This window comes from Oncorhynchus kisutch, linkage group LG14, assembly GCF_002021735.2.
Source record: "Oncorhynchus kisutch isolate 150728-3 linkage group LG14, Okis_V2, whole genome shotgun sequence".
Classification (NCBI taxonomy): domain Eukaryota; kingdom Metazoa; phylum Chordata; class Actinopteri; order Salmoniformes; family Salmonidae; genus Oncorhynchus; species Oncorhynchus kisutch.
Window position 1 is genome coordinate 35,354,501 of NC_034187.2, and position 134,857 is coordinate 35,489,357.

General features: G+C 42.7%; 5 protein-coding genes across 8 annotated transcripts; 1 reads left to right on the forward strand and 4 right to left on the reverse strand.

Annotated features, from left to right (window-relative positions):
• Nucleotides 1-5,992: 5,992 nt before the first annotated feature.
• rpap1 (RNA polymerase II associated protein 1) lies at nucleotides 5,993-17,791 on the reverse strand. The gene is made up of 24 exons (XM_020500918.2): nucleotides 17,598-17,791; nucleotides 16,916-17,090; nucleotides 16,447-16,595; nucleotides 16,252-16,344; nucleotides 15,913-16,096; nucleotides 15,537-15,701; nucleotides 15,226-15,441; nucleotides 14,531-14,646; nucleotides 14,333-14,431; nucleotides 14,146-14,247; nucleotides 13,896-14,063; nucleotides 13,620-13,799; nucleotides 13,324-13,458; nucleotides 13,025-13,195; nucleotides 12,679-12,836; nucleotides 11,704-11,874; nucleotides 11,367-11,562; nucleotides 10,256-10,365; nucleotides 9,864-10,059; nucleotides 9,492-9,629; nucleotides 8,937-9,079; nucleotides 6,929-7,700; nucleotides 6,464-6,733; nucleotides 5,993-6,339 (listed from the first exon to the last, which is right to left on the reverse strand). Exons 2-24 carry the CDS (start codon nucleotides 17,085-17,087, stop codon nucleotides 6,190-6,192), a joined length of 4,254 nt encoding a protein of 1,417 aa, XP_020356507.1. The 5' UTR covers nucleotides 17,088-17,090; nucleotides 17,598-17,791; the 3' UTR covers nucleotides 5,993-6,189.
• Nucleotides 17,792-18,436: 645 nt separating this feature from the next.
• On the forward strand, nucleotides 18,437-30,166 carry LOC109904509 (transmembrane protein 151B). Its single transcript, XM_031788308.1, has 2 exons — nucleotides 18,437-19,225; nucleotides 26,264-30,166. The coding sequence occupies exons 1-2, from the start codon at nucleotides 19,121-19,123 to the stop codon at nucleotides 27,836-27,838; spliced, it is 1,680 nt and encodes a 559-aa protein (XP_031644168.1). The 5' UTR covers nucleotides 18,437-19,120; the 3' UTR covers nucleotides 27,839-30,166.
• Nucleotides 30,167-61,498: 31,332 nt separating this feature from the next.
• Nucleotides 61,499-75,799, reverse strand: LOC109903908 (gastrula zinc finger protein XlCGF52.1-like). 2 transcript variants are annotated; one of them, XM_031788310.1, is made up of 5 exons: nucleotides 75,627-75,799; nucleotides 64,906-65,064; nucleotides 64,557-64,806; nucleotides 64,277-64,465; nucleotides 61,499-62,573 (listed from the first exon to the last, which is right to left on the reverse strand). In XM_031788310.1, exons 1-5 carry the CDS (start codon nucleotides 75,627-75,629, stop codon nucleotides 62,569-62,571), a joined length of 606 nt encoding a protein of 201 aa, XP_031644170.1. In that variant the 5' UTR covers nucleotides 75,630-75,799; the 3' UTR covers nucleotides 61,499-62,568. The 2 variants fall into 2 exon arrangements, with proteins under 2 accessions (XP_031644170.1, XP_031644169.1); XM_031788309.1 differs by having other exon boundaries at nucleotides 61,499-64,465; nucleotides 75,627-75,790.
• Nucleotides 75,800-80,559: 4,760 nt separating this feature from the next.
• LOC109903907 (frizzled-3) lies at nucleotides 80,560-119,826 on the reverse strand. Its single transcript, XM_020500917.2, has 10 exons — nucleotides 118,681-119,826; nucleotides 115,813-116,436; nucleotides 90,208-90,404; nucleotides 89,464-89,929; nucleotides 88,881-89,180; nucleotides 88,479-88,730; nucleotides 85,315-85,463; nucleotides 84,500-84,611; nucleotides 84,191-84,378; nucleotides 80,560-83,875 (listed from the first exon to the last, which is right to left on the reverse strand). The coding sequence occupies exons 2-10, from the start codon at nucleotides 116,050-116,052 to the stop codon at nucleotides 83,650-83,652; spliced, it is 2,130 nt and encodes a 709-aa protein (XP_020356506.1). The 5' UTR covers nucleotides 116,053-116,436; nucleotides 118,681-119,826; the 3' UTR covers nucleotides 80,560-83,649.
• A 1,411-nt stretch (nucleotides 119,827-121,237) lies between these two features.
• LOC109903151 (keratinocyte-associated protein 3-like) lies at nucleotides 121,238-131,607 on the reverse strand. Of its 3 annotated transcripts, none has more exons than XM_020499787.2 (7): nucleotides 131,146-131,607; nucleotides 126,736-126,920; nucleotides 126,576-126,635; nucleotides 125,733-125,930; nucleotides 125,514-125,648; nucleotides 123,926-124,024; nucleotides 121,238-123,460 (listed from the first exon to the last, which is right to left on the reverse strand). In XM_020499787.2, exons 1-6 carry the CDS (start codon nucleotides 131,156-131,158, stop codon nucleotides 123,947-123,949), a joined length of 669 nt encoding a protein of 222 aa, XP_020355376.1. In that variant the 5' UTR covers nucleotides 131,159-131,607; the 3' UTR covers nucleotides 121,238-123,460; nucleotides 123,926-123,946. The 3 variants fall into 3 exon arrangements, with proteins under 3 accessions (XP_020355376.1, XP_020355375.1, XP_020355377.1); XM_020499786.2 differs by having other exon boundaries at nucleotides 121,238-123,526; nucleotides 131,146-131,605; XM_020499788.2 differs by lacking the exon at nucleotides 131,146-131,607 and adding an exon at nucleotides 127,354-127,914 and having other exon boundaries at nucleotides 121,238-123,526.
• Between the last annotated feature and the right edge of the window lie 3,250 nt (nucleotides 131,608-134,857).

Genomic DNA, 134,857 nt, shown 5'->3' on the forward strand with positions numbered 1-134,857 from the left:
TTTGAAGGTGTTTTGTGGCCAACACATTACAACTTTGATTTCCCCAGAGACACATTTTTTCAATTACATCAACTAATCAAATGACCGTCTTAAACAATGACATGTTGTGTAAATGCTCTGTAAAATATAAGGAGATGATTGTGGGAAACACATATAGTATATCATACCAGGCATTTGACCAGGGAAACAAATCAGGTGTGAAATTGTCTCTTTGCACGTTAGGTCTTGGAAGCCATGTCATTCAATTTTTTGTGCCACAGCGATGATGAACCTGGCGCCATCTTAGGTTTGTTCTGTACATGGCTTGCTTTTATATGAGAAACCAGTGTGAAACCTTAGGGCACCCTGATTGAGTAACAATGCAGACCAGATGTGGAGGGGACTATGTGACCAGTATTGAACAAGGCGACAGGAGGGTCAATTGTCTTCCTATACTGGCAAACCCCAAAGACAAGCATTCCTGAGGGAGCAAACAAGAACAACAACTAACCACACAATGACTGGTCTTCTTTCGGAAAGACCCACTGGGCACAGACGTCAATTCAACGTCTATTCCACATTGGTTCAAAGTAATTTAATTGAAATGGCGCGGAAACAACGTGTGTGTGCGCCCAGTGGGGAGTTCCTTACAAACAGAGATAAAGACGAGAGAGAGAGAGAGACAGGAGAAAGAGAGAGACAGAGAGATAATTGAATGCGATCCACCAAGGCACCAGTCTGACATCATCTATGTACATGTTGAGTGTGAAAACCTGTACTGCAAACAATCACAGCCAAATCAAACTGGATGAATAATTGAAAGAGAATAGACTGGGAACGAAACAGATATTCTCATAGACTGTTCATTAAGTGGTGTACAACAAATATGAATGGAACTCTATTGGGAACATATGGTAGGAAGGATGGAGGTGAGACGTTCAGACAAATAAGGACAGAAGGGAAACGTTCTCATACAGTGCATTTGAAAAGTATTCAGATCCTTCCCTTTTTCCACATTCTGTTACATCACAACCTTATTCTCAAATTATTTTATTATTTTATACAGATACAGCGGGGCAAAAAAAGTATTTAGTCAGCCACCAATTGTGCAAGTTCTCCCACTTAAAAAGATGAGAGGCCTGTCATTTTCATCATAGGTACACTTCAACTATGACAGACAAAATGAGAAGAAAAAAAATATTTTTTTATGAATTTATTTGCAAATTATGGTGGAAAATAAGTATTTGGTCAATAACAAAAGTTTCTCTCAATACTTTGTTATATACCCTTTGTTGGCAATGACAGAGGTCAAATGTTTTCTGTAAGTCTTCACAAGGTTTTCACACACTGTTGCTGGTATTTTGGCCCATTCCTCCATGCAGATCTCCTCAAGAGCAGTGATGTTTTGGGGCTGTTGCTGGGAAACACGGACTTTCAACTCCCTCCAAAGATTTTCTATGGGGTTGAGATCTGGAGATTGGCTAGGCCACTCCAGGACCTTGAAATGCTTCTTACGAAGCCACTCCTTCATTGCCCGGGCAGTGTGTTTGGGATCATTGTCATGCTGAAAGACCCAGCCACGTTTCATCTTCAATGCCGTTGCTGATGGAAGGAGGTTTTCACTCAAAATCTCACGATATATGTCCCCATTCATTCTTTCCTTTACACGGATCAGTCATCCTGGTCCCTTTGCAGAAAAACAGCCCCAAAGCATGATGTTTCCAACCCCATGCTTCACAGTAGGTATGGTGTTCTTTGGATGCAACTCAGCATTCTTTATCCTCCAAACACGACGAGTTGAGTTTTTACCAAAAAGTTATATTTTGGTTTCATCTGACCATATGACATTCTCCCAATCTTCTTCTGGATCATCCAAATGCTCTCTAGCAAACTTCAGACGGGCCTGGACATGTACTGGCTTAAGCAGGGGGACACGTATGGTACTGCAGGATTTGAGTTCCTGGCGGCGTAGTGTGCTACTGATGGTAGGCTTTGTTACTTTGGTCCCAGGTCTCTGCAGGTCATTCACTAGGTCCCCCCGTGTGGTTCTGGGATTTTTGCTCACCGTTCTTGTGATCATTTTGACCCCACAGGGTGAGATCTTGCGTGGAGCCACAGATCGAGGGAGATTATCAGTTGTCTTGTATGTCTTCCATTTCCTAATAATTGCTCCCACAGTTGATTTCTTCATACCAAGCGGCTTACCTATTGCAGATTCAGTCTTCCCAGCCTGGTGCAGGTCTACAATGTTGTTTCTGGTGTCCTTTGACAGCTCTTTGGTCTTGGCCATAGTGGAGTTTGGAGTGTGACTGTTTGAGGTTGTGGACAGGTGTTTTTTATACTGATAACAAGTTCAAACAGGTGCCATTAATACAGGTAACGAGTGGAGGACAGAGGAGCCTCTTAAAGAAGAAGTTACCGGTCTGTGAGAGCCAGAAATCTTGCCTGTTTGTAGGTGACCAAATACTTATTTTCCACCATAATTTGCAAATAAATTCATTAAAAATCCTACAATGTGATTTTCTGGATTTTTTTTCTCATTTTGTCTGTCATAGTGGAAGTGTACCTATGATGAAAATTACAGGCCTCTCTCATCTTTTTAAGTGGGAGAACATGCACAATTGGTGTCTGACTAAATACTTTTTTGCCCCACTGTATATACAGATATACAGATCTGGGGAAGGGTACCAAAACATTTCTGCAGCATTGAAGGTCCCCAAGAACACAGTGGCCTCAATCATTCTTAAGTGGAAGAAGTTTGGAACCACCAAGACTTTTCCTAGGGTTGGCCGCCCGGCCAAACTGAAATATCGGGGGAGAAGGGTCTTGGTCAGGGAGTGACCAAGAACCCGATGGTCACTCTGACAGGGCTCCAGAGTTCCTCTGTGGAAATGGGAGAACCTTCCAGAAAGATAAGCATCTCCGCAGCACACCACCAATCAGGCCTTTATGGTAGCCACTCCAGTAAAAGGCAAGACAGCCCACTTGGAGTTTGCCAAAAGGCACCTAAAGGACTCTCAGACCATGAGAAACAGATGATCTGGTCTGATGAAACCAAGATTGAACTGTTTGGCCTGAATGCCAAGCATCACACCTGGAGGAAACCTGGCACCATCCGTACAGTGAAACATGGTGGTGTCAGCGTCATGATGTGGGGATGTTTTTCAGCGGCAGGGACTGGGAGATCAGTCAGGATCGAATGAAAGATAAATGGAGCAAAGTACAGAGAGATCCTTGATGAAAACCTGCTACAGAGTACTCAGGACCTCAGACTGGGGTGAAGGTTCACCTTCCAAGAGGACAACAACCCTAAGCACACAGCCAAGACAACACAGGAGTGGCTTCGGGACAAGTCTCTGAATGTCCTTGAGTGGCCCAGCCAGAGCCCGGACATGAACCTGATCGAACATCTCTGGAGAGACCTGAAAATAGCTGTGCAGCGACACGCCTCATCCAACCTGACAGAGTTTGAGATGGTCTGCAGAGAAGAATGGGAGAAACTCCCCAAATGCAGTTGTGCTAGCTTGTAGCGTCATACTCAAGAAGATTCGAGGCTGTAATTGCTGCCAAAGATGCTTTAACAAAGTACTGAGTAAAGGGTCTGAAATTATGTAAATGCAATCTGTTTTTATTTGTAATACATTTGCAAAAATTTCTAAAATATCTGTTTTTGCTTTGTCATTATGGGGTATTGTGTGTAGATTGATGAGGGGGAAAAATAAGGCTGTAATGAGACAAAATGTGGGAAAAGGTCAAGAGGTCTGAATACTTTCCAAATGCACTGTGTCTTATGGATCAGGCAAGTGGCAGTTTTTAAATCAAACTTTAGTCTGAACAAGCATAACAGGGAAGAGACAAACATCCCTTTGTTTGATATTGCTTGTGGGCATTTTCAAAATTAGATTTTACACAGGCATTAGTTAAGTAGTTACAACGGAAAAGTAACAGGGGCCACACTGGTAAAAGTAAGTGGAAATTCACACAGTAAGCATTATTTGAATTGCAACTTAGTAATAACATGTGATTTGATAAGTGTTTCAGTGTTTTTCTGGCTTATATGATATTCAAGTAAAACTGGAGTCAGCATAATTATCTTCTAAAACAAATCATTTGCAGTGACTTATAGACATGTGTACCTAGTTTTGATTTGCAAAAGACCATGTGGAACATTACATGCTCTGCTGTGGCAGCGGACGAAAACCATTACTGCATATTCAGTTGTAGGTAGATCAGATAGGCAGAAATTACGTTTGTCAAACGTTGAATGACTACGAAGATTAGGGCGGCAGGTAGCTTTGGGACAATATCGGGAGTCTGTATATTTGTTAGACTCCCTGAGTTGTGCATAGTTCTGGTGGCTGGCGACGGAAAATAACTCTAACACTAGGGTTGGGGAGTAACGGATTAGACATAAATTTAAATTTGTTCCACCTGAGCGACTCTGACCACTATGACGACACACCAAATGTGTTTGATGGGTCGGGGGAAAAGAGCAGGAATAGGCTTTTGTAGGCTACAGTCCAAGCTAGGTCTTCCAATGGTACGACTGCTGTCGGCATCCAAAGATTATCCAACTTGAATAAACGCTTGGAGGTAAGGATGACAGCAGTGTAGTCTACGATGATACGGATGTCACTTATTATTTATATCATAGCGCATTGATGTGAATCCCACTGCTGATCTCTCATTTAGCTATTTGTGCCTTACGGATTGTGGTTGTTGTAGATGACAATGTGTATTTGAACCAAAAAATGGTTGAATTCAAGAAGTTTAAGCTGCCTATCAATCATTGTTTTTAAAACCAGTGGACAGCCAGTGAAAAATATACTCTTGAAACAGCTGCATAGTGAGGATCCCAGCCTATGGAATAAAAGTGGGGCTTTATTGCTCAATCTAATTCATGCTGATAAAAAAAAGAATCCAAAGGCCCAATGGACACATGCTCAAACTTGCACTTTTGATCGCCCTTTTAAGTCTATCTGTAGTTGCTACATCCATTTGGGGATTTATAAATTATACATATTAATGTAAAGATATAATGTAAAGATATAATTGAATCATATTATTATATGTACTGGAAAGCGATGGGTTAGAAGAAGCCTACATAACCAACCCATAAAGTAAAATGTAACATCCATATGACCAGCTAAGTCAAATTTAACATTGATTTATCCTACAGTAGATGTCGTTCAATTGGTAACATACATTTTTGTCTTCTAATGCCTCTTAAGGGGAAAGTAATCTAAAAGTAATGTAATGTAATCAGATTATGTTACTGAGTTCGGGTAATCCAAAAATTACGTTACTGATTACAATTTGGGACAGGTAACTAGTAACGAACGGATTACATTTAGAAAGTAACCCACCCAAACTTGCGCTACAACAATATAGCCGGCTTCATCAAGAAAATGTTTCCTGTCAGCAAAGGCATATGAATAATCTCAAGAAACTGTATTTGTAAAGTGAAATATGTCCCCCGGTATTAAAAAAAAGCGTCTGAATCCAACTTTTGTCTGAACAGCACCATATTCCTTGAGTTAGACACCAAGCTGCCTTTAGACCACGCACTTTACACATATATGGTGTGGTTCGGACAAAAATTGTATTGAGAAGTTTATTTGATAGCAAGGGTCATTTCACTTTATTGCTGGTAAGTAGAGTTCATAGAGATTATACAAATGCCTTCGTTGACAGGATTTTTGTTGTTGACATAGTCGGCTATATTGTGGTAGGGTTATTCTCGGTCACGACCCACCAGAACGATTCACAACTCAGGGAGTCCAACCAATACACAGACTCCCGATGTGTCCCAAAGCTATGCCGCAGGTAGCCTAGCGGTTGAGAGCGTTAGGGTCACTGGTTCAAATCTCCGAGCCAACTAGGTGAAAAATCTGACGATGTGCCCTTGAGCCAAAGAGCTTAAATCAAATTGTTCCTGTAACTCGCTCTGGCTAAGATTGTCTGCTAAATGACTTAAATGTAATAAAAGACAAATTAACTTCTCTAACAGTGCTGAAGTTACATATACATACAAAAGCATCTTTATTCAAAATACAGGCGCAGTTTTGACAGACAATTTCAGGCACCTTTACAGCACTCTCTTTATCCTTACACACTGTTTCCAGTAAAGCCCTCTTGGACCTGGTACCCTTGGCATGACCACGGTGCTCCAAATGAGAGCCACGATCTGTCCTCCCTTCCTCTCTGTCCTCATTCCCCCTTGCTATCGCTCGTCCCCTGGGTCCCCAGAACACTCTCCAGCCTGCGTTGCCGGATGGAAGGCAGCTGGTCGTAAGTGTTGAAGCCCAGCTCAGCGTCTTTCTGGGGCAGCCTAAACAGCAGCAGGTGGCTCCTCAACACCTAGATAGGATAGGACAGATGTTAGGGGAGAGGAGGAATGGCAGGAGGATAAGAAGGCTGTGGGGAAGGAGTCAGGAGCAGTGGAGAGATGGAAGACCCCGGGGGAAGGTGAGTGAGTGTGTACCTCATCAGTCAGGTAGTGAGTCTTCCTCAGGAGGCTACGACGGGCTGTTTCCACCTGCTGGTCCACACCCTGGGCCTGTGACGTGCTCTGTACCTGTGACGCTGCGCACTGAGAGAAGATGAAGGTGTTAAGGTGGGACAGAGCCACCACGTAGAGCACAGGACACCAGCACAGCCTCAGTGTCCCTGTCACCAGCGCCCGGAAGTAGAGGCGCAGCAGAGGGAGAGAGTCCTCCGGGGGTGACGTGAACCTCTCCATAGGGATGGCCAACTAGGAGGAACAGAGAGAGGGGCTCATTTAGCCTCTCTTTATGTCACATGTTTTAGACACATTGTCAAATGGCACAACATTGCAGCAAGTGACAAGAGCCCCAAGACCTCGATCTACTGGCTGTCTACACAATAATGTACCCTGTGCTCTCTACCGCAACATTCAACCCAGTGTGTTAACCAGCCTCCCTCTCACCTGTTCCAGAGTTACCCCTAGGGAGCGCAGTAGGCCCACGTGTTCCCCAAACAGAGTCAGCCTCATGGTGACACTGAAGCGCCTCTGCAGAGGCAGGAGGATGACGCAGCCAAACAGGGGGTCCCCGAATGACACCGCCTCAAACTGCCCCACCAGGGCAGAATAGAGGTCATTGAAGGAGGCCAGGCCTGTAGGAGGGGAGTTGAGGTCCAGAGCCTCCAGCTGAGAGGGCCTGGTGAGCAGCCTGAAGAGAGCCCAGGTCAGCCTCTGGACAGGCATCTCCATGAAAAGATCACTGGAGCACAGGAAGATACAAGCCAGACGGGCCAGCTTGGCTACAGGCAATACCACCCTGAGGGCATCCTCCCTCCAGACCTCCAGCAGCAGCAGCCACTGCAGGCAGTGTGTGACCGAATGCACTGCCCCCGCAGGGAGCGACTCCACCTGCAGGCCCCCTCCGTCCGGTGCACCCGCCCGCTCGTACAGGCTGACGAGTGGCAGGAAGGGCCAATCGGAGGGGAGGAAGGGTCCAGAAAGTTCTGGGAGGAGCTGGGTGTTGAGCCAGGGCGTTCTGCCCAAGTGGAAGTCCCTGGAGGAGAGGACAGAGGGCTCCATGTGGGCCAGGTGGGAGAGGTAGCAGCCCCGGACAGAGGGCAGCTGGACACAGGCTTCCCTCAGCAGAGGACCCAGGGTCTGGAGGGGAGGGGAGGAGCGCTCCTGGACCCGCAGCTCAGACATCTCTGCAGCCTCAGGCCCTCCAATCTGACCCTCTCTGGAAGACAGGGAGAATGGAATAGTTGAGCTATACAGCACTGAGTTCAAATACAATAGGTCCTTTACAAAAAGACTAATGAGGCAGGTTGGCAGTGGCATCAGAGGAATAGCAGCTATGGAGCAGTGATCTAACTTAAAGTGAAAAGGTCAGGATTTAGCTCCGGAGGCTACTATTTGGTGCAACCTCGATATAATGCGAGATGGCTTAGCATGATATAGCTTAATATCCTGTTGGAAAGGATTTATAGTCATAGTCCTCTCACTCAACACCGACAAAACACAAAAGAGATTACCATGTGTTCTAAATAGCCCATCTGCATAGCAGACTTGGGTTCAATGGTAGGTATAATTATTTAGTAGGTATATTTATTTTCTATCATATACTTGAGCTGGGTTCAAACACTGTTTGAACCCAGGTCTATACATAACGCAGAAAAGTCCCACCCTGAGGGGGAAAAAAACTGTGCACTTTATGTGGACTTGAGATCAAAGCCCTTAGTCATGACCTTTTGAAAACCTGCTTCACATTTATTTCTAAAACAAATTAGATCCAGACAATGGAAATGTAAAAACAAAACAGAATGTCAGAATTTGTTTAAAGAAGAAAAAAATTGTGTGCTTAGCAGAACAGATGCGGTGTAAACATAAACCACTCTATTGCACATGGTAAACAATGCCCACGAGCAGCCCACCCCTGCCATAAACTACATACATTTGCAATGAATCAACAAGCCCCCCCCCCCCCCCAACATTTCAAATTTGGGCATACGTTTAATGCACTGCAAACCACCCTGGCTGAAGTACATCTCCTCTGTCAACAACAATGTATCTTCTGGCCCTGCACCTCAACACAACAAATATTTCACTACAATGGAATTCCAGAGTTTAAGTTCTGTTTTATGAAACTTAACTGGAGGAGAACGCCTTTTGGGTTGGCAATGCTGCTGTGAGGAGAGGCCACCATGTATGTACATTTGCCCCGGGGAACCTTCCTAATTCCATAGACAACGCTCGTGAGAGCATTCACTTTCAACAGAACTTGGCAAAAAAGAAAATGAGAGAACCTCATTACCTTGTCACATATCATGTCTGTATGAAATGTGATAATTGTTTGAAAAAAGGAATTATAAAAAAAAAAGCTTCATTGCCTCTGGGAAGACTTCTACCTCTAGTCTAATGGCTTCGAAACCTATGACCTATTGAGTAATGGAGACAGTATCACTAAAAGACTCACGGTATGAAGTCTTTGTTGAAGACCATGGTGGCCATGAGTTCATGGGCCAGGTATTCACTGCCAGGTAATAGCCAGGGAAGCATTACCAGAGACACGTGGTGAAACAGGGCAGCATGCTTGGCCACCTCTGGGTCAGTTGGAACCTGGAAGCATTGAGTACAAAAAGGTAACTCATCCAAAATGTCCAAATCACACAAAGATGATCATGGCAAACTATCTGTATCTGAAATATTTAACGGAGGAACTTGTCAAGTGACAACAAGCGGAGACATCAGATGTACATATGCACCTCTTAACAGAATCACTGGTCTGAGATACAAAGTGACTCAATGACAACACAAGTAGAGCCTACTGGGCGATGGTAAACAGCATGACCCTGAATGACTATATGGATACCAGTCTGTTTGGCTAACATTCCACTCCTTGTACTCCAGGTCAAATGCAAAAGGTGATGTTTAGCATGGCAGGAGTGGAAAGGAGTGGAATGATAGCTAAACAGACTGGTACTCAGACTAGCCTAAGACTGAGTGATGGAAGTTGGGCTCTATACACTACCAGTCTACAGGCCAGCCTCAGCAGCAGGTAGAGCAGGTAGTGTTCATGACGCAGGACCCAATGAGACAGGGTAGGCTTGGCTTGGCCACAGCCACGCAGGTATCCTAGCACAGCCTCAAAGAGAAGGAGGCAGCTGAACTGAACAGAGACAGAGAGAACATAGGAGAGAGATTAGTCCTAGGCCCACTAGCCCACTGTAAGGTAAGAAGACAAAGACATGAATGTGAATTGTTTCCTACACATCTCAGAATCAACCACTAGATGGTGGCAGATATCCATTCCGATCCACGCAGAACAACACTAAACGCTTGTGGTTTACACCGGACAGATAAGTCACATTTAGAAAGTAACTACAGCTTCATAAGGACGTACTTTGCGGACCAGGCCTCTGTGGATGCTGGTGAGGGTGTCCAGGAGGTAGCACAGGGAGGTAATGAGGGGGAAGGGGGAGTTGGGTCCAGGCAGACCCCTAGCAGACGTCCACCCGGCGCAGTGCAGACCAGGGAGACTGGGGATGGTCTCAAGAGCGGGGCAGCAGGACTGAGGGTTACACACTGCCGAACTACACCTGGGAACACAACACAGATAGATCACAACAGAGAGACTACACACTCCCAGAGTATCATCCTACAGCACTGGATCAGGGGCCAGACAGAAAAAGCATTAACCACACAGAAAGAGCAACATCCCCTCCATTAAGCTCTGCAGTAAGGGAGTAAATCACCACAGATGTAGCCCTATGCTTCTAAGTAGATGGGACTCACTTGAGGTTGTTAATCAGGCTGTGAACAGCCTCGTGGGACAGCAGAGGGAGAAGAACCTCTGAGGTCAGCATCTCCAGCTCCTGCAGACACTCCACTGGATTGAACGAGCTCTGAAAGGGTTGGCACACCAGATTAGAGACGATGAGTAAAAGCAATGATCTGGCCAATGATTTTTCTCAATTTTTGCTGTAGACTTGCTTGTGTGTTTTGGATCATTGTCGTGCCGCATGACCCAGCTTCGCTTCAGCTCATGGATGGATGGCCTGACATTCCCTGATACATAGCAGTTTCTTTAATGATGGCAAGTCGTCCAAGTCCTGAGGCAGCAACGTATTCTTGACCGTTGGTATGAGGTTCTTACTGTGGAATGCAGTGTTTGGTTTTTCGGCAGACAACGGGGCCCCACGTCGTCCAAAAAGTAGACTTAAGTTTGCCAAAAAGCACCTGGAAGCACCTTTCTGTTCTGTATCAGAGACTTTTAAAAGGGGAATGTCAGGCCATCCATCCGTGTGCTGAAGCCCAGCTGGGTCATGCAGCAAGACAATAATCTAAAACAAACAAGCATGTCTATATCAGAATGGCTGAAAAGCAAGACATTTCACGTTTTTGAATGGCCTAGTCAAAGTCCAGACCTAAATCCGATTGAGATGTGGCACACAAATGTTTCCAAGTTAAGCAGTTCTGCGTGGAAGAGATGGACAAAATTCCTCCACAGCGATGTGAGAGACTGATTGACAACTACAGGAAGCGTTTGGTTGCAGTAATTGCAGCTCAAGGTGGGACAACCGGTTATTGAGTGTAAGGGGGCAATTACTTTCTTACAAGGGGAATTGGGTATTGCATAACTTTGTTTATTAAATAAATGAAATAAGTATCAAGTGTGTTATTTGTTCACTCAGGTTCCCTTTAATATTAGGTTTTGGTTGAAGATCTGAAATCAGAACATCAGAAAGGGGGCAAATATTTTAACCACAGCACTGTAGTGGAAGCCTATTTCCAATCTGTACTGATGAAGGACGACGAGGACAGGCAGTTAGGACTATTTAGATACAATTCTGGTCTGATCTTTTAATTCTCTTGTTGAGTACTGCTATAGTTTGTATACAGTCACCTGGATGGAGAGCTGGGAGTAGAAGGCCCCCATGTAGACAAGGTAGGCCGGCACCAGTCTCAGGGTGCTCTCCCTCTGGACTGGCTCCCCCAGGGTTCTCACACAGCCCTTCAGCAGCCCCAGCACTGTGGGCTGCAGACCTGTCACATGACCCCACGTCACCGGGGGTGGGGGAGGACACTCGTCCCCCTGGGAACTGTAGTGAAAGTAGAGGTTTGTCACTGTTGAATCCAATGGCTATCAATACAAAGCAGCACATCATGGAGTCGCATGAAACACGTCAAAGCTGCAGGAGTAAACATAGTTAGAAGTGGTAGAGATCCAGAGTGTGTGTTACCTGACCAGGCCAGCCTGCAGCTCCTGATGGCAGCCGGCGGTGTGTGTGACCTGTGTGAGCAGAGTGAGGAGGGCCTGGAGCCTGTGGAGCTCCAGGGGCAACAGGGGCTCTGAGGGGCGCCGGGGCCGGTGGGCAGACTGCAATACTCTCACCAGGATGGGGTACAGGTCCCTGGTAATGGTAGAGGGAAGAAGATGTGCTGCTGTACTATTCACCCTGAGGGACAGACTTGTTTTTGACACGGCTTTTCCTGCCATGTATAATCTAACACCAAGCAATTATACCCATCTGATCTGGGTTGTCTGTGGAATTGAGCAATACCTTTGAACATGAAATTAGGAGGAATACTATTTTTTTAACACAGCGTGTCCAGATGGCTCATTACGGCCCCACCATCCCCCAGGAGCCTAGAGATAGACACTGAGTGTACAAAACATTAGGGACCGTTGCTCTTTCCATGACATAAACTGACCAGGTGAAAGCTATGATCCTTTATCATTGTCACTTGTTAAATCCACTTCCATTAGTGTAGATGAAGGGGAGGAGACAGGTCAAAGAATGATGTTTAAGCCTTGAGACATGGATTGTGTATGTGTGCCATTCAGAGGGTGAATGGGCAAGACAAAATATTTCAGTACCTTTGAACAGGGTATGGTAGTAGTTGCCAGGCGCACCGGTTTGTGTGTATCAAGAACTGCAACGTCGCAGTTTTTTTTAACGTTCCAACAGTTTCCTGTGTGTATCAAAAATGGTCCACCACTTAAAAGGACAACCAGCCCAACTTGACACAACTGTGGGAATCATTGGAGTCAACATGGGCCAGAATCCCTGTAGAACGCTTTCGACACCCTGAGTTCATGCCCTGACGAATTGAGGCTGTTCTGAGGGGGTGCAACTAAATATTAGGAAGGTGTTCCTAATGTCTTGTACACTCCGTGTAGGTGATGTTTGGGGGTTTGAAGACCAGTGACTCACGTGTACAGGTTACAGGCCTGTCCATAGCTGGCTGCAACGGCCCACAGCCGGTAGGCCTCAGTGCTGACCCTCAAGGCCTCCTCTGGCTCCAGCAGCAGCTCGCTGGGCTCTGGGGCAAGCAGACGAGACAGACGCTCCCGCGCACCTAGAGAGTTCAGCTGGGGAACACAGTCAGGGTGACTTCATTCTACTAGTCTATTAGACAAGATCATATATCACATCAAGATCATAAAACACTTATGCATCACTCCATCATATTGAAGTTACCCAACAGAAGAAGGCTAGGTGTAGCATTACTACATGAGGTAAGCTGGCAGTTGGGTTTGAAAACTCTCTCCAAACTTACCAGCCTGGCACAGGCGTGCCTGCCAGTGGTGGCCAGGACACGTAGCAGCTTCATGGCATTGGCCACGGGCAGTCCGTATGCAGATTGGGGCGTGGGTGAGGCAGGCACTGTCCAGGAGCAGGGCAGGAACTCTGACATAACAGTCTCCATCAGACGAGGGCAGTCCAAGACCTGCAGTGGCAGTCCAGATAGTAGTCATACTACAAATGTTAACTCATGTCAAGAGGCTAATAGCTAATAAAACCAGAGAGCGGCAGAGATATGCCAGAGGGCATTGTGGGCAGTGTAGTTGATGTTACCTGAGTGGCTGCAGAGGAGGAGTGTCTGGCGATTCGGATCAGGACTCCCAGCACGTCCTGGACCACCCTGGGTGACGGGCGGATCACCTCGAGGATGTAGCGGAGCCTAGGAAGCAGCTTCATCCTCAGTAAACCCTGAGACAGAGAACCAACACAGCCGACATCTTTACACAATGCATTTATCCCTAGCACTACTCCACAGGGTGCAAAGACATTGAGGTGCCGAATCACAGAGCGAGCGATAGTGGAGAGATAACGGGGTGTTGGGATGATTAATCAGTCTGCTCTCTAGTCACCTTAACGACATCATTCCTGGCCACGTCATGATCAGTCTTCTTCTCTTCCTTCTCTTGAGCCGTCTCTCTCATGACCTCGGGCAGCCCCTCGTCTTCCTCATCCTCCTCTTCCTGAGCAGTGGGCAGTAGAGGAAAAGAGGCCAGCCCACGGAACCATGAGAGAGTGCTGTCCAGACAATCCTGAAACAAGACAGGGACAAAGATTTTAAAAATTCTCTCACCGTGGTACACTCTAGTGGTGATGATACAAAGTGCACTGTAAGCAAGGTCTCTTACCTCGTCGTCTGAGGACACCAGGAGGGCTCGGAGTGCGTGCACGGCGGCGGACACCACTCCCTCCACATTATCGTCCAGTGAGAAGCGCAGCAGGAAGAGAAGGCCAGCATCCAGCAGAGTGGACACCACACTGCCCCTGAGAGCGGCTGCAAACTCGCCAGCCCGCGCCTACAGGAACACCGATCTCCGATGTTAATTAAAGGAGATTCAACTGTCTTTTGATGTGATCGAACTGATTGACAGGCAGTACCTTGGTGAGGACGTGGGCCAGAGTGTTGAGTGCCAGGCGCCGCTGCTGGATCACCTGACTACGAGAGAGAAGGAAGAGCTCCTGCAGGGAGTAACCAGCCAGCTGAGGGAGACAGAGAGAAGACATCAACAGGCGTATTCTTTGGAAAAACTTCCAGGAGATGTGTGTGTTAGTGCACTATGCTGACCTCAGGCTCCTCTCCGTGGTGGTGAAGACCAAGGTGGGTGGGCAGGTCCTCTGTAGGCGGGATCAGGGTTCCGGCAAAGTCAAAGCGAGCCAGCATGGCCTGTCAGCGCAGAGACACAGTGATAGTCACTAGGTGAGACAAACACACAAGCTCCTCGCATCTCTTGACAAAGTGTTCCGTGTAAACAGTAGTTAGTACCTGCTTGGTTCCTTTCCGTCTGGGAGCAGGAAGGTCCCTGATCCATTCCAGTTTCTCTGGCTCCAGCTTGTCCATGTGCACCCACTCCTTCTGAGGCTTGACTGGCAGGTCCTCCTCTGGAGAGATACACGGTGGTAATGCATCATTAGTATGATATTTAGCACTATTTGTAAAGCACTTCATGGGCTAAATATCCAAAATGATCAAGATCTGAATCGAAACCATGTTTTGGGGTAACTCGAAAGCATATAGAGTTACTCTAGCACCTCAGTCATACATTTCTCTCCTATCAGTGTAATGGATAATAAAAGCTTGTAATGCTGGCATTGCTGTCTGAAAACAATCCAAAATACAGTAGGCACGCACTGTGGTCCAGAAACGGACAATAATTCTTCCTCCATGTTCATACAGTATGTCTTGGGCTTTCCCCCACGATCTCCATTACACAAAGTGAATCTGAATTTGGCCAGCTTCCTTCTAATCAGGCAGATTTAAATCAGTGTTCAGCCCCGGTATTCTAGTCACGGAGCTCCAAGGCGTCTTTTTTCTGCAATACGAAATGACTTGTGCAATTAGCTGAAAGGAGAGGGGAAACAGTTGGCAGACATCCAGGTGTACTAGGACTAACAGTGCAGAGGCAGGCTCTCTAGCTAATTCATAATGGAGTTACAGCACATTGGTATAATGTCTTCTACCTTTCATTGGCGGTTGGGGGGTTGGTTCGTCCTCATCTTCCTCTCTCTCCATCTCTACCTCCAGAGGATTCTGCTCTGGCTTCTTGGCGCCTATCATGACGGTTTCTTGTAGACGCTGTTCCCCGAGTCTCTCATCCCGGGAGGTGGACGGCTGTGGGGCAGAGGCTAGGGCTCCCTGTGCCTTACGAGACCTCACAAAGTCAACACATCTGGGATCTGAGAGGTACACAACATGATTGAAGGTTTAAAAGGCTCACGTCATAGGCTTACCAAACACAGCACACAATCCTCAAATAGCAACATGTGCCTACCTAGCTGACCCAGCAGCCTTTTCTGCTCCTCCAGGATTTCGCCATCAGACATGGCCTGTAGTTTGGCCTGGTTCTCCTGATGGATCTTCAGCATTTCTACTGTACTGTCTGACCCACCAAGTCCCTGGCCGGATACCAGCTTGGGGCCCGCCATTGCACTGAATCCTAGAAGAAAAAGAGAGACATGAGCAAGTTTTCCCAACTGAACAGTTTAGTATTGGCTGGCAAGTGGGACAGTACAAAACCAAACAGGCCATCCCATTCAGTCCAAGCCAAGTTGGGCCTTCAGAGTAGACATCAAAGTACAAATTATTGTCTGCCAGGAATACATTCTTTTCAACTTTATGAAATGAATTACTGGAACTCTGGTACTTACTGTCAAGTCTAGAGGGAAGTTGATCCATCTCCATGGTGGACTCTGGAGAGAGGTTCAGCACCTTGGGTCCAGATGTTTGACCCCTGGATTCTGGTGCAAAGTATAAAGGGGTATTTCCCTCTTTTATTCTCTGTGCTGCAATCTGTCGGGCAAAAATGCTCCTCTTTTCACCAGCAGCTGGAACCTAGTGTAACATAACATAGTTTAGAGGAATAGTTTGTGTGTGTATCCATAACTTGTGAAGCACCATTCTGGATTAATTGTACCACATATAGTATGAGGTAAATTCTGTAGTAACTGATTGATCCTCATAACAAAACTGAGCAATTGAGCTCCTACCATGCTCTCCATCTCAGGCCGGTGTAATACTTTAGGAAAAGCAAGGCCTGTGAATGCTGGTAAGGACACTGGTGTAGTGCTAGTGTCCCTTTCCTAAGGGAAGAGAAGCAAAAGTGTAGGAGTTGAGGTTGAGACACAAACAGAACTGTGTGTGGCTCTGCTGAGCAGGAGATAGATGGCGAGAGTATCACTCACAATGATCTTAGATAGAACAGCACTGATGTGCGTGTCATGTCTGTCCAACCTCTCCTCTGGGTCCTCATCCTCGAAGCGAACACGATCGACTTTGAGGCGAGACTTTTTGGGAGGTGCAGGAGTCAGAGTGGGGAGCTCATCTGGAAGATCTAAAGAAAGAGATGCACAGCATCATATTATTAACAATCAGAAAACCTAAATTTGTGTTTGGGCTCCCCGCTACACACAATCAACTATCTTACAAAAAGGTGTATGACAGACTTACTATGGCTGTGTTTACAGAGACAGCCCAATTCTGATATATATATATATATATATATATATATATATATATATATATATATATTTTACCATTCAGACCAACTCTGAAAAAGATCTGATGTAAAAATATGTTATGTGATTGGTCAAAAGACCAATTAGTGGAAAGAAAAGTTCAGCAATGGGCTGACTGTTTACACAGCCTATGAACCTTGAATTGTGACCACATCTCTCTGGTCTCCTTGAGCCCCATTGGTGTCTCCTGATCTCTTGTCCGGCCGCCGGACCACATTGACAGTGGATGGGGTCCCCGAGGCAAGAAACCTCTCCTGCTCTTCTAGGAGGTCAGCCTCCGAGTCAGTGGGCTTGGGACGCCGTATCATCCCCTTACAAACAAAGGAACATCTTAGACAAAAGGATTTGACTACCTGTAAACATAGTGGGGTATCACACAATACGGTGTATGGCTATGTATTACTTTGTTTAGGTACAGGGCTGTGATATTATACTATTACCACATCAGAAAATAACATTTTAACTAAGCTTTCAACCAATTACATTCTCATCGTCTCTCATCTAATGGTACACCATATCATGTCAACACTTCTCCTGCAATTTGAATGTTAACTAGCTTCGCTAGCTGTTCAAGAACATTGTAATTTACAGGCAATGATCCAGCAGCTAATAAACTGAGATCGTGCCTTGAAAACCTAGCTAATAGTGATCATGACATGTTCATGATCGCAAAGTGCTTAGCTAGCTAGCCAAAGTAGCTAGTTGGCGTTAGCTTGCTGGCTAGCTACAGCCGGAGCATTCCTGCTTTATTATATGGGGCCGTTGCAATGCCATACATTTAAAAACTACATGTATTTCAATGTATTTGTTGAATTCACCTTCAGTAAGAAATCCTCTGGGTTATAATTCACAGAAAACCGTACTCAACGTGAGTGCAAAACTCAAAAACATCCACTAACAAGGTGGCGGTTACTTCCTGTGAAAGTGTGACGCCCACAAATCCGACTTCAAAATAAAAGTTATTAGAAAGTCCACCATGAATGCACTTGAATAGAGTAATAACACAGCTAGAACAATGAGACAGCTTTTTCACCGGATGTATAAATATGAAGCATCGGTTGACGTTTCTACTCACTACCAAATATGGTGATGAGAGGAAGCCCAGTGGTCGACAGTGGGAGAATATGGATTTTGGCCGACATTCTACCAATTTTCTCATCGAAGAAACATTTGATCTCAATACAGTTCTGTTTCCAAAACAAACAGTTGTTACGAAATAGAGTGGACTAAGTTTTGTAAACTTTTCCCTTTGTCAACGTTTTTAAAATTGCGTTATTTTGGAGTTGCACATGCGCACTTCAAAGTTGGCGTTCCCTAACGGAAATATATATTAGAACTCGCCAATAGGATCACGCTATCTCGTGCTTGTCTCTGCCCACCTCCTTCAAATCAAAATCAAATCAAATTTTATTGGTCACATACACTTATTTCGCAGATGAAATTGTGGGTGTAGCGAAATGCTTGTGTTCCTAGCCCTGACAGTGCAGTAGTATCTAGTATCCTTGCTTGTTCTGCCCAGTCATTAGCTCACATTGGAAACGACAGGCTGTGGTCTATCTTGGGTTAGGTATATATTTTGGGGGGAAATAACGTTTTTTTTTTTTAATATAGATATATTAATATGATAACAGCGGATGTGGATATTTGTGTAACTATAGCAGGCTAGGGTTTTATAAATACTAGGAATAGGCTACTTTCATCGATATTATGATGAATGTAGGAATAATGATGAGGATGAATCAGTTTGTTAGGTCACAACGTAGGCTACATTAGAAGTCATACATTTATTTTCTATGGGTGCAGGATTTAGAAAAACATCTCACTTTTTTGAACGAGGCTTTCTGGCTGCAGTCGACAACTGGTGCCTAGAATTGCTCAAAGCCTAGCCTACTTCATGTAAAGTGATGTGGTGATTGAACAGTCGCATCTTCTTATTTAATTGGGAAACAGATGCTGATGCTGAACACGCACATCGTTGAAAGCTGTTGAAAAAAATATTATTGTAAAAAGCGAATGACATCACTTTCTCTGTGCAAGGTAGCCTAGAGTCGAATATTTTGACATTCATTTTAGATATCTATTTATTGCGCACGCATGTCCTTCAACCTGCGGCATTTCGGTGTTTCATTTATCTATTTTTTTATCTGCTCTTGAAGGTATCCGCATGCCTCTGCGGTCAAATCGTCCCCGCCTCCCGGGTTCAAGAGATTGGAGCTCCCAAAAGCGGGATCCCCATTCGCCTTGGCTCCAGACCAGATTATCTGAATCTGTTGGGGACCAGAAAAGAAAGGGGTAGCCTACTGGAAGCTTTGACTTGATTCTGCCATGTCCAGACAGCAGCATGTTCTCTCCCGATTTGGAAACGGATACCACTGCGGAAGACACAGCGCCCAACACCCCCAATGATGGAGAGGATGCACCTGCCAGCATTGATGTACTGGAGGAGGTGAGCGCTAGGATACGCGGTTGAACGTAGATTACATAATAGTAATGACAGCATCATCCTGAGAATGCGCATAATGATGTATTTTTTATGAATTAAAAGTTTATGATAAATAGCCTTCTAGCCTACTGTATATATTTTGTGGAAAGGCAACTTTTTCATTGGTGCAAACAATTGCAGCCCGCAGCCTTATGAGAAAAGGCACACAATGAATAGGCCTTACCTGTGGACCTATATCATTTTGATTGTTGCTATTCATGAGTAACTTGGCGGGGAATGTATATTTTATGACAGAAGTTTGATCAGATTTAGATATGACTATCCTTAGGCAAACACCTTTTTAAGGGAAAAAAGTGGGCAGAATTTTTGGGGGCATTTCCCCCCATATCGGACAACCCCCTCTCTATGCAGAAAATGGCCCCTGAAGATTAATGTGTTCAAATCCATTTATACGTTTTTTTATGTAGGAGTGTTTTAGTAATTGATTCTTAAAAGCTAAAGTCTAGTTATATTATTTCAATCATATAATGGAACAAAATGGGAGAGGGGGGGGCAAAACTGGGGAGGCAAACATACCCACTTAATATTGTACTACTTTATTAAAAACCAATTACAATTTTTCTCTCTAACCAAGTGGATTATTTGTATTCAGGCTCCCCTACTGGTATAGTGTATTAGGAAAGTATTTATACCCCTTGACTTTATCCACATTTTGTTACATTACAGCCTTATTCTAAAATGTTTTATTTTTATTTTATTCCCGTCAATCTACACACAATACCCCATAATGACAAAGCAAAAACAGGTTTTTCCATTTTTTTGCAAATGTATTCAAAATGAAAAACTTAAATATCACTTCTACATACAGTACGTATTCAGACCCATTACGCAGTACTTTGTTGAAGCACCTTTGGCAGTGATTACAGCCTCGAGTCTTCTTCAGTATGACGTTACAAGCTTGGGACACCTGTATTTGCAGATTTTCTCCCATTCTTCTCTGCAGATCCTCTCAAACTCTGTCAGGTTGGATGGGGAGTGTCGCTGCACAGCTATTTTCAGGTCTCTCCAGAGATGTTCGATCAGGTTCACGTGCGGGCTCTGGCTGGGCCACTCAGGACAATCAGAGACTTGTCCCGAAGCCATTCCTGCATTGTCCTGGCTGTCCTGTTGGAAGGTGAACCGTCGCCCCCAGTCTGTGGTCTCTAGCGCTCTGGAGCAGGTGTTCATCAAGGATCTTTCAGTACTTTCCTCAGTTCATTTTTCCTCTATCCTGACTAGTCTCCCAGTTCGTGCCACTGAAAAACATCCCCACCAGCATGATGATGTCATTACCATGCTTCACCGTAGGTGTAACAGTATAAATTTAGTCCGTCCCCTCGCCCCTACCCGGGCTCGAACCAGGGACCCTCTGCACACACAGACAACTGACACCCATGCAGCATTGTTACCCATCGATCCACAAAAGCCGCAGCCCTTGCAGGGCAAGGGGAAACACTACTTCAAGATCTCAGAGCAAGTGACATCACTGATTGAAACGCTATTAGCGCACCACCGCTAACTAGCTAGCCACTTCACATCGGTTACATAGGGATGGTGCCAGGTTTCCTCCAGACGTGATGGTTGGCATTGAGGTTAAAGAGTTCAATCAATCTTGGTTTCATCAGACCAGAGAATCTTGTCTCTCAACCTGAGAGTCCTTTAGGTGCCTTTTGGCAAACTCCAAGCGGGTTGTCATGTGCCTTTTACTGAGGAGTGGCTTACGTCTGGCCACTCTACCATAAAGGCCTGATTGGTGGAGTTCTGCAGAGATGGTTGTCCTTCTGGAAGGTTCTCCCATTTCCACAGAGAAACTCTGGAGCTCTGTCAGAGTGAGCATCAGGTTCTTGGTCAGGGAGGTGACCAGAATTATTTTGGTACCCTTCCCCAGATCTGTGCCTCCACACAATCCTGTCTCGGAGCTCTACGGACTATTCCTTCGACCTCAAGGCTTGGTTTTTGCTCTGACATGCACTGTCAACTGTGGGACCTTATATCGACAGGTGTGTGCCTTTCCAAATCATGTCCAATCAATTGAATTTACCACAGGTGGACCACAATCAAGATGTAGAAACATCTCAAGGATGATCAATGGAAACAGGATGCACCTAGGCTCAATTTAGAGTCTCATAGCAAAGGGTCTGAATACTGATGTAAATAAGGTGTTTTTTTGTATACATTTGCAAAGAATTAAAAAAACTCGTTTTTGCCTTGTCATTATGGGGTATTGAGTGTAGATTGATAAGTAAAACATTACATTTAATCCATTTTAGGAAAAGTCTGTAACGTAACAAAATGGAAAAAGTGAAGTGGTATGAATGATTTCCGAATGCACTGTATAACGAAGGTTGTAGCTCTAACTTCATTCGATTATTTATATACAGTACCAGTCAAAAGTTTGGACACACCTACTCATTCCAGTTTCTATATTTTTTACTATTTTCTACATTGTAGAATAATAGTGAAGACATCAACACTATGAAATAACACATATGGAATCATGTAGTAACCAAAAAAAAGTGTTAAAAAACTTTTTGTTACGTTACAACTTTATTCAAAATGAATTAAATAAAACAAATTCCTCAGCAATCTACACACAATACCCCATAATGACAAAGTGAATACAGGTTTTTAGAAATTGTTGTATTAAAAATAAAAAACAGATACCTTATTTACATAAGTATTCATACCCTTTGCTATGGGACTTGAAATTGATCTCAGTGCCATCCTGTTTCCATTGATCATCCTTGAGATGTTTCTGTGTATAACTTTTCTAAATGGCAAAATATTTAGATCAATGTATCTCAAAATCCTTTGCTTGGAATGACTTAAGTTGAGATGAGATAGATGAAACCCCACTCCAACCTATTCATCAGAAGCAAGAAACTGTACTGAGTGCAATTTCTGTATCACATAATATTCTGTTCTCTGGAGTCTAATAATGGCATCACAATTGATTTACCAGCAAAATACCATTTCATTTAATAGTTTCTCAGATTGGATGGAAGTGCAATCAAATCAAATGAAATGTATTTCTATAGCCCTTCATACATCAGCTGATATCTCAAAGTGCTGTACAGAAACCCAGCCTAAAACCCCAAACAGCAAGCAATGCAGGTGTAGAAGCACGGTGGCTAGGAAAAACTCCCTAGAAAGGCCAAAACCTAGGAAGAAACCTAGAGAGGAACCAGGCTATGAGGGGTGGCCAGTCCTCTTCTGGCTGTGCAGGGTGGAGATTATAACAGAACATGGCCAAGATGTCCAAATGTTCATAAATGACCAGCATGGTCAAATAATAGGTCTGGGACAGGTAGCACGTCCGGTGAACAGGTCAGGATTCCATAGCCGCAGACAGAACAGTTGAATCTGGAGCAGCAGCACGGTCCGGTGGACTGGGGACAGCAAGGAGTCATCATGCCAGATAGTCCTGAGGCATGGTCCTAGGGCTCAGGTCCTCTGAGAGAGAGAAAGAGAGAGCATAGTTAAATTCACACAGGACACCGGATAAGACAGGAGAAGTACTCCAGATATAACAAACTGACCCTAGCCCCCGACACAAACTACTGCAGCATAAATACTGGAGGCTGAGACAAGAGGGGTCAGGAGACACTGTGGCCCCATCCGATGATACCCCCGAACAGGGCCAAACAGGAAGGATATAACCCCACTCACTTTGCCAAAGCACAGCCCCCACACCACTAGAGGGATATCTTCAACCACCAACTTACCATCCTGAGACAAGGCCGAGTATAGCCCACAAAGATCTCCGCCACGGCACAACCCAAGGGGGGGGGGGGGTGCCACCCCAGACAGGAAGATCACATCAATAGCCAAGAGCAAGATATGGCCTGTATGATGTCCACCCCTACCATTATATCTACATGAATATACTATAATTCTGCATTCAAAAGTACATTATTATGTATAAGACAGAAAACAACATAATATTCCTAAGAAATACATGTTCAATAAGACAGAGCCTAGTAATGGCATGGATATGCGAGGCACAGAGAAGCTGGATTTTATAACCTGTAGTTAATGATGTGTGTTGTGGAATGATCAGAATTCGTTGGGTAACATAGATAAGATGTGTTATTTTCATGATATGCTTATGAGTTATTTCTCATAAGAATGTATTTTGTTGTACTATAGTGGTGGCCATTGGCAGTTATCTGTTCTATGTCAGGACTAAGTTGCATGGGCCACAGAGAGGGGAGAGGTCAAGGGGTCATCATGTGTAAACATATCTTTTCTGTGTGCCAGTGACTCCCTAATTTTCTCATCAGGGAAAGGAGGGTGACAGTTTCTGGAATCATTCTATGCTCCCTCTTTGTTGACCTATAGGGTCACTCTCCTCTCCGTGAGTTTGTCCTCTGATTGGTTGTATTTAGAATTGGTTCTATCTAAATGACAATTTGATGTATATCATAGGGTGGGGGTAATGTCTTGGTACCATTTTGTACCAAGGACGAGATAAGAACTTTGTTTAGGAGACCAAACTGAACGATAATTTATAGCCCACTCTGTCTGACTAGGGGATATTCTCTCTGAAGTAAGGTTTTTTCTTTGTGTAAGTTCTAAGACCTGTGATTTGTCATGTCGTCTAGGAGGGGGTGGATCTTTGCTATAAAGGATCCCATTTGCCATTGTGTAAGGCACTATCAACTTTTCATTAGAGATACTGAACTGTTGAAAGTCAAAATGCTATTGCAAAAGCTTAATTATTATTAAAGGTGAAGATTAAGCATAACTCTGACTCGTGTGATTTGCTCTCTCATCAGTTGGTAATTAAGGAAATTTCCATGACATGTGTACTCTGAATGCTGGAGTTGTACCTCCTGTCTGTCAGGCTATAATTACACAAATTCCATCTGGGGAATTGGATGTGTGCAGCCTACCGTGAAATATAATATGTTTTTTTTGGTGATACATTTTTTTATTGTGAGATTTGCTGTCCCCCCCCCCCCAGAGGTCCTGACCCATGATGCTGTGTTGCCCTGTATGAGGATGCTCCAAAGTGGTATTTTTGACTTGTGTCGATGCCTGGTTTACATGTCCTGTCTGAGTCAGCCCTTTCTGCCAGCCTGCCAGCCTTTCTGCTGACTGAACTCTCCCTATATCACATATCAGTTCATTCAATGTTTCTCACATTCTTATTGGTGAAAAGACCATGACACTTCGTCTATGTGGTCAGTTGATTGTCATGGGTGGATGGCTGTTGTACACCTGAAAAGACCTGAATTAGGTGAAACAGTCAAAACATGTATGCTTCTTTACAACAGGACAAAAGTACAAATACAGTATGTACGTTTACCCTGCCTAAACATTTTATGTCCAGTTGACTTAGGCCTGGGACACTTTACTTATTGTACTGGAAATAAATAGAGCACCTCTGGGACGATGCCTCTGCTGAAGAGGACACATTTCATTGGCAGTCAGAATTGCAAATGTGAGCAATTTTGAAGATGCCAGGACAGACCGGGGTAGCCGCAATCAGCTCTTCACTTGACACTTAGCAGATATACTGTACAGGGTACGAAGAATGTGTAATCCAATTACCTGTGCGTTTGATTCTGTTGTGGTCAAGTTAAGTATAGAAAGTCAATGTTCATTTTAGCAGCAGAGGTCACTGGGGGATTGAGGAGACGCTTGCCCTGTCGGAAATGGCGCCTACTTACTGTAACCCATGCAAAGATGGTTGAAAGGTTAGCAGTAACATTGTGGTGAGGAAGGATTTGGGTGGAGTGTTAGAGTTGTACCTAATGTTATTTGCAGTTGTTTTCAGTGGTGTAAAGTACTTAAGTAAAAACTACTTTAAAGTACTACTTAAGTCGTTTTTGGGGGTATATGTACCTTAATTTACTATTAACATTTTGGGCAACTTTTACTTCACTACATTCCTAAAGAAAATAATGTACTTTTTACTCCCTACATTTTCCATGACATCCAAAAGTACATGTTACATTTTGACAGGAAAATGGTCCTATTCACACACTTATCAAGAGAACATCCCTGGTCATCCCCACTGCCTCTGATCTGGCAGATTTACTAAACACAAATGCATCATATGTAAATTATGTCTGAGTGTTGGGGTGTGCCCCTGGCTATCCGTACATTTTAAAAACAAGAATAATTTGACAAGAACCATCTTGTAATAATTATTGAAATTATTACAAGAGTCATTTGAAATTATTTATACTTTTGATACTTAAGTATATTTAGAACCAAATACCTTTTGACTTTTACTCAAGTAGTATTTTTACTGGGTGACTTCCACTTTTACTTGAGTAACTTTATATTAAAAGGTATCTATACTTTTACTCCAGTATGACAATTGGGTACTTTTTCCACCACGGGCTGTTTTCATTGAGCAAAGTAGCCTTAAAATGAAATTCCTGCAAGCTACTGTACATGGTATCGCTTCAACCTAATTTACTGTACTTGGAGTTACAAAAAGCTCAGCACGCTACAGCTCTGCTCTATTAATTAGCATTTTGCCCGACAGCAATATTGGAGCACTGCATTTTTTTTTGGGCTCATTGGTGTGTACTCACTTTTCATCATGTTTTACCATTCTCTTTCATATGCTACAGTAGATCTATTATTCATGTGACCCTGTTGCTTTCTGACCCGTTGAAAACCTTTCAACCTGTATAGGTAAATCTGTATAGGTAAAGCTGTATAGCTAAAGCCTACATTGTGATCCAGCTCTCCTTAAACACAGAAATATAGACAAACTGATCAGACATGGCATCGCAAGAAAGAGGCAACGTAAAGAAATGGTTGTACTTTCATTAGAGATTCCATAGGGAATTCTGGAAGTTCTTCAAAACACTGTTCTCCTTTTAATAACTCTGCTAAAAGCTATTTAAATGCAGCCATTTGTCATCCACAACTATCTTTTTAAAGTTAGAGTATTGTATGTAAGCTTTTCTCTCGCTCTCTCCCTTTTCACTACTCTCTCTCTCTCTCTCTCTCTCTCTCTCTCTCTCTCTCTCTCTGCAGCAGCGGCCTGTGAAGCAGTCACTGAGTGCCTGTATGTGCCGAGAGTCCCACTGGCGCTGCCTTCTCCTCTCCCTACTCATGTACAGCTGCCTTGGCACTGTGGCTTGGTGCCAGCTCACCCGAGTCACAAAGCTCAGCTTCGACTCATCCGTCACCTCCCTGACAGCCTCCATTTCCTCACTCAGAGGGGTTGGCATGGGAGGCCGCTCTATGATCTACCATGACAGCCCCTGCTCTGATGGCTACGTGTACATCCCTCTGGCCTTCCTGTTCATGCTCTATGTCGTCTACCTGGTAGAGTGTTGGCACTGCCGGGCTTGCAGTGAGCTACAGTGTAAAGCTGACGTGGATAGCGTATATGAGCGGGTATTGCGGATGCGACAGGCTCGTCCGTGTGTTTGGTGGAAGGCCATAAGTTACCATTTTGTTCGGAGGACCAGACAGGTGACACGCTACCGGACCGGGGATGCCTACACCACCACCCAGGTCTACCATGAGCGGGTCAACACACGCGTGAGGGAGGGAGAGTTTGACTACAGTCGCTGCGGTATGCGGGACGTCTCACGGGATCTACGTGGACTGGAGAGCCACCCGGCGACAAGACTCCGTTTCACCAAGTGCTTCAGTTTCGCTGGGGCCGGACCAGAAAATAATTACCTCAACCAACGTGCCAGGTTCTTCTCAGAGATGGAGGGTTTGGATGACTATATGGAGGCTCGGGAAGGGATGCAACTGAAAAACGTGGACTTTAAAGAGCACCTGATAGCCTACGTGGACCCTGACCGGTTGCCCTGGTATACTTCTCAGGTGGCGTTCTGGTTCACTGCTCTTCTCATGCTGTCCTGGCCCCTGAGGGTGCTTATAGAGTACCGTACAGCCTTTGTGCACTACCATGTTGAGAAGCTCTTTGGGCTGGAGTACAGCCACAGCAGCCCCTCTCCAACAGAGGAGGAGGTTCCCATCAGGAGTGGTCTCCCTCGGGTAGATACCGTGGACAGCACTGAGCTGGAGTGGCACATCCGCTCCAACCACCAGTTGATCCCCAGCTACTCAGAAGCCATGCTGATGAACCTGGGGGCTTCGGACTCTGGTACAGCTGATGACACCGGGTCCTCTAACTGCTTCCTGATAGACAGCCACCCAGCCCAGAGCTATGGCACGCTGGTGCAGGACTGTGAGCACTGCTGCCAGCTTCAGAGCGAGGTTGGACAGAGGCGGGCCACCACCAGCTCCAGCTGTTCCTCCATCTTCTCCCATCATGCCTTTCACTCCCGCCTCTCCCTGGACACCTCACACTTCTCACTGTGCCGGATGTACGGCTCTCGGCGCACCGTAGGCCTGTGGAGGAGCCGCAGCAGCACACAGACTGACCGCTGCTGCGTGGATGAGCAGTGTTGCCGTTCCTACTCCAGCCAGCTGGCTCTCAACGAGAGCCCGCCCAGCTACCGGGACGCACGCTTCTTCCCCGTCCTCATTGTGCACCGACCCGAGGGCTGCGGTAGTGGGGACTCCACCACAGAGGTGCGGCGCTATTATGTCCGCCGGGGGTCCTGCTGCCTGGAGACCTCACTCTGAGGGACCAAGAGACATTTGACTGATTCAGTAACAATATATTCCAAATTATATTGAGAGTCCAAGAGCATATAAAGACTGTTCTGTTGACAGCACTGAAATTGTTGCACACTGGCTCTGTGTTGTATGTTCAGATTCATATAAAGGCTGCATAGTTCTCAGTCTCTTGTGCACGTTGGCTCTGTATTGGTATTATCTCCTGCTGCAGACATGATTGCGAGTCAAACTAAAAGAGCTGGATTTGAATGTTTGATTCAGCGATGACCAGCTCTCAGTGCGGTGCATTTGGTATTATGTCATTGTGAAAAGTTGCCCTTTTCTGTTAAAAAAAAGAAGGACATTTGTATTGTCTTCATCCTGATGGGCCACATGTTTATTACTGTTACCCTGTTTAATCATCATTGCCAATTTCAAAATGCCTTCATTGACACATTCTGAGTGTGTTTTCACACTTGGTCCCTTTCAGCCAATTTTTGGGAAATCAGTGCGGTTCGCTTAATTTTTTTTGTGCAGTGTGAACTCTCCAAAGGAACTCAGAACCCTCAAGAGTCCCCAAAGTGAACTGAACTGAGACCATCTCGAGATTCACTTTTTTAGGGCAATGTGAACACAATCTCCCCAGGTTCGCTTATCATTATTCACACACCACACACTAGCCACTGCAACACCATTTCCCAAGACATAACCCCTCACATTGGTGCCACAAAAGAGATGATGTGCAGGTTTGTGGAAAACAACGTGTGCCGTTTTTGGATATTGATTAGCGATTGTCAAGGATGTACAGACATTCAAAAATATGTGTGGAGTTTTTAGTTCAGATTATTTGTTTGCAATATGTGATCTTTTGGCTAAGAGAGAGCTGTTTATTCGATTGTGAGGTTTGAACATTATGAGAAGGCAACAACATATTTGGTGAGAATCACAACATAGGACCTAGAATTGATTATGTACCCAAAAAGAGCAGTAGCCTTGGGTGTACAATTTTCAATTACAGCCTTATCGTCAGTTATTCTTCTGCTATTTATTATGTTACCAATAATATGAACATGTTAATACCTTCTGATTATTATTATTATTATTATTATTATGTCTCATCTTTTAACTAAATTAAATATATTAGCTTCCAAAATGTAAGTAGGTGTGTCTAGCTGTCCAATAACATTGATGGAATGGCTTGTCCTGCACTTTGTAAAAACTCAGAGTGCATTGAGTGTATGTTGAAAACAGGAACCAAAACCTGTCTTAGCAATGTGAAAGCAAAGACAACTCGGACCACAAAACAAGGGAAGTGAACTGGCAAAAGTGTTGAGTCCTCATTTAAAGTTAAGGGCAATGTGAATACAAAGATAACGGAGTTCTTTAGATTCTTTTTTTTAAATCCTAGAGTTCACTTTAAAGAGGACTGAGATTGGTTCTTTTCAAGAGGACTATATGTGAAAACACCCTAAAACAACACCAAAGTCACAGAAAATCAAACTGCCTGATCTACATTGAACACAATATTGAGAAGTTATATTTTCTTTGCTTTTGCATGTTTCTAATGGAACAAAATGTATCTGTGTCAAGTAAGTGAAAGTAGCATACTATGTACACTACCGTCCAAAAGTTTGGGGTAACTTCGAAATGTCCTTGTTTTCGAAAGAAAAGCAAAAAAAAGTGTCCATTAAAATAACATCAAATTGATCAGAAACAGTGTCGACATTGTTAATGTTGTAAATGACTATTGTAGCTGCAAACAGATTTTGAATGGAATATCTACATAGACGTACAGAGGCCCATTATCAGCAACCATCACTCCTGTGTTCCAATGGCACGTTGTGTTAGCTAATCCAAGTTTATCATTTTAAAACTCTAATTGATCATTCGAAAACCCCTGTACTACTCCCTTCAACCCCTGCTCTTTGAAGGGAGTAGTACACAGCGCTGTACGAGATCTTCAGTTTCTTGGCAATTTCTCGCATGGAATAGCCTTCATTTCGCAAAACAAGAATAGACTGACGAGTTTCAGAAGAAGGTTCTTTATTTCTGGCTATTTTGAGCCTGTAATCGAACCCACAACTGCTGATGCTCCAGATACTCAATTAGTCTAAAGAAGGCCAATTTTATTGCTTCATTAATGATAACAACAGTTTTCCGCTGTGCTAACATAATTGCATAATTAAATGTCAGGAATTGTGAAAAACTGAGTTTAAATGTAGTTGGCTAAGGTGTATATAAACCTCAGACTTCAACTGTTGCATATCTTGATTTCAATGTGTTTTATACATTATATTGTCATGGGAAACGTATTGACTGTATTTCAAAGGTTCTCATAAAACTAATGTCCAAGTCGCTGGCAGAGTTTAATATCCTTATTCACCCAATCACAAAGATAATTGTCCGTTAAGACCTCTGGATGTTGCATTGCTTTTATTTATACTTGAATTCTGACACTTGAATCACCATTCATTTAATTATGTTTTGTCTCCCTGTGCTCAATCACGTTTGGTCAATCACATTCCAGATAGTACCTTTTCAAATGCTAAAACACTATTGAAGTCACACGTAGATCTATTTATCTAAGAGTTTGAATGATAGAGTTCCAACAAAAATGCAAGCTATGTTTGAGAGCTAAATATGCCTACATGTAATTAAGCCTATAATTAGTCTCAACGGTGCATGTCGAGATACACACTCCAATTCTCAAAGTTAGATTGAAACGAAAATTGTAGTCTAGTTGTGAGTCCGAAACAGTTAAAAATGTGTTTAATAGAAATCATGATGAGATGATAGATTTATGAATAATCATTATATTGCAAAATAACTTGGTTGGATGAAATGGAGATTGATAAAAAGGTATTGACAACATGTAAAAAGCAAACAGAGAGCAATACAAGTGTGCCATTTTAAATTAGTGACTGTCAATAAAAAAGACTAACAAAATCTTCTGAGTTTTGTGTAAGCATAAAATATGTTGGTTCTTGTTACATTGTTGCTACATTCACAGACAGCAACAAAAACTCCCTGGCAAACTGTCAGCTGCCATGACAACATGTGGTCAGCAGCTCATAAATGTTAGCAGCATTGGAGGTGTTGGTTCTTCCTGAATTGTGTCAACTACAACATTGGGTAAGTGGACAGACAACACAATATGCAGGTAAGTCAGTATTTTCAGCTTTTTATGGTTTGGAATGTTTGAAGCATTTGAGGTTTGAATCATGTATCCTATACCAATCATTTAAGTGGGCTGGTTAGCAGTCTGAAGATACAGTAGCCCTATCATCCCTGTTATTGTATTTTATGTACTTCTCAGCAACATCAACACAGCAATGTGAGGCTTTGAATTGCACACAATTTATTTATGTTATCCCCTCAGCAGTCTCCACTGCTCTGGACCTATTGCACCAAGTACCAAGCCGAAGAGCACAGGGAACAAATCATTCAAATGTATCCCCTTAATCCTTCACCCAGGATGCTGCTGAGAGCAGAGGCTCCTGAGAACTCCCTCTATGCTCCCTGCATTACAAATTCCCAACCTACCCCATTGACTGCCAAAGGCGCCTTTACCCTCCCTAGTCACCAAGGGGGGGGGGGGGGGGGCTCTTGGATTTCTTTAAAAAGGACAGGACCAATGTTTACAACTGTCTCAAGGAAGCCTCTACAGGAGGCAGGGAGGCAGTGGTGTGTATTCATGGACACCAAGGGAAGCCAGGCTTCCCAATTTTTTTTACCAAATGTAAATACATAAAATGTTTGATCTTTTGTCTCTTTTTTTCATAATTTTTATTTCAATTTGCAAGAGGCTGAATGTATCTCACAGGAGAAGGCATCCGAGCGGGCGAAACAGCGCCCCTCTGTCTCTATACGTGTAGGCCATCTATCTGATACTGTCTGGTCCAAAGGAGTATGACATTTTTGCCACCAGGCATTAAATGCAAGGGAAGCCAGTGAGCATTTTGTTCTCCCTTGACACATTTTTTTTTTATTGCCAATTAGCTTTGAGCTAAACTGAGTGAGCTCAACTGTGAATGGTCCTGGCGAAAGGGGGAAAAAAAGTGTAAAGGGAAGCCAGCTTGAATTTGGCATCTCTCCTATCAAATCGCTTTGAGAGCATACGTCATTATTGGAAACAACTTTAATTGTTGCATCTCGTTGTGTTGTTGTCCTCCGGTGGCTAGCTAGCTACATGTAGCTACGCATGCGCACACAAACAGAAATCAGAACCTTGGACAACCACACCATATTTAGCTTATGTTGATTGGATTAAAGTGTTTTTGGTATATTATAGTTGTTCCTGTATTAGACTAAGCAGAGGTGATTTGATGATGTTGAAATGGTGCTGGAATTGTGGAAGCAGCTCATGTTTTCTTTGCGACTTGCAGTAACTCTCTGTGGTTCTAAATCAAAAGTTGTTTAGTGGTCCAAAAATGTTGGAAACATGAACTTGCTTAACCATGCTGTAGGTCATGTACAGTGCCTTCCAAAAGTAATCCTCCCTATGGCGTTTTTCCTATTTTGTTGCATTACAACCTGTAATTTAAATAGATTTTTATTTGGATTTCATGTAATGGACATACACAAAATAGTCCAAATTGGTGAAGTGAAGAAAAAAAAGAAGAAAAAAATGGTTTAAGAAAATTCTAAAAAACAAAAAAGTGGTGCGTGCATACAGTATGTATTCACCCCCTTTGCTATGATGCCCCTAAACAAGATCTGGTGCAACCAATTACCTTCAGAAGTCACACAATTTGTTAAATAAAGTCCACCTGTATGCAATCTAAGTGTCACATGATCTCAGTATATATACACACACCTGTTCTGAAAGGCCCCAGAGTCTGCAACACCACTAAGCAAGGCACACCGCCAAGCAAGCGGCACCATGAAGACCAAGGAGCTCTACAAACAGGTCAGGGACAAAGTTGTGGAAAAGTACAGATCAGGGTTGGGTTATTAAAAAACATCAGAAACTTTGAACATCCCACGTAGCACCATTAAATCCATTATTAAAAAATGGAAAGAATATGGCACCACAACAAACCTGCCAAGAGAGGGCCGCCCACCAAAACGAGCAGACCAGGCAAGGAGGGCATCAATCAGAGAGGCAAAAAGAGACCAAAGATAACCCTGAAGGAACTGCAAAGATCCAGAGCGGAGATGTGAGTATCTGCCCATAGGAACACTTTAAGCCACACACTCCACAGAACTGGGCTTTATGGAAGAGTGGCCAGAAAAAAACCATTGCTTAAAGAATAAAATAAGCAAACACGTTTGGTGTTTGCCAAAGATATGTGGGAGACTCCCCAAAAATATGGAAGAACATACTCTGGCCATCAAGGAAAACGCTATGTCTGGCGCAAACCCAACACCTCTCATCACCCCGAGAACAACATCCCACAGTGAAGCATAGTGGTGGCAGCATCATGCTGTGGGGATGTTTTTAATTGGCAGGGACTGGGAAACTGGTTAGAATTGAAGGAATGATGATAGCGCTAAATACAGGGAAATTCTTGAGGGAAACCGGTTTCAGTCTTCCAGAGATTTGAGACTGGGACGGAGGTTCATCTTCCAGCAGGACAATGACCCTAAGCATACTGCTAAAGCAACACGAGTGGTTTAAGGGGAAACATTTAAATGTCTTGGAATGGCCGAGTCAAAGCCCAGACCTCAATCCAATTCAGAATCTGTGGTGTGACTTAAAGATTGCTGTACACCAGCGAAACCCATCCGCCTTGAAGGAGCTGGAGCAGCATTGCCTTGAAGAATGGGCAAAAATCCCAGCGGCTAGATGTGCCAAGCTTATAAAGACATACTCCAAGAAACTTGCAGCTGTAATTCCTGTAAAAGGTGGCTCTAACAAAGTAATGACTTTGGTGGGGTGAATAGTTATGCACGCTCAAGTTCTGTTTGTCTTATTTCTTGTTTGTTTCACAATAAAAAATGTTTTTGCATCTTCATGTTGTGTAAATCAAATGATACAAACCCTCAAAAAATTCAAAGGCAACAAAATACAGTTGATGTCAGAAGTTTACATAGCCAAATACACTTACACTCAGTTTTTCACAATTTCTGACATTTAATCCTAGTAAAAATGTCCTGTCTTAGGATCACCACTTTATTTTAAGAATATGAAATGTCAGAATAATAGTAGAGTGATTTATTTCAGCTTTAATTTCTTTCATCACATTTCCAGAGAGTCAAAAGTTTATACACTCAATTAGTATTTGGTAGCATTGTCTTTAAATTGTTTAACTTGGGTCAAACATTTCAGGTAGCCTTCCACAAGTTTCCCACAATAAGTTGGGTGAATTATGGCCCATTCCTCCTGACAGAGCTGGTGTAACTGAGTCAGGTTTGTAGGCCTCCTTGCTCAAACACTCTTTTTCAGTTCTGCCCACAATTTCTTTATAGGATTGAGGTCAGGGCTTTGTGATGGCCACTCCAATACCTAGACTTTGTTGTCCTTAAGCCATTTTGCCACAACTTTGGAAGTATGCTTGGGGTCATTATCCATTTGGAAGACACTTTTGCGACCAAGCTTTAACTTCCTGACTGATGTCTTGAAATGTTCCTTCAAATTATCCACAGAATTTTCCTAGCTCATGAAGCCATCTATTTTGTGAAGTGCACCAGTCGCTCCTGCAGCAAAACATCCCCACAACATGATGCTGTCACCCCCATGCTTCACGGTTGGGATGGTGTCCTTCGGCTTGCAAGCCTCCCCCTTTTTCCTCCAAACATAACGATGGTCATTATGGCCAAACAGTTCTATTTTTGTTTCATCAGAGGACATTTCTCCAAAAAGTACGATCTTTGTCCCCATGTGCAGTTGCAAACAGATTTTGGAGCAGTGTCTTCTTCCTTGCTGAGCGGCCTTTCAGGTTATGTCGATATAGGACTCATTTTACTGTGGATATAGATACTTTTGTACATGTTTCCTCCAACATCTTCACAAGGTCCTTTGCTGTTGTTCTGGGATTGATTTGCACTTTTCGCACCAAAATACATTAATCTCTAGGAGACAGAACGCGTCTCCTTCCTGAGCGGTATGACGGCTGCGTGGTCCCATGGTGTTTATACTTGCGTACTATTGTTTGTACAGATGAACGTGGTAACTTCAGGCATTTGGAAATTGCTCCCAAGGATGCACCAGATTTGTGGAGGTCTACACATTTTTTCTGGAGTCTTGGCTGATTTCTTTGGATTTTCCCATGATGTCAAGCCAAGAGGCCCTGAGTTTGAAGGTAGGCCTTGAAGTACATCCACACGTACACCTCCAATTGACTCAAATTATGTCAATTAGCCTATCAGAAGCTTCTAAAGCCATGACATTATTTTCTGGAATTTGCCAAGCTGTTTAAATGCACAGTCAACTTTGTATACAGTATGTAAACGTCTGACCCACTGGAATTGTGATACAGATTATTTCACTTATAATTCATTGTATGGAAACAATGGTTGGAAAAATTACTTTTGTCATGCAAAGTAGATGTCTTAACCGACTTGCCAAAACTATAGTTTGTTGACAAGAAATTTGTGGATGGGTTGAAAAACAAGTTTTAATGACTCCAATCTAAGTGTATGTAAACTTCTGACTTCAACTGTAGGAAAAATGCCAAGGGGGTGAATACTTTCGCAAGCCACTAACTGTCTGTTACAGGCAATATGCGTTGTGGACTTCACAGGACAGAGGTTGCTATCCGGTTTGGTGATAAAACAAAAGGTGTGGTTGAATTTATTCTGCCACTGTCTTCTTATTGTCTCTGCCTTTAGGCCTATATATATCACAGTCGCAAGGCATATGAATTAACAGCAAACAACGCAATTATCACAACACATACAATGTAGGTTGTAATATGGGGGGGGGGGGGGGGCTTGGCTTACCCAGTGGTTTTACCCACGCGCCGCTACTACTGGGAGGACCATTCAAAGAGCTGCCACTGGGGTGAGTTTGTGCTAAAGAAGCTAACCAAGACCACAGCTTAGTGGATCGTGAGTCAACCGATTCCAAACCAGTCCCAGAATAAGTCACAGATGCGGTCTCTGCATGGTTCGGTCAGCGCCACAGATCGAGTCAAGGACGAGCTATGTGTGAGGAGGATTTCTGCAGCTACCAAGATCTCCACGAGCAGACTGAGAAGTAGAGGGCCCTTCAGAGCATTATGGCTGAGACACCTCTTCCAGTATACTATAGGCGAGGAGACATAACCTATCCTAATATTTCATGTTGATTCTCCAGTCAGTTTTACACCTCAAACAAATACAGTTTAGCATACAATGCACAAAAGTTGGTGTTTTAAGTTCGTTTCTTATTATGTGGATCACCAGAATTTTTATTCACGATTTTATACCACTGATCTCCATTTTCACTTGACATTCCTGCTGCAGGGTTACCCCCTTGCATGTTTTTTGTTATTTAACCTGAATTTAACTTGGCAAGTCCGTTAACAAATTCTTATTTACAATTACGGCCTAACCCGGCGAAACCTGGACGACACTGGGCCAAATGTGCACCGCCCTACGGGGCTCCCAATCATGGATGGATGTGATGCACCCTGGATTCGAACCAGGGACACCTCTGAGACTGACATGCAGTGCCTTAGACCGCTGTGCCACTCAGTTCTGATGAGCCTGGGGGTTTGAATCAGACTGCCAACACGGTAGCAGTCAAGCACATTGAAATCCCTCAACCTACTTGTCTTCAGGATAGCCTCAACTCCCGTGCTGGAGGCCATGCCTTGCACACAGAGAACAACTTTGAACAGGAGCTATTTTATGGTACATCCTTTCTCTCACTACATATTCTTTTGAAACAAATTATTTTTAACATTGGTTATTGATCTAAGCTCAGCAAAAAAAAGAAACAGGACCCTGTCTTTCAAAGATAAAGTGCCTTGCAAAACAGCTCGAGCTCAGTGAGGTTGGATGGAGAGCATTTGTGAATAGCAGTTTTCAGTTCTTTCCACAGATTCTCGATTGGATTCAGGTCTGGACTTTGACTTGGCCATTCTAACACCTGGATATGTTTATTTTTGAACCATTCCATTGTAGATTTTGCTTTATGTTTTGGATCATTGTCTTGGAAGACAAATCTCCGTCCCAGTCTCAGGTCTTTTGCAGACTCCATCAGGTTTTCTTCCAGAATGGTCCTGTATTTGGCTCCATCCATCTTCCCATCAATATTAACCATCTTCCCTGTCCCTGCTGAAGAAAAGCAGGCCCAAACCATGATGCTGCCACCACCATGTTTGACAGTGGGGATGGTGTGTTCAGGGTGATGAGCTGTGTTGCTTTTACGCCAAACATAACGTTTTGCATTGTTGCCAAAAAGTTCAATTTTGGTTTCATCTGACCAGAGCACCTTCTTCCACATGTTTGGTGTGTCTCCCAGGTGGCTTGTGGCAAACTTTAAACGACACTTTTTATGGATATCTTTAAGAAATGGCTTTCTTCTTGCCACTCTTCCATAAAGGCCAGATTTGTGCAATATAAGACTGATTGTTGTCCTATGGACAGAGTCTCCCACCTCAGCTGTAGATCTCTGCAGTTCATCCAGAGTGATCATGGGCCTCTTGGCTGCATCTCTGATCAGTCTTCTCCTTGTATGAGCTGAAAGTTTAGAGGGACGGCCAGGTCTTGGTAGATTTGCAGTGGTCTGATACTCCTTCCATTTCAATATTATCGCTTGCACAGTGCTCCTTGGGATGTTTAAAGCTTGGGAAATATTTTTGTATCCAAATCCAGCTTTAAACTTCTTCACAACAGTATCTCGGACCTGCCTGGTGTGTTCCTTGTTCTTCATTATGCTCTCTGCGCTTTTAACGGACCTCTGAGACTATCACAGTGCAGGTGCATTTATACGGAGACTTGATTACACACAGGTGGATTGTATTAATCATCATTAGTCATTTAGGTCAACACTGGATCATTCAGAGATCCTCACTGAACTTCTGGAGAGAGTTTGCTGCACTGAAAGTAAAGGGGCTGAATAATTTTTCAGTTTTTGATTTGTTAAAAAAGTTTGAAATATCCAATAAATGTCGTTCCACTTCATGATTGTGTCCCACTTGTTGTTGATTCTTCACAAAAAATACAGTTTTATATCTTTATGTTTGAAGCCTGAAATGTGGCAAAAGGTCGCAAAGTTCAAGGGGGCCGAATACTTTCGCAAGGCACTGTAATTAATAAAAATCCAAATAACTTAAGGGTTTAAACACTGTTTCCCATGCTTGTTCAATGAACCATAAACAATTAATGAACATGCACCTGTGGAGCGGTCATTAAGACACTAACAGCTTACAGACAGTAGTCAAATAATGTCACAGTTATTAAAACTTAGGACACTAAAGAGGTATTTCTACTGACTCTGAAAAACACCAGAAGAAAGATGCCCAAGGTCCCTGCTCATCTGCGTGAACGTGCCTTAGGCATGCTGCAAGGAGGCATGAGGACTGCAGATGTGGCCAGGGCAATAAATTGCAATGTCCGTACTGTGAGACGCTTAAGACAGCACTACAGGGAGACAGGACGGACAGCTGATCGCCCTCGCAGTGGCAGACCATGTGTAACAACACCTGCACAGGATCGGTAGATCCGAACATCAGACTCGCGGGACAGGTACAGGATGGCAACAACAACTGCCCGAGTCACACCAGGAACGCACAATCCCTCCATCAGTGCTCAGACTGTCCACAATAGGCTGAGAGTGGCTGGACTGAGGGCTTGTAGGCCTGTTGTAAGGCAGGTCCTCACCAGACATCAACGGGAACAACGTCGCCTATGGGCACAAACCCACTGTCGCTGGACCAGACAGGACTTTCAAAAAGTGCTCTTCACTGATGAGTCGTAGTTTTGTCTCACTAGAGGTGATGGTTGGATTCACGTTTATCGTCGAAGGAATGAGCGTTACACCGAGGCCTGTACTCTGGAGCGGGATGGATTTGGAGGTGGAGGGGCCATCATGGTCTGGGGCGGTGTGTCATAGCATCATCGGACTGAGCTTGTTGTCATTGCAGGCAATCTCAACGCTGTGCGTTACAGGGAAGACATCCTCCTCCCTCATGTGGTACCCTTCCTGCAGGCTCATCCTGACATGACCCTCCAGCACGAGATTTCCTGCAAGACAGGAATGTCAGTGTTCTGCCATGACCAGCGAAAGAGCCCGGATCTCAATCCCATTGAACACGTCTGGGACCTGTTGGATCGGAGGGTGGAGGCTAGGGCCATTCCCCCCAGAAATGTCAGGGAACTTGCAGATGCCTTGGTGGAAGAGTGGAGTAACATCTCACAGCAAGAACTGGCAAATCTGGTGCAGTCCATGAGGAGGAAATGCACTGCATTTCTTAATGCATCTGGTGGCCACAGCAGATATTGACTGTTACTTGACCCAGCCTTTGTTCATGGACACATTATTCAATTTCTGTTAGTTTTTTAATTTGATTTATTTTACCTTTATTTAACTAGGCAAGTCAGTTAAGAACAAATTCTTATTTTCAATGACGGCTTAGGAACAGTGGGTTAACTGCCTGTTCAGGGGCAGAACGACAGATTTGTACCTTGTCAGCTCGGGGGTTTGAACTTGCAACCTTCCGGTTACTAGTTCACCGCTCTAACCACTAGGTTACATGTCTGTGGAACTTGTTCAGTTTATGTCTCAGTTGTTGAATCTTGTTATGTTCATACAAATATTTACACATGCTAAGTTTGCTGAAAATAAACACAGTTGACAGTGAGGATGTTTCTTTTTTTTGCTGAGTTGACATCATATTGCCTTGACTTTACATGTTGCAGGAATAGCCAAACAGGTACATCGGCGTGATCCACGGAACCAGGATCGCATCATCATGGACAACAGGTCAGAGTACCAGAAGAACCTTCAAGAGTTTTTCCCTCGTGGACCAGATAAGTGGACGAAAGCATCAGCAGCAACCATGCACAGTAATACACAATGTAAGGACACAAGCAAAGCTCAAGACTTGAACCCCAAAAAATACAACCTCAACCTCTATGTCAATGGCAAGGTTTTACTCATTCACATTCCTTTGGGTAGAAATGCGAAGGGTGGAGAAAGGTGCTCAGTGGTGGATGGATCTGCCTACCACAGCTGACTATACCCCACGTGTGAGTCTGAAACCTGCCTGGGCAGGACAGAGGTGCCCAGGCAGCAGCCCCTCTACAACCATAGGCCTGAGCTTTCCTCTTTACAATACGCAGTGGAGGGAGGGAGAAGTGCCTGGAAGATCAGTAGATCTCATTGTCTTTAAAGGGGTAGTGCAGTTCATGATATTTCCACACTATGAAGTTGAAATTACACTCTTAAATTGGGAAAATTATGATAATGCACTTTCAGTGTAAGACCTTTTTTTCAGGTAGAATTTAGTTTTTGGCCTATAGCATGACATCACAAACTGATCTGATTATTCTGACCAATGACCCCGTCATCTTTTATTTACATATCCTCCTCCTACTTTGAAGGGATAAGCAGGGTGGTCACTAGTTACCACAGCCAGAAAGACATAAACCCTGCCTATTTCTACAATTTATCTTCTTAAAATCAAATACATTTTAAACCTTAACTACATTGATTACCTCATCCCTAACCTTAAATTAAGACCATAAAGCGAATCTTTGTTTACATTAATTTTTACGATATAGACCATTTTTACTTTATGGCTGTGGTAACTAGTGACGACCGGTAAGCAAGGGTACCCTGTACATTCTCTAGACAATCCTATCCGCCAATCAGGTCTGTGTATGTAAATATAACATTTGTATCAACACGCCCACACGATCAGAATGAGCATTTCAATGGCAAAAGGATGCTCAGGAAAATAAATGATATAAAATATATTTGGAGTTATTTTCGTGAAATAAACACAGTAATTTATGAGACATACAGTGACAATTTAAAATGAAATCAGAAATAATGCATAGGGGCTTTAAATACTGATGTTTTCTAAGCATTTGTCAATTATGTCATTGTGCTGTTAAGCGTAATTTATTTCACAACCCGAATACATTTATTTCACAGGTAAGCTGTTCTTTTAAAAAATTTGTTTTGGTAATTGTGTGAGTCTGTACACATATAGTGGACATGGACAAAAACGTGTTTTTGGCAAACTCACCCCAGGTCAGTATGGGCATGTGTGGGACACCCAGGAAGTTCCTCAGGAGCTCCAGCCACTTCTTCCAGCTTTAGACGATCCAGTGAAGAGAGTTCAGAAGGCAGCAGCAGTGTGCCAGTACGTCATCGGGACGGCAGACTCCAGCGCCTGTGGCATCCTCCGTAATGCACTGCATCAAGGTCAAATCAAATTTTATTTGTCACATGCTTTCGTAAACAACAGTTGTAGACTAACATTGAAACGCATACTTAAGGGCCCTTCCCAACAATGCAGAGAAAATTAGAAATATTATAGAAAACAATAAAGAGGAATAAATACAATGAGTAAACGATAACCTGGCTCTATACACGGGGTTCCAGTACAGAGTCGATGTGGAGGGGTACGAGGTAATTGTGGTAGATATGTACATATAAGTGACTAGGCAACAGGATAGATAATATGATAGATAACAGTAGCAGCAGCGTATGTGATGAGTCAAAAGAGTTGTGTAAAAGGGGGTCAATGCAGATAGTTCAGGTAGCTATTTGGTTAACGATTTAGCAGTCTTATGACTTGGGGGTAGAAGCTTTTCAGGGTCCTGTTGGTTCCAGACTTGGTGCATCGGTACCGCTTGCCGTGCGGTAGCAGAGAGAACAGTTATGACTTGGGTGGCTGGAGTCTTTGACAATTTTTAGGGCCTTCCTATGACACCATCTGGTATAGAGGTCCTGGATGGCAGGGAGCTCGGCCCCAGTGATGTACTGAACCGTACACACTACCCTCTGTAGCACTATCTGGTCTGATGCCAAGCAGTTGCCATACCAAGCGGTGACGCAGCGAGTCAAGATGCTCTTAATGTAGAACCTTTTGAGGATCTGAGGGCCTATGCCAAATCTTTTCAGCGCCCTGAGGGGAAAGAGGCATTGTCGTGCCTTCTTCAGGGCTGTGTTGGTGTGTGTGGACCATGTTAATTCCTTAGTGATGTGGACACCGAGGAACTTGAAGATCTCGACCCGCTCCACCACAAGCCCGCCAATGTGGATGGGGCGTGCTCGTTCCTGTAGTCCACGATCAGCACCTTTGTCTTACAGACATTGAGGTAGAGGTTGTTGTCCTGGCACCACAATGCCAGCTCACTGACCTCCTCCCTATAGGCTGTCTCATCGTCGATCAGGCCTACCACCATCATGTAGTCAGCTAATTTAATTATGGTGTTGGAGTCGTGCACAACAGTACTTCCTGGGTGAACAGAAGTACAGAAGGTAGAGCTCTGCTACCTGTCCCGAGCCTCCGACGTCAAACATCGGGTTAGGGCTGAGTAGGGTCTGTTTTTTCATCAACGAGTAGGGTGTCACGCCCTGACCTTAGAGCTTTTTATGTCTCTATTTTGGTTTGGTCAGGGTGTGATTTGGGTGGGCATTCTATGTTCCTTTTTCTATGTTTTTGTATTTCTTTGTTTTGGCCGGGTATGGTTCTCAATCAGGGACAGCTGTCTATCGTTGTCTCTGATTGGGAACCATACTTACAGTGGGGAGAACAAGTTTTTGATAACCTGCAAAATCGGCAGTGTTTCTTACTTACAAAGCATGTAGAGGTCTGTCATTTTTATCATAGGTACACTTCAACTGTGAGAGACGGAATCTAAAACAAAAATCCAGAAAATCACATTGTATGATTTTTAAGTAATTAATTAGGATTTTATTGCATGACATAAGTATTTGATCACCTACCAACCAGTAAGAATTCCGGCTCTCACAGACCTGTCAGTTTTTCTTAAGAAGCCCTCCTGTTCTCCACTCATTACCTGTATCAACTACACCTGTTTGAACTCGTTAGCTGTATAAAAGACACCTGTCCACACACTCAGACTCCAACATCTCCACAATGGCCAAGACCAGGGAGCTGTGTAAGGACATCAGGGATACAGTTGTAGACCTGCACAAGGCTGGGATGGGCTACAGGAGAATAGGCAAGTAGCTTGGTGAGAAGGCAACAACTGTTGGTGCAATTATTAGAAAATGGAAGAAGTTCAAGATGGTGGTCAATCACCCTCGGTCTGGGGCTCCATGCAAGATCTCACCTCGTGGGGCATCAATAATCATGAGGAAGGTGAGGGATCAGCCCAGAACTACACGGCAGGACCTGGTCAACGACCTGAAGAGAGCTGGGACCACAGTTTCAAAGAAAACCATTAGTAACACACCATGCCGTCATGGATTAAAATCCTGCAGCGCATTCAAGGTCCCCCTGCTCAAGTCGGCGCATGTCCAGGCCCGTCTGAAATGTGCCAATGACCATCTGGATGAACCAGAGGAGGAATGGGAGAAGGTCATGTGGTCTGATGAGACAAAAATAGAGCTTTTTGGTCTACTCCACTCGCCGTGTTTGGAGGAAGAAGAAGGATGAGTACAAACCCAAGAACACCATCCCAACCGTGAAGCATGGAGGTGGAAACATCATTCTTTGGAGATGCTTTTCTGCAAAGGGGACAGGACGACTGCACCGTATTGAGGAGAGGATGGATGGGGCCATGTATCGTGAGATCTTGGCCAACAACCTCCTTCCCTCAGTAAGAGCATTGAAGATGGGTCATGGCTGGGTCTTCCAGCATGACAACGACCCGAAACACACAGCCAGGGCAACTAAGGAGTGGCTCCGTAAGAAGCATCTCAAGGTCCTGGAGTGGCCTAGCCAGTCTCCAGACTTGAACCCAATAGAAAATCTTTGGAGGGAGCTGAAAGCGACAACCCCGAAACCTGAAGGATCTGGAGAAGGTCTGTATGAAGGAGTGGGCCAAAATCCCTGCTGCAGTGTGTGCAAACCTGGTCAAGAACTACACGAAACGATCTCTGTAATTGCAAACAAAGGTTTCTGTACCAAATATTAACTTCTGCTTTTCTGATGTATCAAATACTTATGGCATGCAATAAAATGCAAATTAATTACTTAAAAATCATACAATGTGATTTTCTGGATTTTTGTTTTAGATTCCGTCTCTCACAGTTGAAGTGTACCTATGATAAATTACAGACCTCTACATGCTTTGTAAGTAGGAAAACCTGCAAAATCGGCAGTGTATCAAATACTTGTTCTCTCCACTGTTGGTAGCTTTTTCCCACAGGGTTTTTGTGGGTAGTTAATTTCTGTTTAGTGTTTGCACCTTACAGGACTGTTTCGGTTATTCTCTTTGTTATTTTTGTTATAGTGTTCAGTTTTAATAAAGAGAGCATGACCACTTACCACGCTGCGCTTTGGTCCGATGATTCCTCATCTTCCGACGACGAATATCGTTACATAGGGTATGGGCAGGGTTCAGGTATCACTAAATTGATCACTAACGTTTTGAAGCTGAGACATTTGCTAGTGATCTGATGCACATTTTAAAACCTAAACATCTAAAAACATTTAACAAGACTAAGCCAACGAAAGAGGACATAACATTGAACATTTAAATGTAACACTTAGCTCACCCAACTGACAGGACCCAACCTGCCTGAACTCTTGGCTCTGCCATATATAGGTTTATCAGTCTCGGGCAGAGTCTTGCAAGAGTCTTGCAAGGCACAGGTGAGAGGAATTAGTTCATTCTTCTTCTTCTATGGTATTATGGTGGTCCGCAAACAACTTTAAAGGTATATTCCGCCACTCAGTGGATGGGGTGAAAACTGATAAACGTTAACGCAATAGGGAGAAGGGAAAGGTGCTAAAATATTCTTCTAATTTTAAAAAGTAAACCAAATTAAAAACTGTACACATTAAGTTGAATTGAAATGTCTATTCAGATCCATACACAGGCTCAGGAACCTCTTCATTCAGAAATCATTTTGGCTGTAAAGTCCTGGAGATCCAGAAATCTTTTTGCCGCCTTCACAATGATGTCTAGCTTCTTAGATGTTTTATCAGTTTGACTAGCGCAGTTTATCACAACAAAGTCCACCTTCTTCACTGTTAGTGTGTCGGGATCCTTCTCCTGAACGGCATTCACTGTAGGCTGTGGAACTTCCAATACCATCTTATCTCGACTCACTCCATAGCTATTTTCACTGCCTCCACATAGGAGACCTGCTGGATGGTCAAGGATCCAAGGCCTCAGATCAGCTTGGCAAATGACTGACAGATAGCCAGACCGCCCTCTCTCCCACAGGAGAGGAGAGGGGTTGCTGGGACGGTTTTATGACACCTCACGCCAATCGCAAATTGTATGCAGCAGATGACTCCTTTTGGTCTCTAGTATCAAGATTGGAATGTCTTTGTTACAGAGATATTTTGCCGCTCAAAAACTCTAACGTCCAAAGAGGGAACTTTGGAACAATATTTCTAAAATACAATATTAAGAATGGTCAGTGGGAATCTAAAGAATAATCATGTCATATTGCTTTTCATTTTATGATGTTATTAAAAACTGTATCACGGAAATACTGTAACTTGAAGAGCTTTCACACTGTGCATATCAGGTTTACATCCTTTATGTTGTGTAGGAAATATGAAGAATGATTAAACTATTTCTGTTAAGATAGGAATGTGATTTTAGTTTTCTAAAGAGATAGTTTTCATGTCCGCTGCACATTAACTAAGCCACGCCCCGAATGAGGTCAGAAGAGCGTGTCAGTGCTTAAAAGGACTCGCTAAGAATTATCATACCAGACCAGCAGACCTGAAGCGTGAGCTAAATGTTAAAAATGGGTGAAACTCTCAGACCAGAAAGTGTGGAGTTGTGGCTACATGTTGAAATGGTTGGAAACGTAGAACTTTGAATCTCAGCACGAGGTGAAGAAGATACAGACTAGACTTTAACATTGACAGTCTGCAGCTGTGCATGTAAAAGTGGTCCTAGAACTTTGGCTATCTACCCGAGGAAGAGAAGAGGCAAGAACCTCATCTCAGACATTCACTGGTGAATCATTGAAGCCACAGACAAATAAGAAGGACATTGTGACCTCTGGTGGACAATCAGAGCCTTACACCCACGGGAGAGCCCACTGAAACAACCTTCCGACAGGGCTTGGTTCTGGCTGAGATAGATGACGAATGAAGGCATTCACCATGTAAATACATTTGTTACTTTCTTACCCATAAATGTCCCTTTCTCTATCTCTCTTTTCCCCCACCCCCTCTCCATCTGTGTAACAAGCCGTCATATCTTGTCAGTCCACTAGGGACATTTGTCTCATGTCAGTGTGTATGTGTATTCTGTGTTATTATTTAGTTGGTAAATAAATAATTAACTCAATTTGTGTAGTACTCAATAATCAGAAAATGCTGGGGTTCTTGCAGTTTCAAGAGGTCTGCAATGTTCAGAATGAGACTGATATGAGGTAATGATTAATAAGTGACTGTTATCGATATATAACTGATATATATATATATATATATATATATATATTCAGATCCGTATATTCAGATATATATATATATATATATATATATATATATATATATATATATATATATATATATGCACACATCTTCTTGAGTTTAATTCAGGAGATGGTAACTCATTAAACAACTTATTCCGTGGTGCCCCAAATTCCAAATAAGTTAATTGTTACATGATTAATTTAATCGGGTAACAATTAAACATAGTGGACTGAATAAATAACAGTCATCAGATTGATGAAAGTCACGACAAAGGGCACTCCGGTAATGTGATTCCCATAATAATTACAGCAATGCGCTTCATCTGACTATTCAACAATGACATTTATTCCTTTGACAAACACTTACCTGGTGTCCAAACTTCTTACAATTGTAACACTTCGGCGGCTTCTGTACATACAGTCTCACTGCATATCTCACATACCCAAGTTTTCAATGAGTTGGGAGAAACATTTCATCAAACGACAGTGAAACTGATAGACAGAAAGAAGGAGAAACGCCTATCATTCTGGTCAAGCGATGTGCGTCTACCACCCCTGGCATGTTATTCTAAACAACACAGCCTATATGTCCAATGAGATGCAGGAGATGACACCTTTAACTGGTGCACTACTCTGAAATCATAGCTTTCCACATCACATAATTCCACTTTTCCCAATTCGTCAGGCCCCCCCAAAAAACATCCTTCGACACGAATCGCACTCCAACCATAAACTGCTGTTAATTTCCAACTTTAGCCCTTTTTACTCCACTGTTCTTCACCATCGCCCACTCAGTCTCACCAGCTTCACTTCTGTAAGTCGCTCTGGCTAAGAGAGTCTACTAAAATGTACTAGGGGATTTTGTAGTTGTGAAGGGGTTGACTTATTCTCAGGTATTGATGGAGCTGGCTCCTCCACTGCAGAACCTGTTTGGAGAATTGTGTATCCTTCATCCATAGCTTCAGTAATATGTTTGGGCCTGCAGCAGATAAAATAAATTGGCCTGTGGCACACATCTAGATCAATATGCTAATACTGGACATGTGCAATAATGGATTTATTTTTTTCATTCTGATTTTTTCAGGGGGTGCTGCAGCACCCTCAGCACCCTTACTTCCCGCAGCTATGCCTGGCCTGGGAGCTGAATAACACATTGTTCTAAATGAAGGGCCAGAATAATAGCATGGACGAACCTGGGTGTGTATCCTCTGTGAATTTGTATCGAAATAATTTATATAATAATATAAAATACTAACGAATAACGAAAAGGTTCCTGGAGTATCCTTTAGGGGTTCTTCAAATTGAAACTGTGGGGGAACCCCTAAAAGTTATTCGAAGAACCTTTTGTGGGAAACCCCATAAATTCTTCAAAGAATCCCAACGCTCTAACCACTAAACTACCTGCCGCACCATGGAAGTCACTAGATAGGTTTGCTTCCAATCGCGAAAGATTTTCAGGCGACTATTCTAAAATCTGCATAAATAAAATATGTACATTTTCCCATTAGAGATGTGTTTCCATCAAATTGGTTTGTTGCGTATTAAAGTATGTGCGTGATGACGTAGTGCACATGAAAATGTGTTTTGCGGTTATATTCCTATGTTGGTTTCCATCGCATTTTCAACTCTACTGATGGTTTTCTCACAAAAAAATGTTTTGTTATATAGTGATTGTGCCCATTCTGGTATTGGCACATGCGCCATAGACACCATTTTGCAGTTAGGTTTACAGTGCGTGTATAGCCAATACATGATATGATTAGTATAGACAAAAGAGAGAGATTATTTTAATTTGTCAAATGGCAGTCAAGCATCGATCATCATGTCACCAGAATAAGACCCTCAATATTTATTGGAAAGGCGCATCAAGCTCATCATCACCTTGCACTTTCACTACCCTGTGAAGTTCATCATAATTTATTTCATCTGTAGCTTTATAAACTGCGTGCTTTCCCGAGTCAGAGTGGGAGGTCCATGTGTTTATGGATAATTCCATCGCCTGACTCCAAGTGTACTTCCAGATGATGGTTATTATATCAATATTTGCTCATAGAGGCGTTTCCACAGCCAATTCCTTCATAATTAATTTTAGACACAAAAAGATTCCACCATGTCGAATGAACAAATGATCTGTCAGCATATACAATTGTACCAACACTTCCTTCAAACACAGCTGTCGTTATTATTTCATTTTTCATTAATTATGACTTTACTCACATAAAAACAGTGGATGGAAATGTGGTTTCAGAGTGTCGAATTTAGACAACAAAAAATGTCATTGCTAATTTCTTATGTGAGGTTTATTTGATCAATAGAAGTTCGTAATTGTTAGGTTGTTAATTAAGAATGTACTGGTATAAGTGGACGCACGTTCGCTATCTAAATAAATCGAGTTGTGCCTGTTATTCACACGCGTATCTGTCCTCTCATTGGCTAGAATGTTCCCATCTGATTGGGCCTCTTCCATATTTGACGAAATGTATTTCCAGTTTTAGAGAGGTCACTCGACTATCTTGTCAATATAATATAACATCTTTGGGTCTGGCTACCTAGGTAACTAGTCTTGGGATGGCTGCAGAAAGGCTCATATCAGCGGTTTCTGACTACCCAGAATTATACAACTCAACTTTGACTTCATATAGAGACCCGGTAAAAAAATTAGACGCATGGAAGGCTGTGGGTAAACAATTGGGACTGAAAGGTATGATCTGATTCGCTAACAACGTTAGCATACATTTTGGCTAACTTACGTTAGATAGCTAGCGCTAGCACGAGTTTAACTTGTCAATGCTCTAGTTAGTTATTAAGTATGACATCAGACTATTGAATAGATTGCAAACAACATTCAGACCGGCCTCGCCATCGAGGGTAATCTCCAGGTATAGCTAGCTACTGTTTTGCCTGGTTAGTTTCAGTTGTTTGTAAAACATTTTTGCAACTGTTCCTCTGTTGTTCTGTTAATTAAAATAGTTTAGTTAGTTATATTGTATTAAATAGTATGCTGCGTGCCTATGTCAATATACCGTGGAGAGTAGCTAGTTAACATGCATTGTGGCAGTGTGTCACGATTTGTTTACTTGTTAGCTAGCTAGGTCATTAGCTCACCATCATATGTAAACAATGAATGGAGCAAAAATGCATTACATTTATACATGTAAATATCATGATTTATATCATTAGATAACCATAGCCTATCAGCTGTGCAACGTTTGAATTCTGAGTCAGTTTTTTGGATGCCACAGGGAGCTGGCCCATATTGACTCCAATGATTCCCACAGTTGTGTCAAGTTGGCTGGATGTCATTTGGGTGGTGGACCATTCTTGATACACACAGGAGACTAAGCGTGAAAAACCCAGCAGTGTTGCAGTTCTTTTTACAAACCGGTGCACCTACCACCATACCCCGCTCAAAGGCACTTCAATGTTTTGTCTTTCCCAGCCACCCTCTGAATGGCACACATACACAATCCATGTCTCAAGGCTTTAAAAATAATATTTAACCTGTCTCCTCCCCTTAATCTACACTGATTGACATGGATTTAACAAGTGACAGCAATAAGGGATCATAGCATTTATCTGGTCAGTATGTCATGAATAGAGCAGGTGTCTTTAATGTTTTGTACACAGTGTGTGCTGCTGCTACTCTGTTTAGTCACTTTACCCCTACCTAAATGTACATATTACCTCAACTACCTCGTACCCCTGCACATTAAGTCCTTGTATATTGCCTCTTTATTTTATTGTTACTACTTCAAAAAATAACATGTTTACTTTTTAACTGCATTGTTGGGAAAGGGCTCTTAAGTAAGCATTTCACTGTGAAGTCCACCTGTTGTATTCAGCGCTTGTGATAACTAAGTTGATTTGAATTTAACTCTAATGTTGGCAATATAATGTCAATATTGGAGTGAAATTCTTGGCTATGGTAGTGCACACCTTTTTATCCACTGACTGCATAACTGTACACTTCAGAGAATGGGGACCTTAACGCATCCATGGCTCGTGATTTTTTTTTGAGAGTGGTTAAACCTATACTAGCCCTTGATCATTTGCGGTACAGTATTGGAAGTGTAAGGGAGAAAGCAGAATGTTGCCTAGAATTTGAGCGTTATACCTACACCATCCCTCAGCTTTAGCCTATACCAAACTAGGCCGAAGTGGCGTGTTTCCATTGAGCCAAACAATAGACTCAGTCTTGTTTCAACTAACCAAATATGTAGACTAGGGGGTTAACAAAATTGGAAGACTAAATGTGTGTGAACACAGCTCATCAAAATGACCATGTCATAAACCATTTATTACACTGTTATAGCCATAAAGAAAAGTACAAAACAGATTACTGTCAGATGGTAACTTGCATGTCCTTTTTTTGTTCCAGAGGAAGATGCCCGAAAGAAATGGAGAAATCTGAGGGATGTGTTTACGAGGAAAGTGAAAGCAGATCGGATTCGTGGTGGCAAAGGGAAGGCCCTCAAAAAATGGCGATACAGTGAATTAATGGCATTTCTGATCCCATACATACAGCGAGGTAGAGGCACTGGCGGCAACAATAGCACAGAGGAGTTTGATGATGGAAAAGATGACACAACTAGCAACTCTGATGTCCTGATTGATCTTGATGGAAGTGTGGTTGATACCAAGATGTCACCACCTTTGGACAACAACTTACATGAGATGACATGGAAAGATTCCTGGCAAACAGCTGGACAGGGAGACAATGAGGATGAGATGTTTTTCATGAGCCTTCTCCCTCACCTCAAGCGGTTACCTTACAAGAAAAAGTGTGCAATTAAGCTGAAATTCCACCAACTTCTCCATGATGCTGAATTTGAGGACGCAGATTAGTGAATATATATTTTGTATCAAGGATTTGGGACTTTCTTAGGACAGAACATTTTGATGGAAACGCACACAAATCTTACAAATTTCTGAGTTTGAGCCCACCAATGATGTTTCAGTGTGGGAGTGATGGACGGGAGAGGGATGTAGTTTAATGACAACCGAACTGAGTTAGAAAGATTATTTTTTTTGTAGCGTAATATTTGTGGAGAGGGCTGCTGTAAACATATAGACCCTTTTTACATTATATATATATACAGCGGCTTGCGAATGTATTCACCCCCCTTGACATTTTTCCTATTTTGTTGCCTTACAACCTGGAATTAAAATATATATTTCGGGGGTTTGTATCGTTTGATTTACAACTTTCCTACCACTTTGAAGATGCAAAATATATTTTTGTGAAAAACAAACAAGAAATAAGACAAAAAAACAGAACTTGAGCGTGCATACCTATTCACCCCCCAAAGTCAATACTTTGGAGGGCCACCTTTTGCAGGAATTACAGCTGCAAGTCTCTTGGGGTATGTCTCTATAAGCTTGGCACATTTAGCCGCTGGGATGTTTGCCCATTCTTCAAGGCAAAACTGCTCCAACTCCTTCAAGTTGGATGGGTTCTGCTTTGTACAGCAATCTTTTAAGTCATACCACAGATTCTCAATTGGATTGAGGTCTGGGCTTTGACTAGGCAATTCCACGACATTTAAATGTTTCCCCTTAAACCACTCAAGTGTTGCTTCAGCAGTATGCTTAGGGTCATTGTCCTGCTGGAAGGTGAACCTCCATCCCAGTCTCAAATCTCTGGAAGACTGAAACAGGTTTCCCTGTATTTAGTGCTATCATCATTCCTTCAATTCTAACCAGTTTCCCAGTCCCTGCCGATGGAAAAACATCCCCACAGCATGATGCTGCCACCACCGTGCTTCACTGTGGGGATGTTGTTCTCGGGGTGATGAGAGGTGTTGGGTTTACGCCAGACATAGCATTTCCTTGATGGCCAAAAAGCTCGATTTTAACACTTGTGTTTTACTTTTTTGAATTTTTTGAAACAAGTAATTTTTTAAATTTCACTTTACCAATTTGGCCTATTTTCTGTATGTCCATTACATGAAATCCAAATAAAAATCCATTTAAATTACAGGTTGCAATGCAACAAAATAGGAAAAATGCCAAAGGGGATGAATACTTTTGCAAGGCACTGTACATACATAAACACTCACTCCCGGTCAAAAGTTTTAGAACACCTATATATATATATATACCTATATATATATATATATATATATATACCTATATATATATATATACACACACAACCGTTCAAAAGTTTGGGGTCACTTAGAAATGTCCTTATTTTTTAAAGAAAAGCAACATTTTTGTCCATAAAAATAACATCAAATTGATCAGAAATACAGTGTAGACATTGTTAATGTTGTAAATGACTATTGTAGCTGGAAACCAATGATTTTTAATGGAATATCTATGTAAGCGTACAGAGGCCAATTATCTGCAACCATCACTCTTGTGTTCCAATGGCACGTTATGTTAGCTAATCCAAGTATATTAAAAGGCTAATTGATCATTAGAAAACCCTTTTGCAATTATGTTAGCACAGCTGAAAACTGTTGTTCTGATTACAGAAGCAATGAAACTGGTCTTCTTTAGACTAGTTGGGTAGCTGGAGCATCAGCATTTGTGGGTTTGATTACAGGCTCAAAATGGCCAAAAAAAATACATTTCTTCTGAAACTCGTCAGTCTATTCTTGTTCTGAGAAATGAAGGCAATTCCATGTGAGAAATTGCCAAGAAACTGAAGATCTCGTACAATGCTGTGTAAAGCATGGAGGAGGAGGTGTTTTTGTGTGGGGGTGCTTTGCTGCTGACACTGTGATTTATTTAGAATTCAAGGCACACTTAACCAGCATGGCTACCACAGCATTCTGCAGCGATACGTCATCCTATCTGGTTTAGGCTTCGAGGGCTATCATTTGTTTTTCAACAGGACAATGACCCAACACACCTCCAGGCTGTGTAAGGGCTATTTTAACAAGAAGGTGAGTGATGGAGTATCAGATGACCAGGCCTCCACAATCCCCCGACCTCAACCAAATTGAGATGGTTGGGATGAGTCGGACCACAGAGTGAAGGAAAAGCAACCCGGGTGAAGCTGGTTGAGAGAATGCCAAGAGTGTGCAAAGCTGTCATCAAGGTTAAAGGGTGGCTATTTTGAAGAATCTCAAGTATAAAATACGTTTACACTTTTTTTGGGTTACTACATGATTCCGTATGTGTGATTTCATAGTTTTGATGTCTTCACTATTCTACAATGTAGAAAATAGTAAAAATAAAGAAAAACCCTTGAATGAGTAGGTTTTCTAAAACTTTTGACTGTGTGTGTATATATCATTCAGAAGACTTAAATGTTTATAACTTTGAATTTAATTTGTAAAAAAAAGATGACTTGCATATTAACGTTTTTTTTTTTTACCATAACCGTCTAGTTGGGGCACCATATGTTCTTTCCTCTGGTCACGTTCATCTTTGATAGTCCTACAGGTATGCATTTTGTTCACTCCTGTAATATTCTACAGTCTGGTTTGCAACTGAATTATTTTTTGTTGTTGAGTAAATGTTCTCCAAGCTAGCTAGTGTAATGGCACAATGGTTTGTCTTTTTGTCAATTGATCTGTTTTTGTTTTTCAACTTTGAAGTTGTATATTTAATTTGTTTTTTTTAGACCTTTTGTTTTAGCTTAATAAAAGTTGTGGTTAAATGCTACCCCATGCTTTACTCAAGAGTTTTGTAGATCTGAAATTCTGCTGCATTCATTTCACTATGGCATTGTTGCTGTAATTTTTTAGCAAGTTAATTGCATTTGCTATATTCAAGTTTGACATTGCATTCAGATCACACTTTACAATTACACATTTGTAGGGCCCAGGGGCACATTACCTAGTCCTGTCCAGTGGTAGGCCTGATCACCGACAACGATGAGATGGTCTATAGGGAGGAGGTCAGAGAACTGGCAGTGTGGTACCAGAACAACAACCTCTCCCTCAATTTGAGCAAGACAAAGGAGCTGATTGTGGACTACAGGAAAAGGCGGGCCGAACAGGCCCCCATTAACATCGACGGGAGCTGAAGTGGAGCGGGTAGAGAGTTTCAAGTTCGTTGGTGACACATCACCAACGAACTATCATGGTCCAAACATACCAAGACAGTTGTGAAAAGGGCAAGACAAAACCTTTTCCCCCTCAGGAGACTGAAAAGATTTGGCATGGGTCTCCAGATCCTCAAAAAGTTCTACAGCTGCACCATCGAGAGCATCCTGACCAGTTGCATCACCGCCTAGTATGGCAATTGCTCGGCATCTGACCATAAGACGCTACAGTGGGTAGTGCGAACGGCCCAGTACACTGGGGCCAAGCTTCCTGCCAACCAGGACCTATACAATAGGCGGTGTCAGAGGAAAGCCCATAAAATTGTCAGAGATTCCAGTCAACCAAGCCAAAGACTCTGCTACCGCACGGCAAGTGGTACAGGAGCGCCAAGTCCAGGACCAAAAGGCTCCTCAACAGCTTCTACCCTCAAGCCATAAGACTGCTGAACAATTAATACAATCGCCACCGGACAATTTACATTGACCCCCCCCTTCCTTTTTGTACACTGCTGCTACGCACTGTTTATTATCTATGCATAGTCACTTCAACCCCACCTACATGTTCAAATTACCTCAACTAACCTGTACCCCCGCACACTGACTCGGTACCGGTGCCCCCTGTATATAGCATTGTTATTGTTTTTCTTATTGTGTTCATTTTTATTATTACTTTTTAAATGAGTCTACCTGGTAAATATTTTCTGCACTAAGGGTTGTCTTCAGACTGGGCCATCTTGTCCTCCACTTCATCATACATTTAAAAACCACTCAGGTCAGCTTTGACTTAACACTCCTATGCACAAGTTGATTCAATCTGTAACGCTGAACAGCTGTGCTACAGCACGATAGTAATGAAAGGCAATGTTCCTGCGTTAGCGGAGACTACATTTACGGTAAACACTTCATATGTCAGCTCAATCGTAAATGACCTTTTAAAGCTATAGAATCCTTCATGGTGAAACTGCTGCGTCCGCCTAGCGATATTACAACACCATTTTTTCCCTCTCAGACCTCATTGGACGCACAATAGAAGAGCGCAATATGTACTGCATTTTTTTTTTACCATGATGCTCCTCAGCTCGATAACAATAACGGTGGTTGGGGTGGCCAGTGGCTCTGTTTCAGCGATATGGATTGAGAAGCTGTTGCGAAGACTTCTTTGAAATTGCTCTTCATCTGACATTGGTTAAAATTAAATGTGCAGCTGCAAATGACATTTTCTGCACCTCTCCTCAGCTCGCCCTTTCAAGGAAAGAGATAAGGAGACCTCACACTTGTTACAATAGAGTGATCAAAGTTCACAAAATGCATGTATCAACCTTCAAACAAACCATTCACACAATCCATTCACGAACGCAATCAGTGGGGCCATTGATTATTAGTAGTTGCAGCATCCCTTTTAAAGCCAATTTACGTTTGATCAGAAAATGTGGTCGGAGGCTCTGTACGGAGGGTGTGACACACAGGATTGGGTAGGATACTTTCTAAATGTAATCCGTTTCAGTTACTAGTTACCTGTCCCAAATTGTAATCAGTAACGTAACTTTTGGATTACCCAAGCTCTAATGTAATCTGTTTACATTCAGTTACTTTTAGATTACTTTCCCCTTAAGGGGCATTAGAAGAAGACAAAAATGTATGTTATGACTAATGACTATCTATTGCAGGATAAATCAGTGTTAAAGTTTACATAGCTGGTCATATGGATGTAAAATTTTGCTTTATGGGTTGGTTATGTAGGCTTCTTCTAACACATCGCTTTCCAGTACATATAATATTATTAAATTATATCTTTACATTAATATGTATAATTTACAAGTCCAAAAATAGATGTAGCAACTACAGATTGCCCCTTTAAGTCTATCAAATGTGTGCAAGTTTGAGCATGTGTCCATTAGGCCTGTGGATGTATTGTTTTTATCAGCATGAATTAGATTGAGCAATAAAGCCCCACTTTTATTCCATAGGCTGGGATCCTCACTATGCAGCTGTTTCAAGAGCATATTTTTCACTGGCTGTCCACTGGTTTTAAAAACAATGATTGGTAGGCAGCTTAAACTTCTTGATTTTCAACAATTTTTGGGTTCAAATAAACATTTAGATTTGTGAACAGCCATCTACAACAACCACAATCCGTAAGGCGCAAATAGCTAAATGAGAGTGCAGCCGTGTGATTCACATCAATGTACTATGTAGATACCAATAATAAGTGACATCCGTATCGTCGTAGACTAAACCACTGCTGTCATCCTTACCTCCAAGCGTTTATTCAAGTTGGATAATCTTTGGATACCGACAGCAGTCGCACCATTGGAAGCCATAGCTTGGACTGTAGCCTATAAAAGCCTATTCCTGCTCTTTTCCCGCAATCCATCAAACACATTTGACGTGTCATCATAGTGGTCTCTGAAAACAATCTCTCACTCAACGTCAGAAAAACGAAGGAGATGATCGTGGACTTTAGGAAACAGCAGAGGGTGCACCCTCTTATCTACATCGACGGGACCGTAGTGGAGAAGGTGGAGAGCTTGAAGTTCCTTGGCGAACACATCACTGGCAAACTGAAATGGACCACCCACACAGACAGTGTGGTGAAGAAGGCGCAACAGAGCCTCTTCAACCTCAGGAGGCTAAAGAAATGTGTCTTGTCACCTAAAACCCTCACAAACTTTTACAGATGCACAATTGAAAGCATCCTGTTGGGCTGTATCACCGACTGGTACGGCAACTGCACCGCCCGCAATCGCAAGGCTCTCCAGAGGGTGGTGCGGTCTGCCCAACGCATTACAGGGGGCACAAACTACCCGCCCTCCAGGACACCTACAGCAACCGATGTCACAGGAAGGCCAAAAAGATCATCAAGGACATCAACCACCCGAGCCACTGCCTGTTCACTCCGCTATCATCCAGAAGGTGAGGTCAATACAGGTGCATCAAAGCTGGGACCGAGAGACTGAAAAATAGAAGCTATCTCAAGGCCATCAGACTGTTAAACAGCAATCACTAGAACATTAGAGGCTGCCGCCGATAGGCATAGACTAGGCCAATAAGGAATGGAACACTAGTCACTTTAATAATGTTTACAAATGGCATTTACTCATCTCATATGTACATACTGTTTTCTATACTATTCAATGGTATCTCATTCACTTAATAATGTTTACATATCTTGCATTACTCATCTCATATGTATAAAAGATTAGCATTTTGCCATGTCCTTTTAGTCTGTTTTGCCCTGTAGTCGCTGCCATTTTGGAAGCCTTCATTAAAGGCCTCTAGAAGGGCAAGCGATATAAAACACCAAATATTCATTAATATGCTATAATTTGTAAACATTTTATTTAGCAGCCAACCTGCTTGCACCATTCCCCTGTAATTACTGTGAAATACAAACCCCTCCCTTCAATGAATTTCAGAGCCCCACCAGTTTTGAGACCCATCTGTTAAGCCCCAAAAATATTTATTGCCTGATTTGCATGTTATTTTGGCATTAGATTTTTGTTACATTGTTTGCAAACTGATCAGTGACATGAATTCACATATCAGTTTGCAGGTGTTTCAGCCTAGCTCAGTGCTTTCAATGGTGGTGGGGCAGACAGCAGAAAATACAGAGCGTAGGGGTTGGTAATGTTCTCTAGTGGCGCCGTGATTGGCTCAGTGTTCTGTCACTCATGGGGACACTACGTCACTGCAAAATCTACGGATAGAGCTCGAAAATTCAAGCACCTTGGGTGATGCCGTGGAGTTACAGTAGAAGTGCCCATCCAATAAGGCTCAAGGTCATTGGCAACAGATAAAATGACATCAAATTACGTTATATCTACCGTAGCTTTGATTGGACTGATCTTGTCAACATCATCATTTCTAAATCTTAGCTAGTAAGCTAGCAGTCATCATCATGAAACAAATTGACAATCTACTGGCAAATCCTTTTCAATCTTTGGCAAATTAAGAGAAATGATAGATAAAACGTATCAGTGCTCATCGGCCATTGGACATCAACGTTACACAACAAGTTGGAAATCGCAAATTCAACAATGAGTGGTTTGGAAGGAATCAGTGGCTGACTGCAAGTGTTGCAAAGCAATCACTAGCCTGCTATTCAGTGGAGTGGGTGTGTTGTCCAAGTCTGGATTTAAAGGTCTATTTTCCAAGCTTAAAAGGATAAACATTTAACACAGTGGGACATAAAAGGTAGAATACATTTGCTATGCTGTCAATCAAGCATGACTTCTGCCGTGTTCAAAACAACTGTAAACTCGGAATTGGGAAATCTCAGACTTCAATGAGTTCAAGGCAAATGAGTTCAATCTGACTGGGAAAAAATGTTTTGAACGGTCATCCATTTCGGAATTCCAAGTCGGGAACTCTGGCCTCTTTCTAGAGCTCTGACGTGAAGATCACTGACGTCATGATTCCCCAAAATTTTTTCTTCTGTTTCCCAGTTGTTTTGAAAGCACCATAAATCCAGAGAATGACAGACTTTGATGATAGAATTTGCCCACGAAGGACTGCCACGCCACCTTCCTGTTCAAGTGAGCACAGCACAACATGGTGAGTTCAGAAATGTATTGTATGCTGCTGCATAAATTATGTAATATACCAGGGAGATATGTATACTATAGCTAAGAAAGTATTACTAAGTGTATGTTGTGTAGTAAGATGTTAGTAGCCCATGTGCCTCAACCTATTCATTTAGTCTATTTACCCCTCTTAATTTTGCCTAAGACATCTGACTTGGTGGTGCACATGTAGCCTATAGCCTGTTTTAGAGAAATGTAATCATTGAATATTGTCTGTTTAAATGCCTCCTTTATTTATCTTAAGGTTCTGACTTGGTGTACAGGGAGAATACTGTAAGAATGGCCCATATTCTGAATTCTGTCACTGTACATTTCAAAAGTGCTGAAAATCGTTATATTGACATTATCTGTCCTAGCTAGCTCATTGTCTCAATCGAAATTACAGATACTCTAATGCCATAGTTTGTACATCTTAATTGTCAGTAGAAACCACATCTATTTAGGCAAGTCATCCATATCAGCTATGTTTTTAAAAAAAAGATAGCTGAATTTACTGTTTAGCTGCCAGATAAGGCTCCGCTGATAGCCAGGTGTAACAGTTTGTGGGCATCGTTTGTCACCGTTATAATGCAATTATTGTATTGTGTTGTGGCTTTGCTGGCATGCGTCCCCCCAAAATATTTGCGTTTTCCCCACCAGGGTTTACATGCTAAAATCGCCACTGATTACTGTAGGTGTACTGTAAAATGAAATACAGAATTTTAGTTGCCACTGAGCTAGCTGCCTGTAAGCTACTGTCAAATTCACGGTAACCCATTTTCAGTGTATATATAGATGTCTTAGCCTACCTCTTTAGGTAACAAATTCAATGCAGTTTAGCCTATATTTTGTTAATGAATGATGGGTTAATATGCAGAAGCTTCTAACGTTTAACCTCTGTTTTCACTCTTGCACAATACGCACCTGCTCTCCGATGGCCTCTCTCCTTAAGTCTTGTGGAGTCCCATCAAAAATGGGATTAGAATAGTTTCTTGATTAAAAAAAGTTTGAATTACTTATACTAATAGACTATTGGAAGAGGGAAGCAAAGCTTGCTCCTTGCTGAATGTTAAAAACGGCAACCAAAATAACTCGCGGGGAGTTTTAAATAAGTGAGACCGCTGAACAAAAAATATAAATGCAAAATGTAAAGTGTTGGTCCGATGTTTAATGAGCTGAAATAAAATATCCCAGAAATGTTACATATGCACAAAAAGCTAATCTCCTAAAATGTGTTTACATCCCTGTTAGTGTGAGTTTCTCCTGATGATACACCAGACAGGTGACATTATTTTTATTTCTACTTTGCACATTCTTCCACTGCAAATCTACCATTCCAGTGTTTTACTTGTTATATTGTATCTACTTTGCCACCATGGCCTTTTTTTGCCTTTACCTCCCTTATCTCACCTCATTTGCTCACATCGTATATAGACTTGTTTCTACTGTATTATTGACTGTATGTTTGTTTTACTCCATGTGTAACTCTGTTGTTGTGTGTCGAACTGTTTTGCTTTATCTTGGACAGGTCGCAATTGTATATGAGAACTTGTTCTCAACTTGCCTACCTGGTTAAATAAAGGTGAAATAAATAAATACAAAGGTGTGGCATATCAAGAATCTGATTAAACAGCATGATCATTACACAGGTGCGTGCACCTTGTGCTGGGGACAGTAAAAGGCCACACTAAAATGTGCAGTTCTGTCACACAAAACAATGCCACAGACATCTCAAGTTGAGGGAGCATGCAATTGGCATGCTGACTGCAGGAATGTCCACCAGGGCTGTTGACAGATAATTGAATGTTAATTTCTCGAGCCGAAGCCGCCTCCAAAGTCGTTTTTAGAGACTTTGGTAGTATGTCCAACCGGCCTCACAACCGCAGACCACATGTATAGCGTTGTGTGGGTGAGCAGTTTGCTGATGTTAACATTGTGAACAGAGTGCCTCAAGTGATTGGGAGTCCCATAGGGCGGTGCACAATTGGCCCAGTATCGTCCGGGTTTGGCCATCATTCTTAACTGACTTGCCTAGTTAAATAAAGGTTAAATACATTTTTTAAATGAATCCCAGTCATGTGAAATCCATAGATTAGGGCCTCATTTATTTAAATTGACTGATTTCCTTGTCTGAACTGTAACACAGTAAAATCTTTCATTTATATTTTTGTTCAGTATAGTATGATGCATTGATGAGCAAGGCCAATGATGCCTGTATTCAATAACAATAGTTTGTATATTGAGCTAAATGTAGGGTTCTATTCAATCCACATCACAGAAGTTCAGTTTTACAGCGTGATTGAAATTTAAAGACAATGTTACCTCTTTAGCGGAGACTGCATTCACGGTAAACACTGCAAATGTATTTTTGAAGTGGAAACGTCTAGGAGCAACAATTTCTCCAGACACTAAGTGGTAGGCCACACAACTCACAAAACGGGACCGCTGAAGTGCCTAGCATGTAAAATCGTCTATATTTGGTTGCAACGCTCACTACTGAGTTCCAAACTGCTTCTGGAAGCAACATCAATCAGCACAATAACTGTTTGTCGGGAGCTTCATGAAATGGGTTTCCATGGCCAGCAGCTGCACACAATCCCAAGATCACCATGTGCAATGCCAAGTGTCGGCTGGAGTGGTGTAAAGCAGGCACTGTAGTGACTGAGTAAAATACAAATGACTTTTTTAATTAAAAAGTTATTGTTTTATCAATTTGTATACAAATACTTTGATTAGATTGCAATTGGTTCATCTCTTAAATTGTTTTCACTGGGGGGAGGGGAGCACAGTAAGCAGCAAAATAACAAACACTTTCAGAAGTCAAGAGGGCACATAAAGCAGGATTTGAATATTGTACAGCACAGTTTCAGACAAATATATTGGCATCCTTGCAGCCGTTTTTATCTCAATATTACATTTCTAGATAACAATTAAGTACCTTACTGTGATTATTTGTGAGCATTTTACATGAAAACAAACAAAAATGGCTTCGTAGCAAAGACCCATTTCTCAAGCAAGAATTTTGCTAGGACTGACTTGGAGTGGTCTTTGTGGGGAGTGTAAAACTGAAAACAAGCTGTTATTGGCAGAGAGGTTTGGAACTATTTCTTATTGGTCTATTAACCCATTTCCTGCCTGGTGATGTCAGAGGCCAGAACTCCATCCCATTAAAACAGGTTGAAATTTCAGGCGGTCTTTTCAAACAGGGCATTATCATTTTCACAATTTCAGTATTATTCCAACCTCAGTGTGGAAATATATATAAATATATATAAAACACATGAAAATCACTTTTCTGACTGCACTGCACTCAAATAACTCCCTAACTTTTGGCCACAGCTTACTGGATTTTCAACAATGCAGAACCAATTTGGTTAAATTTACAATTTTAATTGAGAAAATAAAAGACAAATGGCATCGACACCCTGGTGCTACTTGGTTGCACATCCTTTGACAAAGTTAATAGCAGACAAACATTTATTATAACCATCAATGAGCTTGCTGCACCTTTCAACTGGATGTTTGGCCCACTTTTTAGTAGCAAAGCGCTCTAATTCTTCAATGTTTGAGGGGTAACCTGCAGCAACCTCTGTTTCAACTCTCACCATAGGTTTTGGTTTTGATTGTGATTCAGATCAGGAATCTTCGCTGGCCACTCCAGAACAGTCTCTCTTCTTGAACCATTCCTGGGTGCTTTGTGTGTTTTTGTTGGGGTCGTTGTACTGCTGGAACACCCTCAACCTTCAATGGAGACCACATTTTTGGACACTGGGTTTAACATTGGACTCCAAAAACACCTGATAACCTGCAGATTTCATGATGCCTTGCGCACCCTCAAGGCCCCCAATACCAGAGGCAGCAAAGCAACCCCACAGCATTATCAAACCTTCCCCATCTTTGATTGTAGGGAAGGTGTTCTTTTCGTTGAATGCTTAAAACACAGGAAAAAAACATCTTATTCTATGCGCAGATTGAGGAAAATCTTGTTAGTAACTGCTTATATGAGGCAGGGCTGTACATAGCAAAGATCAATACATTACCGATTGAAATATGATTTAGCGGGCAACCTGCTGCTACACATGACTGGTCTGTAATCAGTGCACAAATTATTCCTGAGCATCTTCACACACCTCTTGCGCAACGGGAGAATCTCTGTTGAAATAGCTTAATCCGGGACTAGTTTCTGGGAAACTGGCCCTGTGTCGTACACTGCCACCTAAATAGCAAAGAATAAATCAACGCATAACGACACCTTTCAAGGGTTTTCTCCAGTGCGTGTTCTGGTGTATGAAGGGGATCCTAATGCTGAACATCTCAGTTCACACTACTAACTGTGATACAAAGCCCCTTTCCAGTATCAACCGACTCAACAATGTCTTGCTCGGATTGACAATGAGAAATGTAGCACGTTATTTCATTGTGTTCTTCTTAGTCGTCTTCTTCAGTGGTGAGATTTTCAATTTGTGTTGTTTTTCCCGGTGGTACTTCAAACTTTGCAGGTGTGGGTAGCCCCTCCCACATTCACAGCATGAGTAAGGCAACTCGCCTGTGTGCACTCTCTGATGAGCTGTTAGTTGAACTTTTGCACTGAAGCGTTTTTCACAATCAGGGCAAGGGAATGGTTTCTCTCCTGTGTGCATTCTCTGATGAATTTTTAGATCAGTTGATGTATAGCATCGTTTCTCACAAAAGGAGCAGGAGTATGGCTTCTCTCCAGTATGTACTCGCTGGTGTGCTATGAAGTTGCTGCCTCGTGCGAATTCCTTCCCACAGACAGAGCATTTGTACGGTTTCTGTCCAGTGTGTGATCTTTGATGAATTGTTAAGTAACGTTTTAAGGTAAAACTCTTCCCACAGTCAGAGCAGTTAAAAGCCTTCTCTCCGATATGTATTTGCTGGTGTGTTTGTAAACTAAATTTTTCAGGGAAACCTTTTCCACACTGTTGACATGAGAAAGGTTTTTCTCCAGTATGTGTAAGTTGATGTCTTCGTAATCGAGAAAGTACAGAAAAACTCTTCCCACAGTCAGCACAGTGGTGAGGTTTAACTCCTGAATGTACCCGCTCATGCAATTTCAATTCAGCTGATGTAGTAAAGCACTTCTCGCAGCCAGAGCAGTGGAAGGGTTTTTCTCCAGTGTGAATTCGTTGGTGTATCTTAAAGTAACTCGCCTGAGAGAAATTCTTCCCACAGTCAGAGCAGTAATAAGGCTTCTTTTCAGTATGAATTTTTTTTTTGGTGTAATTTAAAACTGTCAGGACGTGAAAAACATTGATCACATTCAGAGCATTGGTAAGGCTTTTCTCCAGTGTGCTGTCGCAGGTGCACATTAAAATAACCAGGCTGAGCAAAATCCTTCCCACAATAAGGGCAGTGGTAAGGCTTCTCTCCAGTATGAATTCTCTGATGTACTTTTAGATCATTTGATGTTTTGAAACTCTTACCACACTGAGAGCAGTGGTGAGGTCTTTTTGTTTTGTTGGCATCCTTTAGTTTAGGATCTGTTGCAGATGAGTTCCCGCCAAGCTCTCCTGGAGCAGAGATCTCTCCATATTCGGTTGATGGAGATGAATTCTCTCCAAGCTCTCCATGTTGGTTGGGCTTTACACCTGTGTGAGGGAGAGGGTCTTGGGCTACACAGAGAAGAGAGTCAGCATCAAGTTCATCAACACAAGTCAAATATAACCAAATGCATAATAAGTGTTTGCAAATTTGATCAAATACCTGGATTAGATGATCCTCTGCTATCAACAACCTCAACTTGTATAGATTGTGCATTTGGCCCAAGCTTCTTTCTGCAGTCCTCCAGCTGTACTCGAACTCTCTTGAGAGGCAGTAGTGTCCACTGAGCTCCACTGTTACAGCCAGGACTCAGTGATTTCCTGCAGTCTTCCAGCAGTACTGTTACCCACTTGAGGGGCATATTGGGCTCAGGTTGGTGGGGAAGAGACATGCTGGAAATGTCCTCACAATCCTAAAATAAACACAACATAAACAGAGTGTAGGTGGTGTCGAATGGACTAATAAACACTGACAAACTACATCCCTTGGTAATGTAGGCTTACTACGCTACCTCCTCCAGTTTCATAGACTCTGCATTTGGCCCCAGCAGATTAATGCAGTCTTCCAGCAGCAGTGCAAGAGTTCCACCGTTACAATCAGGAGCCAGTGACTCTGTAGGTTCGGGATCAGGGTGGTGGGGAAGAGACATGCTGGCACTGTCCTCACAATCCTAGAATAATGACAACAGATATTATGTAGGTGGGTCAAGTTCAATATCTGTATACAACACACTAGATTTATGAAAAGGTGTAGTAGCAAGTGGGACAGTTCAATATAAACATGTATGATGTGTAACTGTTAGTCATTTTAAGTGTTTTTCATGGTTGCAAAGGCGAGGAACGTAAATGCCACCGCAAATCAAGAACAACCCAAGTCTTTCACCTTGGGAAATGAGACACACGAAGAGAAGTCTAGCTAGCAACTAGGGATGCACGATATATCGGTGAACATATCGGAATCGGCCGATATTAGCTAAAAATGCCAACATCGGAATCGGCCAATGTCTAGTTTAACATCCCGATGTGCAAAACTGATGTCAAAGCTGATGTGCATATCTATATAACGTAGGTACGTGACGTAATGAGACAACTCAAAGCGAGACAACCCAAAGGTGAAATCCATTAAAGCAAAGATAATGGGATTCATTGCCCTTGACAATCAACCATTCTCTGCTGTTGGCGATGTTGGCTTTCGCCAACTGGTCGAGCAACGGTACACACTACCAAGCGCGCTATTTTTCAGATCTTGTCCTACTGGAGTTACACAGTAATAGCGTCACTGCCATTAGCTTCACGACATATACTATGGAACGCCATTTATGTCTTTGCGTGTGAAAAAAAGATACAGTAGCACTGTCAACCTGTACAAAAAAAATCTGCAAACAAGCAAACACTGGCCACGAACGATGTGTTTACAATACCGCGTTGGTAATAAAGCATCATTTGTTCGACCGCAACTTCTGTGGTAACTAGCTTTAGCTTAGTAACTAGCAAGCACCAATACAACCAGCCTGAAAACAATGACCAGTAGAACCTGCAGTCATTTTCATTATCCTTAGCAATGATTAGGAATCCTTGTGAGTAAGTAATAGCTAGGATGCCACTTGTTCGCCTATTGAAATTGAACTTCGGTTCATGAGAATAAATAGCTAGCCAGCTACTTAACCCTGTTGCCCAAAGCTAACAATATAAGCAGCCAGCTGGCTTCATCTGGTTAGCTTCACAGATGGGTCCGACCACCATTAATCAAATAAGAACTGTCTTATAAATGATGGTTATTTTAGATGACACCCAGCTATATAGTTAGCTAACTAAAAACAGATGTCGCATTATTTTACATGTAAAATAGTGTTATTTGAATTGTATCGTTTTTTATGACACGCAAGGACAAACGGCATTCCATTGAAATCTTGGTTGAGAATGAAATGACTGAACAAACGAAAAACAAAACAAAATAAATTGGTTTTGATTATGTTTTACTGGTAATGGGGGCATACGTAAATGCCAACAAAATTGTTTTTTTGGTCAGAGTGGTGTGTGTGTAACCTTTGTTTAACTAAGCAAGTCAGATAAGAACAAATTCTTATTTACAAAGACGGCCCGGACAATGCTGGGCCAATTGTGCGCCGCACTATGGGACTCCCAATCACGGCTGGATGTGTTACAGCCTGGATTTGAACCAGGGACTGTAGTGACGCCTCTTGCGCTGAGAAGCAGTGCCTTAGACCGCTGCATCCATGTGTGTTAACTATTTAACTATACTAGAATGCTTAAAAGGCCGCTAAAATTGTAAATATCAGTATCGTTTTTTTTGGCAAGGAAAATATTGGATATCGGTGCTTCACTACTAGCAACCTAACGTTAGCTAGCTAATTTTTTTATATATTTTTTATTTTACCTTTATTTAACCAGGTAGGCAAGTTGAGAACAAGTTCTCATTTACAATTGCGACCTGGCCAAGATAAAGCAAAGCAGTTCGACAGATACAACGACACAGAGTTACACATGGAGTAAAAACAAACATACAGTCAATAATACAGTATAAACAAGTCTATATACAATGTGAGCAAATGAGGTGAGAAGGGAGGTAAAGGCAAAAAAGGCCATGGTGGCAAAGTAAATACAATATGGCAAAGTAAATACAATATAGCAAGTAAAACACTGGAATGGTAGTTTTGCAATGGAAGAATGTGCAAAGTAGAAATAAAAATAATGGGGTGCAAAGGAGCAAAATAAATAGATAAATAAAAATGAAATACAGTTGGGAAAGAGGTAGTTGTTTGGGCTAAATTATAGGTGGGCTATGTACAGGTGCAGTAACCTGTGAGCTGCTCTGACAGTTGGTGCTTAAAGCTAGTGAGGGAGATAAGTGTTTCCAGTTTCAGAGATTTTTGTAGTTCGTTCCAGTCATTGGCAGCAGAGAACTGGAAGGAGAGGCGACCAAAGAAAGAATTGGTTTTGGGGGTGACTAGAGAGATATACCTGCTGGAGCGTGTGCTACAGGTGGGAGATGCTATGGTGACCAGCGAGCTGAGATAAGGGGGGACTTTACCTAGCAGGGTCTTGTAGATGACATGGAGCCAGTGGGTTTGGCGACGAGTATGAAGCGAGGGCCAGCCAACGAGAGCGTACAGGTCGCAATGGTGGGTAGCATATGGGGCTTTGGTGATAAAACGGATTGCACTGTGATAGACTGCATCCAATTTGTTGAGTAGGGTATTGGAGGCTATTTTGTAAATGACATCGCCAAAGTCGAGGATTGGTAGGATGGTCAGTTTTACAAGGGTATGTTTGGCAGCATGTGTGAAGGATGCTTTGTTGCGAAATAGGAAGCCAATTCTAGATTTAACTTTGGATTGGAGATGTTTGATATGGGTCTGGAAGGAGAGTTTACAGTCTAACCAGACACCTAAGTATTTGTAGTTGTCCACGTATTCTAAGTCAGAGCCGTCCAGAGTAGTGATGTTGGACAGGCGGGTAGGTGCAGGTAGCGATCGGTTGAAGAGCATGCATTTAGTTTTACTTGTATTTAAGAGCAATTGGAGGCCACGGAAGGAGAGTTGTATGGCATTGAAGCTTGCCTGGAGGGCTGTTAACACAGTGTCCAAAGAAGGGCCGGAAGTATACAGAATGGTGTCGTCTGCGTAGAGGTGGATCAGGGACTCACCAGCAGCAAGAGCGACCTCATTGATGTATACAGAGAAGAGAGTCGGTCCAAGAATTGAACCCTGTGGCACCCCCATAGAGACTGCCAGAGGTCCGGACAGCAGACCCTCCGATTTGACACACTGAACTCTATCAGAGAAGTAGTTGGTGAACCAGGCGAGGCAATCATTTGAGAAACCAAGGCTGTCGAGTCTGCCGATGAGGATGTGGTGATTGACAGAGTCGAAAGCCTTGGCCAGATCAATGAATACAGCTGCACAGTAATGTTTCTTATCGATGGCGGTTAAGATATCGTTTAGGACCTTGAGCGTGGCTGAGGTGCACCCATGACCAGCTCTGAAACCAGATTGCATAGCAGAGAAGGTATGGTGAGATTCAAAATGGTCGGTAATCTGTTTGTTGACTTGGCTTTCGAAGACCTTAGAAAGGCACGGTAGGATAGATATAGGTCTGTAGCAGTTTAGGTCAAGAGTGTCCCCCCCTTTGAAGAGGGGGATGACCGCAGCTGCTTTCCAATCTTTGGGAATCTCAGACGACACGAAAGAGAGGTTGAACAGGCTAGTAATAGGGGTGGCAACAATTTCGGCAGATAATTTTAGAAAGAAAGGGTCCAGATTGTCTAGCCCGGCTGATTTGTAGGGGTCCAGATTTTGCAGCTCTTTCAGAACATCAGCTGAATGGATTTGGGAGAAGGAGAAATGGGGAAGGCTTGGGCGAGTTGCTGTTGGGGGTGCAGTGCTGTTGTCCGGGGTAGGAGTAGCCAGCCGTAGAAAAATGCTTATTGAAATTCTCAATTATGGTGGATTTATCAGTGGTGACAGTGTTTCCTATCTTCAGTGCAGTGGGCAGCTGGGAGGAGGTGTTCTTATTCTCCATGGACTTTACAGTGTCCCAGAACTTTTTTGAGTTAGTGTTGCAGGAAGCACATTTCTGCTTGAAAAAGCTAGCCTTGGCTTTTCTAACTGCCTGTGTATAATGGTTTCTAGCTTCCCTGAACAGCTGCATATCACGGGGGCTGTTCGATGCTAATGCAGAACGCCATAGGATGTTTTTGTGTTGGTTAAGGGCAGTCAGGTCTGGGGAGAACCAAGGGCTATATCTGTTCCTGGTTCTAAATTTCTTGAATGGGGCATGTTTATTTAAGATGGTTAGGAAGGCATTTAAAAAAAATATCCAGGCATCCTCTACTGACGGGATGAGATCAATATCCTTCCAGGATACCCCGGCCAGGTCGATTAGAAAGGCCTGCTCGCAGAAGTGTTTCAGGGAGCGTTTTACAGTGATGAGTGGAGGTCGTTTGACCGCTGACCCATTACGGATGCAGGCAATGAGGCAGTGATCGCTGAGATCTTGGTTGAAGACAGCAGAGGTGTATTTAGAGGGGAAGTTGGTTAGGATGATATCTATGAGGGTGCCCGTGTTTAAGGCTTTGGGGAGGTACCTGGTAGGTTCATTGATAATTTGTGTGAGATTGAGGGCATCAAGTTTAGATTGTAGAATGGCTGGGGTGTTAAGCATGTTCCAGTTTAGGTCGCCTAGCAGCACGAACTCTGAAGATAGATGGGGGGCAATCAGTTCACATATGGTGTCCAGAGCACAGCTGGGGGCAGAGGGTGGTCTATAGCAGGCGGCAACGGTGAGAGACTTGTTTTTAGAGAGGTGGATTTTTAAAAGTAGAAGTTCAAATTGTTTGGGTACAGACCTGGATAGTAGGACAGAACTCTGCAGGCTATCTTTGCAGTAGATTGCAACACCGCCCCCTTTGGCAGTTCTATCTTGTCTGAAAATGTTGTAGTTTGGAATTAAAATTTCTGAATTTTTGGTGGTCTTCCTAAGCCAGGATTCAGACACAGCTAGAACATCCGGGTTGGCAGAGTGTGCTAAAGCAGTGAATAGAACAAACTTAGGGAGGAGGCTTCTAATGTTAACATGCATGAAACCGAGGCTATTACGGTTACAGAAGTCGTCAAAAGAGAGCGCCTGGGGAATAGGAGTGGAGCTAGGCACTGCAGGGCCTGGATTCACCTCTACATCGCCAGAGGAACATAGGAGTAGAATAAGGGTACGGCTAAAAGCTACGAGAATTGGTCGTCTAGAACGTCTGGAACATAGAGTAAAAGGAGGTTTCTGGGGGCGATAAAATAGCATCAAGGTATAATGTACAGACAAATGTATGGTAGGATGTGAATACAGTGGAGGTAAACCTATGTATTGAGTGATGAAGAGAGATATTGTCTCTAGAAACATCATTGAAACCAGGAGATGTCATTGCATGTGTGGGTGGTGGAACTAATAGGTTGGATAAGGTATAGTGAGCAGGACTAGAGGCTCTACAGTGAAATAAGCCAATAAACACTAACCAGAACAGCAATGGACAAGACATATTGACATTAAGGAGAGGCATGCTTAGTCGAGTGATCAAAAGGGACCAGTGAGTGGAGAGGTTGGTTGGTGATTTAGACAGCTAGCCAGGCCATCGGTAGCAAGCTAGCATAGGATGGAGGTCTGTTATTAGCCACCTCTTGCGTTCCGTCAGTAGATTAGTGGGGTTCCGTGTGGTAGAGGGGATTAATCCAAATCACACAACAACAACAAAAAATAAAAACAATAGATATAGTTATAGAGGCCCAAGAAGAAAACATAATAATAATAAAAATAAATAAAATTGTCTGATTGTCTATTCAGATAGCAGCCGGTAAGACAGCTAACGGTTAGCAGGCCGCAATAAATCATATGAAATAGTCCAACATAAGCGGTTACAGCTTGTGGATAGCTGTTGACATGTTGCTAGTGTTAAGGGTAAACAGCAAATTCTAGACCAATTTTTACTTGGTATTACTTTCTTCGTTATCAATTCAAAAACGCCTGTTTCTAGTTGCAGGTGGAACTCCAATAAAAAGTTAATATTCGTGAGGAGTTCCCTCACCATTTTAGCTGGAGGGCATCTCGCACTTCCCAACATATTTGCAGGAACTATCAGTTCTAAGCAATGCAGCCATGTGACCCAAACACATGCAAGAGGCATCTCTCACTGTACAAAAAGTGGATTTCATATTTTAATTAATTTTCAGTACCTAATTGAAACTGTTCACAGACATTTATAAAGAGACAAGCTACTTCCGAATTGGGAACAAAGAAAGTATTGTCAAGTAAAGGTTAGTTGAAAAATGTATCCCGGTGCTTTGTATTAGCTACGGTATACAGTCGTGGCCAAAAGTTTTGAGAATTAAACTAAGTCTGCTGCCTCAGTTTGTATGATGGCAATTTGCACTCCAGAATGTTATGAAGAGTGATCAGATGACTTGCAATTCATTGCAAAGTCCCTCTTTGCCATGCAAATGAACTGAATCCCAAAAACCATTTCCACTGCATTTCAGCCCTGCCACAAAAGGACCAACTGACACCATGTCAGTGATTCTCTCGTTAACACAGGTGTGAGTGTTGACGAAGACAAGGCTGGAGATCACTCTGTCATGCTGATTGAGTTTGAATAACAGACTGGAAGCTTCAAAAGGAGGGTGGTGCTTGGAATCACTGTTCTTCCTCTGTCCACCATGGTTACCTGTAAGGAAACATGTGCCGTCATTATTGTTTTGCACAAAATGAGCTTCACAGGCAAGGATATTACTGCCAGTAAGATTGCACCTAAATCAACCATTTATCGGATCATCAAGAACTTCAAGGAGAGCGGTTCAATTGTTGTGAAGAAGGCTTCAGGTCACCCAAGAAAGTCCAGCAAGCTCCAGGATCATCTCCTAAAGTTGATTCAGCTGTGGGATCGGGGCACCACCAGTACAGAGCTTGCTCAGGTATGGCAGCAGGCAGGTGTGAGTGCATCTGCACGCACAGTGAGGCGAAGACTTTTGGAGGATGGCCTGGTGTCAAGAAGGGCAGCAAAGAAGCCACTTCTCTCCAGGAAAAACATCAGGGACAGACTGATATTCTCCAAAAGGTACAGGGATTGGACTGCTGAGGACTGGGGTAAAGTCATTTTCTCTGATGAATCCCCTTTCCGATTGTTTGGGGCATCTGGAAAAAAGCTTGTCCGGAGAAGACAAGGTGAGCGCTACCATCAGTTTTGTGTCATGCCAACAGTAAAGCATCCTGAGGCCATGCACGTGTGGGGTTGCTTCTCAGCCAAGGGAGTGGGCTCACTCACAAGTTTGCCTAAGAACTCAGCCATGAATAAAGAACTGTACCAACACATCCTCTGAGAGAAACTTCTCCCAACCATCCAGGAACAGTTTGGTGATGAACAATGCCTTTTCCAGCATGATGGAGCACCTTGCCATAAGGCAAAAGTCTAGACAAACCTGCCTCAGTTACACCAGCTCTGTCAGGAGAACTTATTGTGAGAAGCTTATGGAAGGCTACCTGAAACTTTGACCCAAGTTAAACAATTTAAAAGGCAATGCTACCAAATAACTCTATTTTATATATATTTATAAAATTGAGTTAATAAAGCCACACACAAACATGGTGTCTTTTTTGCTTTCTTGAGTGTGTGACTTTATATATATTTATAAAATTTAGTAAATACTTTTATATATATAAATATATAGTTCTGCCAGTCTTCGATGGCAAAATTTGCCCACGAAGGACCGCCGCGCCACCTTCCTGTTCAAGTGAGAATATCACAACAAGGTGAGTCCAGAAATGTTGTGTATGCTGCTGCAGAAATGATGTAATATGCCAGGGAGATATGTGTGCTGTAGCTAAGAAAGTAATACTAAGTGTATGTTGTGTAGTAAGATGTTAGTAGCCCATGTGCCTCACCCTAATAATTTGGTCTATTTACCCCTCTTAATTTCACCTACTGTTCTGACTTGCTGGTGCACATGTAGCCTATAACCTGTTTTAGAGAAATGTAATCATTGAATATTGTTAGAGCTTTCATTGTCTGCTTATGTGCCTCCTTTATTTATCCTAGGGTACAGTGAGAACACTAAGAACGGCCCATGTTCTGAATTCTGTCGCTGTACATTTCAAAAGTGCTAAACAAATAGTTATATTGACTGTGTCCATCCTAGCTCGCTCATTAATGTCTTACTTGTCGTCCCCTTATGCCATAGTTTGTACATCTCAATTTTCATTAGAAACCACATTTGTTTAAGCATGTCATCCATATCAGCTATGTTTAAAAAAAAAAGGCAGTAAAGGAGGCTGAATTAAGTGTTTTGCTGCCACACGAGGCTCCGCTGATAGCTAGGTGTAGCCATGGTAAGATGTTGGGACTGCTGTTGGGACAGCAGTAGGCTGTTTGTCACCGTTATAGTACAATTAATGTATTGTTTAGTGTTGTGGCTTTGCTGGCATGCATCCCACTTTTTCCCCCCTCCCACCAAGATTTACATGCCAAAATCAGCACGGTATATAGTAAAATACAGTATCCTGCCCAGCCCTATAATAATATCATCATGTAGGTAGCCTACCCACACTGCATGTGCGAGCTGTTGGCTACAGCACACGAGCCAAGACCAGAGTGTGCACATTCGCTATATTAGTAGAGTTGAAAATGTAATGAAACCCCATTAACATTTTCTATTGTAACCACAAAAGTTATTTTTATGTACACTACGTCATCATGAACACCTCCAAAACAAATATTTTTTTGTGGTTTGGTAAGAAGAATGCCCCTCTTCCCACAGGTGTGATTACTACCTCTGAGGGTTTAGCGCTTGAGGTAGTCACCTCATATACAAGTAGTTTGGAGTATGGCTAGATGGTACACTGTCCTCTCAGCACATATCAAAGCTACAGGCTAAAGTTAAACCTAGACTTGGTTTCCTCTATCGTAATCGCTCCTCTTTCACCCCAGCTGCCAAACTAACTGATTTAGATGACCATCCTACTACCCATGCTAGATTATGGAGACGTAATTTATAGATCAGCAGGTAAGGGTCCTCTCAAGCGGCTAGATGTTCTTTACCATCAGATTTGCCACCAATGCTCCTTATAGGACACATCACTGCACTCTATACTCCTCTGAAAACTGGTCATCTCTGTATACCCGTCGCAAGACCCACTGGTTGATGCTTATTTATAAAACCCTCTTAGGCCTCACTCCCCCCATCTGAGATATCTACTGCAGCCCTCATCCTCCACATACAACACCCGTTCTGCCAGTTACATTCTGTTAAAAGGTCCCCAAAGCACACACATCCCTGGGTTGCTCCTCTTTTCAGTTCGCTGCAGCTAGCTACTGGAATGAGCTGCAACAAACACACAAACAGGACAGTTGTATCTCAATCTCTTCATTCAAAGACTCAATCATGGACACTCTTACTGACAGTTGTGGCTGCTTTGCGTGATGTATTGTTGTCCCTACCTTCTTGCCCTTTGTGCCATTATCTGTGCCCAACAATGTTTGTACCCTGTTTTGTGCTCCTGCCATGTTGTCATGTTGTGTTGCTGCCATGCTATGTTGTCATCTTTAGGTCTCTTTATGTAGGGTTGTCTCTCGTCGCGATGTGTGTTTTGTCCTATATTTTTTATTTACATATATTTTTATTCCCAGACCCCATCCCCGCAGGAGGTCCTTTGCCTTTTGGTAGGCGTCATTATCAATAAGAATTTGTTCTTAACTGACTTGCCTAGTTAAATAAAGGTTAAATTGAAAAAATCACGGACAGCCCTTTATGCGCAAAAAGCACATTATGGAAACATCTCTGGTCGGTAAACGCGCATATTGTTTTTATGCGGGTTTCAGAATATTCGCAGTAAAATCTGGCGCCAATTAGATGGAAATTTAACAGTCGTGCAAAATCACCCTTTCGTCTTGCATTCTCTATTTTAAAATGTGGTCAACCTATGGAGGATGAATGTAACTCTGAGCCGGATTGTATGCAATATATTGTAACTCATGCTGCGTTCAAAACAACTGCGAGCTCAGAAAACTCCCGACACCCGAGCGTTCAGAACTGGTAACTTGGGGATAAAAAAAACTAGCTCCGAAAAGGAAAAATCGATTTGAACGGTCATCCAACTTGGGCCTCTTTCTAGAACTCCTACTTTCCGACCTGAAGATCAGAGGTTATGATTTGACCTCGTATTTTGCCGAGTTCCCAGTTGTCTTAAACATGGCATCTGAGCCAGAAACTATGCAGCATTTAACTCTGAGCTGAATGCTATACCGTTCCTGGATGTAGCATCTAGCTCAGTGTTACAGCCACTATTGGCCAACCCAAAGACAACTGTTGCATACCCTTCATTCCGTTACAAACCATTGCTTCCTATCATCTCGCAAAATCTCTGTTTTGAACGACTGACTTTATTACCAAAATTATACTACTTACACTTAGTCAATTTTGACTCTAGAATGAATGTTTGACTCATATCGATGGCTCTTAGGCCACTTTCAAAACAAGAAGTAGCTTTTAGGTGCAGTCGCTCTTTAAAGCGGAGGAAGACGCAAAGCATTACTGTAGCTACATGAACTAACGTTAACTGTACGTAGCCATAATCTCTTGCTGAAGCTAGCTAACACAAACTAACCATAATCTTGCAAAGACGAACGGAAACTGTTGCTGTGTTGGCACAAAACGGGCTAAATATGCTGTTTGCTTACCATGTTATTGAATTCCTTTTTCCCCTCCTTTTTTTGAAGGGTCGTTTCACGTTTGTAGCTAGTTATGTTATGAGGTGCGTAGTACTATCCAAATTAAAGTTCGAAACCTCTCTGGCTCACTGAGGTATACTATCTCTATGAACGCTCTGGCTAGGCCACGAAATGAAAAGCATTCTGCGCATGCTCCGAACCTGATTTTTCTTCTGGGGAGAAGCGTGTCGGTTGGCATGGCTTGTGATGCATTACCGCCACCTACTGGACTGAAGTGTGGATGGTTGATGGAAGCCTTCTTTTGTATAGTGTTTATGATACATTATTTTAACAACATTAAAATACATTTCACAAAAGATTTCACAACACATTAAGTGCGTGCTCTCTACCATCTTGCACTTATGAGCTAAGATGGTTCTCAAATTAATTAGGTCTCTGCATATAAACTACTAGCACACAACTCGGACACCCATGCATACCCCGCAAGACATGCCACCAGAAGTCTCTTCACAGTCCCAAAATCCAGAACAGACTATTGGTGCTGCACAGTACTACATAGAGCCATGACTACATGGAACTCCATTCCTCATCAAGTATCTCATGCCAGCAGTAAAATTAGATCAAAATAAATGAATAATAATAAATGCACCTCATGGAACAGAAGGGGACGGTGAAGAGACACACACGATTACATACAAACTATACACACATGTACACATGGATTTTGTGTGGTAGATATGTAATCGTATTATTATACCTTTATTTCAACAAGGAACACAGACTGAGGCCAAGGTCTCGTTTACAGCTGGGCCCTGCGTATACATGTTTACACATACAGTTTAGGTACAATGATTAAGAAACTACACAAGACAAACAAAACGATCACTGATAACACAAACTAAATACACCAACAGATTACACATGGGGCGGCAGGGTAGCCTAGTGGTTAGAGCGTTGGACTAGTAACCGAAAGGTTGCAAGTTCAAATCCCCGTGCTGACAAGATCAGCTGACATCTGTCATTCTGCCCCTGAACACCCACTGTTCCTCGGCCATTATTGAAAATAAGAATTTGTTCTTAACTGACTTGCCTAGTTAAATGAAGGTAACATTTTAAAAATATATATAGGTTATTCCCCTAACAGCACAAGAACTTGCATTACCTGAAACAGTTACAAGCAATACAAAAATCCTCCAATAAATATTTAAAATGGGCAACAGGAGGACAAGTTTAAGTTTAGTCTGCAGGGTATTCCAATGGCAAGGAGCGTAACAAGGAGCCATACCCAACTCTGTGGAAATCGAATGGGCCTCAAGTGTAATCCATGCTTGAGACCTGGTTTTAGGAATTATAATATTGAAGAGTGATGATAAGAAGGTAGCTTATTCGGAAGTGCTTTATAGACAAACACAAGAGCATGTTGTTCTCGTCTCACGGACAGCGAAGTCCAATCCACATTTTGATATAAAACACACTGTAGCTAGCACCTGTAATAAACCTAAGTGCACAATGATACGTAGCATCCAGCGATTTAAGTGGTGATGCTGTAGCATACATGTAAATAATATCCCCATAATCTATAACAGACATAAAAGTAGCGTGCACAATTTGTCTTCTATTTATAGAGGACAAAAATGTCCTGTTTCTATAGAGGAAGCCTAGCTTGATTTTTAGCTGTTTACAAAGTTCGTCAATATGCATTTTAAAAGACAATTTATCATCAAACCATATCCCTAAGTATTTAAAACTTATTCAGGATCGGTGGGTTCCCTGCAGGACGGTTGAGCTAACGTAGGCTAATGCGATTAGCATGTAAGTAACAAGAACATTTCCCAGGACATAGGCATATCTGATATTGGCAGAAAGCTTAAAGTTTTGTGAATCTAACTGCACTGTCCAATTTACAGTAGCTATTACAGTGAAATAATACCATGCTATTATTTGAGGATAGTGCACAGTTTTGAACATGAAAAGTTATTAAAAAACAAATTAGGCACATTTGAGCAGTCTTGATACAACATTTTGAACAGAAATGCATTGGATCAGTCTAAAACTTTGTCCATACACTGCTGTCATCTAGTGGCCAAAATCTAAATTGCACCTGGTCTGGAATAATACATTATGGCCTTTCTCTTGCATTTCAAAGATGGTACCAGAAGAAAAAAAACTTCTTTATTTTCTTTGCATTATCTTTTACCAGATCTAATGTGTTATATTGTCCTACATTCATTTCACATTTCCACAAACTTCAGTGTTTCCTTTCAAATGGTACCAAGAAAATGCATATCCTTGCTTCAGTGCCTGAGCTACAGGCAGTTAGATTTGGGTATGCCATTTTAGGTGAAAGTTGAAAAAAAAGGGGCAGATCCTTATTAAACAGACAGCTCGGTGTATTCAACATGTCAATACCTATTACAAATACAAGTAGTGATGAAGTCAATCTCCCCTCTACTTTGAGCCAGGAGAGATTGACATGCATATTATTGTTAGCTCTCTGTGTACATTTAAGGGCCAGCAGTGCTGCCCTGTTCTGTGCCAATTGTAATTTGCCTAAATCCCTCTTTGTGGCACCTGACCATACAACTGGACAATAATACAGGTGTGACAAAACTAGGGCCTGTAGGACCTGCCTTGTTGATAGTGTTGTTAAGGCAGAGCTTTATCATGGACAGACCTCTACCAATCTTACATACCATTGCATCATTGTGTTTTGTCCATGACAGTTAACAATGCAGGGTTTACTCAAAGCAATTGGTCTCCTCAACTTGCTCAATCTCCACATTATTCATTACAATATTTACTTGAGGTTTATGGTTTAGTGAATTACTTTTTCCAAATGCAATGCTTTTAGGTTTTTTAATATTTAGGACTAACATATCTTGTCCCCCATTCTGAAACTGACTTCAGCTCTTTGTTAAGTGTTGCAGTGATTTCACTTGCTGTGGTAGTTTGAAGTGAACAGTGTTGAATCATCATCATACATAGACATTCAGGCTTTATTCCGAGCCAGTGGCATGCCATTAGTAAAGATTGAAAAGGTAAGGGGCAGCTGCCCTGGGGAATGCTTGACTCTACCTGGATTTTGTTGGAGAGGCTTACATTAAAGGAACACCCTCTGTGTTCTGTTCGACAGGGAACTCTCAATCCACAATATAGCAGGGGATGTAAAGCCATAACACATACATTTTTCCAGCAGCAGATTATGATCGACATTGTCAAAAGCTGCACTAAAGTCTAACAAAACAGCTCCCACAATATTTTTATCAATTTCTCGAAGGCAATCAGACATTTGTGTAAGTGCCATCCGTACATGTTGAATGGCCTTCCTTATAAGCGTGCTGAAAATCTGTTTTTAATTTGTTCAGTGAAATAGCATTGCATCTAGTAAAAAGAAAAATCCTAAAATGTAATTTAAAGTGCGCCAACGCTTTATACTAGCATTCTTTATATAATTTCTTGGTTTTACAGTACAGTTTCTTCTTTTTGTTCAGTTTAGTCACATTTGCCAAATAGCTGTGCAGCCAGACTTATTTAACATTCCTTTTGCCTCAACCATACAATTTTTCAATTCCTCATCAATCAATCCACAGGGATTTAACAGTTTTTACATACATTTTCTTAAATGGGTGCATGATTATTAGTAACCTGAATAAGCAATTTCATAAATGTGTCAAGTGCAGCATCTGGTTGCTCCTCATTACACACCCCAGACCAGAAAATATTCTTTACATCTTCAACATTGGAATCACTACAAAACTTATTTTAATGACCTCTTAGACCCAGCCTTTGGATCATTGGTTTTCCTAGATATGGCTACTATATCGTAGATCACTACATCCGATGGATGTTTATACTGCTATAGAGTAGCAGCATTAGTAAAGATGTGATCAATACATGTGGATGATTTCATTCCTGTGCTGTTTGTAAATACCCTGGTAGGTTGACTGATAACCAATGCCTGCAACCTGGTTCAGGTTACAGTTTGAAGCTTTTTCTTGAGTGGGCAGCTTGATGAAAGCCTGTAAATATTTAGGTCACCAAAAAAATATACAGTACCTCTTGAGAACACATACATCAATCATGCATTTCACACACACACATACATATATATATATATATATATATATATATATATATATATATACTGACTGTTAGCACTTGGTCTATAGTAGCTTCCCACAAGAATGGGCTTTAGGTGAGGCAGGTGAACCTGAAGCCATGTTACTTCAACAGCATTTCACATGCAATCCTCTCTAAGCTTTACAGAAATATGACTGAACATACATGGCAATACATCCACCATTGGCATTCCTGTCTCTTCTGAAGATGTTGAAACCATGTGTTGATACCGCTGTATTGTCAAAGGTATTATCCGAGTTTCAGAAATAGTCAGTATATGAATGTTATGTTACTAGCAAGTTATCGATTTCATGAACCTTGTTTCTTAGGCTACATATGCTAATGTGGCTTTTTCCCCACTTTTATAGGATTCTAGATTGATAAGCATCCCAGTAAAGCAATAAAAACAGAGGTGGACATGACAGTGATATTTATGTTTGAGCTGATAGTGCCGTGTCAGCTGCACACAGTGTACTGATATGTGTGATGCACGTGACATCTCGATAACTGAGAAAAAAAACATTATAATTGGAGTTTAAAGTCAAGACGGTCTTTGCATATTCATGAAGCTAGCATGGCATCTCACTCCCCATTGAATACAGGCGGTTGACATCAACACCCCTCATCGAATATACATTTTGTTTTTTAAGTATTCAAAATTACGAGATGTATTCACCAAATCCAAAGAGATGAATAGACGGGAGCTTGACAGACCCCCGTTCCGCTCTGTGGACCACGAAATATCCCATTGTTAGGGCAGAGACAAGCATCTCATCCTTATATCCACAGTATCTCTGCCCACACACCAATGATCCCAAACACATTTCATACAAAAAGCTTTATTTCAATTATTGCATAACTCTATAACTGTACTTGACATCTATACACATTCAGACAGAGCTAACCGCAGTCTCTTTTATTTTCTTCCTATAGGAAAGCTGTGATATGTACAGAGAGAGCAGAGAGAGCAGAGAGAGAGAGCAAGCGGAACTAGGTACAACATGTCCCTCATCCCGAATACAGAGTAAGCTATCGTTCCAATCCCCTAGTGTGGGGGTAGAAAACCTGGGTCTTGGAATGCTGCAGGTTTTTGAGTTGACATTTTTTTTGCTTCAGACCTAGGAGACATGAAGGTGAAATATAGTCAATCAGATATTGATCAATTAACTCAATTGGAGAGGTGATAAGAAATATGGTGCCTGGTTAGAACTAAAGGACCACTCCAGGACCAGGGTTAAGGCCAAGACCTTAGGCGACTGAAGGTGAGTGAGAGTGAGGAGGCAACTGAAGCACAGTCAGTCAAACAAGCAGGCACAGAAGGGAATTTAAGTGTCTGAATCCACACGCAGAGCACTTCAGTCCACCTTTACACACACAAGCCTACATTTTTACATGGTACTAGAAATATGGGAACTGCATAATGTAATTGTTTACAATGCAAACGACAAAACCAATCCCTGATAGACATGCCAAAATGTTACTTTGCTCAACAACATACATCAGAAAGACAGGCAGAAGCACATGTATCTTGAGGCGCCCAGTGGACAAGTCCTTGACGAGCAATTCCGTGTGGTGAAGCATTAGGTGGAAAAACACAAGTCAGGAGACAGTTTCCGGACGCACGCACATAAGCACACACACACACACACACACACACACACACACGAGCAGCAGTGAAATATTAAGACACAATAGCAGAAGCAGCAATCCGGTGACTGGGGAGAGGCAGGCATGGTTGAAGGTACCTCTGGACTGATGAGGTAGACTGGGTTAGAGGCAAGGGTGGGTTTATTGTACATTATGGTGGGTGTGTTAGGTGTTCACAGGTAAGGCTGGGGTTAGAGGTGAGGTAGGCTGAGAGATTTTAAGGGGTTTTGAGAAAAGTCCCTTGTGGTGATGAGAACACTAAGGCCATGATGGGGAGCACTACATACAGTTGTATGTGCATTAGTGAGAGACAGATACGAAAAAAAAAGAGAGAGAACGCAAGAAAGAGAAACAGGATCAAAGCTCCATCTTTCCCTTATAATACATTTTTCTTTCTTCCCCCTCTCCTTTCCTCCTCCCCGGTGTATTCCTCTAGTAGTCCTTTATTCCAGTGTTGGGGGAACAGGCCCTCTGTCGTTTCACAGAGCCCTCTTGTCAGTAGTAAAGACTTTATGTACATCCCGCCTCCCCACAAATCCCACCCCCCTTAATAAGTCCCCCACACATTCCTCTGCAAAGCTCTGGAGCAGCAGCAAACTGGGCGCCCTCCCTCCCTTTCGATCATTCTTCCGTAGCTTTCTGAATGCCAAATTGAAACTATTCCCAATGAACTCCAGCAGCAATATGGTATGAATTCCACCGAGCCCATCGGAAGGCAAGGTGAAGGAATGACCATATGAAATCAACAGGAGTGCCTAAGGGTTGTTTCAAAGCTACACCTTCTCCCCTAGCTTCCTTCGCTTCCTCTCTTATACGCTCCTCTCCTTTTTCTCCACCTGGTGGGAGTATAACGCGGTTTAATGTACCGCACTGCATGTACACACGCAAGCACACAAATACTCGTCGCTCATCTTTTCAGCAGTATTCACAGCCAATCTTCACAGTAGAAAAAATAATAATAGTAGTTTCACAGCCACAGCACAAGAGCACCGTAACACAGACATTGACAGCTCATCTCCTAATCGCTTTGTGTGTATCAGAGTACACACACAACCAGGGGTTGGAACCAGTTCAGGGAACAGAACCGAAAAGCGTAAAATAACTAAACATTTCAAGGGACAGAACCGAGAACGAAAGTGATCTATACTGTTCCGGATCAGAACCGTTATTTTAAAAGAATGGGAACCGGTTAATAATGTTTTTACTTTTGTTTTGTTTTTCCAGTCACACAAAAAAATGCAACCAAGCACCTATGCAAAGCCCTCGCTTTGTCACTCAGAAACGTATTCCAGTGTCTGCCTGCCTGCCTGCCTGCCTGCCTGCCTGCCTGCCTGCCTGCCAGCTGAAAATGATTCAGATATTTTTATTAGAGAACAATGGATTAACTTGTTCAATGGTAGTTAAGGATAATTATCAGGTTTCACATTGGATTTATTAACTACAAAATGCAGTTTTTTTTACATTTTATCTCTGGTGCCGCTCTGCACACACAAGCGTGTTCGCTAGCTAGCGCTGGTCTAGGCGGAATTATGTGTAATGTCATGGAAACGAGTCATGGTCAAGAGCTAGCTCTGGTTCAACGTTAGTCAACCCAACTCTCTGAAGTTCAAAGACATTCAAAGTTCCTTCATAGAAGCTCCTCCTCCGTAGGTATAATTCTGTGGGCCTAATTCAGATAATGTCATAACAACAAGATGCCCAGCTCTTCATGCCCAGCACTCTTCTCACCTCGTACACTACACAACACTTGTCTGTCCAATGCATGCCCACTCCATAGCAAGCTGCTCCATTCATTGGTGAAGTCATTTAATGTAAAAAATAAAAATAAAAATAAATAAAACATTTGGAGATTTAAAAAAGGAACAGAAAGGACCTATATAAAACATACTTTTTGGGTGATTCGAACCAGTTCATAACTTTATTTTGCTGGTTGGAACAGTTAAATGGAATGAAAATAATTTTGGTTGCAACCCCTGTACACAACCCACGTCATCCATAGTGGGCTGGCTCTCTGTAACCAGTCTCTCCGTAGGGAGCCCAGTCCAATGTCAACTGCTTGACTGAGGGTTAGCAATTAGCATCTCGCTAATTAGCAACCTCAGTGAAAGGCTGTCCAGGAGTGATCCATCTGTCAGTTAAACTGAAGGCCACACCCCCTCACACCCCTCCTCCTGAATGTGAGGAACCTATGTGTCTGTCAAAGGTGGGGAGCGGGTCAACAACTCACAACTTCCTGTTCCGCAGTGATGACATTTCCTGATTCCGGTCAGGCGCTGGCTCCATCGTCATCATTAGTGACGCGGCCACCGCTCGTCCCGTGGGTGATACGGGTGGGTGAGGCAACGACGAGATCACGCTGGCTACTGTGCCGTGATTGGGATTCCAGTCGGTGGAGGCTGCTGTGAGTGGACAGCGGATGGTCGAGGTGAGGCATGCTGCTGTGGGGGGGTATTGTTTGCTCCTCGCCGCATCTGTAACTACAGGGGGTGTAGCTGGGGGTTGAGGAAAGAGAGGGGAAGGAGAGGTTAGTTCAGTAGCCCAGCACTTTGTGTACAGCACCCACACCAGCAGGTATGTCAGCTATGCTCTCTAAACTCATGAAGTCTTATATAGCCAGGAACTTTTCTCTCAGTTATATAACAGATGGATAAGAAGCTGTATACAGACAGAGGATCTCTTGAGGTGCCATATCTAAAACAGGGAAGCCTGATTCCAGTTTTATCACGTAATCATTTTTGACTGTAAAAACTGCTCATATATACGGTGGCATCTGTAGCCAACCCTCCCTCCTCTTCTCCCTCTCCTACCGTCCATCTCGGGAGCGATGCAGGCTGCCATGGTAACTGGTCTTGCTGTGCATGCTGCCAGCCTTGCTGCGGGTGGAGGAGGCGTGGCCCAGAGAGTGGATTGGTCCATGGTCGTCGGGGGCGTGTCTAGGGTCATCAGGCTCTTCCAGAATGGCCAGGTGAGTGGAAGAGGCGTGGGTGGAGGTGCCCTGGAGGGGAGGGGGGATTAGGAATTAAAAACAGGAATTATTTACGGTGATATTATATTACATAACATTATTATTACGGTTCGAAACATGCGAGGTGACAAGGTCATGGTGCCAGTCTTACCTGGGTGGAGGTTCCCCGTGATTTCCTGATGATGGGGGTATGGGGGTCTCTCAGTAGAGATTGGGCAAAGTCTGGCTCCTGGAGCACCTGTCTGCTCTCATTCACCCCACTACTGCAGAAGGGAGGGGGGAGGGAGGTGTGCAGGGAGAGAGGAGTTGGTGGGTGAGAGGGGTGAGGCATCAGAGGACATGGAGTGAGTGGAGGGGGAGGGAGGGAGAGGGGCAAGGCAGAAGAGGAGGGATGGCAGAGAGTGGGGAGAGAAAGTGAGTGACACAAGGAGGATGGCAGGGAAAGAGGGAAGGCAGAGGGGTGGGAGAGACGCAGAGAAGAGATGGAGAGATGAAGGAAGGAGAGAGGGTTGGGACGAGCGGAGGAGGAGGAAGGGGTTAATGTTCTGTAATCGAGGGTGGGAGAACAGGTGCAGAAAATAACCTAATCACCATGGAGACCGGGTTATGGGAAGTGTGTGCGTGTGCTTGTGCTAGGATGGAATAAGGCTTTTAAGCCTATGAAATTTATACCAAATGACATTTTCACATCCACGTTGCTCAAAATGTTCATTTCTATATTTTCTAGCGAGTGGTTCTACACTACGAAGTAGACAACTTACCGGCTTGAAATTAGAAATACACACATTTAAGGTAGGACCAGCGATATGACGTAGGTGCCTCAAAGTAAACAGCATAGTGGGTCAATTTCCACAACAACTAAGAGCGTTGACGCGAAAGGCTAAACTTCGCTCATCGCAATATCTGAGGTGCTGCTCGTGGCATCGTAATTTCAGACACACACACACAAACACTCTCTCTGCTTACTCTTTGCGTCTGCGTCCTTGTAGGAAGCTGGCCCATTCGAAGCAGGTCTTCTTGCTGCCTACCCAGAAAACCGAAGGAATCCCCACCACCAGCATCATCATGTACTTAATGAGGAACAGGGTCAGATCTGGGTGACTGGTCTGCTCAACCTAGACAGAGAGGGGGGGGGGGGGGGGTGAGTGACTTGTCCAAAATTGACAAAAACTGCTTCGCTTGTACTAATAATACTACATACTTTTTAAACACACTTTTTTTTTTTAAACAACACATTAGGGTCATCCTACTGAGATTGCCTCATCTAAAACACAATTGCGTTGATTCACGCAATGGGTTCATTTTGGTACAGCGCGTCCCCTCGGCTGATTCTCATCCTTAATAGTTCTACTGGATGGAATGCAAACATGAGTTTCACATCCTGGCATTTAAAGCATACTACATTTTCAATATTGTACATACCATAAAACATACTTTTTTCACATACCCAAAATGCCTACTATTTAGAACGCAAGTAAGGGTATTCGGACACGGCCAGTGTATGTGTGTTTGATCAGAAACACTGGCAGATCAAAACAACTACTCAACCTAACAGAGAGCGAATGCACTGCTCACTGCCCAAAGACAATCATCCCTTCTGCACATGCCAACCCAGTGTGTGTGTGTGTGTGTGTGTGTGTGTGTGTGTGTGTGTGTGTAAGAGAGAGTCAGACGGGGTTGCTACCTGTCGTCTAAAAACACAACTCCCTCTTGTGGCGATAAACAGCATCACCGATCAAAATGTGCCACACACACACTGACTGCACAAACAGACACACACACACAGAGGTTAAAACACACACGCAGGGACCTCCTTGGGCGCGATCAGGTGACATGGAGCAAAATTGGAATTCCAGAGCGACTATGAGATACAGAGGGGTTCACTGCATGGGGAGGCTTTTCCTGATAATTTTCCGTCATGCCAATAAAGCATTTGAAATTGAATTGAGAGTGAGAGAAAGAGGCAAACAGTATTATTAGTACTATTGCAGCTGTAATGTCCATTCTTCACAACTTTTTTAATAAAGTAACCTCTCTATTGCAGAGGTAGATACACATCCACTTTCAATTGATATCGGCTGGGAAGATGAAAGGCTTTCACCAACTGGTAATCTATGTGCTGTCGGTGTGTGTCCAATAGGGACAGTGTGAGTGAGCACAAGTGTTGCATTCTGTTATTCATTTAGTGCCCGATGACAAAACAACCTTATCCTCCCCCCTTCCCCGTCTCTTCCCACAACCATTACAGAGGCATCACACAATACGGCCAGCTAAGCGTGACTGAACAAGCCCTCAGAGAGAGAAAGAGAGAGAAGGAAGCAATCATTCCTCTTTCCCTTCCCCCAGCTAACTCTCAACAACCTACACACACTGCAGATAGGGTGACCACATTTAAAACACCAAAATGCAGGACAATGGAATGATTTTGCGGGACATTCGCGGGTCAGTGTAGCCTACATGAATAAAAACAGCCCCCCCACCACCACCACATACACAAACAAAAAGCAAGCACCAAGCGAGCAAATTGAAGCGCACCTAGCCTACACTTTTACCTTGCACAAAATGTGTGGCTGTTTTAGGAAAATCTGGGAATATTTGGCCAAGGAAACATTTCTGGTTGGTCTCAGGGAATGTAAAACAGTTAGGAAGGGAGACTTTTAAAACGGGATTGAGTGAAGTAGTAGAAAATATGTTGAATGAGTTACTAATGAGCATGGAGAGCCTTTCAGTCTAATATGGCTATTTACCTATTTTTGTAGCTCTTTGTTAGAAGCACGCTTTTTGTAAGTAGTTAACTGTCCATTTCAAGTTTAGCTGAAATTTAGCCAGAAAGGATTTAACAAATGTTATTGGCCTACGTCTCATCTTGCGCTGCGCAGAATATAAGAGCTCATCAACGATTGGAGAAGTGTTTGATCACCAGTCCCACATCCTTTTGATCTTGTGATGAGGGCAATGTAGAATAGACCGGTTGGAATCGTAATTCTCATCAGTAACCACGTTTCCATCCACAGTTTTTTTGCGAATAAAGTCATACCGTATAAAAAAATCTATCAAAACAGGTGTGATAGAATCAGGAAGTTTCGGTACAGTTTTATAAACGCTGGCAGACGTGTTCGTTCGACATGGTGGGATCTGTTTATGCCGGAGAAATTCATTATGCGAGAAATGGCGGTGGAAGCGCCTTTATGGGCAAATATCGATATAATAACCATCATATCGAAGTAAAGTCAAGTGATGATATGGTGTGTGGTCCTCCCACTACGACTTACTAGGCTACAGATGAAATCATTGAGGATGAACTTCACAGGGTGGTGAAAGTGCACAGTAATAAGCTTGATACTACTTTCCAATAAATAGAGGGTCTTATTCGGGTGACATGATGATCGATGCTTGACTGCCGTTTGACAAATACAAATATTCTCGCCCTTGTCCATATTAATCTCATATAGACTAGTTTAACTGTACTATCATAGAGCTGTTGGCTAGAGCGCACGTGCCAAGAGTAAGCACGTTTGCTATTTAACGCAAAGGTTTTCATGACAAAACTGTCGGTAGAGTTAAAAATGCGATGGAAAGATACGTTTTCATTTACCGAAAAAAAAAAAAACGTTAAGTGAAAAAGTACATTGTGTTTACTACGACATCATGCACTGATTTTTATCTGTAACAAGTCAGTTTGGTGGATTCTAGAATATTCTCATGAAATTCTCGGTCGCCAATTGGATGGAAACCTAGCTAGTGAATGTGAAGTCTGACTGAAATACGGCACAAATAGATTTTTTGCCCTAAATTATTGGTGTTTTAATTTGTTGATAAAATGATTGTTTGGTTGCAAGACGTGGGACAAAATGTGTGACTGCCCACACAATCCGGGACATGTGGTCATCCTAACTGCAAGTGCTTACTAATTAAGAGGAAGCACAGAGTGGTTGGGAGTCAGAGGAGGAAACTTTATACTGTGAAGTTGGGATAGGCAGAGTAAAGTTAGTGTGTGCGCACTTTACAGAACTTGGGAAGCAGAGAGGAACTGGTAATAGGAGCTGTAAACTAGGGGAGAAAAGAGAGAGAGAGTGAGTGAGCGAGCGAGCAGTGCGAGTACGGGCACACACACACACAGCTACAGCTACCTGGTAGGGACAGGGTATGTGGTAGTCTCTGCAGCGCTCCTGGACCCAGGTGATCTCCCAGACAGCCCTGTTGCTGTGTTCATACAGGTAGCAGGATATCACTGTGAGCAGAGGTACCAGGTAGAGCACAGAGAAAACCCCGATACGGATCATAAACTTCACCAGCTTGTCCTGGTTCTCCTTCTCCAGAGGGATCTCCATACGCACACGGTTCAGCGCCACGATGCCCACCAGTAACAGAGATACACCCACCTAGAGGCAGATAGACAGGGACTAGTTTAGATTAGAGCATGGCTTATTGGTCGAAGGGGCCATCTTCAGTTATTCACATTGCATTTATTTATCCTTTGTTTAGTCAGTTAAGAAGCTAGTTAAATAAATATTAATAGAATGAACGCTCACCGCCACATTGAGGCAGAGCGGTGCTAGCAGGAACCAGCGCAGCGCTGTGACGTCGTAGAGGCCTACGAAGCACACCCCACTCACACCGTCACCCTCAATCTTGTTGAGGGCCAGCAGGGCCACGGTGAGGCAGCCGGGCAGGCCCCAAGCGCAGGTGTGGAAGAGCAGGGCCTTCTTCTCGATGGCCTCGCTGCCCCATTTGGGAACGGCCGCCAGGAACCAGGTGATGGTGAGGATGACCCACCACACACTGCCAGCCATGGTGAAGAAATACAGCACCATAAAGAACAGAGAGCACACCTGGAGGAGAGAGAGAGAAAGAGGAGAAGAGAGAGGAGATGGGGAGAAGAGAAGAGGAAAAAGAGAAGGAGGAGAGAAAAGAAGAGAGGAAGAGAGGTGTGGAGAGAGGGGGGGGGGGGGGGGGGGGACGAGAACAGGGCTTAGAGAAGAAGACTGAAGAATGTTTTACATGTGTACCGGGAACATCATTTCTGCATTTTTTGATGTACACTAGTAGCCATGAACATCAGAGAAAATAATGTATTATTTAATCAATCAATCACTAAGCAGATGGGTCACCTACCTTGTTGTGTGAGCCCTGCGTGACGGTGGCTGCCCGGTACTGGGCGGGGTTCGCCGCATTGCACGCCACCCTGTCCTCCAATAGGAAGCCCAGAAAGAAGACCAGTGACACCATCATGTAGCAGATGGCGTAGAAGATGATTGGCCGTTCGGGGTAGCGGAACCTCGTGACGTCGATGAGAAACGTGAGGAAGGTGAAGAGCGTTGCCGCGAGACACACGATAGACACCACGCCAATGAAGTAGCGGGCGAAGGTGAGCTCCGAGCGCTGGAAGTACATGTTGGGGCAGGGGGCCGAGCAGTCGCGCGTGCCCAGGAATGAGTAGCCCAGGTCAGGCTCCATCTTGAGCTCGCGGGGGCACCAGAAGCCGTAGTCCCTCTGGATGGAGATGGGAGAGATGTCTGTGGGGTCCACGCTGGTTTGCAGGTCCACAGTACGGGGGTAGGCCTCGTCACAGTCTGGGAACCTGGGGGGGGAGCGAGGGAGGGAGAGAGAGCCAAGATGAACAAAATGTGTTTGGGGTTGTGGTGGTAAGTAATTGTGGTGTCTCTGGTCAGTGAGGGTGTCTGGACAGTCCATTTTACTTTCCTTTTAGAGGATATAGTTGAGCGAGTAGGTAATGGTTATGGTAGGCTCAGGGTGAGCGCTTAATGGTCAATCAAAAGGCAGAGATCCTCTTAAGAGTTAATTCTTTGGTCTGCATCTTTATTGTAAGGTCAACCTAGGGACAGTCCCAAACAGTACCTGCTACACTCTATCTCGTCTGGCCAGGTCACACCGAACATCTCCATGAGTTTGTGGCAGTCCCTCTTGGCGCGGTGGCACAGGGCTCGGCAGGGCATGGATACGCGGCCATACTCCATACAGACTGGAGCGTAGAGGGCACATAGGAACATCCTCAGGTCCTCCGAACACTGCAGGTTCACCATGGGGTGGAAGGGCTGAGGGAGGAGAGGGGGATAGGGAGGGATGGAGGAAGAGAGAGACTGATTGCTAAATACACAAACCAACAGGCACAGCTCCAGTTTCCCACGCTACAGTTGAGGTCAGGGGGAACCTGCTTGACGAGGCTCAGCTTACATGTAAATCTTTCTCACACACACACACACACACACACCTCCCACAGGCGAAAGACCTGTTTGGTTTGTGGAGGGGAAACAGTTTGAGACACTTCTTATATCTACCTATTATGAAAAGTCCCTAGAAACACATATGTAGAGGTTCCTGTTCATTTCTAAATAGCCATCAAAGGAGCGAGAGAGAGCGAGAGCTGTCGTCAGAAGCTCCATTAATATTTAGGCCAGGATATGAAATATTCACAGTAAGCCATCACATCAGAGCACAGTCCGGACACACAGACAACAATCCTGGTTTGAAGAAGAAACACCAGCAGACACTCTGGCCTAGAAAGATGGAGTTTGTCCATTCCTGTTCTAGCAACTAGATAGTGCTTGTCTTCATGCATTTTTTGCCTTCAAGCCCTAGCAATCTGTGTAATGAGCCTTCTGTGAAAACACACGCTGAATGCAAAACACAAAATCCCACTCATTTGCTCTGTCTATCACTTTAATGCTGTGGAAAGGGATTAGTGCTGTTCCTTAGGCATGTCAGGGCCCAAATAAAAATGGCACACACACACACACCCCGTATACAGACGTTAAAGTCACCATCAGCGAAACAAAATCAGTGAGACCGAAGCACACAGAGGGGATTTCCTTGCGTTTGACTAATAGTCAGGAGATCAGTGTGAGGGCTTTAGACGGTCTAAATGTCACCTCATAAGAGTTCATACATCTAACACACAGATACACACAGAGGGCATGTCAAAACAACATCTGTCTGTGTGTGCAATTTGTACAATAAGAGCAGGCGCGTGTTTGTGTGTGTTTAGGTTTCCATTAGCCGATAATAGCCGGATGCTGGCTGTTAAAATAGAAAAACAGAAAATTGTCTGGGGAGAAGCCAAATCATTGAGCAAAAATTCTTAATGCAATTGTGTGTTAAAAACTGTTTTTTGGGCCACAATTTCCATTTCTCAACTGGTAATTGAAGCGCGCTTCCCATTCACCATTCAAACGCATAGGCAATGGAAGGAAGGCTTCATCAGTACGTCACACACCAATTTGCAATGAGCTGGAGGCAGAATGCATTTTGAAAACATATACCGTAGCTACTTAATTGTTTGAAACCTGAGTGTTTTACTACACGAGGCATGTTTTATGTTGCTTCAAAGTAGCCTAGTCAAAGTCCGACCAAATCCATGGAGGCAATTATTTTATAAAAGACTTCCACATGCCATTGAAACCAGTAGCCTCTCTCTCAGCTTCTATTGGTTATCAACTCCAGTAGCCAAAAAGCACATTCACATGTAGCATACTGCCTAATAACGTTAAGAAACAAATAGTTTATCAACATTAAGCTAAATGTTCTGATCTGTTGCATAAGATTCATAGCTTTTTAAATGTGTTTTTTATGTAGCCTACAGGTTGTATGAATTTGGGATCTATCGTCCCACAACTGTCCCAAGTTTGTTTGGGATATTTTTTCCTTGACCCGCTGACCAATAGAAGGTCAACTTTTCTACAAAAGAGGATAGTAGATTGACATAGGCGGCACATCCATAAGGCTAGGGAACGCTAAGCTTTACATAAGTAAATTGTCAAAATGATAGCCTAATTAGCCTATTCCAGTCTACACAGAAATAAAAATCGTTCAAAATATGCTACTAAAGCATGATTTGCCCAGAGGATTATTAGATTCACCTAGCCTTTTTTTTGGTTTTGTGGATTGTTGAAAAAAATAATTGCATTGCGTAGTCAGAAGGAAAGGCAGTGCACCCAATTTTGGCAGTTCGAGTGGCAAACACCAAATATTGTGTGTGTGTGATCAGGGGTGTATTCATTCTGCCGATTCTGTTGAACAACGTTTCTTAAAACGGAAGCATACGGAATGAAACGGGGATAAACAAGTATGTGGACACCCCTTCAAATTAGTGGATTCGGCTATTTCAGCCACCCCTGCTGCTGAGAGGTGTATAAAAATAGAGCACACAGCTATGCAATCTCCACCGTCATAGGATGCCACCTTTACAACAAGTCAGTTCATCAAATTTCTGCCCTACTAGAGCTGCCCCGGTCAACTGTAATTGTGAAGTGGAAACGCTTTAAAGTAACAACGGCTCAGCCGCGAAGTGGTAGGCCACAGACGCTCACAGAATGGGACCGCCGAGTGCTGAAGTGTGTAGCGCGTAAAAATCATGCGTCCTCGATTGCAATACTCACCACAGAGTTCCAAACTGCCTCTGGAAGCAATGTCAGCACAATAACTGTTCATCAGGAGCTGAAGTGGGTTCTCATGGCCGAGCAGCCGAACACAAGCCTAAGATCACCCTGCGCAATGCCAAGAGTCGGCTGGAGTGGTGTGCAGCTCGCCGCCATTGGACTCTGGAGCAGTGGAAATGCGTATTTTTATCTGGCAGTCCGACGGACAAATCTGGGTGGCAAAGGGCAGCAAAAGGGGAGAACTCAATTAAAATGACCATGATTTTGTAATGAGATGTTCAACGAGCATGTGTCCACTAGTGTAACTCAATTTGCACAGTAGAAGCTCTCATTTGCAACTGTTGGACTAATAATTACACTCTATATCAACTAGATGCAGGCAATAGTGTGCAAGGCGATATTGAATGTGTCATTGTCTGTCACCTTGATTACTCTAATACATTTTCTTGACCTGTGCACCTACGTTGTAAACTTTTCATTCATTGGCTAGGTTGTAGCAACCTCATGATGGGTACAGGGAACATTTGCGTATCATGTAGTAGCCTAAACCTATGGATGTTACAATGAGCTGGGTGAATGGAATATGATTTGCAGTCAGCCAATATTCCGTAATAGAAATAAGGCCATGCTCATCCTCCCTCATCTTAAATGGCACCGAGCGCCAGTGTGCATGGGCTAGTGATTTTGCGTTTACTCATCTTGTTGGCTGACGAAAAGGAAAATGCGGAACAGTTATTCTAGCATCTTCAAAGTCTGCAGTGAGGACACACATCGTTGCATCCTCGACTTGCATGTTCTGTTAAGATGAATTACCATCATCTAAATGTGATTCTCTGTCATTCTGAGTGGGTGGAAGCCCCAATGCATATGAATTCAAATGCTGCCGGTCAAATGTCCAGTGCCACATTTTCATGACGGGAATCCTGGTGTGTGGGTGTGTGTATATATATGTGCATGCGCACAGAGTGAGGGTAAACAGTGACTTGCCGGATAACAGAGAGAGAGACGTCTCAATAACAGAGAAAAAAAACAGGGAAGCATAAGAACACTGTCCCCATCATTCTCTTTCCTCATTTTGTTACGTTACAGCCTTATTAAAAAATGTATTAAAATTTCTCTTCAATCTACAAACCCCATAATAAAAAAGCAAAAACAGGTTTAGACATTTGTACATTTACATTTTTATTTTATTTACATAAGTATTCAGACCCTTTGTTATGAGACTCGAAATTGAGCTCAGGTGCAACCTGTTTCCACTGATCATCCTTAAGATGTTTCTACAACTTGGAGTCCACCTGTGGTAAATTCAATTGATTGGACATGATTTGGAAAGGCACACACCTGTCTATATAACGTCCCACAGTTGACAGCGCATGTCAGAGCAAAAACCAAGTCATGAGGTTGAAGGAACTGTCCGTAGAGCTCCGAGACAGGATTCTGTCGAGGCACAGATCTGGGGAAGGGTACGCAAAAATGTCTGCAGCATTGAAGGTCCCCAAGAACACAGTGGCCTCCATCATTCTTAAAAATGGAAGATGTTTGGAACGACCAGGACTCTTCCTGAAGCTGGCCGCCCGACCAATCTGAGCAATCGGGGGAGAAGTGTCTTGGTAAGGGACGTGACCAAGAGCTCGATGATCACTCTGACAGAGCTCCATAGCTCCTCTGTGGAAATGGGAGAACATTTCAGAAAGACAACCATCTCTGCAGCACTCCACCAATCAGGCCTTTATGGTAGAGTGGCCAGACAGATGCCACTCCTCAATAAAAGGCACGACAGCCCACTTGGAGTTTGGCAAAAGGCACCTAAAGGACTGTCAGACCATGAAAAACAAGATGCTCTGCTCTGACGAAACCAAGATTGAGCTCTTTGGCCTGAATGCCAAGCATCACATCTGGAGGAAACCTGGCACCATCCCTACGGTGAAGCATTGTGGTGGCAGCGTCATGCGATGGCAATGTTTTTCGGAGGAATGGACTAGGAGACTAGTCAGGATTATGGGAAAGATTAACAAAGCAAAGTACAGACAGATCCTTGATGAAAACCTGCTCCAGAGCGCTCTGGACCTCCGACTGGGGTGAAGGTTCACCTTCCAACAGGACAACGACCCTAAGCACACTGCCAAGACAATGCAGGAGTGGCTCCGGGACAAGTCTCTGAATGTCCTTGAGTGGCCCAGCCAGAGCCCGGTCATCTTTGGAGACCTGAAAATAGCTGTGCAGCGACGCTCCCCTTCCAACCTGACAGAGCTTGAGAGCATCTGCAGAGAACTAATTGGAAAACTTCCCAAATACAGGAGTGCCAAGCTTGTAGCATCACACCCAAGACAATTCAAGGCTGTAAATCACTGGCAAAAGGTGCTTCAACAAAGTACTGAGTAAAGGGTCTGAATACTTATCACATTTACATATTTCATACCAATCCTTGTCCATTGTAACTGTGTTGCCTAAACGAGGCAAGTTGTTCAGGCTAGTGGGTTGTGAAGCGACGAGTATTGCTCAGGCAGTATGTGACGGTAATGAATCGAGACAAATTTAGAGGAATAAAACACTGCACTTAGAGCACTTCCCACCCGTGTGTGCGCGCGTTGGCCTCCCTGCCCTATTTGGAGTCTGTTTTGATCGTTCTCGATTGGTGCACTCAAGATCTTTACGCCAGAAAAGAAGTCCCACCCGCAAATGGGTGCAGCGACGCATGAGTTCCCAGACATGTTTAAGACAGTAACAGCACACCCCAGCACACACCATCACAAAAACCTCACTGACTGAACCATACACAGAAACAGTCAATGTCATATGGTGAGCTCTTGTTAATGCGTAAATGCAAGTGTGTGGTTGTGTGTGAGTTAGAGCGTGTGAGCTTGGGTTTACGGTCGAAGCTCACAGCTGAGCATGTTGGCACCACAAACAGACACCTCTAGATGGTGAGTGTGTGTATAAGCATAAACATTTGTGTGTGTGTGTGTGTGTCAGAGGGTTCAGCTGGCCTTATCCTGCTCTACCTATCAGAGCAGCTGAAGGAGAAAGCTCCTCACTTTGAAATGGCCTTCATTGTGATATACTGTGCACACACAAATGCATCCAAGCACACACTCTCCATTCCTATTGAGTGCCATGGCCTAACAGGAGCCTGGGGCAGCAGTATCCAGCACAGCTCGTTCTGCACGACTGTGTTACACCGGCCAGCTGAGTGGCCTATTTCTGCATGAGTGTGTTCTCATGCTGTGTGTGTGACCAGTTTCTCCCTCAACCACTTTGTGTGTGTGTGTGTGTGTGCACTGTGGTGGTCTCTTTTACCCCTGTAAGTTTGTGCTTGCATGGTGGGCTGGCCCCCTTTCCCTCTCTCCTCCAGTGATATATTTTCCTCCATCTGACGTGGCCCAGTTAGTCTAATGGGATCTGAGAGGCTGACTTGCCCGAGAACATTGACATTAAGTGGTTTGATTGTGCCGTCAAAGGAGGTGGATAAGAATGGCGATCAAACCTCTATTCATGTCGAGTTGGGTTTTATTTGTGTGGCACTTTTTTGTTCTGCTGTTACAGTCAAAGAGCACTTCAAAAGCCAAGGCCCCTAAAACAAGTTTTGGGTGATTGCACAACCCTTTGGATTAGGGATGGTGGGGAACACTTTAGAGCAGGGGTGGCCATCCCTGGCCCCGGTCCAGGAGAGCGCTACAGGGTGTGCAGGCTTTTGTTCCATTCCAGCTCTAAAAAGGGGATTATGATGAGTTGAGTATTCTGAAACCGGTTTACCCCCAAAATGATAAATCCCTTTATTTTAAGACATCTTTATTGTTACATGGACGTGACATATACAGAAGACACAAGATAGAGAATCTAACATGAAATATGTCTAAGTTAAAGACAGAGAAATGTAGCTCTCCCTCGCTCTCTGTTGAATTTCTCATCTGTCTTACAGCTTTCCCTTCTTATAAACCTTCAGTCATCTGCTCTCTTTCCTGCTCTCCCTCCTCCCCAGGTAGTTGTAAAGACATCTGCTTGCTTCCCATCCAAAACAGTTCGTAAGCGTTTGTGTACATATTAAGACAACATTTTGTGACATTTTTGTTTGTTTTAGACTTGGGTAAGGTTTTTTTCGGCTGTTTGGGCATTTTCCCTGGAGGCAAGCTGAAGTTTGGGGCTGAAGTCTCGAGTCCGTAGAGGAGATGCAGCGATGGGACAAGACTAACAACCAATTGGGGAGAAAAAAGGGTAAAAGTACAACAAACAAAAAAAGGTGTGTGTGTATGTTTGTGTATATATGCAAGAAAGTAAGTGAACCCTTGGGAATTACCTGAATTTCTGCATAAATTGGTCATCAAATTTGATCTTATCTTCATCTAAATCACAACAATAGACAAACGGTGTGCTTAAACTAATAATGCACAAATTATAGTATTTTTCTTGTCTATATTGAATAGATAATTTAAACAGTCACAGTGTAGGTTGGAAAAAGTATGTGAACCCCTAGTCTAATTACTTCTCCAAAATGCTAATTGGAGTCAGCTAATCTGGAGGCCAATCAATAAGAGATTGGAGATGTTGGTTAGAACTGCCTTTCCCTATAAAAACTCACAAAATTTGAGTTTGCTATTCACAAGAAGCATTACCTGATGTCAACCATGCCTCGAACAAAAGAGATCTCAGAAGACCTAAGATTAAGAAATTGTTGACTTGTATAAAGCTGGAAAATGTTACAGAAGTATCTCTAAAAGCCCTGATGTTCAAGTCCGCGGTAAGACAAATAGTCTATAAATGGAGAAAGTTCAGCACTGTTGCTACTCTGCGTATTCCACAGCGCTACTGGCAAAATATTATGTGGACAGATGACACTACAGTGGAGTTGTTTGGAAGGAACACACAAACCTATGTGTGGAGAAAAAAAAAAAAGTACGGCCCACCAACATCAAAATCTCATCCAAACTGTAAAGTATGGTGGTTTGGGCTGCTTTGCTACCTCAGGGCCTGGACAGCTTGCTATCGTCGAACGAAAAATGAAAGTGTATTTTTTAAACTTTTTTATTTAACCTAAATAGGCAAGTCAGTTAAGAACAAATTCTTATTTACAATGACGGCCTATGAACAGTGGGTTAACTTCCATGTTCAGGGGCAGAACGACAGAAGTCAGCTCTAGGATTCGATCTAGCAACCTTTCGGTTACTGGCCCAACACTCTAACCACTACGCCACCTGCCGCCCCAAGATAAATGTCTTTATCAAGACATTTTGCAGGAGAATGTTAGGCCATCTGCCCACCAATTGAAGCTCAACAGAAGTTGGTTGATGCAACAGGACAACGACCCAAAACACAGAGGTAAATCAAAAACAGAAAGGCTTCAATGTTCAGTGTAGTCAGCTCAGCTATCACCATTGAGACCGTGTCTGTGCCTCGACCTAGGTTGGGCAAAACTAAACATGGCGGTGTTCGCCTTAGCAATCTCACTAGGATAAAGACCACCTCCATTCCTGTCATTACTGAAAGAGATCATGATACCTCACATCTCAAAATAGGGCTACTTAATGTTAGATCCCTTACTTCAAAGGCAATTATAGTCAATGAACTAATCACTGATCATAATCTTGATGTGATTGGCCTGACTGAAACATGGCTTAAGCCTGATGAATTTACTGTTTTAAATGAGGCCTCACCTCCTGGCTACACTAGTGACCATATCCCACGTGCATCCCGCAAAGGCGGAGGTGTTGCTAACATTTACGATAGCAAATTGCAATTTACCCCCCCAAAAAATGACATTTTCGTCTTTTGAGCTTCTAGTCATGAATTCTATGCAGCCTAATCAATCACTTTTTATAGCTACTGTTTACAGGCCTCCTGGGCCATATACAGCGTTTCTCACTGAGTTCCCTGAATTCCTATCGGACCTTGTAGTCATAGCAGATAATATTCTAATCTTTGGTGACTTTAATATTCACATGGAAAAGTCCACAGACCCACTCCAAAAGGCTTTCGGAGCCATCATCGACTCAGTGGGTTTTGTCCAACATGTCTCTGGACCCACTCACTGTCACAGTCATACGCTGGACCTAGTTTTGTCCCATGGAATAAATGTTGAGGATCTTAATGTTTTTCCTCATAATCCTGGACTATCGGACCACCATTTTATTACGTTTGCAATTGCAACAAATAATCTGCTTAGACCCCAACCAAGGAACATCAAAAGTCGTGCTATAAATTCACAGACAACACAAAGATTCCTTGATGCCCTTCCAGACTCCCTCTGCCTACCCAAGGACGCCAGAGGACAAAAATCAGTTAACCACCTAACTGAGGATCTCAATCTAACCTTGCGCAATACCCTAGATGCAGTTGCACCCCTAAAAACTAAAAAAATTTCTCATAAGAAACTAGCTCCCTGGTACACAGAAAATACCCGAGCTCTGAAGCAAGCTTCCAGAAAATTGGAACGGAAATGGCGCCACACCAAACTGGAAGTCTTCCGACTAGCTTGGAAGGACGGTACCGTGCAGTACCGTAGAGCCCTTACTGCTGCTCGATCATCCTATTTTTCTAACTTAATTGAGGAAAATAAGAACAATCCGAAATTCCTTTTTAATACTGTCGCAAAGCTAACTAAAAAGCAGCATTCCCCAAGAGAGGATGACTTTCACTTTAGCAGTGATAAATTCATGAACTTCTTTGAGGAAAAGATTATGATTATTAGAAAGCAAATTACGGACTCCTCTTTAAACCTGCGTATTCCTCCAAACCTCAGTTGTCCTGAGTCTGCACAACTCTGCCAGGACCTAGGATCAAGAGAGACGCTCAAGTGTTTTAGTACGATATCTCTTGACACAATGATGAAAATAATCATGGCCTCTAAACCTTCAAGCTGCATACTGGACCCTATTCCAACTAAACTACTGAAAGAGCTGCTTCCTGTGCTTGGCCCTCCTATGTTGAACATAATAAACGGCTCTCTATCCACTGGATGTGTACCAAACTCACTAAAAGTGGCAGTAATAAAGCCTCTCTTGAAAAAGCCAAACCTTGACCCAGAAAATATAAAAAACTATCGGCCTATATCGAATCTTCCATTCCTCTCAAACATTTTAGAGAAGGCTGTTGCGCAACAACTCACTGCCTTCCTGAAGACAAACAATGTATACGAAATGCTTCAGTCTGGTTTTAGACCCCATCATAGCACTGAGACGGCACTTGTGAAGGTGGTAAATGACATTTTAATGGCATCGGACCGAGGCTCTGCATCTGTCCTCGTGCTCCTAGACCTTAGTGCTGCTTTTGATACCATCGATCATCCCACTTCCTTTGGAGAGATTGGAAACCCAAATTGGTCTACACGGACATGTTCTGGCCTGGTTTAGATCTTATCTGTCGGAAAGATATCAGTTTGTCTCTGTGAATGGTTTGTCCTCTGACAAATCAACTGTAAATTTCGGTGTTCCTCAAGGTTCCGTTTTAGGACCACTATTGTTTTCACTATATATTTTACCTCTTGGGGATGTTATTCGAAAACATAATGTAAACTTTCACTGCTATGCGGATGACACACAGCTGTACATTTCAATGAAACATGGTGAAGCCCCAAAATTGCCCTCGCTAGAAGCATGTGTTTCAGACATAAGGAAGTGGATGGCTGCAAACTTTCTACTATTAAACTCGGACAAAACAGAGATGCTTGTTCTAGGTCCCAAGAAACAAAGAGATCTTCTGTTGAATCTGACAATTAATCTTAATGGTTGTACAGTCGTCTCAAATAAAACTGTGAAGGACCTCGGCGTTACTCTGGACCCTGATCTCTCTTTTGAAGAACATATCAAGACCATTTCGAGGACAGCTTTTTTCCATCTACGTAACATTGCAAAAATCAGAAACTTTCTGTCCAAAAATGATGCAGAAAAATTTATCCATGCTTTTGTCACTTCTAGGTTAGACTACTGCAATGCTCTATTTTCCGGCTACCCGGATAAAGCACTAAATAAACTTCAGTTAGTGCTAAATACGGCTGCTAGAATCCTGACTAGAACCAAAATATTTGATCATATTACTCCAGTGCTAGCCTCTCTACACTGGCTTCCTGTCAAAGCAAGGGCTGATTTCAAGGTTTTACTGCTAACCTACAAAGCATTACATGGGCTTGCTCCTACCTATCTCTCTGATTTGGTCCTGCCGTACATACCTACACGTACGCTACGGTCACAAGACGCAGGCCTCCTAATTGTCCCTAGAATTTCTAAGCAAACAGCTGGAGGCAGGGCTTTCTCCTATAGAGCTCAATTTTTATGGAACGGTCTGCCTACCCATGTCAGAGACGCAAACTCGGTCTCAACCTTTAAGTCTTTACTGAAGACTCATCTCTTCAGTGGGTCATATGATTGAGTGTAGTCTGGCCCAGGAGTGGGAAGGTGAACGGAAAGGCTCTGGAGCAACGAACCGCCCTTGCTGTCTCTGCCTGGCCGGTTCCCCTCTTTCCACTTGGATTCTCTGCCTCTAACCCTATTACAGGGGCTGAGTCACTGGCTTGCTGGGGCTCTCTCATGCCGTCCCTGGAGGGGGTGCGTCACCTGAGTGGGTTGATTCACTGTTGTGGTCATCCTGTCTGGGTTGGCGCCCCCCCCCTTGGGTTGTGCCGTGGCGGAGATCTTTGTGGGCTATACTCAGCCTTGTCTCAGGATGGTAAGTTGGTGGTTGAAGATATCCCTCTAGTGGTGTGGGGGCTGTGCTTTGGCAAAGTGGGTGGGGTTATATCCTTCCTGTTTGGCCCTGTCTGGGGGTGTCCTCGGATGGGGCCACAGTGTCTCCTGACCCCTCCTGTCTCAGCCTCCAGTATTTATGCTGCAGTAGTTTATGTGTCGGGGGGCTGGGGTCAGTTTGTTATATCTGGAGTACTTCTCCTGTCCTATTCGGTGTCCTGTGTGAATCTAAGTGTGCGTTCTCTAATTCTCTCCTTCTCTCTTTCTTTCTCTCTCTCGGAGGACCTGAGCCCTAGGACCATGCCCCAGGACTACCTGACATGATGACTCCTTGCTGTCCCCAGTCCACCTGGCCATGCTGCTGTTCCAGTTTCAACTGACCTGAGCCCTAGGACCATGCCCCAGGACTACCTGACATGATGACTCCTTGCTGTCCCCAGTCCACCTGGCCATGCTGCTGCTCCAGTTTCAACTTCCACCTGACTGTGCTGCTGCTCTAGTTTCAACTGTTCTGCCTTATTATTATTCGACCATGCTGGTCATTTATGAACATTTGAACATCTTGGCCATGTTCTGTTATAATCTCTACCCGGCACAGCCAGAAGAGGACTGGCCACCCCACATCCCCACATAGCCTGGTTCCTCTCTAGGTTTCTTCCTAGGTATTGGCCTTTCTAGGGAGTTTTTCCTAGCAACCGTGCTTCTACACCTGCATTGCTTGCTGTTTGGGGTTTTAGGCTGGGTTTCTGTACAGCACTTTGAGATATCAGCTGATGTACGAAGGGCTATATAAATAAATTTGATTTTGATTTGATTTGTTTCAACAGAAGAGAATACACCTTATTGAGTGGCCCAGTCAGAGTCCTGACCTCAACCTGATTGAGATGCTGTGGCATGACCTCAAAAAAGCAGTTCACACCAGACATCCCAAGAATATTGCTTAACTGAAACAGTTTTGTAAAGAGGAATGGTCCAAAATTCCTACTGACCATTGGGCAGGTCCGATCCGCAACTACGGAACAGGTTTGGTTGAGGTTATTGCTGCCAAAGTAGGGTCAACCAGTTAAATTAAATAAAAAAAATTCACATACTTGTACTGTGAATGTTTACACAGTGTTCAATAAAGACATGAAAATGTAAAATCGTTTGTAGTTTAAGCAGACTGTCTATTGTTGTGACCTAGATCAAATTTCATGACCAATGTATACAGAAATCCAGCTATTTCCAAAGGGTTCACATACTTTTTCTTCCCACTGTGTTTGTCTGAAGTTTACATACACCTTAGCCAAATACATTTAAACTCAGTTTCACAATTCCTGACATTTAATCAGAGTAAAAACTCCCAGTCTTAGGTCAGTTAGGATCACCACTTTATTTTAAGAATGTGAAAAGTCAGAATAATAGGAGAGAATGATTTATTTCAACTTTAATTTTTTCCATCACATTCCCAGTGGGTAAGAAGTTTACACACACACAATTAGTATTTCGTAGCATTGCCTTTAAATTGTTCAACTTGGGTCAATCGTTGCGGGTAGCCTTCCACAAGCTTCCCACAATAAGTCGGGTGAATTTTGCCCCATTCCTCCTGACAGAGCTGGTGTAACTGAGTCAGGTTTGTAGGCATCCTTGCTAGCACAGGCTTTTTCAGTTCTGCCCACAACTTTTCTATAGTATTGAGGTCAGGGCGTTGTGATGGCCACGCCAACACCTCAACTTCGTTGTCCTTAAGCCATTTTGCTACAACTTTGGAAGTACAACATTGTCCAGTTGGAAGACCCATTTGCGACCAAGCTTTAACTTCCTGACTGATGTCTTGAGATGTTGCTTCAACATATCCACATCCTTTTCCTACCTCATGGTGCCATCTGTTTTGTGAAGTGCACCAGTCCCTTCTGCAGAAAAGCATCCCCACAACATGAAGCTGACACCCCCGTGCTTCACGATTGGAATGGTGTTCTTCAGCTTGTAAGCCTCACCCTTTTTCCTCCAAGCATAACGACAGTCATTATGACCAAACAGTTCTATTTTTGTTTCATCAGACCGTTTCTCCAAAAAGTACGATCTTTGTCCACATGTGCAGTTGCAAACCGTAGTCTGGCTTTTTTTAATGGCGGTTTTGGAGCAGTGGCTTCTTCCTTTCTGAGTGGACTTTCAGGTGGTCAATATAGGACTCGTTTTACTGTGGAAATAGATACTTTTGTACCCGTTTCCTCCAGCATCTTCACACGGCCCTTTGCTGTTGATCTGGGATTGATTTGCACTTTTTGCACCAAAGTACGTTCATCTCTAGGAGAACGAGTCTCCTTCCTGAGTGGTATGACGGCTGTGTGGTTCCATGGTGTTTATACTTGCGTACTAGGATGAACCAGACTTGTGGAGGTCTACAATTTATTTTCTGAGGTCTTGGCTGATTTCTTTTGATTTTCCCATGATGTCAAGCAAAGAGGCATTGTGTTTGAAGGTAGGCCTTGAAATACATCCACAGGAACACTTCCAATTGCCTCAAATGAGAAACTTCTAAAGCCATGACATTTTCTGGAATTTTCCAAGCTGTTTGATCAGAAATAATGTACGGTGTAGACATTGTTAGTGATATAAATTACTATTGTAGCTGGAAACAGGAGATTATTTTATGGAATATCTCCATAGGCATACAGAAGCCCATTATCAGCAACCATCACTCCTGTGTTCCAATGGCACCTTGTGTTAGCTAATCCAAGCTTATAATTTTAAAAAGGCTAAATGATCATTAGAAAATCATTTTGCAATTATGTTAGCACAGCTGGAAACTGTTGGTCTGATTAAAGAAGCAATAAAACTTGCCCTCTTTAGACAAATTGAGTGTCTGGAGCATCAGCATTTGTCAGTTCGATTACAGGCTCAAAATGGCCAGAAACATAGACCTTTCTTCTGAAACTCAGTCCATTCTTGTTCTGAGAAATGAAGGCTATTCCATGTGAGAAATATTAAATGAAGATCTCGTACAATGCTGTGTACTACTCCCTTCACAGAAGAGCGCAAACTGTTTCTAACCGGAATAGAATGAGGAGTGGCAGGCCCCGGTGCACAACAGAGTTCTCAACTGGCAGCTTCATTAAAGTACCCGCAAAACACCAGTCTCAACATCAACAGTGAAGAGGCGACTCTGGGATGCTGGCCATCTCGGCAAAGTAGCAAAAAAAGACACTGGACAGAGGAAGATTTTTTCCCCCCAGTGTTATGGATAGAAAAATCTAAGTTTGAGGTGTTCGGATCACAAAGAACAACATTTGTGAGATGCAGAAAAAATGAAAAGAGGAGTGTTTGACACCATCTGTCAAGCATGGTGGAGGCAATGTGATGGTATGGGGGTGCTTTGGTGGTGGTAAAGTGGGAGATATGTACAGGGTAAAAGGGATATTGAAGAAGGAAGGAAAATCACTCCATTTTGCAATGCCATGCCATACCCTGTGGATGGCACTTAATTGGAGCCAATTTCCTCCTACAACAGGACAATGACCCAAAGCACAGCACCAAACTATGCAATAATTATTTAGGGAAGAAGCAGTCAGCTGATATTCTGTCTATAATGTAGTGGCCAGCACAGTCAGCTTGACCATATGGTACGTAAGAAGTACACATCAAGCCAATCCAACTTCTGGGAGGTGCTTCAGGAAGCATGGGGTGAAATCTCTTCAGATTACCTCGACAAATTGACAACTAGAATGCCAAATGTCCGCAAGGCTGTAATTGCTGCAAGTGGAGGATTCTTTGACAAAAGCAAAAGGACAATTATTTTTTCAATAAAAAAAAACAACATTATTTACAACCTGGTCAACGTTTCCTATTCATTTTGCAACTCATTTCATGTATGCTTTCATGGAAAACAAGGACATTTCTTAGAGACCCAAACGTTTGAAAGGTTGTGTATAGACACCGTGTTTGGAAAGTAGAGACCCCTTCCCTTTTTCCAAATTTTGTTACATTACAACCTTATTCAAAAATGTATTAAATACTCTCCCCCTCCCCCCCCCCCCCCTCAATCTACAAACAATAACCCATAATGACGAAGTGAAAACAGGTTTGTAGAAATCTTTGCAAATGTATCACACACACACAAAAAAAAAACATATTTACATAAGCATTCAGACCCTTCGCTATGAGACTCGAATTTTAGATCAGGGGAATCCTGTTTCCATTGATCATCCTTGAGATGTTTCTACAACTTGAATGGAGTCTACCTGTTGTAAATTCAATTGATTGGACATGATTTGGAAAGAAACACACACACCGTTCTATATAACCTCCCAAAGTTGACAATGCATGTCAGAGCAAAAACCAAGCCATGAGGTTGAAGGTATTGTCTGTAGAGCTCTGAGATATGGATCTGATTTATTTAGAATTAAAGGCACACTTAACCAGCATGGCTATCACAGCATTCTGTAGCCATACGCCATTCCATCTGGTTTGAGCTTAGTGGGACTATCATTTGTTTTTCAACAGGACAATGAACCAACACACCTCCAGGCTGTGGAAGGGCTATTTTACCAAGAAGGAGAGTGATGGAGTGCTGCATCAGATGACCTGGCCCCCACAATCCCCCGACCTCCACCAAATTGAGGGGGTTTGGGGTGAGTCAGACGGCAGAGTGAAGGAAAAGCAACCAATAAGTGCTCAGCATACGTGTGAACTCCTTCAAGACTGTTGGAAAAACATTCCAGGTAAAGCTGGTTGAGAGAATGCCAAGAGTGTGCAAAGCTGTCAAGGCAAAGGGTGGCTATTTGAAGAATCTCAAATATATTTTGATTTGTTTCACGTCTCCAGGGTATGCGTCCCACCTGGCCAACAACCAGTGAGATTGCAGAGCGCCAAATTCAAATACAGAAATAGTCATTATAAAAATTCAGAAAACAAAACATATTTTACATAGTTTTAAAGATCAACTTCTTGTGAATCCAACCAGTGTCAGATTTAAAAAATGCTTTACAGCGAAAGCATACCTTAGGATTATTTGAGACCATAGCCCAGCAGACAAATCATTACAAACAGTAGCCAGCCAAGTCGAAGAGTTACACAAGTCAAAAATAGATCAAATTGATCCCTTACCTTTGATGATCTTCACATGGTTGCACTCAGAAAACATTCATTTACTCAATAAAATGTTCCTTTTGTTCAATAAAGTCTCTTTATATCCAAAAACCTCCATTTTGTTTGCGCGTTTTCAGTCCAAACAGGCAGACAAAACATCCAAATTGTATCCTCAAAGTTCATAGAAACATGTCAAACAATGTTTATAGTCAATCCTCAGGTTGTTTTTAGCCTAAATTATCTATAATATTTCAACCGGACAATAACGTCGTCAATATAAAAGGCAAACAAGAAAGGCACTCTCTCGGGATCGTGCATGAAAAAGCTCTGTGACACATCAGGGTCCACTCATTCAGACTGGTCTTACTCCCTCATTTATCAGAATACAAGCCTGAAACAATTTCTAAAGACTGTTGACATCTAGTGGAAGGCATAGGAACTGCAATTTGAGTCCTACGTCAATGGATACTGTAATGGCATTGAATAGAAAACTACAAACCCCCCCCCCCCAAAAAAAAAACTACTTCCTGAATGGATTTCTCGCCTGCCAAATCAGTTCTGTTATACTCACAGACACCATTTTAACAGTTATGGAAACTTTAGGGTGTTTTCTATCCAAATCCACTAGTTATATGCATATCACATCTTCTGGGCCCAAGTAGCAGGCCATTTAATTTGGGCATGCTTTTCATCCAAAATTCCAAATGCCGCACCCTACCCTAGAGAAGTTAACACTTTTTTGGTTACTACATGATTCCATGTGTTATTTCATAGTTTTGATGTCTTCACTATTATTCTACAATGTAGAAAATAGTAAAAATAAAGAAAAACCCTTGAATGAGTATGTGTTCTAAAACTTGTGACCAGTAGTAAAAAGAAATATGGCTATTATTATTGTTGCATTCATATTTTAGTACTGTGTAGATTAATTCTGACTTTGAGGAAATGTATACTGGCTATGGCGTCTCAAAATGGACAAATGGTACTATTGCTGTTTTTTTCTCATTTTTTCAAGCAAAGATCTTTTAAGGGAGTATGCGAGCACACTAGTTCGGTTCGACTAGCAGCGTACGGCTAGGCGACAGCCAAACTGAAGCATGCTGACGCCTTAAGAGGTAGGGTGGGGCTTCTGGCCCCAGATAATAAGCTGCACAAGTGGGTCTCAGGGAGCAGTGTGTGTGTGTGTGTGTGTGTGTGTGTGTGTGTGTGTGTGTGTGTGTGTGTGTGTGTGTGTGTGTGTGTGACAGTAGGAAAGCCAGTTTGCCAATTCTGCAAAAACTCTGTATAATGTTTCTGGCTTAAAGAAGAACATGAAGGAGTGAAAGAGAAAAGAATGGCTGTTTTCCCTGTGGATTAGGGAGTCAAAGGGATTGGAGTGTGAGAACCTGCATCCTCTGTCCGACAGAGCACTGTCCCTGCCAGAGAGACCCCCCACACAAACACACAGCAGCTCACTTCCAAAAGCTGTCATTAGCAGTGTGATTATCCCTCTGTACTATGGCCCAGTAGTCAGGTCAGGTGACTGGTCTTACTGTGCCTGAATTATTATTATTTAATTTTTTTAAACCTTTATTTAACTAAGCAAGTCAATTAATAACAAAATCTTATTTACAATGACGGCCTAGAAACAGTGGGTTAACCGATTTCAACCTTGTCAACTCGGGGGATTCGATCCACCAACCTTTCGGTTACTGGCCCAACGCTCTAACCACTATGCTACCTGCCGCCCCAATGCCACTCTGGTGATGGTGACAGCTCACACTTCACATAATAACTGAGCACTAACATACTAACTGAGCACTAACATACAGACCGCAATCACATGGTGCTGGGGCTCACCCACAGGCACACGCAAACACACATGGTTTAAGACCACGGGGTCTGAGTTACAGCCGAGACCACCCGCTCTGACAGAGAGCTTACTGGATTTAGATACTAATGAGCCACATTACTGCTACGTTTGATTTTTGTTTAGAAAATGTCTACTGCCGCTACTGGAGGACTGAGGAGTGTACCTGTCTGTAAAACCCAAGAAGACAAACGGGTTCAATTAGTAGTGTCTAAAAAGCTTGGTTTTTGTAGCATTTTGTTTTAGGTTCGGCTCTGTTTGTGGTCTCTCGTTGCCACAGGGGACAGAACTTGCGGACTGCATCTTTAAAGACCAATACACCTTTTAAAAAGAAAGCCAGTCTTACTCAGACATTTTGTGGGAGTTATATAAACCTCTATTCCAGCCTGCAGCCCAAACAGTGTCAAACACCGTCAGCCCTTTCTCCATCACCCATTCTATACCGCCTTTCTCTCGCTCTCCAGCCATCACATCCCCTCCTCCATTTCATCTGTCCATCTCTCCTCTTTCTCTTCATCATCCATACCCTACAGCTGCATCTCTCGGTCCCTCATTTCCTCTATCACCCAAACCGTGCAGCACCGTTTCTTTCTCCCTCCCATTCCATCAACCATTTCCATTCTCCAATCATTTTTGCTCTCGTTCCTTAACCTTATTGTCCATGGGCCACCCCTCTCCTTCCGCTCTCACGCGTTCCAGAGAAAGAGTGAGCTGGCCATGAATAGAGCAGGAGGACAAACACTGTTCTCTCCTTAATCTGCACTCCTCCTTTCTGAAAAGAGAGGGAATAATAGACAGCCCTCTCCCACACTACCTCTTTCCCAGTCATTTATTCATTTGATTTATTCATTCATCCCTCCTTCACCCAGTCCAGATCAGACAAGGGCAGTTCCTGGCATTCCAGCATATGACCACTTACCCTCCTCCCTCATTTGCCTCATCTATTCCTGGCATTCCCATAAATACATTTTCTACCCTTCCTCTCCATCCCTCCACTCCACACTCCTCACTTCAACTCTATCCCTCTTATCACATCTCTTCTACCCACTCACCCCCCTCCTGGCATTCATCACTCTGCATTTCCTCCCTGGGTACCATGGTAACAGGTGATGAGGGGAAAACAGACCAATCTGACAATGAGGCTTCTGATGGTCCTCATCCTGCTGTAGGTCAGAGGGCACGTGCGCGCACACACACACACACCCCGCTGTGGAGAGGCAATCAAAACATGTTCCTACGGAGGGATAAATGGTCGGAGAGCGAGAAAGATATGGCTATAAAGAAGTGGCCTGTTTTGTCCATTTGAGTGTGTATACACCACAGCCATCACGGTGTACAATGAGTACCATCCCTTCCACAGTCACACCCAGAGACCCACTCAATCACAACTACCACCCACACAAGCTCCTGTCACAGCACACCGCCATCTGGGCTAAGGCTGTGATAGTCATGGAATTTTGGATGACGGTTATTGGTCAGCGAAATGAACGAGGTCACCGTTATAATATTTTGAATTTTAAAAGATGCACATTTTCTCCTCTCCTGACTGCGTGTGCTGCTGCAGGGAGAGGGGGCGTTGCCTAGGCAACCACAGACTCATTTGCTACAACACCTTGCTTGTTTCAGTTTCATCACGTTGTAAAGAGTCCATGTTACCTTGGAAACTAACTCAACCGCACAAATGCCCGGCCGTCCAGTCTTCAGTCAGCTGTTAAATATCTTTTAAAAAAAAACTCTTTTTTTTTTTTAAACGGTGACTTATGACTGATTTTATTTTCAAGACGGTATTCATCCATAATCGTCGGTAACACGATTATACGGTAATTGTGCCAGCCCTAATCTGGGCTGCATCATACACCATTCTGTTATATAAGACTCATATCAACTACTCCCCCTATGTTACAATGGCCTTATATTCCAGTCAATACAACATAGACAGAAGCGGCCACTAAGCACAGATCTATGATTAGCCTACCTTTTAAAGATCCTGACCTTGATCATTGTGAATTTGAACATAAAACTGCAACACCAAAATGAACCCTCTTAGCATTTTCTATAACAGCGTCATTCTCCTCCCTCTCCTCTGACTAGAGCTGCATTGAGAAGATTTGCATTGTGTTCCAAAGTTTGGACACATCTTCTCATTGAAGGGTTTTTATTTACTATTTTCTACAAAACAATCATATAGTAACCGATAAAGTGTTAAACAAATCAAAATATATATATTAGATTTGAGATTCTTCAAAGTAGCCACCCTTTGCCTTGACAGCTTTGCACACTCTTGGCATTCTTTCAAACAGCTTCACCTGGAATGCCTTTCCAACAGTCCTGAAGGAGTTCCCACATATGCTGAGCACTTGGTGGCTGCTTTTCCTTAACTTTGCGGTCCAACTCATCCCAAACCACCTCAAATTGGGTTGAGGTCGGGTGATTGTGAAGGCCAGGTCATCTGATGGAGCACTTCATCACTCTCCTCCTTGATCAAATAGCCCTTAAACAGCCTGGAGGTGTGTTGGGTCACTGTCCTCTTGAAAAACAAGTGATAGTGGAACTAAGCCAGAAGGGATGGCGAATCGCTGCAGAATGCTGTGGTAGCCATGCTGGTTAAGTGTGCCTTGAATTCTAAATAAATCAGATCCATATCTCAGAGCTCTACAGACGATACCTTCAACCTCATAGCTTGGTTTTTGCTCTGACATGCATTGTCAACTTTGGGAGGTTATATAGAACGGTGTGTATGTTTCTTTCCAAATCATGTCCAATCAATTGAATTTACAACAGGTAGACTCCATTCAAGTTGTAGAAACATCTCAAGGATGATCAATGGAAACAGGATTCCCCTGATCTAAAATTCGAGTCTCATAGCGAAGGGTCTGAATGCTTATGTAAATACGTTTTTTTTTTGTGTGTGTGATACATTTGCAAAGATTTCTACAAACCTGTTTTCACTTCGTCATTATGGGGTATTGTTTGTAGATTTTGAATAAGGTTGTAATGTAACAAAATTTGGATTGTAAATAAAGTCAGTTTCACCAGCAAAGCACCATCACAACTCCTACTCCTCTATGTATGGGATCAATATCATGCCAAATGTATTCAAATGTAAATCACCAATCCACAAATGTAAATCGCTATCCACAAACGCAATTCACTATCCACAAACAGCTTTTGATTTGTATCTGGAAATCGATGGCCTTAAGTAAAATGACTGTCATAAAGTTTTGTACATGGGAGAGATATGCGCAAACATGAAAGGTATGGCAAACCTGCAACTCCATATTTGGAAGCACTTAGGTCACCTGACTTTTGGCAGGGATTTGACGACATGAAAACATAGAAAAAAGTTATCACGGTAGAAAGTGATTTGTAGTCGTAGAAAAATATTTGTATCCATAGAAAGTGATTTCTATATATTGTTGACAGACTCTCATTCGGCCATGTTGATGCCTGCCTTTCAAGGTTGCATAAATTATAGTATGGTAACCATAATATATTAACCATATGTGTAACCATAGTATGTCGAAACCCTATATTACTCTATATTTGTGACACTATTGCAGTGTAAACCCTTTTCCTCAACCAAATAGTTGAATTAGCTGGCCAGTGTGATAGCACCACTAAATGTGAAGGATATACATTCCCATACATTGTAAGCACAGACAACGAGCATTAAGGAGACATATGTATTCCTGAGGCCTCTAACCGTTTCCCCAGGAGAGGCATGAAAAAGGTAGAGGGGAGGTGTAGGATATGGGATCAGACTCCCTCCCCCCAACCTGGACTTGAACCAGGGACCCTCTGCACATAGACAAGTCACCCTTGAAGCATCGTTACGCAAAACAGTCTCAACGTTAACAGTGAAGAGGCGACTCTGCAACTCTGCCTAGAACGCCAGCATCCCAAAGAAAAAGCCACATCTCAGAATGGCCAACGAAAATAAAAGATTAACATTGGCAAAAGAACAGACACTAAACAGAGAATCTCTGCCTAGAAGACCAGCATCCCGGAGTCACATCTTCACTGTTGACTTTGAGACTGGTGTTTTGCGGGTACTATTTAAATGAAGCTGCCAGTTGAGGACTTGTGAGGCATCTGGTTCTTAAACTAGACACTAATGTACTTGTCCTCTTGCTCAGTTGTGTACCGGGGCCTCCCACTCTTTCTATTCTGGTTAGAGCCAGTTTGCACTGTTCTCGTACAACGCTATGTACTATTCCCTTCACAGATCTTCAGTTTCTTGGCCTCTGTACAGTTATGTAGATATTCCATTTAAAAAATCTGCTGCTTCCAGCTACAATAGTCACTTACAACATTAACAATGTCTACACTGTATTTTGGATCAATTTTAAGTTATTTTAAATAAAAAAATAAAAAAGAAAGTGCTTTTCTTTTAAAAAACAAGGACATTTCTATGTGACCCCAGACTTTTGAATTGTAGTAAGTGTGCATGGACGCGTGTGTACACACACAGTATATCATATATATGGTATATGGTATATACAGTGCATTCTGAAAGTGTTCAGACCCCTTGACTTTTTCCACATCGTAATAACATTGCCACCCTCAATCAATCTACACACAATACCCCATAAAGACAAAGCGAATGCAGGTTTTTAGAAATATTTGCAAGTGGTTTTTGCCTTTTCATTATGGGGTATTGTGTGTAGATTGGTGGGGGGGTTGTAACATAACAAAATGTGGAAAAAGTCAACAGTACTGAATACTTTCCGAATGCACTGTAGGTTGTCCATACATAGATGCATGCTTTTTAACAGGGGGCTGCTCAGCTCTACTCTGCACTTAGCAGCACTTGGCACTCTGCTGACAGAGGATAAGTCACCATCACCATATAGGATATAGCTACCAGCTAGCATTAAGTTACTACACAGTATAGATGGATGCATGGATAGACTACTCCCCTCACTACGCTAGGCTAACTGGCGTTATCCCACCAAACTGTCTGTCTATGGTGAAGGCTGTGGGTGGAAATGCTTTGCTATTCTGATTGTTGAAATGCAGAGAAACAACGCTCTATAGAACCAGCAAAATAATTACGGCTTTTAAGACTAAATACTAAAGGCTTCCCTTCTTTTCGCCGACAGACTTTGAATGACTTTGAAGGGCCCAGTAACATTGTGTCTGTGTGTTTTGGAGGACGTGATGGCCCAGTGGTGGTCCAAGGTTTTAGTGTAGTTGATTAAATCAGCATAGTAGAGTCTGGGGCTGAGAGACAGCCAGGATCCCATGCTGGGAGAGAGACAAACACAGAAAAGACCTCCACCATGGGGCCCTGGTAGAGACAGACCTCCCACACACTGCTCTCTCCCAGAGTCAGACATTTTCTCTTTCAATCCCACTCACCCGCTCCCTTACATTAAAAACACACACATACTCTCCCGGTCTTCCATCCTCCCTCCTGCCCTCTCTCTCAGGTAGTGAATTCCTTAGTTCAGGTCTCACCTACCTCTCTCTTGTACAGGGTTATTATTAGAGGGGAAAGGGGGTGCCACTACATAATGGATTGGATTTATTATTCATTAAAAAAATTGTCAGACCAGACCAGCTCCAGAGTGATGTCATCATGTGTGTGAAGGGAGAGTTTCGTGGGTGCTTACATTGGGTGCTCTGTTGTGACTCAAGAGCTCATTTGCCCATTCACACACTCTTTCCCTCTTTCACTACAGCCCTTTCCCTTTCTCTCCCATCTCCCCCCCAGGCTTAATTGACTGCAGTATCGGGTGAGGGAGAATCATTCTGCGCTGAGAATCAATCGTTCCATTGTGGGGCGGTGGGGCAGATTAGTGGCTAGTTAGCACTGGTGAATAATGTCAGCTGGCACCATTGAACCTGTTGTCAATCACACAGGAAACAGCACAGTACCAAGGCCTCATAGAAACATACAAAAGTAGCCCTGTACCAGCCAGGGCTACAGCTCTACTTGATATAACATGCTTTCTGTTGCAGTAATTGGATGTGGTTCACTAAAGGCATGGCTTACACTGGGTTTTGTGAGACAGATGTAAGCCAGCCACACACAAACACGCATGCGCACACAGGAAAATACAGTAGGTTGGTTTACAGCTGAAATGATGTTCTGTCCAGATGGCTGAGGCATGGTAATAGTGAAGCATGGTGCGGTTAACACCAGGGCTCAGTCCCCTCAGGGAAACCATGTGCTGCTGACTGGGCTCTGTGTGTGTGTGTGTGTGTCTGTGTGTGTGTGTGTGTGTGTGTGAGAGAGAGAGAGACCAGGCTATGTGTCGGCTAGGAGTCACTATGGATTATCTTGCCTGCTAATGACTGTTGTTGTTCATGTAAAACATGATGAAGCAGCTTCCTGCGGCAAGAGGCATTACTTAGACTAACACAGAAGCATAGATAAAGTATGTGGCATCATTCTCCACACACACACACACAATGAATCAGAGCGGGTATAGCCAGTGTCCGGTGAGGGATATTATTCAATTTCCTTTGCGGATTCTCACAACCAGAACCCCTCCACTGATGCTGCCAGAGTGACTGGGAGTGAGAACTAGCACAGTCTCACATTGCAGCTCCTCCTGTTGCAACAACTGCATTTTGTAAAGCTGCCTTCCGGGGCTGAAGGGTAGGGCTTAGGTTACTTCTTTACTAGGTTAAATAAAGTTCAACAGATGTTTATTCAAATCCTCACATTAATATATGTTGATAAAATTCAACAAAAATGCTCAATGATTGAATAAGCAGAAAAAAAGCACAGCATGTTTTTTTTTTTCTTCCCTGTGATGGTTTCGGCTGATTCTGATGTGGGCAAAATAATCTGAAAATGGGGAACAGCTGTTCTGGGAATTTCTGTACCAGATTTTGCTGCAGCAAAATATGAGTAATGGCATCCTCATCATGCTACAACTAGATTTATTGAGAGGCCATAAAAGAATGCCAAAGATTAAGAGCTACAGGTAGATGGTTTTTGGAAGCTATACACGTGTACTAAGGCGATGGGTAACAAAACAGATGAGGGCATGATTAAAAGGCTGGAGATACAACTGTACGCCATCACGTTAACATACTGTAATGGCACTCTAAAACGTAATGACTAGCAGATGATGCACACACAAACAAGAGTCATCAAATCAGAAAATACTGCCTGACACATGCACTCCAAGCAACAGCAGACAGAAACAAAACTCTATTACAAATCAAAAATATGTCAGCCTAGAAATATGCTGAGAAATAAGTACAAGTAAGGCCACTAACCTATTGACGTTAACAACCTATCCTTGCTCATTCATTCTGAAGACTTGTCACAAAAGAGAAGGACAGAACAGCCAGTAATCTGAGTCGGTTGGTTTCTATGTCAGCCCAAACGCTCAACTTACAACCTCACTCTCTATTCAGAAAGCAGGATCCCTTTGGAGCAACAGCAAAGCACATACACAAACTCAAAGACCGTCAGGTACACACGCGCAAACACACACACACACAAAGCTGTAGTCAGTACCTCCATGGCGAGCGCGGCCGTCTGCTGGTCGTAGTGGTTGAGGAGGTTGGGCATGAAGGTGATGTTGTAAGGCAGGTCCTGGCACATCCGTAGTCCTATTGGCTCACAGGTAAACGTACTGTGGCTCTCTGCTGTCTCCGCATGGATAGACAGACAGGGTGAGCAGAGGGACCAGAGGAAGAGGAGGAAGAGTGACCTAGACATGACCCTGTCTCTGTGTGAGTCCCACCTCACACTCATCCTCAATTCACAAAGCAGGGTAGGGGGAGAGAGGGATGAAGAGAGGAGATGAGGGATTAGAGAACAGCGGGGCTATTCTTCTACACAATCACACCCTGGAGATCTGTGGAGCTCGCAGGGGAGTCCTGCTGCTTCCATCCCCCAGAGAATGCACCCTGCCTGGCAACGGGATCCACAGCCAGCCTCTCTCCTCCAGGCCCTCTCTTGCTGGGTCTGTACCCGCTGGAGGGCTGAGATCATCAGCCTAGATGTTCCACCGTCCCCCCGTACAGCTATGGTCCTCTGTTCTTCTCTCCAACGAAAGAAAATGAGAAACTGCCTATTGAAAGTCTTCAGTGTTTCTTCAAAGAACGTCCAACGGCCGAGTAAAACGTCAAGCAAGACCTACAAGTTCAAATACAAAAGAATGGTAAGACAAGTGGCAAGAAAGTCCTCTAAATGTGTGTAAGTGACAAGAGCCAGGGAGTTGAAAAACAGCATCCCCATCTCTCATTTACACACGTCCCCATAGATCTTCAACATATCTGATTCAATAGACATAATGCTGTAGTTATTACATTATTATTAGTCACTTATATGTATTACATTTTCAATTGAAACATCTAAGCTACTTCTAGGTTATTGATAAGGGTGAAAACAGTTAAACATAGGCTTACAGCAACAGTGTACAAAACATTAGGAACACCTCTTTCCATGACAGACCAGGTGAATCCAGGTGACAGCTATGATCCCTTATTGATGTCACATGTTAAATCCACTTCAAATCAGTGTAGATGAAGGGCAGGAGACAGGCAAAAATATATATATTTTTAAGCCGTGAGACATGTGTAGGTGTGCCAATTCAGAGGGTGAATGGGCAAGAAAAGATTTGTCACCAAAGCCCCATATACTACCCACCACTGCGACCTGTATTCTCTTGTTGGCTGGTCCTCGCTACATATTCGTCGCAAAACCCACTGGCTGTAGGCCATCGAAAGTCCTTGCTAGGTAAAGCTCTGCCTCATCTCAGCTCACTGGTCACCATAGCAACACCCACCAGTAGCATGCGCTCCAGCAGGTATAGTTCACTGGTCATCCCCAAAGCCAACACCTCCTTTGGCCGCCTATCCTTCCAGTTCTCTGGTGCCAATGACTGTAAAGGGTTGCAAAAATCACTGAAGTTGGAGACTTGTATCTCCCTCACTAATTTTAAGCGTCAGCTGTCAGAGCAGCTCACCGATCGCTGCAGCTGTACACAGCCCATCTGGAAATAGCCCATCCAACCAACTACCTACCTCATCCCCATATTTGTTTTTCTGCTCTTTTGCACACCAGTATTTCTACCTGCACATCCTCATCTGCACATATCACTCCAGTGTAAATTGCTAAATTGTAATTACTCCACCAATATTGGCCTATTTATTGCCTTACCTCCTTACTTCATTTGCACACACTGTATACAGATTTTCTATTGTGTTATTGACTGTATGATTGTTTATCCAATGTGTAACTCTGTTGTTTGTGTCGCACTGCTTTGCTTCATCTTGGCCAGGTCACAGCTGTCAATGAGAACTTGTTCTCAACTGGCCTACTTGGTTAAATAAAAGGTGAGAAAAAAAATGAAGTGCCTTTGACAGGGGTATGATAGAAGGTGCAAGGCACACCGGTGTGTGTCAAGAACTGCAACTCAATAATAGGAAGGTGTTAAGTTTTTGTACACTCTGATTTATTAGGAAATACATTTGTCAGGATTGGATTACCGTCACTTAATTAAATGTTCAACATGATACTGTCCAATAGGTCTACGACACACACCTAGGTATGCAGGCCTGCAGGTGTCAGTCGTCCAATGTCGCTAGTGGTTTCTGTACAGAGCAATTTATTTTAATTTTTGCAGTACAACCTTGTTTGTGGGGCGTTCATTTGCTACTAAACAGCTGCGCGCACACGCCCTTACAGTCGAGTCAATCTATTATGCCCAGCAAAGTATGTTTCCTCGTCTTGAATATCCACTCTTTTCAATAGTATTTAACCCCTGCAAACTGACCACAGATGCCGACCCCTAGCCGCACGGTGGTGTGAGGTTGGCCGGGCAACTAACATGCTCTCGTCATGTTACGTATCACGGGTTGATGACTATGTCACTGGTGTCGCAAAGAAATGCAATTTAAGCTGTATATCTATACAGTAACCTCAGTGACTGTATAATAACGTAACGTTAGATACGCCGGTTAATACAAATATAATGCAACCATACAGTGGAACATTGATTTTCTATCTAGCCAAAGACATCCCTGCTAGCCCCAAGACAATTCTGACAATCTCCTGACCTAAAGGCTCGCTCCCCAACGTGTCCCGAGTCGAACACCGACCGTTAGCTAGCTGAGCTAACGCTACCATTTGTTTTTTTTTGACAGGAATGAAATAATTGTTTTCGTAATTCTTACATTATATACGAAACCTAACTCGCAAACGTGATATGGTGACGTAGCAGCTATTAAAACGTTTCGCTACTGTACCTCTAATTTCTTTTTACAAAAAATAGTCAGTGTAACAAAATCTTCCAAGCTATAACACGAGCAAACGCTTCGTAGAAACATGTAATTTTTCAAGCCCGTTTTCACACAAATAGAAAAGGCTAAACTTCACCTTCAATTGGAATTCTGCTTGATCTGCAGTGCTCTTCGCCGCTGTTTATTCCAGTTACAATACACACATAAGCACCTCTCTCTCTCTCGCTGCTGCTGTGCCTGTAAATCCATTCAATTATCTATTCCCGGACGCGCGCTTTGAGTGAGAGCGCGCAGCGCAATAAGAGCCAACTGATTGCATTATGCAAAATTATCATCGATCAGTTCAATTGATTATATATCATAGAAAAATAAAAAATATAATTAACATGTCCAATGTTATATTCATGGTTGCAAAATAGGCTGCAGAATATAGATAACAATTCCCATCCCCTACAGCCATCACCCCAATGCCAACATGTAAGGTAAACAAACAGTAATGTGGAGAGCACACCCGAGGTAAAATGTGTGAGTAGGCCTAAAGCCCACGATATGATTTGTTTTTATTGATTGCAGTTGTAAGCCTACTCAACAATAGGCAGTACAGCCTATGGTGGAAACTCGTGATGTGTAGGGCTGGGAATTGCCAGGGACCTCGATACTTTGGTACCGATATGATTTGTATTGCGATTCTATATGTATTGAGATTCAATACTATGATTTTTCGATGTTCCAAACATATAGCTCACCGTATGTCTGGGAGAAGAAAGAGCCATATTTAAGTGTTGATCAGTCATGGAAATAAAAGTGCTGAAAACAAATTGGCTCCATATAATAAATGAAAAATACTGGAGTTGATGTGGGTATAGCCAACTAGCAATAAAATAAAAATGGCAAAATTGTCAAAACAATACCATCAAAAATAATATCCCGATATGTAACAGTAACCCCCCCCCCCCATCACTAGTGATGTGTGTGAGATTGTGCTGTGCATTTCTTCCCAGTCAAGATATTCTGAGGATAGCAATGATTAGTCAAATAGTAAACATTCATTTGAAGCAGATTTAATATATTTTTATATAAAATAAAAAAAAACTAAGAGCACATTGATCAGTGTGACATAAAATCAACAAAAACAAAGCTGATGCCACTTCTGATACAAATTCCTCAGGCAACCAAAAACCATCATACAGTTGAAGTCGGAAGCTTACATACACTTAGGTTGGAGTCATTAAAACTCGTTTTTCAACAACTCCTCAAATTTTTTGTTAAACTATAGTTTTGGCAAGTCGGTTAGGACATCTACTTTGTGCATGACAATAGTAATTTTTCCAACAATTGTTTACAGACAGATTATTTAACTTATAATTCACTGTATCACAATTCCAGTGGGTTAGAAGTTTACATACACTAAGTTGACTGTGCCTTTAAACAGCTTGGACAATTCCAGAAGATGATGTCATGGCTTTAGAAGCTTCTGAAAGGCTAATTGACATCATTTGAGTCAATTGGAGGTGTACCTGTGGATGTATTTCAAGGCCTACCTTCAAACTCAGTGCCTCTTTGCTTGACATGGAAAAATCAAAAGAAATCAGCCAAGACCTCAGAAAATAAATTGTAGATCTCCACAAGTCTGGTTCATCCTTGGGAGCAATTTCCAAACGCCTGAAGGTCCCACGTTCATCTGTACAAACGATAGTACGCCAGTATAAACACCATGAGACCAAGCAGCCTTCATACGTCATTAATGTATTTTGGTGCGAAAAGCACAAATCAGTCCCAGAACAATAGCAAAGGACCTTGTGAAGAGGTTGGAGGAAACAGGTACAAAAGTATCTATATCCACAGTAAAACAAGTCCTATATCGACATAACCTGAAAGGACGCTCAGCAAGGAAGAAGACACTGCTCCAAAACAATAATTAAAAAGCCAGACTACGGTTTGCAACTGCACATGGGGACAAAGATCATACTTTTTGGAGAAATGTCCTCTGGTCTGATGAAACAAATAGAACTGTTTGGTCATAATGACCATCGTTATGTTTAGAGGGAAAAGAGGGAGGCTTGCAAGCCGAAGAACACCATCCCAACCGTGAAGCACGGGGCTGGAAGCATCATGTTGTGGGGGGTGCTTGTGGGGGCTGCAGGAGGGACTGGTGCACTTCACAAAATAGATGGCATCATGAGGTAGGAAAATTATGTGGATATATTGAAGCAACATCTCAAGACATCAGTCAGGAAGTTAAAGCTTGGTCTCAAATGGGTCCTCCAAATGGACAATGACCCCAAGCATACTTACAAAGTTGAGGCAAAATGGCTTAAGAACAACACAGTCGAGGTATTGGAGTGGCCATCACAAAGACCTGACCTCAATCCTATAGAAAATTTGTGGGCAGAATTGAAAAAGCCCGTGTGAGCAAGGAGACCTACAAACCTGACTCAGTTACACCAGCTCTGTCAGGAGGAATGGGACAAAATTCACCCAACTTATTGTGGGAAGCTTGTGGAAGGCTACCGTCTAACATTTGACCCAAGTTGAACTATTTAAAGGCAATGCTACCAAATACTAATTGAGTGTATGTAAAACTTCTGATCCACTGGGAATGTGATGAGAGAAATAAAAGCTGAAATAATTCATTCTCACTACTATTATTTTGACATTTCACATTTTTTAAATAAAGTGGTGATCCTAACTGGCCTAAAACATGGAATTTTTACTTGGATTAAATGTCAGGAATTGTGAAAAACTGCGTTTAAATGCATTTGGCTAATGTGTATGTAAACTTCTGACTTCAACCGTACATCATTAAATGTAGATCAATTCAGTTTTTCAGGAGGTGAAATGAAATTCCACTCATGCTTAAAAATAAAAATAAACTATTAAAACTGAATTGAAATTAACTTCATTTACTGAATAAATAGGATATTGACCCAACTCTTATACACAAAACATTAATGAACCACATTCCGATAGAGCACAATCCAGACAACCCACCAGGGTTTAAACTCTGAAATCCAGCTCATCTTGATGAGTAGCCTTACATTAACTTATCACTCCAAAACCACATTGTAGTATTACTACTGTAGTATCAACAACATACAGCAGCCCTGGAGGGACAACCTTCAGCCGGGCACGCACAGGTAACCCGCTTTATAGTGTCAGTCACCTCCTTATGTCAATATTGATTTTCCCCTCAGTTTGGGGGATTAGCCTTGCATGCAAAGATTACACCATGCTCGATTTAACCCAGCCCCAGATTAACCGCATCAGCGCTGAGCTGATCGCTTCTGCCTGGTGTTGGGGAATGCGAGCCCACCCCAGCTACGCCCGAAACAAACTCTTAGGACCCGTCTCAGTACTCTAAAGTGGTTTCCTCTCCCCGTTTCCTTTCCTTCATATGCACCATCAGGAAAAAAAAAAACTGGGGGATAGGAGAGGATGCAATTCAAGACAGTTGATATTGAACCACAGAGCCCTTCTCGGACAGGCTATTGCTATATTCCTACATATATCAAGTAGAGCTGGGCGATTATATTGAATTAATTCAAATTAGTGTTTTTGCGCGATATTCCAAATGCATGTATCGCAAAAAGTATGTTTATTTTTAGTTTTTATGAGCGTTTATGTCCGCTTGTTTTCATGCCTTTTTGGTCTCGTTTTCTTCGCTCCATCTGCTGTGACTGTGCACCTTAACATTTACACACACACACACACACACAGTCACTCACAACAACAAAGACAAGAGATCACTTCATTCACCCTGTGACAAGTGGCTTCAACTTGCTAGTCACTATTTGCATTTGAGGTTTGGTCCAACAGAATCAGTCATATGGACCCCCGAAAGACATTGAGATAGTATTTTTTACTGTAATAGAGGGTAAGTTAACCTCTAAAGATACCCTTTTAAGTCTCAACTCCTCAAATTGCACGAGAGCAGACTACTAAAACAGGAGTAACAATTTTGGAAAATGAATGCTCAGTTTGTCATGCGCTGCATTGCAGTACCACGTACCTCTAGCAGCATTTTAGCCAAAGACTGTTATATTAGCCGTCTAGTCTGTGTTTTAGAAATGTGCAGTAATATTCATTCTCATTTTGAGAAATAAGGTAGACCACTTGATTTCAATATCCGACAGGCTAGCATGCCGTTCAAACAGTTAGGAGATGGACAGAAGGGTGTGTTCATAACAAGGTAGAACAAACTGTTCTACTTTGTCAGCAAATAGATCCAAGTTGGCTAAACTTGAAATATAAAGATTAGCTGGTTAGTCAGTAGCACGTGGGCTTGTGCTTGAGAGATTGTTTATGAGACAAGTGTTAATTTCTATAATGCCTGCTACAAGAAGTTAGTCATTATAAGTGAATGTGCATTATGCATGGTTCGGGTTAACTAACAAAAAGGGCATATTCAAAGCCAGATCAGTGATTATTGCATAAAGCAGGTTAAACAATATTAGCGGGTCTTGTGGTTGTGGAAGGCTTATATTTAGCCTTGGTATAACTTCACAAGCCCCGAATACATTAGATTCTTGCTGACTGTTTGAAATGCAGTGCATTTGACCTTTAATTGTAAAACAAAGTATATCGTGAATTGCCCATAAATCAGATTAAAATGCAGCTAGGATTTTTAGGCATAACGGCATGATAAATTCCAAATGTGATTAAATACAATCATTTCCATGATCATAGCGGAATACTATAACGAGGATATTGATCCCAAGAATAACTTCTACACTAAAGGCGTTTGTCATTTGTGAAATGTTGGCGGATCAAGGGGAGGGTTGACATTCTCAGCAGACGTGAACAAATACAGAGACATGGTCATCTTACAGTCTAGACGCTCACTGAGAGGGAGAGGAGAGTCTTTGGTATGAGTGGCATCGGGGAGGTTCTCTGAAGAGGACGAGGTTCAGTCATCACTTTCGCCATTAAACAAATGTTGGGAAGAGACCATGAGAGAGGAGGTATTAGTTACTTCCGTAGATCTGAAAAAAAATGTATTAGATGTGTAGCATTTCAGTTTACAGTACAGAAATGACCCAGTATTTACTTTAAAATGACATGGTAAAACAGTAATTGCGCAGTCATAACCCATGAACTCATGTTTTTTAGGATTTACTAAAACAAGTAGCACTAGGCACCATGGCACCACCTAGAGGAATGGAAAAGGAAAAATATGTAAATCATGTTAAGAAGCCTAATTATGAACCCATGTATGGATGTGAAAATATTAGCATTTATATTAATTAATGTATTATGTTTGTAAAATGTGGAAAAAAAACTTGAAAGATTATTTTAAAACAAAAACATAAAATAGAAAAGGAGAAAGGGCTAGGGGGTAGTGGCTCAGGGAAGGGTCAAACACCGGTGGACTGATCGCTCACCTCCATGACTGTGGCAGTCCTCTATCCAATCAGGCTTTGGCCTTGGGGTGAGTACTCTGGATCTGCTGCTGCCCTATTGGTCAGAGCCTCTTCCTCCAGCTGGCACAGAGAAAAGAGACAGGTGAGATGGGGATTCATGGAGAGTTTGTGTGTATTGGGAAAGTATTCAGACCCCTTCCCCACATTTTGTTACATTACAGCCTTGTTCTAAAATGGATTAAATATTTTTGGCCCCTCAACCTACACACAATACACCATAATGACAAAGCAACAATGTATTGCAAATAAAAAATATAAATACCTTATTTACATAAGTATTCAGGCCCTCTGCTATGAGACTCGAAATTGAGTTCAGGTACATCCTGTTTCCATTAATTATCCTTGAGATGTTTCTACAACTTTTTTGGAGTTCATCTGTGTTCAATTCAATTGATTGGACATGATTTGGAAAGGCACACCTGTCTATATAAAAGGTCCCACAGTTGACAGTGCATGTCAGAGCAAAAATCAAGCCATGAGATTGAAGGAATTGTCCATAGAGCTCTGAGACAGGATTGTGTCGAGGCACATATCTGGGGAATGGTACAAAAAGATTTCTGCAGCAATGAATGTTCACAAGAACACAGTGGCCTCCATCATTCTTAAATGGAAGAAGTTTGGAACCACCAAGACTCTTTTGACCGCCTGGCCAAACTGAGCAATCGGGGGAGGAGGGCCTTGGTCAGGGAGGTGACCAAGAACCCAATGGTCACTCTGACAGAGCTCCAGTTCCTCTGTGGAGATGGGAGAACCTTCCAGAAGGACAACCATTTCTGCAGCACTGCACCAATCAGGCCTTTATGGTAGAGTGGCCAGATGGAAGCCACTCCTCAGTAACATGACAGCCCGATTGGATTTTTCCAAAAGGCACCTAAAGGATGCTCAGACCATGAGAAACAAGATTATCTGGTCTGATGAAACCAAGATTGAACTCTTTGGCCTGAATGCCAAGCGTCATGTCTGGAGCAAACCTGGCACCATCCCTACGGTGAAACATGGTGGTGGCAGCATCATGCTATGGGGATTTTCTTCAGCGGCAGGGACTGGGACAGTAGTCAGGATCGAGGGAAAGATGAATGGAGCAAAGTACAGAGAGATCCTTGATGAAAACCTGCTCCATGATCTCAGAAGGTGAACCTTCGCCCCAGTCTAAAAGGACAACGATCCTAAGCACACAGCCAAGACAACACAGGAGTGGCTTCAGGACAAGTCTATGAGAGGATCTGCAGAGAAGAAAGGGAGAAAACTCCCCAAATACAGGTGTGCCAAGCTTGTAGCATCATACCTAAGACTCAAGGATGTAATTGCTGCCAAAGGTACTTCAAGAAAGTACTGAGTAAATGGTCTGAAAACTTATGGAAATGTGATATATCATTTTATAAATATGCAAAAAAAAAAATAATCTTTGTCATTATGGGGTATTGTGTGTAGATTGATGAGAGAAAAACAACAATTTAATCAATTTTAGAACGCTGTAACATAAGAAGATGTGGAAAAGGTCAAGGGGTCTGAATACTTTCCAAATGCACTGTATGTGTGTGTGTTTTACCTGTTCTTTGAGGTATGCGTGTGAGCAGGGTCCTAGACCCCTCAGTACCAGTCCCACTACGAAGCACCAGATGGACAGTCCTGTTTCCAGTCCTGCCAGCAGAACACATGGGAACCACAGAGACAGGGTAGTGTCCTGAGGTAGAGGTAGAGAGAGACTTAATACATAAGTATATTGGTGTGGTGTCAAAGGAGCAGAGAGAGAGTGGTAGAGACGTACATATATCCGTGTGGTGTCGAAGGGGCAGTCCGCGTTGACTGGCGAGCGGGCGTTGATTGGCTGGTCAGTGAAGTTGCAGCCCATCATGAGGCCCCGCCCCTCATTGGTAATTGTGAGGCTAATAGCCAATAGGAGCCCGACGCCGCAGGCCGCAGAGAGTAGGGCATTCAGGAAGGAACTAATCAGAAGACCTATGTGCTGGAGTTGGGGGAGAGAAGGAGAGCGAGAGGGGACATAGGCAGAGAAGAAAGGAGGGAAAGAGGGGTGAAGTCAAGTTTAGTTTATTAGCATCCCCATTAGCTACTGCACATGCAGCAGCTACTCTTCCTGAGGTCCACATAAAAAGTACAAATACATGACAAAGTACAGAACAGTTATAGACAAGAACATTAAACATTTTTATTACATAAAACAAATATATATATATAATATATATAGAGTTAAATTGCAAAGACACCAAGAGACAACAAAAATACTATTTACACACTATTCATATTTCCAGTTAAACTAGCTCTTTAGAGGAGGAGAGTCCCTGTAATACAATATATATATATTTTTTTTTAGCTAAACTTGCTTTTTGCCTGGGTAACCTCTTGGAGCAGAGCATTCCACGGTAACATGTCTCTACACAACTGAGCGACACATGAAATCTGTTTTTGGTTTTGGGTACAGTGAAGAAACCCTGGGGGTATATGTCTGTCTGTTTGAAGTGTATGTGGATAGGCATTTTCAACACACAAATATTTCTTAAAAAGACTAGAAGTAGGAGTCATGGGAGATCAGTGGGGTGATGGTTGCAGACTTAATGGCTTACAAATATGTTATTGTTATTGATGGTCTTACCAGTTTCCAAACTGGCAGATTTCTTGACACCAATATGGCAATGATTCCTGTTGCAATGCTCTGAAAATGGAAAGACAAAACTTACGTTTTTTAAAATTGTATCTATAACATCACATTATTAGTTATTACTACAGTAACCCATAATATAGTTCTGACTGACCAGCAGTCCAGAAGTGACAGAGATTATGTTGGCTGTGGTGAACTCGGTGGTGATCTGGTCGTTGGGTTTGGAGATGTGACGCAAGATGCTACCGTGAACGATGGCTCCCAGGATGAAGTTGATGTGGCCCACTAGGATCAGAGTAAACCCCTTCTTCATCAGCCACCCCGGACCCTTCTCCTTATCTGACACACAGACACGTTGGTGATTGTACACAACTTCGACTTATTTGTTGAGAAACGTTCACAATACTGAAGACCTTATAGCCTACTGAATGTGTCACTCTAGACTCTGTGCATCTGAAACAGAGCAAGTGTTGAAAGCATTAGATTATCAGTTTACTTTCTAAATACGCAAACGAACAACTGTGCAGGGCAGGCTAGACAGAATGGTGTCTCAAGATGAAATCTCAAGGAGCCTACCGTAACGTTATTACTCATGGTCGAAGGACTGTGTATGTTATTTTCAGAGGTAGACTGGTTCTGGCAGCCAAAACAGCCAAATACTCCAGCTAAACACAAATCGATTCTCAATTGCGACATGGTTCTAGAAACATAAACGCCCTTTACATTCATATCACATCAAAATAATTTCACAAATGCAAAATAAAACACTTACTGTACACTATTTTAACTGGCTTTATCACAGTTGCAGCCGACAGAATTGTTCAGTGACAACCCGTTTCTGGCAGCCTTCTATTACCCACAGGTTTTTGGAGCATGCTAGATAGCTAATTAGTACAGGTGGTCCCTCTGTCTTATGTCCGTCTTCCGCAAGCACACGCTGTAACATGGAGATACGGCCGTGTGGGAAATCTAACCCTATAAAAAGTTGTGTATCAATTATTTTTTGCTGATACGAAAGACAAGGTCCCCATGCTTCCAAAAGCGTAATGGATGTTAATGCTCAGACAGAGCTCGGGCCCTTAACAAAAATCCCGCTGTACAGAAGACGCCTTTGTCTAATGACTCTACAGAGCCTTCTGAACATATTCACACCCATTTCCTTTCCACATTTTGTTGTGTTACAGCCTGAATTTAAATGGAGATTTTGTGTCACTGGCCTACACACAATACCCCATAATGTCAAAGTGGAATTGTGTTTATGGCAAGCATGGATAAGTACAGGAGTAAAAATGTGCTTAACAAGTCAAATAATACATCGCAGGGACTCACTCTGTGTGCAATAATAGTTTAACATGATTTCTGAATGACTACCTCTCCTCTCTACCCCACACATACAGATAATTGTAAGGTCCTTCAGTCGCGCAGTGAATTTCAAACACAGATTCAACCACAAAGACCAGCCAGGTTTTCCAATGCTTCGAAGGGAACCCATTGGTAGATGTGTAAAAGAAAAAAAAAGACATTAAATATCCCTTTGAGCATGGTGAAGTTATTATACTTGAGGGTGTATCAATACACCAAGTTACTACAAAGACACAGGCGTCCTTCCTAACTCAGTTGCCGGAGAGGAAGGAAACTGCTCAAGGATTTCACCATGAGGCCAATGGTGACTTTCAAACAGTTAGAGTTTAATGGCTGTGATAGATGAATCAACATTATAGTGCCTCCACAATACTAACCTAAATGACAGAGGGAAAAGAATGAAGCTTGTACAGAATATAAATATTCCAAAACATGCATCCTGTTGCAACAAGGCACTCAATTAATACTGAAAAAAAGTGGCAAAGCAATTCACTTTTTTTCTTGAATAGAAGGTTATGTTTGGGGCAAATTCAATAGAAAACATTACTGAGTACCACTCTCCATATTCTCAAGCAGAGTGGTGGCTGCATCAAGTTAGGGGGCTCCCGAGGTGCACATTGGTCTAAGGCACTGCATCTCAGTGCTTGAGGTATCACTAGACACCCTGGTTCAATTCCAGGCTGTATATCACAACTGGCCGTGTTTGGGAGTCCCATAGGGCGGTGCACAATTGGCCCAGCATAATCCGGTATGGCCGGTGTAGATTGTTGTAAATAAGAATGTTCTTAACTGACTTGCCTAGTTAAATAAAGTTTAAAAGAAATAAAAAATGATAAACAAAAAAAAAGGGGTATGCTTGTAATCATTATAGACTGCAAAGTTTTTCAGGAAAGAAAGAAACTGAATGTAGCTCAGCACAGGCAAAATCAGAGGAAAACTTTGTTCAGTCTGCTTTCCACCAGACACAGGGAGAGGAATTCACCTTTCAGCAGAACAATAACCTACAACACTAGGCCAAATCTATAAATCTAAGCCAAGACCTGAAAATGATATCTAGCAATGATCAACAACCAATTTGACAGAGTGAAGAATTTAGAAAACAATAAATGGCCAAATGTTGCACAATCCAGGTGTGAAAGGCTCTTAGACTTACTCAGAAATACTCACAGCTGTTATTGCTGCCAAAGGTGATTCTAACATGTATTGACTCACAGGGCTGAATACTTATCTGATGAAGATAGTGCTGTATTTTTCATATATATATATATGCCGTGCGAAAGTATTCGGCCCCCTTGAACTTTGCGACCTTTTGCCACATTTCAGGCTTCAAACATAAAGATATAAAACTATTTTTTTGTGAAGAATCAACAACGTGGGACACAATCATGAAGTGGAACAACATTTATTGGATATTTCAAACTTTTTTAACAAATCAAAAACTGAAAAATTGGGCGTGCAAAATTATTCAGCCCCCTTAAGTTAATACTTTGTAGCGCCACCTTTTGCTGCGATTACAGCTGTAAGTCGCTTGGGGTATGTCTATCAGTTTTGCACATCGAGAGACCGAAATTTTTTCCCATTCCTCCTTGCAAAACAGCTCAAGCTCAGTGAGGTTGGATGGAGAGCATGTGTGAACAGCAGTTTTCAGTTCTTTCCACAGATTCTCGATTGGATTCAGGTCTGGACTTTGACTTGGCCATTCTAACACCTGGATATGTTTATTTTTGAACCATTCCATTGTATATTTTGCTTTATGTTTTGGATCATTGTCTTGTTGGAAGACAAATCTCCGTCCAAGTCTCAGGTCTTTTGCAGACTCCATCAGGTTTTCTTCCAGAATGGTCCTGTATTTGGCTCCATCCATCTTCCCATCAATTTTAACCTTCTTCCCTGTCCCTGCTGAAGAAAAGCAGGCCCAAACCATGATGCTGCCACCACCATGTTTGACAGTGGGGATGGTGTGTTCAGGGTGATGAGCTGTGTTGCTTTTACGCCAAACATAACGTTTTGCATTGTTGCCAAAAAGTTCAATTTTGGTTTCATCTGACCAGGGCACCTTCTTCCACATGTTTGGTTTGTCTCCCAGGTGGCTTGTGGCCAACTTTAAACAACACTTTTTATGAATATCTTTAAGAAATGGCTTTCTTCTAACCACTCTTCCATAAAGGCCAGATTTGTGCAATATACTACTGATTGTTGTCCTATGGACAGAGTCTCCCACCTCAGCTGTAGATCTCTGCAGTTCATCCATAGTGATCATGGGCCTCTTGGCTGCATCTCTGATCAGTCTTCTCCTTGTATGAGCTGAAAGTGTAGAGGGACGGCCAGGTCTTGGTAGATTTGCAGTGGTCTGATACTCCTTCCATTTCAATATTATCGCTTCCACAGTGCTCCTTGGGATGTTTAAAGCTTGGGAAATCTTTTTGTATCCAAATCCGGCTTTAAACTTCTTCACAACAGTATCTCGGACCTGCCTGGTGTGTTCCTTGTTCTTCATGATGCTCTCTGCGCTTTTAACGGACCTCTGAGACTATCACAGTGCAGGTGCATTTATACGGAGACTTGATTACACACAGGTGGATTGTATTTATCATCATTAGTCATTTAGGTCAACATTGGATCATTCAGAGATCCTCACTGAACTTCTGGAGAGTTTGCTGCACTGAAAGTAAAGGGGCTGAATAATTTTGCACGCCCAATTTTTCAGTTTTTGATCTTGTTAAAAAAGTTTGAAATATCCAATAAATGTCGTTCCACTTCATGATTGTGTCCCACTTGTTGTTGATTCTTCACAAAAAAAAAACAGTTTTATATCTTTATGTTTGAAGCCTGAAATGTGGCAAAAGGTCGCAAAGTTCAAGGGGGCCGAATACTTTCACAAGGCACTGTATATATATATTTTTTACAGATGTTAGAATTTTACTTCCCCTTTACATTGCTGAGTATTTTGTGTAGATCCTTGATCATAAAAAATAATTTTAATCCCATTTGTGGAACAAAATGTGGAAAAAGTCAAAGGGTGTGAATACTTTCTGAAGGCTTTGTATGTACAATGTAATGGAGCTGAGACTCAAGACAAAGGGCTAACTAAATCGGGTGACAGAATGGTTGCCTTGCCAAAGTGAAAACAAGAATTTACCTGTGCAAATCAAAAAAAGGTAGCTTTCTCCGGTACAAGAAAAGTTATTTAAAGTTTACTTACCGAAACCAGACATACTGTTGCAGTATATTTGTCCAGATATAGGCTATTTCTTGGAGGATAACAGACAGGCCTACGTCTTTATTTTGTATTGTCATGAAAAAGGTCCTCTGGAGTTGGAGACGTCAGGGGATTTACCTGTCAAGCGGAAGCTGGGCATTCACGGGAGGACAAAGGTTAGTTTTTATATGCAAATTAGATTAGAGTGGGTGAGCGGGTTACATTTTCTCTCAATCTCAGTGTGTGTGTGAAGTGGTTGGAGGTAAAAGAGTCAGCTAGATGTCTGTGTGTATCAAATAAAATACTATTGGCCGGTTACACATATTTTGCAGATGTTAAAATCGGAAACGCTTGTGTTCCTAGCTCCAACAGTGCAGTAATACCGAACAATACACACAAATCCCCCAAAATATGAATAAATATATTAAAACGAGCAATGTCAGAGTCCGGAATATAAATATCTGTAGCCTATATAAATTGTGTGTATAGACATTATGGACAGTATAGAGAAGGTGTATCTAAGATGAGCCTCGACTAGAATACGGTATTTACATAAGTGGGTAAAACGCTATGTAAAACATTATTAAAATGACCAGTATTCAATGACTATGTACATAGGGCAGTTCCCTAAACATCAGACTGTTATCATGGTTACTCCATGATATCAGTCTGAAAGAAGTCACTGTAAAAAAAAGATACAATAGTCTATAAGACAGAATGTTGAATAAAATGATATTTGAGGTAGCGGTTGTACATGCTGTTGGTCCTTTTGGTGGTAGGTGGAAATAGGGTATCCTCAGGAAAGTGTTGTTCCCCCTACTTTTTGAGGGCCGGTAGGTTCTGTCACTTGTATTTTCAATCTCTTGACTTATTGCACAATATGTACACAATAGCCAAACCAAAGTAGTTGACCAAAGCTCGTTTCCTCGCAAATCAGCTGGAAGTTAAAGCCATTTGGGCTGTGGTTCAATTAGGCTCAGCCATACTTTGCAAGTGTTAAGTTAGATTTTGCGTCAGTATTGAAAATAAAAAAAACTGAAAAACAAAAAAAAGGTTCTTAACACTACTCTGTGGATATTTTGGCAAATTTTTCAAACAGCAGAAGGACAAACTGCACAGACAACTGCTAGAGCAAATAAAAATAAAAAACAGCTTCCATCTCTCGATCCCAGCTTTGATGCACCTGTACGGTCTCTGCGGGGCCAAGCCACATTTCTTCAGCCTACTGAGATTGAAGAGGCACTGTTGCGCCTTCTTCACCAGTGTCTGTTGGGATGGACCATTTCATGTTTTGTGCACGCTGAGGAACTTTGAAGCTTTTCCACCGTCTCCACTGCGGCCCTGTCAATGAGGGTGTGCTCCCTCTGCTACAGTATCTCCTGAAATCCACGATCAGCTCCTTCGTTTGGTCAACATTGAAGATATTTTCCTGTCTACAGGGAAGTGTCTCATCGTAGGTAAATCAGGCCTACCACAGTTGTCTTCTGCAAACTTGAATTGAGTTGGATACGTGCATGGCAGTCATGGGTGAACAGGGAGTACAGGAGGGTGCTGAGCACACACCCTTGTGGGACCCATGTTGAGGATCAGCGTAGCAGAGGTGTTGTTTCCTATCTTCACCACCTGGGGTCTGCCCATCAGGAAGTCCAGGACCCAGTTGCACAGGGTGGCGTTCAGACCCAGGGCCCAGAGCTTAGTTGTGTATTGGTAGAGTGATACATTTGTTACTGTACTACAATTTGCCTTTTACATTTCAAAAATACATTCATAAAATTGTAAATGACTACGACACTTACTATTCCACAGAATACGCTCGGTGTGTACACAGGAGTTAGGCATGGGGCTGCATTTTTGGTGAGGATTATAGACTTTCACACCAGGACAACAGCTGACGAGGTGGAGATATTCACCGAGCTACTGTTAGTGTCTGTTAAAACATCCCAGTTGAAAGTAGATTCAGGAACTAATGACTGAGACATTTAGGGAGATGTGATGGCTACATATTTAATCATACAGAATACCAAACAATTTCATATAAGGAACATGAACGAATCATACATTGCAAAGGCTCTCAGAAGGCACACATACGCACGCACACTACTACCACAAACCCACTCAGCAACCCACTTATTTCTCAATCACTAAACCAAAGTAAAAGATGCAGTATAAAGAAAAATGCAGTTTGTGAATACAGTAACTAAAACAAATGTTATGATTGAGGTTGGATCTAGTTGAGGGCTTTGCTGTTGCAGTTTTTCCAGACAGATTGTCACAGTGGACAGAAACATTTCAGGGTACCAGACATGTGATCCAGCTAACCAGTCAAACTACAGCAGTTGCCGTTCTTCCAGCAAATAATCCAGCTTTAGGGAAAGAGGCTGTTGAGTACACTTAAGGTAAGTGCATCATTCTGTAACTTGGGTTGCGTTTAAGAGGGTGCAATGTACTGAACACTGCAGATAGAAAAGCAATGAAGACGGCTAACAGGATTCATAAGAGGTGTGACAGTTCTACACAGTGCCTTCAGAAAGTACTCAGACCCCTTGATTTTTTTCCACATTGTTATGTTATAGCCTTCTAAAATGGATTAAATACAAACGTTTCCTCAGCAATCCACACAATGACAAAGGGAAAACATGTTTGATTATTTTGAAAATGTATTAATAAAAAAAAAAAAACTTAACATAAGTATTCAGAACCTTTATCATTAGACTCCAAATAGCCTCCAATACCCTACTCAACAAATCGGATGCAGTCTATCACAGTGCAATCCGTTTTGTCACCAAAGCCTCATATACTACCCACCATTGCGACCTGTACACTCTCGTTGGCTGGCCCTCGCTTCATACTCGTCGCCAAACCCACTGGCTCCATGTCATCTACAAGACCCTGCTAGGTAAAGTCCCCCCTTATCTCAGCTCGCTGGTCACCATAGCATCTCCCACCTGTAGCACACGCTCCAGCAGGTATCTCTCTCTAGTCACCCCCAAAACCAATTCTTTCTTTGGCCGCCTCTCCTTCCAGTTCTCTGCTGCCAATGACTGGAACGAACTACAAAAATCTCTGAAACTGGAAACACTTATCTCCCTCACTAGCTTTAAGCACCAACTGTCAGAGCAGCTCACAGATTACTGCACTTGTACATAGCCCAAACAACTACCTCTCCCCTACTGTATTTATTTATTTTGCACCCCATTATTTTTATTTCTACTTTGCACATTCTTCCACTGCAAATCTACCATTCCAGTGTTTTACTTGCTATATTGTATTTACTTTGCCACCATGGCCTTTTTTTGCCTTTACCTCCCTTATCTCACCTCATTTGCTCACATCGTATATAGACTTTTTTATACTGTATTATTGACTGTGTTTGTTTTACTCCATGTGTAACTCTGTTGTTGTATGTGTCGAACTGTAAATGAGAACTTGTTCTCAACTTGCCTACCTGGTTAAATAAAGTTGAAAATAAAATAAAAAGACTCGAAATTGAACTCAGGTGCATCCTATTTTCATTGATCATCCTTGTGATGTTTCTACACCTCGATTGGAGTCCACCTGTGATAAATTCAATTGATTGGACATGATTTGGAAAGACACACACCTGCCTATAAGGTCCCACAGTTGACAGTGCATGTCAGAGCAGAGGTCGAAGGAATTGTCCGTAGAGCTTCGAGACAGGATTGTGTCGAGGCACAGATCTGGGGAAGGGTACCAA

Bases quoted from the DNA above. Each gene is read 5' to 3' on its own strand.
- rpap1 (XM_020500918.2), bottom strand. From the start codon at position 17,087: ATGATACGGCGTCCCAAGCCCACTGACTCGGAGGCTGACCTCCTAGAA. The intron at 13,459-13,619 runs GTGACTAGAGAG...TCTCTGTCTCAG, and splicing joins CCAGGAATGATGTCGTTAAG to GGTTTACTGAGGATGAAGCT. The intron at 9,630-9,863 runs GTACGTCCTTAT...GTCTCTGTTCAG, and splicing joins ACAGAGGCCTGGTCCGCAAA to TTCAGCTGCCTCCTTCTCTT.
- LOC109904509 (XM_031788308.1), top strand. From the start codon at position 19,121: ATGTTCTCTCCCGATTTGGAAACGGATACCACTGCGGAAGACACAGCG. The intron at 19,226-26,263 runs GTGAGCGCTAGG...CTCTCTCTGCAG, and splicing joins GCATTGATGTACTGGAGGAG to CAGCGGCCTGTGAAGCAGTC.
- LOC109903908 (XM_031788309.1), bottom strand. From the start codon at position 64,162: ATGTGCACCTGCGACAGCACACTGGAGAAAAGCCTTACCAATGCTCTG.
- LOC109903151 (XM_020499787.2), bottom strand. The intron at 125,931-126,575 runs GTAAGACCATCA...CCCCAACTCCAG, and splicing joins ATCTGCCAGTTTGGAAACTG to CACATAGGTCTTCTGATTAG. The intron at 124,025-125,513 runs GTAAAACACACA...TCTCTGTGCCAG, and splicing joins ACGCATACCTCAAAGAACAG to CTGGAGGAAGAGGCTCTGAC.
- LOC109903907 (XM_020500917.2), bottom strand. From the start codon at position 116,052: ATGAGTGTGAGGTGGGACTCACACAGAGACAGGGTCATGTCTAGGTCA. The intron at 88,731-88,880 runs GTGAGCGTTCAT...ATCTGCCTCTAG, and splicing joins CGCTCTGCCTCAATGTGGCG to GTGGGTGTATCTCTGTTACT. The intron at 84,612-85,314 runs GTAAGCAGAGAG...TCCCTTCTGCAG, and splicing joins CAAGGACGCAGACGCAAAGA to TAGTGGGGTGAATGAGAGCA.